Source organism: Silurus aristotelis (genome assembly GCF_946808225.1).
Source record: "Silurus aristotelis genome assembly, chromosome: 13".
In the NCBI taxonomy this organism is placed as follows: Eukaryota; Metazoa; Chordata; class Actinopteri; order Siluriformes; family Siluridae; genus Silurus; species Silurus aristotelis.
This window is the reverse complement of record NC_139586.1, coordinates 23,798,129-23,942,307: the sequence shown is the minus strand read 5'-3', so window position 1 is coordinate 23,942,307 and position 144,179 is coordinate 23,798,129. Positions and strand designations below refer to the sequence as shown.

The window sequence follows — 144,179 nt, the reverse complement described above, 5'->3', positions numbered from 1 at the left end:
ACAGGGTAGATTTTAAAGGACGTGATGGGAAGTTTGAAAAACTCCAATATATAGTGTACAATTTTAATGACAGAAAACAATGGCCTCCAAATAAACGATAAACGGTCTGAAAATATGCCTGGCATTTATTAATTTCTTAAAATATCAGCATTTTAAAGACATGATTCTCCTCCTTTAATGGGACCTATAAGACCACACTTTTTAAAGCACAAAAGCCACTCCTTTTCTGTGATTGTAGAACAGAGACCATGCCCCATTCTGTGTGATTTAAGAAAAAAGGCAATGCCCCCTTTCCACTGTGATTAAAGTTTAGAGACCACTCCTCCTTCTCTGTGATTTAAGAATACAGGTTGTGCCCCCTTCTGTGTGACTGAAGCTTAGAGACAAACCTCCTTCTAAGTAACTTAAAACAGAGGCCACGCCCCTTCTCTGTGATCAAAGAACAAAGGCTATGCCCCTTTTCTTTAATTTAAGAACCAAGCTCATGCCCCTTTTCACTGTAACTGAAGACTTAAGAGACCACATCTCCTCTGGTAGTTAAGAACAGAAGCCACACCCCCTTTACTTTAACTGAAGAACAGAAGCCATGCCCCCTGTATGATTACAAAACAAAGCCCATGCCTCCATTTACTTTGACTGAAGCTTAGAGACCTCGCCTCCTTCTCTTACTTAAAAACAGATGCCATACCCCCTTCTCTGTAACTGAAGAACAATGACCACACCCCATTCTATGTGGGGTGAAGAAGAGAAGCCATGCCCCCTATTTTGGAACTAAAAAACAGAGCCCTCTGACTGAAGCAAAGACCATGCCTCCTTAACCGTGATCGAATAACACAAGCCATGCCCCCTTCACTTTTTTTTAAACCTACTGCCCCCTTTATTGTGACTCTAAATCAGAAATGAATTTTATGTTTAAGTTACAGTGAAGGAGGCGTGGTCTCTGTGCTTTAGCCACAGCAAAAGGGGTATGGTCTAAGTGCTTAAAAAATAGTAAAGGAGGCGTGGCCTGTGCTAGTGTTATTAAAGCACAGAGACCACATCTCCTTTCTGCTTTTAATTTTTTTTTAACAGCATGAAGAGAATAAAACCTGAATGGACTTACTCGATTGAGAGAAATTCATACCAGGTGACATTTTCTTTTCGGTCAGCAATTGAAGTTCTGCGATTGGCCCTATGAACAACACACACATACATATACACCTTTACTGTTTCACACAAGCGAAAGTGCAAACCACAAAGACATCAAGGCCAGGAAGTGATGTCAGATTCACTCAAAGTGCACATGCTGAATTAAAATATATATTTCTGGCTCGAAACCGTGATGAAAAGAAAGAGCGGTGTGATAAAGTGAAGCGTCACGTGTTTATCTTAGAAACGAGGAAAGGAACAATTCATCCAAAACTGAGATGCACAGAATGTTCTGAGGCACGTTTTGGTGAATAACATGCTTTGAGCTTTGTGGAGAGGTTCTTACTGTGCTTTCTGGGTGATATTATCTATAAACATGGACACAGAGATAAAGATATTTGTAGAACAAAACCTTGTGTGCAGCACGCTTTGGTGACCGACTCAGACAGGCGACGGAAACAATACGATTTGATTTGAAATGAGGTGAGGAAGTGATGCACCATGCAAAACTGGAACCTTCTGTTCATTGTTAGCAGTGTTGTAGCTCCAGCCACTATGTCTGTGCTAGTGCACATTTTTACTTTTGGTTGTGAAAGTTTCCTTTAATGCTAACCAGGCTCGTTGGATAGTGGCCACTGGGCTTTGCATGCTGCCTAGTGGCTGTCAGTCACGTGTATGTGTGCGTGTGTGTGTGTGTGTGTGTGTGTGTGTACCAGATATAGCAGCCTCCTGTCACTCTGTTTACTTACCAATGATACAGCTTAAGCTCATGAAGAACTTTTTGTACCATCAGCCTAAGACAAAAAAATACACAGGGACTGAACGTGTGTGTGTTTGTGTGTGCGTGTAGTAAGAGGAGGAGTAGGAGAAGAAACAAGATGGATAACTGCTGTTGTTGTGAAACCAAATATTCAACCTCAGTGTGTTTTGTCTCTTTTTATCTCACTGTGTGTGACTTCCTGTCTGCTGTATCACATTCATAACATGTACATGAAAGGCAATTTATGGTTTGGACATGTGCAGAGGAGGGACATGGGGTATATCGGTAGGAGAATGCTGAGGATGGAGACACCAGGACAGAGGAAAAGAGGAAGACCAAGGAGGAGGTTTATGTGGTGAGGGAAGACATGCAGGTAGTTGATTTGAAAGACGCAGATGTAGAGGAAAGGGGGGGTATGGAGACGGATGATCAGCTGTGGCAACCCCTAATGGGAGAAGCTGAAAGAAGAAGAAGAAGACATGACAGAAAGGCAATTTCTTTTTAAAAAGAATTACTTTTGTGCAACTTGTACAACGAATTAAAATGATCAGAAAGCGAATGCCCCTTTTAGATCGTATAGACACTAGGGATGGTAAGATTAACTCGACTCGCATCAGTGCATCGGCATCAAAGTTAGTGATGTGATGCATCGATTTTAAAAAGTGTGCATTGGATACAAGTTGGCATTTGCATCATGATGCAAAACGTCTTTTAACATATTTGCATTAGTAAAAAAACTATTTATGTTTAATAACATTATTAATAGATGTGCTATACTTTTATTAATTAAAAAATGACCAATATTTGATATGTAGGTTGATTTCTCCTCAATAAACTGTTTCTCGAGTATGTTTTCTCGACGCCATGCTGCTTCGTGAATATGACGTATCACAACACTACCGAGACCGGGGCGTGTCCTATGAGTCACATAGAATACAGATTAACATGGCAGAGGTAGATCTGCATCTGCCTGGAGACAGAACAGGAAAAGAATTCATGGAATTATTTTAATATTTTCCGCCCTTACATTTATATTATTCATCCAACTGAGCAGCTATTGGGTTAAGGGACTTCCCCAGGGGATTTGAACTCACGATCTTCAGATCCAAAGTAAAATGCCTTAACCACTAACCTACCACCTTCCCCAGTTCTCTACCGATGGGCTGTTTGCGAAAAGGCCACGTGTCAGAAGTCAGAAAACACTTAAGTATTGATGATTTGCTGTCTGAAGCAAAGAAATAAAAGTGAACTATCTGTACCTTATTGAAATGCATTGCATCATATTTTTTGAATTGCATCATGTTAAGTCGATTCAAAATCAGGTCGAACGGTGTCGTAATGGGGAGAATCATATCGCATTGCATCAGTAGCTGCTTCATATGTATTTTTAATGTATCGTACCGTTGGCTATGCATCGCATCGGTCTCAGTTAAGGAGATGCACATCGCTAATAAACACATTACATGATGACACATGATTGCTGCACCTGAATCACATTTTCTTCTAATTAACAGACACGTATTCGTCTCACAGTTGTTGTCAGTTCAAATTATTGTACTTCATATTTAGGTTATGTTTATTTTTTTATGTCTCACATTATGCAGTATTTTTTGTCTATGTCTATGCAGCTTTTATAGTAATGAATACACCCTGAAGGTGCGAATGGTGTATGCTTGGTGGTACTACCTCAGCAACAAATGTGCATGGGAGAAAAAACTACACAAGTGGGAGGAAAATTTAAAGTGTGAAAGATGTAAATGAGCAAAAATGACAAAAAAACAAAACAAAGATGAGAATGATTGGAGTATTGATTTGTTGTTCAGGTGTGTGTGTGTTACACGCTGCATGTTGGAGTTCATATAAACTACATACAAAATACCAGAGTTTAATAAAAGATGACCACAATCAGAGATCAGAATCGTGATTATTAAGCAGACGATACACAAGGATCTGATTCAGTAAAAGTAGAAATGTAATAAAGATAAGAGATTAAAACATGAATATGGTTAACACAAAAATCAGTAGACAAGGTTTTATCCTTATGATTGTGCACATGGACATTCATTTGACTTACTGAACTAAATAAAGCTGGATTGTGTAATGGAATTTGAAAGGGTTGAACTTACATGTGAGATTGGCCTTCTGCAGAGCGCAAATTCTCATCCGAGTCATGTTCCTCTGAAACAGACAAAAACAACATTGCTTATGAGGACAAACTAATCTTGAAATAAACATTTCTTCATTTAATAAACCCTTTTATACAAAAGTTTGTGGACACCTGACCAAAAGATTAGAATGTGATTTTTGAGCATCCCATTGCGCAATTGGTCCCCATTTACTGTTATAATAACCTTCACTCTTCTGGGAAGAAGAAAAAAATTTTAACTGCTCTAATACAAGAAACACGTTTGTATGGTCCTGTCAAGCAAAGTATATTTTTTATGCATGTATAACTTGGTATAGCTAACATTTAATACACAGCAAGCTCACATGCCCAGCTGTGACAACTTGATAGTGCTGGGACTTGAACTTATGACCTTTGAATAAGTAGTTCAACCTCTTATTCAATGACTTTCCACTTCCTGAAACAAGATTATTTTTTGTATCCACACATATTACATAATCGCATCTACATGTAGATTTACATTAATGCCATTTGGCAGACACCCTTATCAAGAGTGACTAACAACTGAGCAGGGGAGGGTTAAGGGCCCAGCAGTGGCATCTTTGTGTCGGTTGGATTTGAACTTGTGACTTCCCGATCCAAGAAGTTCAATGCCTTAACCACTGAGCTTCCACCTCCCTGACATCTATACACAGTCATTTCCTCATCTTTTTTCTCACTCATTTTTCTAAGATTGTCATATTGCTGAGTAACTGTAAAGTGTAAACTCCTCTGATCTGAACGTCAAAACCTAGACTCCTTTAATCAGTGTTACATCTATATGTCCCTATAGAAAGCATCACCCCAGCAATGATATCACACCTTTTTAATATATGTTTATGTGTTCCTTTACTTATGCATTGATTTAAATCTGTGATTTGCAGCTACACAAACGTTCAAGCTTTGGGTTGTAGTGTGATTAGAGATCAGGTTGTTGTGTGAGTGTGTGATCGGCTCCTAACCTCCAGAAACTCGGGCTGCCTCTTTAGAAGTTTCCAGAATGCGTGAGACCCTCTCAGCTCGAAACTTCTCATCTGACGACACAATCTCAGATCGAGAATACACCATCCTCCCCGGGGTGGACGGTTGCTTAAGAGTGAAAGTAGATAGTGATTCATAATGTGTGTGTGTGTGTGTGTGTGTGTGTGTGTGTGTGTGTGTGTGTGTGTGTGTGTGTGTGTATGTAACGAGGAGTAAAAATTGTATATTACCAGGGTTTTGGTGTTCTCTGTTTCTCCAGATGTAGTGAAATCCTCCACCGAGCTCTGAGACCGGCTCTGATCATCATGCTCCCCATCACTGTCTATACTTCTGGTGTCCAAACTAAACCTACACACGCATTGTTTATACACACACACATACCAGGCAAAAGGTTAAAGGTGACTCACTAAAAAAAACACCTTGACTTAATTAGTTATTTTCTATATGCAAATTATGCTGTCAGGTTGAAACCACTCCTTTTTGAAACTTGTTCATATAAATATAATTTCTTTTACGAGAAAAGTCATGGCACCCTTGTGCATTTTTCTGAGGCACTGCATTACTGGAAGAGGTAGCACATAGCACACCTTGAGGAAGTGCTCAATCACTGTTTAGTTCAGCTGCTATTTTCAGCTTCCCTGTGGTCTTTTGTGAAGATTTTAAATGTGGATAAATCATCTGTTGTGATGTAACAATTTATTGGATCTTTTTAAGGAACAGCAAGCTTTTAAAGTATATACACAAATCTGCACATAACTTTTTAAACACTGTTAGATTGTGATTGCCATTCAAATCTGGCATGTATCAGGTTAATAAATTTAGCAACACATTTCCTAAACCAAAATACACACATATAGATGTGAAGGTACACTTTACCTTCATATCTAGTCATATGAATACATATCTAGTCATAAAAATACACTACATTGACAAAACTATTAGGAAACCTGACCTTACATATTTTGGAGGCACGTGATTGCATTGTATGTCTTTGGATGTCGTTGATTAAAATATTTTTCCTTCACTTGAACTAAGAGCCCCAAACCTTTTCGAGCATGACAATGCACAAAGCCTGCTCCATGAAGATATGCTTTATTTGATTTGGAGTGAAAGATCTTAAGTAGCCTGCAATAGAGCTCTGACCTCAACCCTATTGGGATGAATGTGAACACTACACCCCAGGCCTCTGCACCTACATCATTACCTGACTTTACTAACACCCTTGGGGCTGAATGAGCAAAAATCTCCACAAGTACACTCCAAAATATGGTGGCACATCTTCCCAGAAAAGAGTTATTATAAGAGCAAACGGGGACTAAATGTAAAATGGGATGCTCAAAAAACACGTTCATTATATGGTCAGGCGCCAAAAATGTTTGTCCATATAGTATTTTAGTATTTTTTGGAGCCATTTATCTCGTGCTTGAAAAATCCTGTTCATGTCAGCCATTGCAGGATATGCAAATTTCTAGAATATTCCACAAACCATAAAAGTTTTTATCATTTACATTTCCTGAAGATCACAAGAAAAAAAAAAAATTTTCTGCAGTCTTGTCTTCTATATCACCTATATTATTTTTATTAACACAAAAAAAAACAACACAATTTGTTTTGAGTTATGTAATAAAGTAGTACTTCGTTTTTACATAATCATTTACCACATTTTATTTTCTTCACCCAAACCCTGTAACTCTACACTGGAGGTATATGATGAGATGGAACTTCAATCATGGGTTGTGTTGGTGCTTATAGTGTGTGCACATGCTTGTCTCGGGTTGTGGTGTACAGAAATCCCCTCCTTTACCATGTTTCGAATCTCGTGCCCCGGTTTATTGCGGAATTGCATTTGCCACATAACTAATTTGTTTGGCTGATTTTCCCGGTCTCTCGCGGATAGCACCATAGACCAAAAAACTTATAGGGAACTGTTTTTATGCAGTTTTATGTTGAAATAATGAAATGTAATAATAAAAATATGTTTATTAATTATAAAATTAATAAAAATGTTTATACAGTACAGTACTGTATCCATAAAATAGCATCTTTCGAGTGTTGTTCGTTTATCTCGGGTGGTTTTGGAACGTAACCACTGTTACAAACAGGGATTACTGTATTTTGTAATTTTGCAGTGGTGTGTGTTGGGTGTGTCATTAAGGCTATTGCTGATTTGCTGGTTCCTCTTTTTTCTCACCAGCAGTGTGGAACTTCACACATACGAGTGAACATGCAAAACTTCTCTTCTTCTATTAACTTAAACGCACCGTTTTATCACGAACTTTCAATTGCTCATGCTCCTGTTATGGACCAAATCGTATTTCTACACAGAATTTGTATAGTGAACAGTATAGAATGACTTATGAATACATTCATAGCATGTTGTAATGCATTAATAAAGAATCATAGACATTGTTTAACTTATTTATTAATATATTTAGAATTTTCAGCCATGAAAATGAGGGAATGTTTATAAGAATCTTTCATCTCCTTCTGGCTGCTAATAAGTGCCATTGGTGATTTTAATAAGATGCACTAGTATACTATTATGTTAACATACTATTATATTCGTTTTTTTTTAAATATGCTTTAAAATGTTTAAGAGGAGCTTGTTTTTTTTTTTTTCTTTTCCCAAACTCCTCTTCTTATTCGAGATAAAGAAGAAGCTTTTGGAAAAAAGTAAATGCTTGATTTAAATGTATTTTATTATTATTTTCGTATTATTTTACAGCTCACGATTAAACCAAATGTCTTGCATCCAAAATCATTACACCACTATGCACTCCTTCCTGTGGGCTCACCACCTGCAGGAGGGACCGTAAGGGACCGGTGCTGAGAGGATTGGGCAGCAGTCAAAGGCGGGGGCCTTGACAGCCCGATCCCTGGACACGGAGAAGTGTCTGGGGAATCTGCTTAGACTGCTGCCCCCGCGACCCGAATTATGGATAGGCGGGAGAAGATGAAATGAACTATGCACTCCATAGTTCACTTAGCACTCAAAGCACTATTTGTTTATGACATTTTCTTTTATCAGTCTCACCTTCTCCCCAGGTCAAGCGGATTCAGTGGGACATCCGAGCTGTGTCTCCGCGAGGTCGACATAGACCTGACCAGGATGGGAAAATTTTCCCTGTCCAAATCATCCACACTCATTTTGTCCAAACCCTCTGTCGAGTCTACCTGATCTTCCGGATCAGAAAGTAGGTTCATCTTCCTGTGGGACACGGAGAGATCTACGTACGATTCGCAGTGCAGTGTGGACGTTGGGCAGAACAGTAGTCCAGGACGGAGCTGTGTTTGGACCTGTGGGTCAGTAAACACACATGGGGTGCTCTCAGAAGGGTTACACTCCCCACCAGGGTTGGCCTGCAGGTCTTTAAAGTACTCTGAGTCTCTCAGAGAAAAACTCAGGTCCAAAAAGTCGTCTGTCTCGCACTCGAAGTCGCTTTCAGCTAAACAGGAATTCTGAGAGAGTGAAGGAAATACAGCACCGTTTTATTTTGGGTTATTCAGATAAAAACATGACTGACATGAAAACCTATTGCATTTATTTCAGCAAAGCTCATACTATTTAAAAGAATGCTTACATTTCATGTTATTAGATTCTGCAAAACTCAAATATAAAAAAAAAAAAAAAAACTGAAGTTGAGTATTTTCCTGAAACATCCTGAAACCTTCTTCTCTGCCTCTCCCTAGGCCTCAGTACCCTACATCAGTACCTGAGTTTACACAAACCTTGTGGCTGAGTGAGCACACATCGCCACAAACCCACTCCAACATCTAGTGGAACATCTTCCCAAAAGAGTGGAGGTTATTAGAACAAAAATTGGGACTAAATGTGGAATAAGTTGTTCAAAAAGCACATGCCAAACTTATGGTCAGGTGTGAACACAAACTGGTGTTAAAATCTCTAAAGAATGATGGAATTTATTTCATTTGGGAAATATATTTTACAAAACAATCAACATAGGTCATTTCTTTGCAAGCCTTTCTTGCAATGAATTCTGCTTCTTTTATTTGCAATTCATCTTTTTCTTTCTGTTTTGCTTCTCGTTTGGGGTTTTAGCTTTGTGATTTTATTTGTTTGTTCATTCTCATTTGTTTTGCTTTCATTTTGACTTGAAATCAATGTGGTTAAGGACCGTGCAGCCTTACTCTAGTTTGGTTTATTAATACTAACACATTTATCCAAAAGGTGTTTTATCTCACCTGATCCTCAGTTGTGCTGCTGAACAAGCTGTCAGGTGAAGGTGAGGAGGTAGATCTCATCCCTGAGACCGGAGCACTTGGTCGTGTACATGGTTTATTCTCTGAAGCTTAAAAAAAGAAGGATCAAAATCTTTTTACTAATATGAAGGTAAATCATCTACTGATTGCACTCTGTATATACACTTGTGTTTATAATAAAGACAAATTATTAATATTATATATATATATATATATATATATATATATATATATATATATATATGATTAATAATTCTATCAATTTAAAATCAAGTAATTAATTGGTAACTGGCCACCAAAAAAAACAATCCATCCATTCACTCATTTCTCTTATATCAATTAGCCTATTAATCTTTCTATCTATCTATCTATCTATCTATCTATCTATCTATCTATCTATCTATCTATCTATCTATCTATCTATCTATCTATCTATCTATCTATCTATCTATCTATCTATCTATCTATCTATCATTTCATCTATAAATCAATCCATCTTTCAGTCTGTCCATCCCCCATCCTTTCATCTATCAAAAGATCCAATCTGTCCATCCTTCTATCTGTAAATCCATCCATCCATCCATCCATCCATCCATCCATCCATCCAACCAACCAATCAATCAATCAATCAATCAATCAATCCACCAAATAAAATTTAGCACATGCGCATTCATCTGTTAATTGACTAATCAGATTAAGAAATTAACAGATAAATAGTACAAATGGCAAATCATCAACTAACTACAGAAATCAGATTTTAATCATTTGAGTACAAAAGGCCATGTGCATTAGCAACAACTGCTTTTATGTTGCCATTTATCAAATATTGATACTATTTTGGTCAAACATGATTTTTGTGTTGTTCAGACTCAATCAACAGTCCTGATTCTTGATATTAGTCCAGAACAGATTTATTAAATGACTGAAAGCCCCAGGCGAGAGAACACACAGAGACGTGGTGAACTCACAAATTTATGTGTTCATTTTAAATAAAAAATACAGAGTCATGACAGGGAAAAAATCAACCGTTAACCAATCAATTGCTGTGTGAACAAATGTGCAGATGAAGTTCAACTTCTTATAAGGATTTCTTACAAACAAACCCTGGATTTATCTTGTTCCTGTCTTTGGAAAGAAATGTTAGGACTGTTAACTATTTGGCTGTTAATGTCTTTGGTGCACCTTCCAGCTGGAGGAGATTAGGAAAGGAAATGGAGAAAGACATTTTTAATCCCCAGAATATATGGCATGTCAAAGGTTTAGAGACACAATCAATTAATCAATTTTTGAGAGACATATGTATGTCCCTTTTGTCAATAACCAATCATTTTCAATCTGACCATGCAAATATACAAATGTGAAGATGTTCCACTTTATTTTCATTGAAAAATCAGCTTTATACACTTTTAGTATCTGAACATCTGAACTACTTTTCCATGCCTCTTGTAAAACTTGTAAAAGGTGATCTTCACTTGTTGAAGATTTCTTTCTGGCCTTGTGATCCATTTCATCCCAGAGCAGTTCAATAGGATTTAGGTGCAGTGACTGAGCAGGCCATTTCATGATAGATAACACTCCAGTCTACTGATGAAGAAAGTTTGAGAAATTGCATGGTGTTGAAGTATAGAATGGTAGCCATGTTGGTCTCCAACTTTTTCCGCTCCAAAACAACCCCAAACCATTAAGCTTCTTGGCTCTAAGGCAGTATGCAAACATCATCTTTCATGTTCTCTGTCCTACAGTTAATAAGTTCTTCTGTTAGAGCCAAAATTTTTAAATTTGAACTAATTTGTACACAGAACTTTCTGTAAGTCATTCAGTTTACAATTCTTGTGTTTTGCCTTTTTCTAGTTTGTTGCATATAAATAAATGGAGCAAGCATTCAGGTCCTTAACATGCATGCATAGGGAACATCTTTGTATGACAAACAGGAGAAAAGAGTATTTCAGAATTTGACCTTGCTGTGACCTTGAAGCTATTCAAATCATCTCCAAAACGTAATCAATTCATTTCATTCATCAATTCGTTTTTGGACAATTCCAGACAAACAATCTAGCACAAATTTTTGTCATGTTGCAGTAGAAAGAAGGTCAGACGAATGAAAAGGTGGAAAGACAACTGGAAAACGTAATGCATCTGCAGTATGAGTGATGGGGTGTGTTTATACGTTTATTTTTATTTTTTTTTACCTACTTAAGTATTCTCTTCTAACACTGATAACCTGATTATCAGCTGGTACTGATAGCTTTTTTTAATTTAGTTTATTATTTTTTTGAAATAAATAATGCACAACTCTTTTACACAGAAATTACATACATTGTTAATATAATTAGAATAATAAAATATCAAATATAATAATTTCAAATACATAATATACAAAAATATTTGTTACAAGACTTCAGATATCCAGATATTTCTTACTGATATCCAGTCATCCATTAGTTGCTGCTGAAGGCCCAGGACTGTTTTTGTCTCTAATTATAAACCCACAGGATTTTTTGGACATGACTGTATATACAGTAACACTGCTATCCTGGTAGGCGATAAACAACAGCAGCCTGCTGTGTAAACTATAAAAGCATGTTTAAACTATCTTTATCCACGACTTATCTCTGCGTATATTCCATATTCAAACAGTCAATTAACGTAACACATTAATTAACAGGAAGTGGAAGTGCAGCTGCAGAATGTAAACATTGCCTCCTCAAGCCATTGTAGCGCAGAAGCTCCTGTTTACTTTGTGTGTTTGTTAGCGGAAATTTTTTTTTTTACAGCTCAGCTGGCCACCCTAACCTTGTGCAACATACAAAAACCACTGATGACTATTTTATAGAAAACAGTACACTCAAATTCTGGATTCTGATTGGTTAGAAGGTTTTAATACTGCATCCACGAATCACAGGTTTATATGAATGCATTGGTTTTAATATGCTAATATGCTAATAAGCTGCTTCTATAAATGTCAAATAAATGTCCCCTACAGATAACTTTACCACATCAACGGTTACGTGGAAATACTCGCACCAGCTGTTTCTCTAGAAATAGAAAATGAATTTGAACTTTTAGCACAGTCAGAATCCTGAATTCAACAGTGCTGTGGAGTACAATATTATATATTATCCCAGGATCCAGGTGAATTAGCCACATAGAGTTAGCACACCTTCCCCAACCTGTGATATGTACACTAGTAAATAGAGTATAGCGCTATTGTTAGCAAGTTCTATGAATGTTAAATATGCGATTTAGCTCAAGAAATGACTAAAAGGTCATTGGTGTCGTTAGGGACCTGACAGGTGTTTTTCTCTACACACTGAGCAATCACAGAGCACATTTTTATACACACCATGTACAGTCAGACTGTATAAATCCTCTTCCTCCATTCGCACCAAATCATAAACACCACTTCGTCTGTTTCAAGACCAGTCACTGGATCAGACTGTACATTCTGTTCATTTGCAATGTACTATTATGAATAGGTAATGGTTTATCCACTCTTAACTATACATATCTTACTAGATCTAAGGCCTTTGATACAATTTTCCATCAGGTTTTTTTAGATAGATTACTGCACCTATAGGTACTCTATAGGTATTACTGGTGTCCCTCTTACCTGGTTCAGATTCTATCTCTCCGGGCACACTCAATTTGTCTAACTTAAAAAGTTCAGATCATACTCCTCATATGTTAACGCTGGTGTTCCTCAAGGCTCTGTTTTGGCCCTCTTTTACTTATCATTTACTTACTACCTCTTGGTAATATTTTTTGAAACTATGGCATTAATTTTCATTGCTACGTGGATGACACCCAGCTCTATTTGTCCTACAAGCCAAATTGTACCCTTCTTTCCTCATCTCTTTTGAATTGTTTAGAAGAGATTAAATCTTGGTTCTCGTGCAATTGTCTCAAAATAAATATTGACAAAACAGAGGTTCTTCTGGTTGGCACCAAGTCCAGTTTGTCAAAATATAATAGTTTTTCACTTTATATTGATAGATATGTAATCTATAATCTAATCTAGTCTAATCTAATCTAATCTAATCTATAATCTCCTCATTGCGTCAGGTTAAGAGTCTGGGTGTTGTCCTTGATAGTACATTGTCTGCGTACTTTCATTTTTGGAACATCAACTGCCTTCGTCCGATCCTCACATCCAATTCCATAGATGTTCTTGTACATGCTCTTGTTACCTCACGCATTGATTATTGTAACTCTTTTCTGTTTAGGTTACCTCACAAACTTCTTTATAAACTTTAATTCGTCCAGAACTCAGCTGCAATTATAATTACCAGAACCTCCTACATCGAATATATCTCCCCTGTTCTTAATCATCTACACTGACTCTCAGATATTCCTCATCCGTTTCCCTCACTGTACCTTCTTTTCGTTGAGCCACTGTGGTGTTTTGGGCATTTAGCTGGGCAGCTCCTCATCTCTGGAATTTTCTTCCACTATCAATAGGAGATTGTAAATGTCTGACCACTTTTAAATCATGCCTCAAAACTCATCTGTTCAGATTAGCCTTTTCTGATTATTTTAACAATTAAATAGCAGTTTGGTGCTGTTCGATTTAATGATTTCACTGCTGCTGTATGGTGTCCTTGAGTGTTTTAAAAGACACCTTTAAATAAAATGTATTATTATTATTATATTATTATGATGACGATGATGATGATGATTATTATTATTTTTGTTATTATTATTATAATTTTCATCCATCACTCATCCATATTATTCATCCGTTCATCTCATCACAAACAGACAGACAGATATATCTGTCCATTCCTGCTAAAAAATCAAATCTGTTTATTTTTACATCCATCCATCCATCCATCCATCCATCCATCCATCCATCCATCCATCCATCCATCCATCCATCCATATATCTCTTTATTCAATCATCATTACATGTATATAGTGATTAATCTATCCATATCACTACAGCTTTAAATCTAACCATCCATCCATCCATCCATCCATCCATCCATCCATCCATCCATCACATCTATATTATCTATCCATCGATCTGTTCATTCATCCATTGTATCTGTATTCACTATAGGGCATATGGATATCTGATCATTATTAAAGCCTTCTGGAAAGTTTTTTGAAGTGTGACTATAGGCAGTGGTGATCATTCAGCAATACAACAATCCCACTGAAAGGTGTTCAGTGGGGTTGAGAGCAGAGATCTGTTCAGGACACCAGAGTCCTTTCAGTATAGTCAATCTAAGTCCATCTTTATACCTGCTTTGTCTTTGTAAAACTGCTTTAAAACAATGTCCAGTGTTAAAAGCACTTTGCAAAAAAAAATGTAATTGAATTGAATTTCTACATAGACAAACCATCTGTTAATAAAGCGTGCTTTGTGCACAGGGTCATCATCATGCTGGAATATTTCAACCCCTAAATTCCAGTGAAGTGAAACTGTAATGCAACAGCATATAACATCATTCTGTACAATTACATGCTTTCAATTTGTAGCAACAGTTTGGGGAAGAACCACATATCATGGTTAAGTGTCCATACAGCAAAACATCAATTTATCTTGATTCTTGTGTAATTTTCTTAACATTTTTATCTTATTTATCTTATTGTTATTGTACATTGTTTTCCCTCCTGTTAACCCGCTATAAATTCTTCCATATTTAGAAAGCTGTATCATGACCTTGATGCCCATCAGTTCGTTCTGAGTGGTGTTTATTAACAGATCAGATATGAATAAGATAAATCTTTGAACAAAGGCACTTCCTTTCTCTCTCTCTCTCTCTTTCTCTCTCTGTATCCCTGTGCTAATGATCATAACATATAAAATGATACAAGCCAGACCCCCCATAACCACCCCCCTCAAAATTCCCTCTGGCTCCTGACACCGGGTTGGTCTACATCTACATCAAACGTGCAGTATGTAAACCTCAACGCTACCATTCATGCACCGCGAGCCTTTTATGGGTCGACTCCTCACACCATATGTTAAAGCCAGAGAGAAAGGAGGGTTGGTGTTTTAGTGGCTCAAATGGAATAGCATGTTTACATGTATACAATTATCATATCGAATTGGGAAGAACTTTGTGGTAGTGGTATGTATGTGTGTGTCTGTCATGGGGAGTCATAGGAAGTCCCTTAATGATCATAATTTACTGCATTAGCGAGCATTAACAAGATTCAGTAAATAATAAAACACTTTTTTACTAATCTTTAAATGAGACATAAATACTAACCTTACACCCTGAGCTTAACCCCTAACTCCAAACCTTATTCCCAAACCCTAACTCTAACCCCTAACTCTACACCCTAACCCCTAACTCCCAACTTTAATGCCTAACCCTAAACCCTAATCCTACCCCCTAAATCCAAAACCTAATCCCTAACCATAACTATAACCCCTAACTCTACACCTTAACCCTGCATCCCAAATTAACTCCCAAACCTAATCCCTAACCCTAGCCCCAACACCACACCCCAACCTAAACCCTATACCTAACTCCAACCCTAGACCCAAATCTAGCCCTAACATTCACTTTAACCCCTAAACCTGGCCCAATGTCCTAACCCTACACCCTAACCCCAAACCCTAGCCCTAACATTAACCTTAACCCCTTACCCTACATCTTAACCCCACACCTAAGACCAACTCTAACCCCAAACCCAACCTAAACCCAACCCCAGCCCTAAACTTAACCCCAAACCTACCCATACCCTTAACCTCTAACACTAACTCTTAGCCTAATTATTCCCTAACCTTAACCCGTAAACCAACCCTAAGATCTAGCCCTAACTTCTAACCCCTAACCTGATTTATAGTCTTGATTATGTCCCATAAATATCTGGGTAAATTGATCAGAAATGACATAGTAAGACCATTATTTTACAAAATAAAAAAACAAACACTGTTGATGTCTAATTAAGTGTCTGATATAAAGTCAGTGATTTCACCTTTAATCTCACAGACTTTTCACTCTAGATAAATGTTTGCTGTTAAAAAATTATTCTCGACTTCCCTAATCTTGCAGTTCTTACATTACTAAGTTTAATATTCTACAATATTAGAATTGTTCTTTGGATTTAACTTGGGTTTTGGATTTAACTCCTGCCATTACTTTAATGTTAATTCCGCACAACCCGGGGGCTTCCAACCGTCAGTCTGCAGACGTGATTCTCAATACAACATGACCAAAGGTGGGATTAAATAAAATGGGGGTGACCACTTCTTCTTTCACTATTTATTACTTGTATCATGAGATGTCTGTAGGCACATGGCTGTCACATCGACCTGCAGCTGTTTTAACACACGCTGTGGCAATGTGTGAGTCATGAGAAGTGTATTGATGGTTAAAACCACATTTGTGCATTAAATGGCCGCTTGGAAGACAAATATAGTACATAAACATCATATAACGTTCCTAGAACCAGACATCTATACACAGCGTGAGATCCTCTGAGCTTTAAAAAGTATTTTAAATACACCACATGTGGGTTGGTTGCAATCTATTTAGATTATTTTAAATGTAAGAATATCTTCTATAATCTTTTGTGAAGCTTCATTAGAAAGCAGCACTCTGAAGATACGAATGAAATGACATTTGCAGAAAAATGTGTACAAATATTATTTTTCTCTAGCACTGGTCAAGATCTGTATTTTATGAATGCTGACAGCTGAGTCAGTATTATTATGTATTATAAATACATTTCTGTTGTATTTTATTATTAATAACTTGTTTTAAACTATTTTATTTTTTTAACATCGTATAAAATAAAAATCCAAATCCTCAGCAAAGTATCAAGAATAAAGAGTTTCTACCTCTTTTGAAAGACCATCGTTTCATCCAGAACTTGGAGAAGGAAGGCCAGGAGTGGTTGAGGAGAGAATCAGCCATCGAGAACACATTCAAGCAGTAGAGTGAGAAAAAAAAGAGAACCCTGATATGCAGCAGAGTTGAGAACCAACTGGAGCTTAGCAAATCATCTGATCCAAAGGGAAGGAGAGAGAGAGAGAGAGAGAGAGAGAGAGAGAGAGAGAGAGAGAGAGAGAGAGAGAGAGAGAGAGAAAGAGAGAGGGAGGGAAGAAGAGACAGAGAAAAAGAAGCAAGAGAGAATGTGATAGAGAGAGAGAATAAATAAAATAATAAATAAAACAGGAAGAGAGAAAGAAAGAAAGAAAGAAAGAAAGAAAGAAAGAAAGAAAGAAAGAAAGAAAGAAAGAAAGAAAGTCAGATAGTCAATACAGTGAGAGAGACAGATAAAGGGGAAAGAAGAGAGATGAACAGACAGACAGACAGACATAGAGAAAAACAGACAGAGATGGGGGTGTAGATGGAGAAGAATGATGCATTTTGGAGGCTGAAGTGCCGAGGAGGACATGGAGCGGAAGAAGAGAGTCTCCTTCTGACAGAATGAGGACAGGATAAATTCAGAGAAAACAGATTTGGACTGAAGTGTGTGACTCGTCACTTGTTTCTTTGAACCCAAAGCCAGCTCATATCTCACAGCCTTGACACCTTCGTACTGGCCAGGACGGAGTCAGGAGAGGAAAACTCCAGCAACACACTACTAATAAACACTAGCAGTCGAGAGGAGAATTCATACTAACCCTAACAGCCGTCAAGGAAACGTAGCAATACTGCATCATTGAGAAAAATGGCTTTAATAGGAGAATTGTGAAACTTTGAATTATACACTAGCTAACTGTTTGTAGCTTGTACTATCTACTATATTAGTAGGTAATAGCTAATAGCTACTAAATATCATAAATCTAGTAACCAGCTAATTCGCCAACTAGCTGTTTTCTCAAGCCAGTTGTTTAGGGGTGAATTAATTACAGACAATCTGTACGATGTAAAAGTTTGGGTAATGTGTCAAAGTCCCATAGCAACATAGAGGCAAAACTTGACTTGAATCATAAGTAAATTAAATGTAAAAGTATTTTTTGTAATTACAACATAATCCTAAGTGCCCAGTCATGGGTAAGTTAATAGTTAACCAATGATAAACCAATTTGCAATGAAGGTCATGTGCACATTGGCAACGAAAACAAAACCCAAATTAACATGCTAATTAAACTAGCTCATTGTGAAGAAGCAGAAGCGAGTGCTTCATTCTGTATGACTCTGTAACTAAGAAAAAAATGCTCCCAAAAAACCCAAACAAAATGAAGTAACATCTCATAGGATTATAGGGTAATGAGCATTATGACGGTCTAAATAAAACTTTGAAGAGTAAGAAGTGTTATTTCCTCTTAATTGACTGAAAGTACAAAGTATTTATTTCAAGAACTTGTACAAGAACAAATTGTTCAAAAAAATGAAATAAAAACTTTTTCACTCCTGCCTACACAACACTGTATTAGAGTAAAACCTTGAGATATGGTGTCTGCAACTAAAACAACATGCAGTGTGTTATGAGTAAATATACACTATGCAACAAAGTATTGGGACACCAGACTTTTTCAGTCACATGTGGATCATCCCCCAACAGTTACCACAAAGTTGGAGGCACACAAATGTGTATGATGCCTTTTACAGCAGCGTTTCCCCAACCTTTTTTGTGCCACGGACCGGTTTAATGTCAGACAATATTTTCACGGACGGTCTTTAAGGAGTGGTGGATACATACAACAAAATAAAATGATACAACCAGCATAAAAACTGATAGTTTCTAAATATAATAATAAACGTGAATCCACTGTGTTATTTTTCGTTAATTTTGATAGCTTGGAGGTTTTAATTTAGCGGTAATGTATTAGGTTTTTCCGACCGGAGCAGCCCCTTTAAGAAGGGAGCGGGATGGAGGTATGACATGTGATCAAGACAAGCATCTTGACATGGATCAAGAGTGAGTCAAAAAAAGATTTGGCAGAGAGAATCCGGTAGCTTTCCAAAATAAAACATAATTTAGAATCAGATAATAAATAAAACAGAAATAATGTAAGTTATGTATTCTCCCTGTGTGGCCCGGTACCAACTGCCCAATTGCCCAGGGTTTGGGGACCACTGTTTTACAGGATAGGATCTTATCTTCACTTGAACTTGGAAACCTAAACCTGTTCCAGCATGATATTGCTCTTGTGCACAAAGCCAGCTTCATGAAGATATGCTTTATATGGGTTAAGGTGGAAGATCTTGAGCGGCTTGCTATGGAGCCCTAACCTCAACCCTATTTAATATGTGTGATGTGTTGGGGTGCTATCTATTCCCCAGGCCCCCTCACCCTTGTGGGTGAATGAGCACAAATATCCACAAGCACCCTCCAAAATCTAGTGGAACATCTTTCCAAAAGAGTGGTGGTTATTATAAGATCAAATGAAGACTAAACATTCAAAGGGATGTTCAGAAAGCACATACTAATCTTATTATCAGGTGTCCACAGATTTCTGTTCATATAATGTATGGATAATTATACAAAGTACCTCTGTGTGATCACCTGGAAATAAAATATTAAAGAAAAAGTACAACCTCAGTGTGTTCTAGCATTAAGTGTCATTATATGTGACTTTTTTACTAACAAACACAGGACTTCTTGCTAATTGTATGTACAAGATAAGGAGGATAAACCATCCCAAGACATGATATTATGTAAACTATAAAATAACAAGTCTTTATCAGTCAATCACGAGTCACACAATAAGGAGACAGACACGATACTGATCGAGAAGAAAAGAAACCGAAAGAGAAATTCAAAATTGAGAACGAGATCTTTTGAAAAAAAAACAAGTAGAAGGAGCTGCGGGCAAACAAACAAACAAAAAAAAAAACAATAACAAAGCTAAAGCTAAATGTGTGTTCATTCACAACACTGTCAATCCCCTAAACTCACTCTGATCACTTTAACTATTTCTGCTTGACAAGAAAAGTGAAGTATTTACAGCTAATCAAAGAACAAAGAACAGAACACTTTAGGAAGTGTTAATCAGTTAACTGTGTGGTAGTACAAAATAATCACTACATTGTTGCCAATAACAGCACGTTATCTTTTATTCCACTTACACCAGCGTATTTAACAGACAATTAAAAAGATTTTCACTCATTGTTTTTTCTCAGTATATACTGTATGTACATTTTATGTTGGTGGAACGTCTAAGAACCAAGGACTGTATAAGTTTAGTGCCTATAAGTTTGTTCCTTATAAGTTTGTCCCTAATGAGCAAGTTAGTGGGAACTGGCAAGAAAAAACTCCCCGAGATGTATAAGGAAGAAACCTTTACTCACAAGGAAACCCATCCTCATCTGGGGGGCACCGAATGTCCATTCATTACAGAAAATGTATTTGTCCAACAAAGTTTGATTTGAATTCATTTATCTGTGTGCATTTACTCTTTCTTGTGGATAAGCAGTTACTATAGAAATGATAAGCTAATAGAAATGGCATGTAACATAATCCCTTTTATTGCATAGTGTACATAAGTCACAAAATATTCAAATCTAATGCTTATATAGACAAAAGTATTGGGACACCTGACTTTTCCACCTATTTGGGATTTTTTCCTAAACTGTCAACCCAAAATTGAAGGTTCAAGCCCTGGTATCACCAAGCTGACACTCTTGGGCCCCTAAACAAGGCCCTTAACCCTCTGTGTTCCAGGCGTAATGTATCATGGCTGACCCTGTACTCTGATACCAGGTTCTGAACCATCTGGTATATGCAAAGAAATTAATTTGACTCTGCTGTAATTTATATGTGACAAATAAAAGCTATTCTATATGAAGTGAAACCTGTTTGGATTTCAGTTGCAATTTCAATCAAACTATAATAATACAGATGTTATGCATGGGTGAGTCCGAGATGCTGCATAGCAATAAATATCTGTATTGGTTAAGTCACTATAAAGGTTCATGAATTTCACGGTAAGATTTAAGTGATTTATGACTTGACAAATTTAACATTTCCCACACAACAGCTTAATAAAGAGCATGCATGGTGTATTTTGTGCATACTGGACATGCAGTTCCTCTCTAAATGTCTATACCAACATCCCATTTTAATTGTGATTGACATGTACAGAGCTCATAATAAAGCAAAAAGTAATACTTACCTCTTTTATGTAAGTTCAAGGGGAAAAAGTTGAAAGATCTGGAAAATAAAGTCTGAAGTAAGAATAAAAAATAGTCCCTCAGCAGGTGCAAAGAAATACGTCTGCCAGTTATGCACACTGAAGAATGAACGATGTATCACTCATTGACTTCCTTCTTTGTATGGGGGAAAAAGCAGAGAAACTCCTCCCTAAATTATTTCAGAATACACACACACACACACACACACACACACACACACACACACACATTTTAAATTCTTCGGAAGTGGCAAAGTGCCAAAAAGTTGCTGACAGGCACGGGTTGTGTTAAAAAGGAGCTTCATTGGAGTGGTTTTTCTTCTCAGCTGTAGATTGTGTGTGTGTGTGTGTGTGTGTGTGTGTGTGTGTGTGTGTGTGTGTGTGTGTGTGTGTATGTGTGTGTGTCAGTGTGTTTTTGTGCTTCCTCAGACAAGTGAGAAGTGAATGCTGAAATGATCTGACATCAACTGTAAGTCTGTACTATACAGTTGCTGCTGGGTAGAAAGGAAGTAAGCGGCTTTGCACAAGCTTTCCATTTCTATCTAGCTGCACAACCACCAGCCTACACTGCATTCTAACTACAATAACACTTTCTTAAAACTGCTTTTATAAAGAGTTACTAAAATTGGTGGTTCATATCTTTTTATACCCGTGTGTCATTATTATGGGCATCAATGTTATCATTAATCTTAAGAAATACCACATGAGGTTATACTCGCTTTATGCATCCAATAAAATGCTCTATTCTCTAAAAAATGCCCCAATGCTCAATAATAATTAATTATAGACCAATAAGGCATAACTTTATGACCACCGATCAGGCATACTTTATGGCCATTGATCAGGCATACAAATGACCACCTGCCTAATATTGTGTCAGTCTTTTGGATCGGACCACATGGGCCAGCCTTTGCTCCCCACATGCATTAATAAGCCATAGCTGGTCATGACCCTGTCACTGATTCACCACTGTTCCTTCCTTGGAGCACTTTTGATAGATACTGACCACTGCAGAACAGGAACATCCCACAAGAACTGCAGTTTTGGTGATGCATCACAATTTGGCCCATGTCAAACTCTCTCAAATCTTTGTGTTTGCCCATTTTTTCTGCTTCTAACATTAACTTTGAGCACAAAATGTTCACTTGCTGCCTAATATATCCCTCCCCCACTAACAGGTGCCACGATAAAGAGATAATCAGTGTTATTCACTTTACTGGCTATAATGTTATGCCTGATTGTTGTAACCAATGTAGACAAATGTGCTGTTACATTCGGACTGGTCTGATCTAAATTCTGATTTTTAATAACAGCTTTTACATCTAGGAGACGCCCATATCCAGAGCAACTTACAATTACATCATTCTTACAACTGAGCAGTTGAGAGTTAAGGACCTTGAACATTTCGAACTACTGAACAATTACAAAGGGAGCCTCTGGTGTCATCACTTTGTTACAGTCGGAAGTAAAGCTAAGTATTTTCTGACAGAGGAGGTCATACTTTGTGGCTTCCTGGTTGAAAGAGGGTTTTTTCAGAAGTGAAAATTAAAACAGAGGTTGGTGACAGAAAGACTGTTTATAGCAGCTATCACGTAAGTGAGAATTGGAACTAACCTGTGGGTGTTCCAGAACCTTAAATATGACCAGTAAGCAAATATACATATGTCTTTATATACACAGTGCATTCAGATCCGCTTTACTTTTTAAAATTTTCAGTAAGTGCATACGTATTCATACCCTTTGCAACGACACTTGAAATAGAGCTCAGGTGCCTCCCATTTCTTTTGATTGTTGCTGAGATGTTTCTACACCTTGATTAGAGTCTACCTGTGAAAAAGTTTATTGATTGGACATGGTTAGGAAAGGCACACACCTCTCTATAGGAGGCCTCAGAGCAGACAATGCATATCCAAGCAAAAACCAAGCTACGAGCTCAAAGGTACTGCCTGTAGAGCCAAGAGACAAGATTGTTGCTAGACACCGATCTGGAGAAGGCAACAAATAAATTCTGCTGCACTTAGACTTCCTAAGAGCACAGTGGCCTCTATAAATCTCAAATGGAAGTGTGCCACAACCAGGACTCTTCCAAGAGCTGTTTGCCCGGGAAAACCGAGCAATCGGTGTGACGAGCCTAAGTAAGAGAAGTGACCGAGAACCCGATGGTCACTCTGACTTAGCTCCTGTGTGGAGATGGGACAAAGTTCCAGAAGCAGCTATATATAGCAGAGCGGCTAGATGGAAGCCTCTCCTCAGGGCAAAACCCATGGATGCCCGCTTGAAGTTTGACAACAGGTTGCTCTCGATTTTGCCGTCTGCCAAATGCCATAAATGTAAATGTAAGCAAATCTGTAGGAAGATTGTTCCACACATCTTGGGAACTAATCACAGATTTTCTGTTGATGTGGGCTGCCTCAAATTCTTCTGTCTCTTCATGTAATACTCAAACAGGGCTCTGTGGGGGCCAAAACTATTACTTCTAAATAGATGCTTTCCTGATAGCACTGCATGATGGATAAGTATTTGCCTGTATTTCGTAGCAGACACCATTATTCCTGACCAAATCTACAAGTACATTTGCAGAATTGTAGCCCCAAATTTGCAGAAAAACCTCCTTGATGCTTCACTGTTGCCTGCAGACACTCATTATTGCACCGCTCTCCAGCACTTCAGCAAACAACTTGACTCCTGCTACTGCCAAATATTTCAAATTTTGACTCATCGGTCCAGAGCACCTGCTACTATTTTTCCTACCTCTTCCTGGAACACTTAAACAAACACTTTCTCAGGTTTTCTTTGTTATTTACAACAACAACAACAAATCTCTTAACATGTCAGGGACATGTCAACATGTCTGGACATTCTTAGTGTTTGTTTTTTTTCTTCAGCATTCAACACGATCATCCCTCAGCACCTGATTGAGAAGCTGAGCCAACTGGGCCTGAACACCTCCCTCTGCAACTGGATCCTGGACTTCCTGACTGCGAGACCTCAGTCAGCCCGGATCGGAAACAACATCTCCAGCAACATAACACTGAGCACTGGGGCCCCTCAGGGCTGTGTGATCAGTCCACTGCTGTTCACTCTGCTGACTTACGACTGTGGAGCAATGCAAAGCTCAAATCACATCATCAAATTCGCAGATGACACGACCATGGTGGGTCTCATCATCACCTTCGCCCTGTGTTTTCGGTTTTCTGTGATTGTTGTTTAATGTAGCACCCGGGTTCAGGAGGAACGTTGTTTCATTTCACTGTGTACTGCATCAGCTATATATGGTTAAAATGGCAATAAAAGCTTCTTGACTTGACTTGTTTTTGCTTTGGCCACCAGATGCCGCAATTGGGCCCTTGTTCCCTACTCCCTTAGCCCCTACTCCCTAGCCCCTAACTGTTTAATGCAGGGGTCACCAACCTTTTTGAAACTGAGATCTACTTCTTGGATACCGATTAATGTGAAGGGCTACCAGTTTGATACACACAGTTTTCAGTTTAATCTGAAATAACAAATTTGCTCAATTTACCTTTTATTATATGTTATTATTAATAATTAATGATATTTATCTATGTGAAGACACTGATCATGTTAATGATTTATTTGTTAACAATGATTTAACAAAGTAGGAAACAGCTATTTTTAGAAAAGGCTCACGGGCTACTCATGTGGTCCCTGTGGGCACCACGTTGGTGACCCCTGGTTTAATGTCTCCCACCTGCTCCTTGTTAGTGTGGTCTATTGGCTATAGGCTTTGGTCTTTGTTAGTGCATTATATTTGCCATTATTTTTGTTGTGGTATAGTTGTCTTGATATTGGTCTTTGTATTTGTCTGTCTTGATATTTGCATTTTAATCTGGATATGTGTTGGTTTGTTTGTTGTTCTGTTAGTGAGTGTCTTTCTATTTTGTTTGCTGCTTTTCTCAAGTTTTCTCTAGTCTCCTGTCTTCCCGAGCCTTCTGGTTTCTCCTGGCTTCCAGAGTCTCCTGGGTTCCTCTGTCTTCCTGAGTCTCCTCGCTTCTTCTGTGTTCCCTATTCTCTTCTCTTCATGGGTCTCCTGGCTTCTTGTCTACCCTAGTCTCCTGGCTTCTGTTTTTCCTATTCTCCTGTCTTCCTGAGTCTCCTGGTACCTCCTGTCTTCCTGAGTTTCTTTGTCCTGGTTTGTTATTACTTATTTGTATAAGTCTTGTTATTTTGTTTTGTTAAACCCACTCTGCCTGTTTTCTATTTTTGGTTCTCTTTTCTCTAGCTTGTTTTTGTACTTATTGTTTTTCATTAAATAACCATGCCATTGCACATCTCGAGTGGTTCCAACACCATGGGGAGTTTCCAACACCTCCCCGTGAGAGACGGCTACACGCTCTAGCAACCCGGGTTCGAGACCCGCTCTTGAACCTGACACAACAGCGTTGTAGGCTGATTCATCTTTCTTTTTTTTTTTATCTAGTGAACCAGTATAGATTTATTCGTTGATAGAGACTAAAAGCAGCTTTTTTTTTTTTTTTACATCGTTCTGGACAAGGGCATCTGCTAAATGCTTTTGGAGCAACAAAAGCGTCCATCCAGAAAACGTCTTTCAGAGGCGGCCTTGCATATTGGAGCAAGACAATGCTAAATGCATACTACATCTATTACAATATCATACCTGCATAGTCCAGGTGCTAAAAAGTCCTACCTGCTGTCTAGACCTTTTGCCATTTGAAAACATTTGGTGCATCAACTCATGACACAAGGTACTAATCACAAACAGGTAACGTAGGCCCATTGGTCATGCCCACCCACACTAACTTTTGGGTAGAGGCATTGGAAACTTGAGGGATATGCATGAGACGGAATGATTGCCACATCTGTGGATCCTTTGACCAGGATTAACTGTTTTGCAATGCTCTATGGTCAGTTCAGGCGCTGGCAAATTTACACCATATCCTGTTCGCCATCATTTGGTAATTACAATGGATTGGCTGGTTAGCAATGCATGTAGTTTGTGTGTGGTATACAACGTGACTGGATGGCCCATGGTGATTACAGATGTTTTTTGGTAGGCGTATGCAGCTGCACCTGTTTGCAGAACTGACCATAGAGCATTGCAACAGTTAATCCTGGTGAAAAAATGGTGACCCTGTTGGATGGAACTCCACGGAATTTTTTCCCGAAGAAACCGAGAAATTGTTAAGAGCACATGCGAATGTGCAAAATCAACCTTTGCCTAAGTAGATCTCATCCTATTTGCAGATGGGTCATGTTTCCGAGACATAGACGAAAATAAAGCGGGTTATGCTATAGTTATAGCTAGCAGAAATTAAAGCATTGCCCGCAGCCTGCAAGTTGGTACGAGGAAAAACATGCACAATATACACAGATTCGGTTTATGCACATGGTGCCTGCCACATGTTCAGCCCAACATGGGCACAGAGAAGTTTTCAGAGAGCAGATGGAACAACAATTAAAAACGTTCCACACATTGCAGAATTACTACATGCAGAATTACATGACATTACCAGCTAAAATAGCTATAGTATAATATCAAGCTCATAATTTGGAGAAAGATTTTGTATTTCAAGAAAACAATGCTGCGGATATAGCAGCTAAGAAGGCAGCAGGAGGTGATCCTCTGAGAAGTGTACTATGGCAATGTTAGGTTCAGATGAGGAACCACCAGACCAAGATCTATCTTGCATAGCAGAATTGCAGGAGACAGCTTACATGCACAAACAAACTGGAAGATGCGTGGGGCAATTAAAGATCAGAGTACTAATATTTGGCGCAATGTGAAAAGCCTATTTGTCGTCCCAGTCTCATATCTTTCACTTTTAATTAAATAAGAACAATGGAACAATGGTTCACATTTTGTAAACAAGGTCATCAAGTGCATTACCAAAACCTTATGTATTGGACATAAGTTGAGATGTGTCTAACATCTCCATTCACAGGGTACGGTAGAAAAAGCAAATGGTGTAATTAAGGCAAAGGTAGGAAAGATCTCTGCAGACACATTTTTTATTTGGGTAGATGCTTTACCCCTAGCATTGATGAAGATGCGGTCACAACTAACCGCATAACACACAACACCCCACGAAATGCTTACAGGGAGATTCATGCCGTATAAAGGACCCTCCCTCGAACGACTTGAAGGTGAATTTTAAAAGTTATGTTAAACACCTAACAAAAATCCATAGGCCTTTGTTTTTTACAGACAGCAGAAGCCACCCCTGGAGAGCAGCCTACAAACGAATGTCCCATTGAACCCCCACAGCAGTAAAAGTAAAAAGGTAAAAAGAAACACTGCCACCATCTCAACCACTGCAGTAGGGCCACATGAATCAAAAGAGACAAAGGGGGAAGCTTAAGAAGAAACACCATAAGCACAGCCACACAATTCGGATAGCGACTCAGACTCAGCAGCCACATTAGTCCCAGCAAGACACACCCGCATTCAGGCACAAAAGCGTCAGGAACGACAGGCAGCTAAAGAGCGTTTAACATCCTCACCTGAGAGCGAGATTGCAGAACCTTCAGGTACTGCTGCAAAACAGACAGTTTTGGATAAATCCAGAGACACTGACTTGCTAGAAACCACATTGGAATCAGTAACTGGAGAGCAAGATTTTGAGACTGATGAACAGGAAGAATCATTGCAGGAAGAATCATTGCTGGACTTGTTGTTGCAAGGTGTAGAAGAGCAAGATCTGCAACCCCACAAAGTTTCCTAATTTTCTAAGGTAAAATAATTGTCTGAGACCGTCCCCATACTCTTAAAAAAAATGTCACTGATCACTTTGTTTGTTTGAATGTATGGGGACGGTCTCAAAAAAATGTCTGTAGACTGCACTGGTCCCTGTCCAGATGCTCTGCATGCATCTACTCGCAGGCCAGGTAGGAATTTTCCTCATATTGGTTGCAAGGTTTTTTCGCTCACCCCTGAGACAGACCTAGCCAAGACATGCACGGTATAGAGTTTCTGCTTACTTCATTGGTTCCCTATTACAGGGTAGTGGTTGGTATTCTCACCATTTATTGTTATTGCTATTGTTATTATTCTTAGTTATTGCCAGCCTCCCAACGGGAGCTCACTTATTTGATTTTTCCATTTTCCATTGCTATGTTAATGATACACAGCTGTATATTTTAGCAAAGCCAGATGAGAGAGATCAGCTTTAAAATGTTGAGGAGTGTGTAAAGGACATTGGACAGTGGATGTTTGATAACTTCCTGCTGCTTAACTCTGATAAGACAGAAGTACTTCTACTAGGACTTCATGCAACTAGAAGTAAACTTTGCGATTACGTAGCATCTCTGGATGGTGTTTCTGTCTGTGTGTACAGCAGTCAAAGACCTTGGTGTGATTATGGACTCTAGTCATTCCTTTGAGGCTCATGTGAATAATATTACCAGAATCGCCTTCTTTTACCTGAGAAATATTGCTAAAATTAGAAATATGATGTTACAGGATGCAGAAAAACTAGTTAATGCTTTTTTTTTTTACATCTAGATTAGACTACTGTAATGTTTTACTGTCTGGGTGTTCAAATAAGTGCATAAATATGCTTTAGTTAGTTCAGAATGGAGCAGAAAGTGTCCTTACTAGATCTAGAAAATATGACCACATCACCCGTTTTACCCCAGTCTACACTGCTCCCAATTAAATCTTGCATTAATTATAAAATACTACTACTGCCGCAGTATCTGAGTGAACTTCTGTACCAATATGATCCCCCATGCCTACTTAGATAAAAAGGTGCAGGCTATTTGTTGGTACCTCAAATAATGAAGACTACAGCAGGGGGCAGATTGTTTTAGTGTTCAAGTCGAGGCTGAAAACATTATTTGGTCAAGTCTTTTCAGTAGATTTCTCTTAGGTTAAGGAGCCGATCTGGAGGGATCATGGATATAGAGTGTTTGGAGAACTGGAATATTTGTATGCTGTCGTCCCCTCACTCTCACATGTTCACTCGGGTTTGTTGACGGTGGTGTGGTGGGTCGTCTCTTATCCCAGAGATCCTTCATGTCTGTGTTACCTTCTGGTTCTCCCTTTTAATTATGCTACTATAGCGAGTCTTGCCGGAGTCCTCAACTGCACAGTGTATTTAACTTTCATACAACAATAAGGACACATAGTAATCCATATCCTTCTCTTCCTGTCACCCCTCTTTTCTATTTTCTCTTTCTCTTTCTTTTTCTCTCTCTCTCTCTCTAAACATGCTCCTGAGGTTCCAGTGACCACTGTTCCTGCCCCTCTTGCCTCCTCGGATCTTCCCACTTTGTCCTGGCCTGCATCTGGATAGTTTTCAATTCTATTAGAGGCCACTCTTTGCAGCTGGGGACGGTTTCCCATCAATACCCTGGAGTTCCATTAAATTACGGAGTAAGAACAGGCGCTTTGAGGATGATTTTGGACTGTAGTTAATGTCAGCAGTCTGCTACACTGACTCAGGAGTACAGTTTTCTTTTCATCACCATCGCTGCACCCCGCAACATAGTTTATCTGTAATTAATGGACATTCGATGCGACCCAGGTTCTATATGGGATACTATACAAATAAAAAATTTATTACATTTTTATTTATCCCGCTTCCAGCCGCGTCGTCCATGACGTCCTACATATATATTCTTCCCTGCCAAGACAATGCGCAGCTGCTGCACCTATTTTAAACAATGAATCCCCATACCCACAGCAGATTTGGTGGGCCCTCTCTGCGCCCCCTCTTAGTAGCCTCAGTCCCCCTTTTTTATTCTGCATAGCCGCCTCAGCCTCAGCCTCTTCCGTGTCCTCTGTCATATTCGTCACATGCTAGAGATGCAGGAGACGGTATGATGGCCACATCCGTGGATCAGGAGCAGGTGTGGATGATACCAAAGTCTCCATAAACAGTGAATAGTCAGCAGCCATATGAGAAAGCAGAAACTGTTTCAGTGTAGATGTGACACTGGAGGATGCTGTGCAGTAAAGCACCTGGCTGACAAAACATAAATAATATGCTTAGAATTAATATAAACTTGAGTGTTTACGTAGAATACTTAAATAACTAACTAATTAAATGAGCTTTAAATCCAGGCAGACCTCTAAATCCCTCAATAAGAAAGAATATTTGCAAGTTAATGGTAATTAGTGAAGGCCAAGATTTGGGGAGTTTCTGAAGTTAATGATGAACAAGGATGCTCAATGTGTATAAAAGAAGGATTGTCATTTGATTTCAGACCATCTCTGACATGGCAAGTTTATTTCTATAGCGCTTTTCACAACAGACATTGTCTCAAAGCAGCTTTACAGAAATTAACAGGTAAGGTGAATGATGTGTGATTATTGTGATTATCCCTGATGAGCAGCCATCTCACACAGGGACCTGTGGCAAGGAAAAACTCCCTTAGATGTTATGAGGAAGAAACCTTAAGAGGAACCAGACTCGAAAGGGGAACCCATCCTCATTTGGCTGATATCAAGACTGTGGTTATAGTCTTTAAACAATACAGAACACTGGAGAGTGAAAAGTAACATGAGCACTCGAGTGTACTACAGTCTTTTACAGTCATTGTGGTTATAATGTCATGTCATAAGTATGCTCTCGGGTTGATTGTGGTTTACTGCAATAAGCTCTACTTTGCTCTCCTCATCCACGTTTCTTTAAGTCTTTGAAAGGATTGCTTTACAGCATTGATTTTGGAAGTTCCAGCTAATGCCGGAAACGTTTGGCCTAAGTGATAATTTCCGACAATCGTTAAGCGAAAAATACAACGAAGGACACCCAGAACTGTGGAGCAGCAAGAATCCTGTTTCAGACACATACGGAACAACATTCCTCTCCCGAAACTTCAATCTCCTTGGTTCCCAGATGTATAAGGACAGAAGACATGATGCTACACAGTGTTAAACATGGCCCTGTACTGACTTTTTTTAAAGCCTGTTGCAGCAATCAAATTCAAACTGACCTTATTTTTTTTCCTTTAAATGGTATATACAGTGGGGAAAATAAGTATTTGAACACCCTGCTATTTTGCAAGTTCTCCCACTTAGAAATCATGGAGGGGTCTGAAATTGTCATCGTAGGTGCATGTCCACTGTGAGAGACATAATCTAAAAAAAAAAGCAGCATGGTGAAAAAAAGATCCACTGTTGGAGCAATCATTAGAAAATGGAAGAAGCTAAACATGACTGTCAATCTCCCTCGGACTGGGGCTCCATGCAAGATCTCACCTCGTGGGGTCTCAATGATCCTAAGGAAGGTAAGAAATCAGCCCAGAACTACACGGGAGGAGCTGGTCAATGACCTGAAAAGAGCTGGGACCACCGTTTCCAAGGTTACTGTTGGTAATACACTAAGACGTCATGGTTTGAAATCATGCATGGCACGGAAGGTTCCCCTGCTTAAACCAGCACATGTCCAGGCACGTCTTAAGTTTGCCAATGACCATTTGGATGATCCAGAGGAGTCATGGGAGAAAGTCATGTGGCCAGATGAGACCAAAATAGAACTTTTGGGTCATAATTCCACTAAACGTGTTTGGAGGAAGAAGAATGATGAGTACCATCCCAAGAACACCATCCCTACTGTGAAGCATGGGGGTGGTAGCATCATGCTTTGGGGGTGTTTTTCTGCACATGGGACAGGGCGACTGCACTGTATTAAGGAGAGGATGACCGGGGCCATGTATTGCGAGATTTTGGGGAACAACCTCTTTCCCTCAGTTAGAGCATGGGTCGAGGCTGGGTCTTCCAACATGACAATGACCCGAAGCACACAGCCAGGATAACCAAGGAGTGGCTCTGTAAGAAGCATATCAAGGTTATGGCATGGCCTAGCCAGTCTCCAGACCTAAACCCAATAGAGAATCTTTGGAGGGAGCTCAAACTCCGTGTTTCTCAGCGACAGGCCAGAAACCTGACTGATCTAGAGAAGATCTGTGTGGAGGAGTGGGCCAAAATCCCTCCTGCAGTGTGTGCAAACCTGGTGAAAAACTACAGGAAACGTTTGACCTCTGTAATTGCAAAGAAAGTCTACTGTAGCAAATATTAACATTGACTTTCTCAGGTGTTCAAAAACTTATTTGCAGCTGTATTATACAAATAAATAGTTTAAAAATCATACATTGTGACCCCTTCATGAAGTGGCAGAACTTGCAAAATAGCAGGGGGTTCAAATACTTATTTTCCTCACTGTATATTCTCAGATAAAACATTTGAGAGGTTTTTCTTCAATTGTGAATATAATATAGATTTATGAGATGGGGTTGGGGGGGGGTGTTTTGTGTGGCTAAAGAGAAAGTAGGCGAGAGGGGAGAAGAGGAGAGAAAAGAGAGGATCAGAGAAAGCAGAAGAAAGAACAGAGAAAAGAGTTCTCTGTAGAGAGGGCCTGTAGCAAAGACAGTTTTTCTCCAATAAGTTTTTTTATTCATAATCTTTTATATAAACAGTTAATCGTTGAATAATTTACACACAGCAAGATTTTTTTTCCATATCATTCAACATATTTTTCTGTACATATCACTGCTTGGCTCTCAGTGAGGAAGAAAAAACAACAGCAACAGAATAAAAGTAATAAAGCGGGACTTTCGGCTAATCATGGCACTTTTTGATCCGATACAGTTGCTTTTCTCTCCACTATGGAGCTTGTGATTGTGGTTTTATATACACACATAGAAACACAGGAGTGTGTAAGCAATGCAAGGTTGATGGCACGACCGAGGATCCGTCTCATGTTTGTGTGTGCGTGTGTGTGTGTGTGTGTGTGTGGGGTGGCCTCACCGAATACCGTTTCACCCAAATCAGTGTGTCTGATGACACACGGCCAGGAAATGACAGGAAAAAAAACAAGAAAGATGAAAGCGAGATGATGAAGAGGTGGAAAAAGGTTTCTCTTACAGAAAAATTAGGTTTGATGATATAAAATTGGGTATTTGTTTGCATCGAAATTAACAAGCGAACAAGTAATGGACGTCTCACCCGAGACACTTTCAATCAATGCAAGTTCAGGAATTAATCTTCATACCTCATTTTTACAAAACAGGAGCAACAGTTAGGTATTTTTATAATTTACATATGGCTGATGCCCTTATCCAGGAGAAACTTGATCTCATTTATAGATCTGAGCAGGTAAGGGTTAAGGGACTTGCTCAGGGGCTCAGCAGATGGTCCTGGGATTTGATCTCCTGGCCTTCGAAGAGAAATCCATCATCTTATTAACCATGAAACAGTTACCGTTTAAATGTACATTTGTCTGTACTTTTTTGCTTATTTATAATTTTTTTCATTCTAGAATCATTTATTGATCCCACATTTCTTTTGCATATCTGAGTGAAGTTTGGAAACTGGGGTCAGAGTACAGGGTCAGCCATGAGGGTTAAGTGTCTTGCTTAAGGGCCCCAAGAGTGGTAGTTTGGCGATATATAGGGATTGAACGACCGACTATCCAATTAGTAACCCAGAGCCTTAGCAACTGAGCTACCAACTCCCTAAAACTCCCTTAACTTCCAAAATGTAGACATTTTGATTCACGTGAAACACCATCTTTCAAATTGATGGCAGGTCCTAATAAGTGAAGTGATACCAAATGACAAAAACAAAACATGGCTGCGACGGTAACGCTCCAGAGTAATTTACTGTTGCTTCACTCCTTAGGCCTTGCCCACAAAATTAAAGATGGAAGTTGCACCAAACTGCTGTAAGTTAACACATCATTCAAGTTCCACATTATAAGTAAATGTTTTCATGGGCAGAGCTTAAGGAATAAAGCGACATTAAATGACACCAAAAACAAAAAAATGGCAGCACCGTTAATGTTCCAGTGTACTGCTACACGAGTTTTAGCTCCTGATTATAGACTACACTTTCACGAGTGAAATGTTTTACTTGTTCGCTTTATCAGCCCTTTAACCTAAAGCAGCTGGGTCTAAATTTTCTCACTGAACCATTGGTTTATTATTTAAGCTTTTTTGGGAGGAAAAAAATTCAAGTCAAATGCGACCTTAAAGAACATCCACTATCCTTGTTCAGTTTTCCCACATCACCACAGAAAGAATTCCAAATCACAAAAACAGACACACAGACATACAAAGGTGATCTGCAATATAAAAAAATGCTCAGAAACGGACAGTGATGATGCCATGGACGGCAAACGAGCGGCTGTACACGAAAAAAAAAAGAAAAACGCCCAAAATGCGGTGACCAAAAAGAACGCCCCGCCTTTTTTTTTTTTTTTTCCCTTTTCTTTCCTCTTGGGAAAAAAAAGACTATATACACTTTTTAATGCAAATTTCATTTTGATAATGTACAAGAATAGCAAAAAAGTTTACAGTCAGAAAAGTAGTTCTTGAAGTTTTGCCCCTCCCTGTTTTTTTTTTTTTTTTTTTTTTTTTGGCTAAAAAAATAGAAATGAACCTCTAATAATGTAATACTTATTTTTCTCTCTCTCTTTTTTTAAAATTTTTTTAAGAACAATAAAATACATACAATGTCTTGTCTTCAGCCTGTCACACTGTCAGCTTCTTTCTCTAATAGGGAAACAAAAAATTATCTGAAATGTGAAATTAAGTGCTGTGTGTTTGCGGGGAAACTGCTGCATCTACAGTATGATATTTTTCCATCATGTTTTTATATATATATATATATATATATTTGGTTTTTTTTTTTTTTTTTTTTTTTAAATAGTTGCAATTGCGACTATTGGTGGGTTCTTCCACACCGGGATCGTATTCTGGAGATGGATCAGGGACTGAGAGACAGTTGATGAGGAAAATTATCACTTTGCTGCGTTTAAAGAAAAAAAAAAAGCCACAGCAACTCCAAGCAGAGACAAGTTCAGCTTTTAAAAATAAAACACAAGGAAAAACAAAAAAGAAAACATGAACATTATTCACATATACCCATAGAGTTATAGTGAGCCAAGCAGACGGGGGAGAGAAAAAAAAATAAAAAAAGGTTTATCCCCTTTAAAAGTTCACCTTTTACTCAGACTATGCATTTAAAAGCCCACTGATGTGAGTCAATACTACAGGAAGTAACCAAAACAAGACTCTTCTCTCCGTCTGGGAGCGACGCTCCAAGCTCCAAATCCAGGGGATTCTGATGGCTGGGTTTGGTTTGAAGTCTGTGCAAGGCACTGTGGGTAAGGGCCTTTAGGCTACACGGTGCGCCATATACGCTTCACTCACGTCTCTAAAATCCGCCGGAGAAAATAAAATAATCGAAAGAGCATGACGAATTTGTAGCACGTTCAAGAGGCTGAGGGAGCGAGCCGAGCCTCCCATGTCCAAGCCTTCCTGAGAATTCATCGATAGCCGAGTTTTGTAAAAAAAAAAAAATAAAAAAAAAAAATAAATAAAAAAAAAAAAAAAAAAAGGAAACATGGAAAAAAAAAAAAATAACTTTTTTTGGCACACAGGATTGTCCTAGAAGAGCTAACCCATGCACAAGGGAAGTCGTGAACAATGCTAGCAATAACTCTCCATTTTCACATTCAGGAAAAATTCATTGACAACAGACAAAAAAATAATAATAAAAAATTTTACAGAAAACACATTCAGTTGATACTAGAAGGAAAACTTTTTCTTTATCAGGACATGAACAGGGGATTTAGATATTTTTGTCCAAAACAAGAGAAATTACTCGACATGAGCAGAACAAACCAAAAGCGTAAAAAAGCTTATGCTGGATTTTTCCGTGTCCTGTGACAGACCTCCACAATCTTTTTTTTTTTTTTTTTTTTGTAAAAAAATATGTCAATAAAACTCCATGTGTGAAGAAACTGACTGGTATTGTTTGAGGTTTCTGTGATACTGAATGTAACGTCTCCTTTTTTTCTCCCATTTAATGAGAGGAAAACCTTTAAACTATTCAACTATCCATCACAGCTATCCATCACATGCGTAGTGTGTGTGTGTGTGTGTGTGTGTGTGTGTGTGTGTGTGTGTGTGTGTGTGTGTGTGTGTGTGTGATTACCACTGACAAGACGTTTCTAAATGTTTCTCTTAACTGTGAAAAGAACAGTTTTATTTCACTCCATATTCACAGATAAGCCAATTTATATACTATATGGACAAAAGTATTGGGACACCCGACTTCCAAAAATTTGTGATTCTTCACCAATCTGCTACCACAAAAGTATGAGGGACACAAATTTATAAGAAATCTTTGGATGCGCTGGTAATTTTCCATTCACTTGAACTAGGAGACCCAAACCAGCATGACAATGGTCCTGTGCACAAAGCAAAGGAGTGAAAGATCTTCTGCTATAGAGCCCTCACCCCAACCCTATTTAACACCTTTTGGGAACTGTAACGCTGACCTCCCTCACCCCAGGCCTCCTCACCACATCTGCCATCAGTACCTGACTTTACTAACACAAATCTCCACAAGCACACTCCAAAATCTAGTGGACCATCTGGAAAGATAAAAGATGTTCCACTCATTTCCATATTCAACCTCTCATTTAACAAATAAAGAGACGTACAAAATATCTTAGAAAAAAATAGCAGAGACTGTTGACGATTGTACACAGCTAGTGCACTCAGTCTTTTTATGCTATTCCAGATTTACGTCCTACACAAGTTTGGAGTAAACCGACTTTTCTGTTCTTTACTCAGTGCAAAAAAGTGATGAAACACTAATTAATGGTAATCACGTACACCCAAAAACACACAAACTAAACTTCAACAGGGGGCGCTCAATCTAAAGTGTACTCTCGTCTAGAGACCCTGTCTTCAGGTCTACAGGTTCATGTAAATACCAAGCGTCAACCATCCCAGGAACTTTGTCGTGTCCTGGTGTGAATATGTGTGTATTTTTTTTTTATATTTCAATTACGTCCCATTTCAGTGGCTTTCTAATGAAACATATTGTGATGTGATCAGTTGAAACAATATTTTTTCCTACAGAAAAAAAACAAAAACAAAAAAAGATAAATTAATGCTAATAAAAAATTAGTAACTCTGGTTACGGACATTAATCGAACTTCAACTTGTTAACTGAATAACAGACATTGTAGAGAGAGAGAGAGAGCGAGAGAGAGAGAGAGCGAGAGAGAGAGAGAGCGAGAGAGAGAGAGAGCGAGAGAGAGAGAGAGAGAGAGAGAGAGAGAGAGAAAAAGAGAGGGACATCCTCCGCCTGACTATATTCTGTAAATGACTGAGGTAGGCTGTGTCCAAAAAATAGAATCAACGTCATTACTAAACCGATTTTGACTGTTGAGCCGTAATACCTGCTTCTCTCTAGTTTTCTGAACTAAGATGTACCTTGGGTTAGTGATAATAAAAATAAATATATGTGAAACATCAGCGATATGTTGTCTTGTTTAAGATTTCCACACACCTTCATGAGCAGAGTTTAAAAAAGCAGTGAGGAGATTTATATGATTCAAAACATTAGCAATAACTATAAATATCTGAACACCTGCATTCAAAACGCCTCGGCTAAGCTTAGCATCTTATTTTTTTGGTAAAAGGTAACGCTAACTCCAGGGTTTTAATGCTTTCATAGCATCCATTTGCCTTATTAGTTCCGGAATTCACCACTTCCTGAACCGAAATGCTAATTCCGACTTTGGGAATGTATACACTCCAGCTATTTTAATCTAGAAAAGTATACATTTCAAACATTAATGCTAACTTCGCTGGTGTCATTGCGCTAACTATTTCTTGACTGTATCGATAGTAAAGTTCGTTCTGATTTCACAGCACAGATTAGCGCTTTGCTAATCGTTCACTGTGGTGCCATTTAATCAAAGTTAAACTCTAGAGTTTAATAATCTAGTTTCTCGTTGCCTATTTTAGTATTTCTGGGTGTCATTTGTCAGCCGTGTTATCATCTGTGGAAGTTAAAGAAAGGCACAGTTTTTTTTCAGCCATGTTAGTATTTATGGAATTGAGAAGAATGAACAGCAATGCTAAATTGTAGTTTTATATCCTGCTAGGTTATATTCATCATCAAAAAGCCGCTCTTTACACGCACCGATCCTGTATCACCTGCTTAACCATGAATAAAGACACGTTCACCGACACAAACTATAGAAATGCAATCCTAAAATCTTCTGAACATGGCCTTACAACATCGGTTACTGAAAACTAATAGCAGTCTCTTCTCATTCATCTAGTCTCGGTCCAAATGTTGGGCTTAATTTCGTGGAACCCGAGGTAATCAGACAACACTTGTTCTAATGTCCACCATTCTTCCTGTTTTTTTTGGCCAATCCAAAACACAATGGAGATTTCCCTTCCCCATTTTCCTTGGTTAAATTGAGAAATCCGAAAAGCTCACTGGAATGTCTTGATGACTGCTGTATGATTTTACCTAATCTCATGCTTCTACATCAAGCCTCGTGACCTTCACACAGTCCTCAAAAACGTCACTGCACAGGCTAGTCATTATTACTAATCGGTACCCATTTGTTTGACACTAAAACAATAATAAAAAAAAAATTGTATCTGAGGTAATAAGTTGGCGTATGGACAAAGTGAAGACAATAAAAACAATGATTTGAGGTGTGATATTATTGTGTAGCCCACAAAAGTGTACTGTTGTTTGTTTGTTTCACAGTGGCTAGTAGCTCATCTGCTAAACCTTTAGCTAGCTAGCAATGTGTTCTGAAGCATTTTGTACCTCGGGTAAAGGACTATTTGGCGATTTTGGGTGTAGTGCTCTTCCGATGCTGCCATCTTGTTGCTGACATTTATAATTTGACAGGAAATGTTTCTTTCAGAGATTTTCTGTAGGTTCGGTTAAAACCCTGAAGTGATTCTCTGCTATCAGCTGAAATATTAAACAAAACCCTAAAATGCAGTGAGTCAAAAACAAACCAATAATAGCAACAGATATTGGCTAAAATACGGGGTTTTACAATCTGTGGTCTCTATCTTGCTGTAATTAGCGCCCCCTAGACGTCATGTTACTAATGACAGGCATTTTCCTGTGTGAGTGTTGAGTAGTGTGATTCTGTGTAAAGGGTAAGAACCTTTTTAAATAAAAAGACACTCATTGAAAAATATGATATCTGTTGAAAACATAAAAAAAACTGAACTATGTACAAAATTCTCAAATGTTGCCTCTATTATATATATAATATTGACATCCCATCAATATTCTATATATCGTATATATTATATATTTCTACCCATTAGATTTCAAAGCAGCAGCTGTTTGGTCAGTCTTGAGGAGACGCCCCTGTCCAATCCTTAACTGTTTTAAATATCCTTCAGTCATAAAAAAAAGGATATGAGCAAAAACTAAGAAAGTGGAGGAGAAAAAACAATAAATTAAAAACGCATTCACCAAACATCAAAGAGGATCGGCGAGAAAAAAAGAGGGGGGGGGAAAGGATCCAAGATCCTCCCCCAAGTAAAATCCTCCTTTGCTCAAAAAGACGATGTTTGTTCTTAGAAGATTTCGTTTCATCCCTCGTCCATATCCTCCGAGTCTTAAAAAGTCATTGTTTGGAGGAATCGGATTCTCTTTGTTTTGTAGGCCACTCGATAAAGGCCACTCATTATTTAAAAAAGAAATCAAAAAGCAAGATGTAATAAAGGTTGAGAGGGAAAAGAGGTTTCGCTGAAGCAGCCTTCTGGTTTCCAGAGGTTCATATTCACAGTTATTTCTCCATCGACCAGGAAACTTGGCAAAATGAAGAGACATTAGCGAACTGCGATTTGGATGAAAAGAAGTTTTTGCAATGTCGCCACAGCAGGAAAGAAGTCCAAAAATAATAAGAAAAAAAAAAGACCTGAGATCTGTTTTTAAGGGCCTCTGAAAAAATATTACCATTAAAAACAAAAAAAAAAGAATCAAGAAAAACAGAGCAGCGTGATGAGGAAATGTTATGAAGGGCTGGAGCGAGGCAGCGAGAGGATTCGGCCATTTTTCTTGCCCCCGTTCATATGTGTGTAGGGCACATGCTCGTCGTAGGGGCCGCTGTCTCGGCTGAAACTCCCTTCCTCCCTCTGGTTGTACGAGGATGGGTCGAGCGGGATGCTTTCCATGTTCTCAAAGTCCATGTCGAACTCCTCGCTTTCAGGAGGTTTGTTTTCCTCACTATAAAAGAACGAGAGCTCCTGGAAGGAAGGGTGAATGTCATCTTTTAGCATCTCAATGATCTCGGTGAAGGTGGGACGCATCTTTGGGTTGTACTGCCAGCACATCTGCATTAGGTTGTGCCTAAGAGAGAGAGAGAGAGAGAGAAAATACACACATTCTCACAAACATCATTCTCTGCGGTTGGTGGAGCTTGAATTAATAATAGGGTTTGATGGGTGAAGCTTGGATCAGTGTTGCTTAGTGTTTAATGGGTAAAGCTTGGATCAGTGTTGTTTATTATTTAATGTGTGGATCTTCGATCAGTGTTGTTCAGTGTTTAATAGGTGGAGCTTGGATCAGTGCTGCTAAGTGTTTAATGGGTGGAGCTTGGATCAGTGCTGCTAAGTGTTTAATGGGTGGAGCTTGGCTCAGTGTTGTTTAGTATTTAATGGGTGGAGCTTCGATCAGTGTTGTTCAGTGTTTAATAGGTGGAGCTTGGATCAGTGTTGTTTAGTGTTTAATAGGTGGAGTTTGGAACAGTGTTGTTTAGTGTTTAATGGGTGGAGCTTGGATCAGTGTTAGTGGTTGATGGGTGGAGCTTGGATCAGTGTTAGTGGTTGATGGGTGGAGCTTGGATCAGTGTTCGTGGTTGATGGGTAGAGCTTGGATCAGTATTAGGGATTAATGGGTGGAGCTTGGATCAGTGTTAGCGTTTGATGGGTGGAGCTTGGATCAGTGTTAGTGGTTGATGGGTGGAGCTTGGATCAGTGTTCGTGGTTGATGGGTGGAGCTTGGATCAGTGTTCGTGGTTGATGGGTAGAGCTTGGATCAGTATTAGGGATTAATGGGTGAAGCTTGGATCAGTGTTAGCGTTTGATGGGTGGAGCTTGGATCAGTGTTAGTGGTTGATGGGTAGAGCTTGGATCAGTATTAGGGATTAATGGGTGAAGCTTGGATTAGTGTTAGCGTTTGATGGGTGGAGCTTGGATCAGTGTGGGTAAAGCCTGGGACACACCAGACAGACAGTTAGCTGTTGGGCAATATCAGGTTGTTTTTGAGCGTCTGTCTTTTTTTAGGTTTTTCAGTGTGTTCCACACTGTTGGCTTTAGTCGGACAGTGTCAGCTGTTTTTCGGACGATTCTACATGTTAAATCGGCAGAAGAGCACAATAGAGCCCCTTGTGCATGTCACTGTAGTATCCAAGATTTCACCCATTTAGAGTGGTTTCTCCTTGTATGTTTCATCCTTTCTTCATCCGCAAGACGCCGAACAAGGGCTAAGCAGACATTATCAAAAAAAGCTGCACGAATACATTAGACATTATAGCGGAAGATGTAAATGCTGATTGCTTTATATATTTACAGTTCTAGCTCTTCCAATTTCCCTGTTTGGATGGCAAATACAAACTACTGCCACCTGCTGGTATGGGAGAGTAATGTTCTCTTATGCAAGAACGGAACATACACGCTAGTTACCCCTGTCGACTGAATTCTGTCCGGTGTTTTCTAGTGCCCGAATGCAGGCGATGCGATTCAACACGAGGCCACAGTCAGCTTTCCTTAGAGCTAGTACGTTGCTGGCGGCTTGGTGGGTGGAGCTTGAATCAGTTTTATGGTTTAATGGGTAAAGATTGAATCAGTGTAATGGTTTGATGGGTGAAGCAAAGGATCCGTATATGGGTTTGATAGGTGGAGCTTGGTTTAGTGTTAGGGTTTGATGGGTGGAGCTAAGATCAGTGTTATGGTTTGATGAGTGAAGCTTAGATCAGTATATAGGTTTGATGGGTGGAGCTGAGATCAGTGTTAGGGTTTGATCGGTGGAGCCTGGATCAGTATTAGTGTTTGCTAGGTGGAGCTTTGCTAGATCTCAGATCAGGGGTATCGTGCATTGCTTTTGAACCTACATCCTCTCAGCACAGTTCTCAGGACGATCCAGATATCCTCCATCCATGACAAATTTGAGCACCTGCTCGTTAGAGAGTCCCTGATATGGTTGCTCGGCTAATGTACTGATTTCCCAAAGGACCACGCCAAATGACCTGAAGAAAAAAAAAAACAATAAAACACGCACACAGAAATGTAAAAATATATCATTTCTCATAAGATTTCTTTTTTATTTGTGTGTTACATCCTTAACAGTGGCACTGCAGGTCGTTAATATATTTTTATAAATTGTTTGTTACTCCTGTAAATAAACACACCAGCAGTCAGAGTGAGCCGTGAACACGCCATCCTTCAGCGATTCAGGAGCCATCCATCTGACTGGCAGCAGGCCTTTTCCTCCTTTACGATAATAATCCGTCTCATAAATGTCCCGGGTCATTCCGAAATCTGCGGAAAATTACCATTTATTAAAATACCTTTGAGTTAACTTCCTCATGCTAATTCTAGCTAGGGTTAGCCTGTCTAATAGAACCCTCGTTTCCGAAGATGTTAACAATGTTCTCTGCTGTACCTCCGATCTTCACAGTGAGGTCCTCTGCCACCATGCAGTTACGAGCTGCGAGGTCTCTGTGCACAAACTTCTTTGCATTCAGGTAGGCCATGCCATCTGCGATCTCTGCAGCCATCTGGATCATGTCGCTGAGCGTCGGAGGAAGACGGCCGGGATTATTCTACACGGGAAAGGAAAAAGAATACACACATACAATCTCAGAAATGCACATGGACATTGGGCATAAATACAGCATCCCAATCACTAGGAAAAGTGTGTGTGTCTGTGGGTATGCCTGTATGTGCATTAGTTTTTGTTCGTGTGTAAGTATGTGTGTTGACTATGAGTGTGTGTGAGAAAGCTATTGTGTGTACAAATTTCCTTTTCTAATACATTTTTATTTGTATAGCGCCTTTAACACACAAATATGTGCATATGTGTGTGTCCATGTGTTGTTCTGTCTGTGTAGGGATATGTGCATGCTCGTGTATAAACATGCTAGTTCCTGTGTGTGTGGATTTGAAAGCAGTGTGTCTGCACCCATTTTTGTGGCCTCTTTTTAAATATTCGAGTGTTTATCTGTGTTTGTGTGCGTTTTTGTTTGTAAATGTGTTTGTGTGTATGTACCTCAGAATCAGGTCTGAGGCAGCGCAAGTAACTCTTCAGATCTCCGTGGGTCATCAGTTCCATCACCACCAAAGTTGGCTGTCCTTTTGACACAACGCCCAGCAGACGCACCTACATGAGCACACACACGCACACACACACACACACGCACACACACACACACACACACACACACACACACACACACACACACACACACACACACACACACACACACACACACACACACAGTGTAAATAATTCCTTATTAAATCGATCATTAAACGTTTCCTGAAAGGAGACACATATATTTTAACAGTCTCTTCTATATAAAAGTATCCTGCTCTCAGGGGGGACCATTTCTTTTGTTTTTTGTTCAGAGAACAGATCCATGTTCCTCTACATGAATCATGACAATGAAGAAAACTTTCATTACATATTGAACGTGCTCAGCCATGTCTCGGTTTTGCTGTCTGGGAAGTAAAAAGGCGAGTCCCACTAGTGGCAGCCCCCTGTAACAACACCTCAGGCTGCAGGTTGGGGCTTCCTGACTCCCTAACATCTCAGTGTGTATCAGCAGGATAAAGCTCTGTATTCGTGTGCTATAGAAAAACAACGATTTAGTGAGCTGAATGTAATTATTTAAATAAAAATAAAATCTCAGATAAAGTTGAGAGAAAAGAGAAAATATCCTGTATGTAGCACCTTAATGTTCTTCGTTTGCACAATTTCTTCTTTATTTTAAAATATTAGTATTTTATTTAAATTTATTTTGCTCTTAATTTTTGTCGTGTTGTTTTTATTTCATTGTAGATTTTATTGTCCTTTATTTTAAATTTTTGCTTTTCATTTTATTTTTAAAATTGTAATTAATTTAGCCTTCAAAATACATTTTATTTTTTTTTCCTAACTGTTTTATTTTCTTATTTCTATCTAAAATTATTTGTTGTTTTGTCTTGTTTTATTTATTTATTTATTTATTTTAGTTAATAATATTATTTTTTATCGATTTTATTTTCTTCTTAATTGGATTTTGTTTTTCCATTACCATTTTATTTTTGTCCTTAATTGTTTTATTTTCTTATTTTCATCTTAAATTATTTGTTATTTTGTTCTTTTTAATTAATTAATTAATTTATTTTAGTTAATAATATTATTTTGTCAATTTTATTTTCTCCTTAATTGGATTTTGTTTTTCCAGTACCATGTATTATTTGCTTTGGCAATAAATTGCCTGGACATTGAAAAACTGAAAACTAAGAGAAAGATTAAGTGAGAAAAAGATCACTTTTGATTCTGTTGGCTCACAAAGTTAAGCTAAAAGGAACAAATCCACCTCTTTTCCCGTAAAATAACATTTTCTGGGGTAAAAAAAAGTGTGTGTGTGTGCAACAGAACTAAAATTCTAAATACAGAGCAAAGTAATATTTAACATTTTCCTTTCCAGGAAATATTAAAATATTATACAATAGCAAAGTAACAATAGCAATATTACTATGCATCAAGGTCTCTGTATTAATATTTTAACACAGTTCAGTTAACAAGTTCAGCATATTATTTTCTTTTTTTTCTTTGTTTTTCCTAGCTGAGCTCCTGCACAGCTCAATATCAGACTTTAAATACACATAATTCATTACACGGCATGAAGGTTTTTAGCACTGTGTTAAATCCTACTCACCACATGGTGGCAGCTGAATGCCTTCATGACAGAGGCTTCGTTGAGGAACTCTATCCTCTCGCGAAGGCTTGCAGACTCGTTGACGGTTTTGACGGCGACTTTTGTCTCCGATTCTCCTTTGACGATGTCTTTGGCGTTGCCCTCGTACACCATGCCGAAGGAGCCCTGGCCAAGCTCGCGCAGCAGTGTGATCTTCTCGCGTGCCACCTCCCAGTCATCGGGAATATACACTGCACATGACACACATAATAGGCATAAAAGAAGCTAGTGATGCTTTCAACAGTTTTTACACCAACACGAACTCAAGATTAGGAACAATATATACAGATAGTCCCAGAGATACGATGGAGATGCGTTCTGATGACATCGTCGTAACTTAGAAATATTGTAAGTCGAAACATGGTCTAGTGTACCCAGGAGTCTGATACTGGTGATCAGTATGGGGGTACAATACGTTAAATTATTAACAAATTACAATACCGGATTTAGCAAAACAGAGCAATATACACTACCATAATGTATAAAATGTACAATATATATGTATGTTTGAGTGTCCAGCAACACGGATAAAAAGATATAAGAGCTAAAATTGGGCTTTGAATTGGGCTTTGCGCTCGAACACCCGAGACAAGGCGGTAGATGTGTACATCCTAGCAGCATCCCAACATATATGAAAATGAAACGTAAAATTTTGTTATATAGTAAAAAATTATAATTATATGGCTGTTGTCATCGCAAGAAAAAAAAAAAAGCTCAAGTCTAACCATATTTACTCGGGGACGACCTGTAAATATGTATATACAGTATATTCACATCTGTATAGAAAGTGGATAAAACATACTTCACAAACCATGTAGTTGAGTTAAAGTAGAGCTACACTCGGTAAAATATGACTCCAGTAAAAGTGCTCCCTTTAAACTTTCACTTAAGTAAAGGTACAAAGGTATTTGCCTTCAAATGTACTATGATTTATTATAGCTATAATGTTCCTATTATTACTGTCATAAAACTTTGGTGAAAAGACTTTGTTACTCTTCACCCCAATCTAGTAATAGAATGATAACAATGAGTCAAACACTAATTGATAACTATTACAATTGTCATGAGCCCAAAACTTTGAAGCTAAAGAATTTCCTTGAAATAACCGGAAATAATTCAATAATGTATAGATGCGCAAAAAAGCTACTTAAGTACAGTAACGAATTACATTTCCTTAGTGTCCACCACTGCACATACACACACACACATTATATATATATATATACACACACACACACGCATGTTGACTCACCATCGTTTGCACTGATATACTCTGGATTCGATGAGGCGATTAAGGGGCCCGTGGGTCCTTCAGTTTGCCTGCAGCATAAGTGTTTAAATAATCAGTAGTCAGTAACTCAACTTCAGAATGTGAAGACATTAGAGTGTGTGTGTGTGTGTGTGTGTGTGTGTGTGTGTGTGTGTGTGTGTGTGTGTGTGTGTGTGTGTGTGTGTGTGTGTATAAGGTACGCACTTCTTCCTGAGTACAAAACAGACAGTGCTTCCAATAATGACTGAAAGAATGAGCAGAATCACTGGGACAATGATGATCTTCAAATTCATGTAGTCTGAAAGAGATTGCAGGCGTTCTGAATTCGCATGACTGATATAAAGATAGTCATAATAACAATAAAATCGAAATAATGACAAATGATTAATTTCTGGCTGGATATGAGTTAAAAATATAAATGAAAGTCTTACTGTCTGGCATGTAGAAGTAAACCGGCTCGGTCCAGGATCCGTTTCCTGCCAGTGAAGTGGCGCGGATTCGGACGCTGTAATTCCCTGCATGTCCAACTCTTAATTTACAACCGCCGATTCTATAATAACTGATCCTCGATACACAGTGATGTAGCTCCTGAAAGAGACAGACGAAGGGACAGAGAACGAGACAGGAAGTGTGTTTAAAGCAGAAAGTGAAGGACAACAAGAGAAAGAAACAGAAGGAAAGACAGAAAAAGACTGTGTAAGATTTCAAGATAAAGTGCCATATGTAAAACAACTAATAATAACGTGTGGTTTGCAAGCTGCTGTTTGTGTGTGTGTGTGTGTGTGTGTGTGTGTGTGTGTGTGTGTGTGTGTGTGTGTGTGTATGGGGGACTGCACCTCATTATCAGACAGACGATGGTAGTTGACCTCGTACAGGATGATCATGCCGTTTGGGGATTTGGGCTCCTGCCATTTAACGTACACAAACTCGGGTTCTTCGGGGAGAATCTCATGAGTCACACGACCCACGATGTTGTCTGCTTTAGCTGCATAAAAACAATCAAAGACACCTTATGATCTAGCCCACATTAAGATTTTGTAAATAAAACGCTTGTATATAAAAAGCTGTTTATTTAGTTAACAAAATTAGATCCTAATGTGTGATGATGCAATTCTTTAATAACATTCTAAACATTTTAGGGATGTGCATCTCCATAACTGAAGCCGATGTGATTCAGATCTTGATGCGTAGCCAATGGCACGATGCATTAAAGATACATATAAAGCAGCTGCCGATGTGATGTTAAACGATTGGCACCTGTTACGATGTAGTGCGATCCGATTTTGAATCGATTCAACACATTGCAATTCAATGCAATACGATGCATTGGAAACAAAATGATGCTATGTAATTCAATATAATACAGATAGTTCACTTTATATATTTGAATCAGACAGACAGCAAATCATCAATCTGTGCCTTTTGACTTCTAACGCAAGCAAGCCTTTGTAGTGAGGAAAAAAAAAGATCAAATAAAGCCAGATGTTCATTTCCTGTTCTGTCTCCAGGAAGATGCAGCTCTACCTCTGCCCTGTTAATCTGTATTTTATGTGACTCTCAAGACACGCCTCTGTCTCTGTAGTGTTGTGATAAGTCATATTCACGTATTAGCAGTGGTGCTGAGAGAAAGCGCTCGAGAAACAGTTTAGCGAGTAGACAATAAATATTGCTCACTTTCTAAATTACAACATTATAGCGCATCTACTAATAACTGTATCTAAATTAATTCATTTTAATTGTTGCAAATATGTTAAAAACTCAATACAAATGGCAAAATGTAGCCGATGCACACTTTTTTTAAACCGATGCATCACACCGTTAACTTTTATGCTGATGCACTAATGTGAATCTTACCATCCCTAAAACATGTGAAGTGCATGTAAACTCAAGTAAAACCACATGCTGTGTAGAATGGACAGATACAGACAGATACGATTGATGCCGGTGGAGGTGACGTTACCCTCAGGCATGGTGCGGGCGTTGACAAAGGTGGCGACGCTGCAGTACTCCAGATCCTCCGGGTGGTTACACGCCTGGATCTCGATCTGGTAGCTGGTGAAGTGGTGCAGATTCGAGATAACGATCGTTTCTTTACCCACAACCTTTAGAACAAACTTCTCTTCTGACTTTGGAGTAGGAGAGACCAGATAATTGGTCGGGGTCACAGTGGGAGACAGAGTGGAGTTTGCCACGCCCACCGAGCGACGACGACGTTGTGATCTAAAAAAAATAAAATAAAATAAAATAATAATAGAAAAATTATAGAAAAAATTGAAAATAGCCATGATGACGTTGTGTGTCAGAACTAGTAAACGATGCACAGGCTTTCGTGTGATGGTTTGTGTGAGCTGGATTCGAGTTGATTAATCTTGACCACACTTATCAGTTAGAAGTTCTTACTTGGGTTCGAAGACTTCGTTATGGATGTAGTTCTCGAAGGTCTTACGGAACTCGCGCTCCTCTGCCTCCTTTTTCAGCTGCGTCTCAGTTTTGGGACAGCTACAACACTTCATGTTCTGATTCTGATCCTCAGTCTGATTCCATTTCAGATTGACGTCCGGGCTCGGGTTTGTGGGAGTGCGAGACGGAAGCTTCATTCCTGCAGGAACATAAAAATCAATCTCTTAGATGTTTCAACGAGAAAAACATAACTGGCAGTACAGTAATGTGCCGGTCTGGTGATATTTTACACCTTCTGAGAAAGACAAAGCTGAGTTCTCACCTTTCTGGCAGTAGTCATACTTGTAGAGTTCATGGTCCTCCCCTTGTTTCTGGTAGGACACGCGGTAGTGCGTGATGTTCCCATTGGGCTCTGTGGGAGGTTTCCACTTCAGTGTGATCTGAGATGAAGAGTTAGAGGAGGAGATGGGGTCCAGAGGCACAGAGGGGCCTGAAACGAACACACATACCACCTTAATTACATCATGTTCAAAAAGTAAAACAAAAACAAACAAACCAAAAGCACTAACATTTAAAAAAACTTTTGTTAAAATACAAATGGCAAGATTTAGGTGTAGTCCTATTCACACTGTAATTGAACTGATTCTAAAAACTTAATGTTTAAAAACTAAATAACAAAATGAAAGATTATGTAATGATTTAAAAAACTGATTTTTACTTTGTCAGACGACTGATTCCAGCCTCACGCTGAATTCACTTAACTTTTTTTTCATTACTTCTCATTCTTGACAAATAAAAAACAAATAGCAATGTAATATTCACTTTTTAATTGCAAAAGATTTGACAGTCTTTCGGCTGCTCGTTAGGGGTCGCATCGTCTCCAAACCCCCCTGTCCTCTACATCTGCGTCTTTCAAACCAACTACCTGCATGTCTTCCCTCACCACATCCATAAACCTCCTTCTTGGCCTTCCTCTTTTCCTCCTTCCTGGTGGCTCCATCCTCAGCATTCTCCTACTGATATACACCATGTCTCTCCTCTGCACATGTCCAAACCATCTCAATCTCTCCTCCCTCACCTTGTCTCCAAAACGTCCTACATGCGCTGCCCCTCTAATAATCTGCTCTGATAAATCCCATGCATCTTCAGCTCTGCTACCTCCAGCTCCACCTCCTGTCTTTTACTCCCAGGTACCTGAACTCCTCCACCTTCTCCACCTCTTCTCCCTGCAACCGCACCACTCCACTGCCCTCCCTCTCATTCACACACATGAACTCTGTCTTACTTCTACTGACTTTCATTCCCCTTCTCTCCAGTGCATACCTTCACCTCTCCAGGCTCTTCTCAACCTGCTCCCTACTCTCAACACAAATCACAATATCATCCGCAAACATCTTAGTCCATGGAGACTCCTGTCTGACCTCGTCTGTCAACCTGTCCATCACCACTGCAAACAGGAAAGGGCTCAGAGCTGATCCTTGATGCAGTTCAACCTTCACCTTGAACCAGTCTGTCGTTTCTACTGTACACTTCACTGCTGTCACACTGTCCTCATACATGTCCTGCACTACCCTCACATACTTCTCTGACACACCCGACTTCCTCATACAATAAAACAAATCAATTACAAATATACATTCTAGATTTATAAACTACTCCCAAAATATTTATTTCTAATGACAGTGGCGAGGAAAAACTCCCAAAGATAGTATGAGGCAGAAATTTCCAAACACCTCAATTTTTTTTTTTTTTTTTTACATAAAATTGACTTGCTTTTGTTTGCTTTAATTTTTTGTTTTACTTTAGTCTCACACATTATATCCTTAAAAATGTCAAAATATTTATAACTTTAAAGGTTTGATACAATTATTTAAATATGTAAAAAAAAAAAATGTAAATAAAAAATTTATATATATATATATATATATATATATATATATATATATATATATATATATATATATATATATATATATACACACACATTTTACATTTATCATTTGACACCAGTTGTAAAGAAAGACAAAGAACTTTTCCATTATCTGAAGTGAGATTCATTTCTGTTAACCACAATATTCTACTCTATTTTTCATGAACATGTTTTTATGTTTGTGAATGAAGAGGAAAGGCCACTGACGGCTGGCGTTGGTGCGGACATAGATGATTTTGCTCTTGGCTCCTTGGACCTGCTGATCGTCAGATACAGACAGCTGCGTTTTCACCATGATGGCGTACTGCGTCCATGGTTTCAGCTGCATCAGGAGACAGCCAGGGTCACGCTTCGCATCTGACATCCTCTCAGGCGGCTCCACGTCCGTAATCACCCAGCTGTTAGAACCGCAAGCATCCTGTCCATCGTACTCGGTCACGTTTTGATACGGACTGGAAAAAGAGAGCGAGAGAGTCACTGTTCAGCTCATATAAACAGTTATACATATGCTGTGTATTGTTAGATATTAACTTCTGTACAACACTCACGCTTCCTTATAAAGCACCATGAAGCCCAGCAGGTCTCTGAAATCACGCGGCCAAAACGGCTCCCATGTGATCAGAATATATTTGGCCATCGTGCGAATGCTGGTAAAATTCAGAAGATGGTTTTCACCTGAGAGACAGAAAATCAGTAATGATAAAGGTGGAGTCACATCACAGTCCTTCCTGTTAAAGTCCACTTTATCTAATTGCTTGTTGGTTTGTTTATGCACAACAGAAATCATTTTAATGGAAAAATATCTGCGGATTTTTTTTTTTTTTTCGTTTTTGTTAATTTTTAGAAACCTGTGACCAAATGTATAATAGCCATAATATTCTAAATTACATAATATATTGTGATACATGTATACAACTAAAAATATTAATACATTTTATATACTGTTGTGCATATCAAATAAGGTACATTTAACATACACTACATGAACAAAAGTTTATGGACACCTAATCATAATATTGGTATGCGCTTTTTTTTTTTCAAACATCTTATTCCAGTCCCCATTTCTCTGGGAAGACGTTTCACTAGATTTTGGAGTGAGCTTTTGGAGTTATATTTACGTACTGACAAAACATAGGTACTAAAACAGGTCAACGGGAATCAGGTACTGATGTAGGTGAGTTGAGGAGGTTTGGTGCACAGTCTGTATTCAAATTAATCCCAAAGGTGTTTAGTAAGGTTGAGGTCAGAGCTCTATAACAGGGGATCTTTCACCCCAAACCGTGTAAAGCATATCTTCATGAAGTTGGCGTTGTGCCCAGGGGGATTGTCATGCTGGAACAGATTTGGATCTCCTAGTCCATGCAAAAAAAATAAAACATTCTATACAATTGTGTGTCTAGAGCTTTGTGGTAACAGGTTGGGAAAAACCCACAGCCGGGTGTCCCAATACTTTTGGACATATTGTATATTAATACATACGTTTTTGTGGAAAATAAAAGAACTTAATTAACTCAAGCAAGCATCTTAATAAAAATAACAATAAAGATTTATGGTCTGCTGGGTAATGAAGAGTAATAACTGGGTATGGGTTGTTTGTTGGATCGACACTGATGTCAGAAAACACCTTTTGTGTAAAGTGATTCTAAACATTACTGCTTTATGATGCTTGGTGTGTCACAACTTATGTTAAACACGATAAACGGGGTAAAGATGCGAGCATACAAGAGGCCTGATCTCCGTTGGTGCGAGGTCCGATTTCATTTTTGACTTGTCGTGCTTTGGTCCCAGTCACTACTTCCATCGTGTGGATCTCGGACAGGCAGAGTTTTGGGTTGTAGTGGAAGAACATGCGGCCCTGCAGGATGGTCAGGTTGTGTTTGGACCAGTCCCAGAGCTGGCGCAGGTTCTGATTATCCAGCGCGTAAAAGGAGTAGTTTCTGTATACAAAATATACAAAAATACTGGTAAATGCTAAAGTATTTAAATATTCAAATATTTAATGTTATAATATTAAATATAAATTAGCATTACAAGCATGGAATAAGAAGTTTTAATCATTCAAAATTATTATTAGAAAAACAACTACAAGATAGTATCAAGTATCATTCAAATGCTAATGTCAGAATTGTACAATTACTATTTTTTATGAAATTTTTATGAAAATTCAAAATATCACAATATTATTTTTTTTTTTTACACTCACCAAACCGATCACAGTCTATATTTCATTATGCTTCCAGCTTTATTAGTTACAAATTAATTGTATATAATAGCAGCAGATTTTTAGTTAAATGCAACAACTAATGGCTTTAAAAATGTGCCTTTAAAAAAATTTACTTTCAACTTTTAAACTAATAAACTTACCACCCTGTCAAAAATGATTCACCTATAACACCACAAACCTGTCTGGATTCTTATTTTTCTTATGAGTGTTCTAGAACAGGGAGCTAGAGTTCTGGTGTCTGAAGAAGCCGTACCCAATATCTGGAGCTTCTCCACGAATGAGCCGGAGTTTTCTTAGGAACGACAGCGAGACAAGAGCGTAAGCCCTCCGGATAGTCAGGTTGCCTGTGATCTCCTCCAGCTGACCCAGGTTAGCCTCCAGCTCTGCTGCAATGTTATCTGAGAAACAGAGGAACCACTTCAGCACTTCATTGCACATTTATTCTTGGCTACTTCTACACAAATGGTAGTTCCTTGCATTGCCAAATGGAAAACACAGCTTTTTAATAATAGTCTGTAAATAGAAATATGCTTATTTCTTGGTTGCAGTAAATACAATAAATTTTGTCTCTGAACAGGTGGCAATGCTGAGCCAAGGCCAGAGAGCAGACAAGCAGGCTAAATCAATCACCTGTGTCAAACTCACACAGGAGGAAGAGTTATTTATAATATTTTAGGTGGCAAGCAAAACCTTGACATGAACTTGGTGAATTTAAAATTATTTATACTAACATAACACACTGATCAGGCATGACATTATTACTACCTGCCTAATATTGTGCTGGTCCCCCATTTGCTGCCAAAACAGTTGTGACCCATCAAGCATTAACTTTTTCAGCAATTTAAGCTACGGTTGCTCGTCTGTTGGATCGGACCACACGGGCCAGCCTTCACGCCCCACATTCATCAATGAAACTTGGCCAACCATGATCCTCTCATTTATACAGTAGTAAAAGGTTAAGGGCCTTGCTCAGAGGCCCAGCAGTGACAGCTCAGTGGTGCTGGGATTTGAACTCACAACTTTCCAAATCACCTACCACTGAGCTACACTTCCTCTTATATAATGACTAACATCTCATCAGAGTTCAGAGATTTTAAGGTTTATAATGTATCTGTCTTTTATCAGAGACAGAGTGATTGTTACATTCTAGTTAATAAGTTGGGGGAGAAAAAAGGTAAATGGTGCTTACTGCCTCCACGGATCTTTATGATGAGGCTTCCGTTGAGGACGGTGCAACCGCGCAGAGCCTGAGCCGCCGTGACAGAGTCGATCGTGTGCACTCCGGTACACAGCTTAGGACAAAGTCCAGCACACAGAGTACAGTTTAACCTGCAAAATAAAAAAATAAATAAAAAATAAAAAAACAGTTAATTAAAGGAGTCTCGAATGTCCAAGGTAAAGCTGAAACTGTGTTTCTGGACATCCCTGTGACAGAGTTTTTCTATTTCTCTCTCTTTAAAAATTCACATTAGGAGTTAATTAATAAGAGCTACTATAATGCGAATGAGAAAAGGAAGAAGAAGAGGAGTTAATATAATAATAATAATAATAATAATATATATATATATATATATATATATATATATATATATATATATATATATATATATATATATATTTTTTTTTTTTTTTTAATGGTTAAAATGATTATTTCAGTTTTGAATAAAACGTTAAAAAACAAAAAATATTAAATTCTGCTAATAAACCAAACCAAAACAAAAGAACAAAAAACAGAACAAAAGAACAAAAAAAAATGTTTATCACATCTACTTGTGGAAAACAACAGGGGGAAAAAAGTGTGTGTGCACGCAAACGTGTGTGTGTACTCAGGGCTTATTAGTGAAAGCCTGCAGGAGAAGGTGGCTGCAGCAGAAAAACAACCAAATTACCAATTTCCGAGTCCTTGTAAAAGAGAAATCCAATCAAGCCTTTAAAACGTACAAACTGCACGAAAGAAACAAAGGAGGAAAAAAAAATAATGATTGAGACAAAGGAAAAAAGGAAAAAAAAAGAACAAAAACAAATGAAGGAAAAAAAAAAAGCAAAAGTGCTAAGGAACGAATGAAACAAGGAAAAAACGAGTGAAAGATTAAGTCAAAAGATGTAAGATGAAAAAGAAAGAAACAGCAAAAAAAAAAAAAGAAAGGCAAAGAAGAACAAATGAGGAAAGGAGAGATTGATAGAATACAAGAGCAAAAGATAAATAATAAATTAAAATTTAAAAAAGACAGGAGGAGGGGAGAAAGAAAGCAAGAAAGCAAGCAAGAAAGAAAGAAAGAAAGAAAGAAAGAAAGAAAGAAAGAAAGAAAGAAAGAAAGAAAGAAAGAAAGAAAGAAAGAAAGAAAGGAAATTCTGTTCTTTTCAGAGACAGCTTGTTGTAAGGTTCAGGAACTCGAGCAGGAACTGTTTGGTTCACCCTGGGAAAGTGTGTTCAGGACTGGTTCACTGTTACATGTAAATGAAAGTGTTACTCACGAGAAGTCCATGTTGGTGTATCCTGAAGGGCAATCTGGGATACAGGCTCCATCATGAATGACGTACTGGTGACAGTCTTTGGTCTTTGTCTGTTTGCAGCGGTTGTGAAGGTCCTGACAGAACTGGAAGGAGACGCAACGCCACCCTTTAAAGGTGTAGTAACCGGAAGGACATCGTTCCACACACGTGTCCCCATGCAGGAAGTGACGACATGCCACACAGGCGCTGGCACTGCCCGCCTCCGAGCAGCCGCCCAGACACTGTTCATGACAGCACTGATTGGACGCGGTGCAAGCGTGGTATTTACATGCAGCAGGACAAACTGAGGACAGAGGAAACACACATCATCAGTATTCATTATTATCATTCATATTGCTATTATTATTATTATTTACTACTTCATGTAATTGCTGCCTTTTGTTCCAAGTGAACTCAATTCAGAGATTTTTATCTTTTATATGTGGTTGCATGTCTTTTCCTGAAATTGATTGCAATACTTTTTTAAATAAATAAATACGTTATATAAGACTAAATAAAGTCCTCTCAATATGAGCAGAACTGGGATTCGGGTGCTTTCTGGGATTTATTACATTATTCAAAACATGAAACATGCAGTTTTGTTGTGCCATAACATTTTTTCATGATGCATAAATAACATTACATAAATATTAACGTTTAAACGTAAAAAAACGAAGAAAGAATAAAATAATGAAATAAAAAAAATAAAATAAACAAACAAACAAGTAAACGAATGAGCAATATTCATTGTTAATTCATTCAAGTTATTACAATATTCAAATACATAAAAAAACAATAAAAAATAAAAAAAACAATAGGAAGCCTAAGTTTCAGATGTGTTTCTTGAAACATTTACAAAAATGATGAAGGCACAGAGAGAGAGAGAGAGAGAGAGAGAGAGAGAGAGAGAGAGAGAGAGAGAGAGAGAGGTGGGGATAGAAAGAGAGAATGTGTGAAAGAGCAAGAGAGAGAGAGAGAGAGAGAGGTGGGGATTGAAAAAAAAGAGTAGGTGTGAAGGAGAGACAAAAAGAGGAAAAAGAGAAAGTGTGAAAGAGTGAGAGAATAAAAGGAAAAAGAAAGTTAGAAGAGACAGAGAAAGAGAGAGAGACAGAGGGACTGAGGGGGAGAGAGAGAGACAGAGAGAGAGACAGAGAGAGAGACACAGAGAGACCACTACACATAACATGCATACTATTTGCTATTTTTCTAGTTTGTGTAACTTTAACTTGTATATATTTTATCTCCAACTTCTAAATTATTTTAAAATCGCACATAACAACTTAACACTTATCGTTTTGTCCTGACAGCAAGCTGCAATTTTGTCACTGTTCCCATTTGATTTGATTTATTTTCACTGTTTATTTCTCTTTATACAGTGAGGAAAATAAGTATTTGAACACCCTGCTATTTTGCAAGTTCTCCCACTTAGAAATCATGGAGGGGTCTGAAATTGTCATCGTAGGTGCATGTCCACTGTGAGAGACATAATCTAAAAAAAACAATCCAGAAATCACAATATATGATTTTTAAACTATTTATTTGTATGATACAGCTGCAAATAAGTATTTGAACACCTGTCTATCAGCTAGAATTCTGACCCTCAAGGACCTGTTAGTCTGCCTTTAAAATGTCCACCTCCACTACATTTATTATCCTAAATTAGATGCACCTGTTTGAGGTCGTTAGCTGCATAAAGACACCTGTCCACCCCATACAATCATTAAGAATCCAACTACTAACATGGCCAAGACCAAAGAGCTGTCCAAAGACACTAGAGACAAAATTGTACACCTCCACAAGGCTGGAAAGGGCTACGGGGAAATTGCCAAGCAGCTTGGTGAAAAAAGGTCCACTGTTGGAGCAATCATTAGAAAATGGAAGAAGCTAAACATGACTGTCAATCTCCCTCGGACTGGGGCTCCATGCAAGATCTCACCTCGTGGGGTCTCAATGATCCTAAGGAGGGTGAGAAATCAGCCCAGAACTACATGGGAGGAGCTGGTCAATGACCTGAAAAGAGCTGGGACCACCGTTTCCAAGGTTACTGTTGGTAATACACTAAGACGTCATGGTTTGAAATCATGCATGGCACGGAATGTTCCCCTGCTTAAACCAGCACATGTCCAGGCACGTCTTAAGTTTGCCAATGACCATTTAGATGATCCAGAAGAGTCATGGGAGAAAGTCATGTGGTCAGATGAGACCAAAATAGAACTTTTGGGTCATAATTCCACTAAACGTGTTTGGAGGAAGAAGAATGATGAGTACCATCCCAAGAACACCATCCCTACTGTAAAGCATGGTGGTGGTAGCATCATGCTTTGGGGGTGTTTTTCTGCACATGGGACAGGGCGACTGCACTGTATTAAGGAGAGGATGACCGGGGCCATGTATTGCGAGATTTTGGGGAACAACCTCCTTCCCTCAGTTAGAGCATTGAAGATGGGTCGAGGCTGGGTCTTCCAACATGACAATGACCCGAAGCACACAGCCAGGATAACCAAGGAGTGGCTCTGTAAGAAGCATATCAAGGTTCTGGCGTGGCCTAGCCAGTCTCCAGACCTAAACCCAATAGAGAATCTTGGAGGGAGCTCAAACTCCGTGTTTCTCAGCGACAGGCCAGAAACCTGACTGATCTAGAGAAGATCTGTGTGGAGGAGTGGGCCAAAATCCCTCCTGCAGTGTGTGCAAACCTGGTGAAAAACTACAGGAAACGTTTGACCTCTGTAATTGCAAACAAAGGCTCCTGTACCAAATATTAACATTGACTTTCTCAGGTGTTCAAATACTTATTTGCAGCTGTATCATACAAATAAATAGTTAAAAAAATCATACATTGTGATTTCTGGATTTTTTTTTTTTTAGATTATGTCTCTCACAGTGGACATGCACCTACGATGACAATTTCAGACCCCTCCATGATTTCTAAGTGGGAGAACTTGCAAAATAGCAGGGTGTTCAAATACTTATTTTCTTCACTGTATATATTTTGCATTTTTATATTACTTTTGTCTTCATTATTTCATTATGCAAATTGTGTATGTAAACAAAAATGCCAATATAGTACGTTAAATTGAATAGATTGAGAGAGAGAGAGAGAGAGAGAGAGAGAGAGAGAGAGAGTTAGAGAGAGAGAGAGAGAGAGAGAGAGAGAGAGAGAGAGAGAGAGAGAGAGAGAGTTATAGAGAGAGTTATAGAGAGAGTTAAAGAGAGAGAGAGATAGAGAGAGTGATCATAGCAGGATTTCAGCCTTTGGACTGCAAGTGTTTTTTTGCCTGCAGTCTGACATCAGCAATAAATCTGCCGAATTGCTGAATGTCCTGTAAGAACCCTGCATTATGTGGCACTAGGGGGCCCCACTGGAACAAACCATCACAAACCCCCTTCGTTTTTTTAGCGCCTGGAGCTCCGCCTGCCTGAAAAGAGGGACAGAGGTGAAGGAGTTCAAGACGATGAAGTTTGTCCTGATTGGATGACTCGACAGAGGAAGACCAGCGGAGAGGAGGGGTCAAAAGAAAAAAAAAAAAGACGAAAAAGACTTAACCCTTCAAAGAACTCGATCATTTATATTCTGTGATTTGTTTTTCTACTGAGCCTTAAATCTAAGTTTTACAAAATCCTGTAGTTAATTCATTCCCTTAGAAGAAGAAAAAAAAATGAAAAAATTAAAAAAATTAAAAAAACACCTGCAGCTTGCGTGTTTGCTGGGATTTATTACAATACAAAACATAACAGATACGTAAAGATCGATCTGTGGGTTTGTCTTTCCTGAAATTTATTATAATACTTTGGAAATCTTTTTAAAAGAATTATTCAGTCATTTCTAAGAACGCATTACGATAAACCACATTAGAAACCACAATATTTTGTGTTTAAGTGGAGCTGCATGAGCTGCTGCTATAGAAACTCTAATGCTTTAGAACACATCTGTGTTTCCCTACTGTCAGAGCTGCTATTATAGAAAACTGTGGATTAGTGTTCTGACCAATCACAATCAACCGTTATGCTTTTTACAGTCTGTACGATTTCAGCAGTTGCTTAAAACTATTACAAAAAATATCACGGATATAATAAATGGCACGCATGTAGACTGTAGAATGATGACACCTATTGAGTCAAGCTCCTTTTTATAATCAATGTATTGTTTCCATGTGTGCTGTAGCAACCGTTCGAAAGTAGGACATAGACTTTGACGTGAGAACGGTCAATGTTTCTGTAGACTTTGGATTTCATTTTGCTGATACAATCACGAGACACTACCTCATCAACAAAGAGTAGTGATCCCACCCCTGAAGCTGCCATGCAAGCCCAAGCCTTCTACGTATTGGATCATGAGCAGATCATTTCTTTTCCCACACTTTGGGCTTTTTATGATTTTGATAGAAATTAATTAAAGTTGGCCTTTCGATGAACTTCAATTTAAAATTCCAAAAGAACATTTTATGGTTTAAACACAGCAGCAGAAAGACAGACTCACACTAGAACACAACGCTCGACCAATCAAATGAATGAACCTGAACTATATAAAATTTGACTAAATTTGAATATCGGCAAATGATTAGCGTTTCGTTGCATGTGACCAGACCTTAAACCTCTTCAGATTTCGTAGGTTATAAAGAAAATATATTACTAACTCTAAGCTTGAATGTTTGTAGGGTTTTTTGTATGATTTTTGTAGGTTTTATGTATGTTGAGCTTTGCCTTTAGCTTTTCTCTTTCTCGATTACAAAAATAAGACCAGTCTCAATTGCAAAAATATATAAAGAAGTCCTTCACATTTTTTTACTTCGATCGTCTAAAACGATCCCGCGAAATGCATCAAGCAAAACATCTTGCTCTCGGTCGCCCCTTTTCACACAGTGGAGCTCATCACACACACACACACAAACACAAACACACACACACACACACACACAATTCTGGAAAAATCCACTCCATGGTTTTGGTGCAGCCCGAGATCCGCCCTCACGCTTAACCAATGTATTTGCTGTCCATGGAAGGCAGCCATTCAATGGCCTCTTCTAGCGTGGAGACAGATCCGCCCCTCATTAACCCTTCACATGCTGACACACACACACACACACACACACACACACCTCTGCATGCAACAGGAGGCAAAGCCAGAACGTACAGTAATAGCAGTATTGATGCACCTTATAAAGCATTACACCCCTATATTTGACACACACACACACACACACACACACACACACACACACACACACACACACACACACACACGCACACGCACACGCACACGCACACGCACACACACACACACAAAAAACACAAAACACACCACCCCCTCCCGAACAGTGTGACATGTACGTGCACTTGAGAATTTATACTTCTGGCTCCTTGTTTGTGTGTTTTCCCTCCCGATTAACACGGCTGTGTTTACATTGTCTCCACCACACGGATGTAGAGCGCAGGGAAACTGCACTTCCTGCTCGGGAACTGAACCCGGCCCTTTAACTGTGTGAACAATAAACACGACTTGATCCCAGAGGCAAGTTACTTTAGCCAGGGTTCACACACACACACACACACACACACACACACACACACACACACACACACACACACACACACACACACACACACACACACACAATTATGCTCAGCTAATTAATGGACAATCACACGAGCAAAACATGAAGCTTTTCATACAAATCTTAAAGCTCATCCACTCAGAAAGTAGTACACTTAAGATATTTGAGTCTGGGATCAAAAGATGAATGAGATGATGGATCGAAATCTCAGCTTCCTGATATTTACATGTAGATCATCTAGGTGTTATCCATGTTATTCTGCTGTTTGGTTTTGTTTTTCATTTCAATCTAGTAAAAAGTATTGGAACATATTATTGAAAGTACTGGAACAGCTGGCTATGTCCACACTAATCCGGATAAATAAAAAAATGGCGTTTTTGTCTTAAAAACCCGCTCTGCGTCCACGCTATCGTTTTTCAACTGCTTCCCAAAAGCCAAGAAGCTTTTACTGTCATTTCAATCATATATAGCTGCCACAGTAGACAGTGAAATGAGACACCATTTCTCCCGAACCCTGGTGCTACATAAAACAACATAGAGCTACATAAAACACCACAGAGCTACATAACACAACATAAAGCTACATAACACAGAGCTGAGGACTAAAGTAAGCTGTCCGAGCCACATACACTGCATCGTGTGCAAACCAACAATATAAGAGAGTGCAGAATAGATACAGAAAAAAGCGTAGACTATTATACCTTTTGTATATTATACAGTACAATGTGCAAAAAAAGAGAACTGTAAACAAGATTGTACTTGTTAAAATATACACAATAAAATGTGCAAAAACAGCATGTCTTCTTCTACTCAGCCTGGCTTCCACTACTCTTTCCCATAACTTCATGGTGTGACTGATCAACTTTATTCCTCTGAAGTTACTGCAGGTCTGCACATCTCCCTTATTCTTAAAGATCGGTACCAGCACACTCCTTCTCCATTCCTCAGGCATCTTCTCACCTTCCAGAATCTTGTTAAACAATCTGGTTTAAAAACTCCACTGCCATCTCTCCTAAACATCTCCATGCTTTTACTGGTATGTCATCTGGTCCAACTGACTTTCCACTCTTCATCCTCTTAATAATCACTTCCTGCTTCACCACCTCCACATTATCCACCCTTCTCTTTCTCTCTTTTTCCTCATTCATCAGCTGTTCAAAATACTCCCTCTATCTTCTCAACACACTCTCCTCACCAGTCAACACATTTCCATCACCATCCTTTATTGCTCTAACTTGCAGCACATCCTTCCCAGCTCGGTCCCTCTGCCTGGCCAATCACTACAAATCCTTTTCACCTTCCTTGCTGTCCAACTTCATATGCCTTTTGCCACATACCTCTTTTACCTGCTGCTGCATCTCCTTGTACTTTTCTAATCTCTCTGCAAATCCCAATTCTGTTTCTCCAACCTCTTTCTCCTTATGCTCTTTTGCAATTCCTTATTCCACCACCACATCTCTGTGTCTTCCTTTCTCTTTCCAGATGTCACACCAAGTAGCTTTATATCAGTCTCCCTTATCACTTCTGCAGTAGTTGCCCATTTATTCAGCACTTCATCACCACCACCGAGCCCGTCTGACCTCTTCCCTGAATCTCACACTACAGTCTTCCTCCTTCAGCTTCTACCATCTTATTCTTTTTTTTCAGTCCTCACTCTCCTCCTCTACTTCAACTCCAAAGCCATTTTTCATACCACCATCTGACGCTGTCTAACCACACTGTCCCCTACCAACACCAGTTTCCATGTCTCCAGGTTGCATCTCCTGCATGGAATATAGTCCACCTGTGCGCATCTTCCTCTTCTCTTATACATCACCCTATGCTCCTCCTTCTTCTTAAAAACGAATTTAATAAAAAGCAGCAGGTAAACAGTTATAATATGGGACATGGATATGGATGTGGATGTTTTTTACACGTATGTGTATGTATTGTATCGAGTACAGAGTAACATCTGAAAACACTTACATCCCTGTATTGGGCATTAGCAAACCGCAGGATGTTTTCAAAAGCCTCGGTTTTCACAGTCCACACCACCACACGAAAACTCTGTTTTCCAATGTATCCATTTCGTAGTGTTTTCAAAAAGCTACGTTTTCTTAGCCTAAAATCTCAACTTAGTGTTGACTGAAGACCAAAACAGAGAGAAAAATTGCGCTTTTAAATGAAAACGTATTAGTGTGGACACGGCCTTAAGGGGACAGTTTTGCCCGATTTCATCCTTCATATCTTTTGAATCTTAATTTTTTCAAATTTGTAAAAGAAAGATAAAGGTTTACACTGAAAACAGCTAAGCTCCTGGAAGCCAGTCGTGGGCGGAGCTAGAGTCATGAGCATGTGTACCTTTCCGTCTGCTGGCTGCTATATTGCTATAAATAATACAGGAACATAAATAAAATTTTATAGTCTTAAATTAACTATGGCTAACAGTCAGATCCAGTCGTACATATTTAATCCAGAATCATTTAATCGGAATGATTTAATCTGGAATTGAACAAAAACAACAGCAGCATCAACGACTCAAGGTCTATATAGTTAATACTGAACAAGGTTCTCCTTCCCTTGCATCCAAAAACACACCTGAAGCACGGTGAAGGACATGTACAAAGCCAACTTAATGAATATTTGTTTTATATGGGCTTGAGTGAAAGATCTTAAATAGCTGCCTATAAAGTTCTGTCCTCAACCATTCTGAAGATATTCCTGGATGAACTGGAACACTGACTGCACCCCAGGCCTCCTCACCTCACCTACATCAGTACCTGACTTTACTACTTGTAGCTGAATGAGCACGAATCTCCACAAGCACACGCCTGAAACATCTTCCTAGAAGAGTGAAAGTTTTTTTTTACAACGGGGACTAAATGTGTAATGTGATGTTCAAAAACGGTCAGATGTCTACAAACCTTTGTCTATATATATTGTATGTGAGAAACATTTATATTTATAGCATTTGGCAGGCATCCATATCAAAAGCAACAAAGACATTATAGGCCTGACAAATTTAATGAAACATTGGAGAACCAGGACAGAAGAGTCATTTGACTGGAGGTAAATGAGCTCAAAAATAGAGGGGAAGTCATCCAACAAGCTTGCTAATGTAATTTGTTCATTCAAAGTAGCTAAAGACGCAGTGTAAAGCACATTTTCAGCTCGTCAACTAGCCAGAATAAAAGGGAAAGAGGAAAACAACTTGAGCTGTTTCGCTGAAACAAGAGACTTCACTATATTCTTATTTTCCTTTATCCAAAAAATGGCATGTAAAATTATAAACTGTCTCCTACAATGTATTTTAAATGCACGTTTAACCTTATGACAAGTTACCTATTATCAAGTTACTATCTTTTTTCAGGATTCTCAGTAACATGATGAGACAGGAAAGAAATAATAGCTGGGGAGAGAACAAGGAAAAGGAATTAACTTGTATCTTGCAATTGTTGCTAAATTGCTGTGTTTCCAGTGACACTAGATGGTTTGCTTCAGAAAGGAATGTTTTCGTCCCCTTCTTACAACCTCCAGGGTAACTTCCTCCTACTTTCACAGCTTCTTTAACAATCTAATTAGACGTGAATACAGGAACCGTAATTCACCGATACCGATAGCTAGGTAGGATAGTACTTGCCGATAACCAATTAATGACCCGATACTTTTTAAAATAGACATAATAGACATTTGACAGATATTTTGTAATATTACCAAAAAAAACAAACAAAAAAAAACAACGCAGTATTAAATCATGAAAATGAAATAAATATGAATATATTAATGTAACTAATAAATGCAATTATTTAATAAATAAATTATACATTTGAACTAACAAATATAATATATCACTCTCCGCGCAGCACACAAGCTCACATGTAAAAACAAACAGCATGTGGCATCAGTGATCCGCCTTTAGAGGCCGCTCTCATAAAGACAGCGGACCTACACAGCCGCTCCAGCAACAGACACAACCCTGAAAAACTATCAGTATGAATTTTCGCAGATAGCTGATAGTCCCAGCAATCAACAATTGGCACGAATAATCAGCTAAACAGATCAACCTTTATTGTGCTGTACTGTGTGATGGTAATGCTGGTAATGGTAATGATGGTAAATCCTCAACGTCATGCCGAATTTACACCGGATGTGTCCCTTGTGCACGAGTCACGCCATTTGATGAGAAACCATTTTGGCATTCAGAGATGATTATTTATATAATAAGTCATTATTATTTAGAAATGAATTAAATAAGCAATGATCCCGAGCTCCCAGAATTTCCTGCTAACAAAACACACCCGTAACAACCCTGTCTTTTGCCAACTCTTCCATTAAAAAATTATAATAAATTTTTTTCCCAAATGTGCAACTACTATACAGAAATATAAGCACCATGCTGCCTGAGATCTTCAAGCACTGCTCGATTGGTCCAGCCTTCTCTCCGGGTAAAAGGTAAGTATACTTCAAGGCTATTTTCTGTTTTGGCAAAGACGTTATGGAATGAACTTCCAGTAGATGTCCGAACAACGGAGTCACTGGCTATCTTCAAGCGACGGGTAAACTCTTCCTGAAACACTTAGCGCTTTTCCTGATTTGCTTAGTCTTTTTTTTTTTTTTTTTTTATAAAAATAAGGAAATCATCTGAGTTGTAGGCTAATGGTATCTTAATTTTGTAATCTAGCAAACCAGTGTTGATTTATTTATTGATAGAGACTCAAAGCACTTTTTTTTTTACGTCTCTCTGGTTAAGGGCGTCTACTAAATGCTGTAAATTCAAATGTAAATATACGACCACAGTGAGAAAATCTAAACAATATTTCAGCACAGCTGGATTAACGCTAGATTGTTTTGACATACTACAGACAGGTAATAGATGCATTTGTGCACAAGTGCAGTACAAATCATGTTTGGATCGAGCATCCACAAGTCTGTGTACTATAATGCTAGTTTTTGGGTTATCCCATGCACAATAATGCTATTTTTTAGTTAACCTGTGCATTATAATGCTAGTTTTTAGGTTAGCCCATGTACAAAAATGCTATTTTTTTGTTAGTTTGTTTACTAGAATGCAGACTTTTGAGATAGACTGTAACTATACTGCTAGTTTGGGAATTTTGTATATTAGCCTGTATTCTCTGGTTTCTGCTATTTAATTATTAGCCATTTTACTTTATTACTACTGCATGTTACTCTACTAATTAGAACGCTAGAATAAATTAATGAAATAAGCTCTGATCCAGAGCTCACAGAATCTCCTGCGGACACACCACACCCTTATGAGCCCTTTCTCCTCAGATTTTTTCATATAAATGGCTCTCAGTGTGTAGCTCTGAAAAATACAGAAAAATACGACAACAGTGAGGAAATCTGTGCAATACTTTAGCACAACTGGAGTAACGCAATGATGACATGTTCTCAACACTCATGGCAAAGCATTAAACACATTGTCACCACCTGAGACACACTTAGTGACAAACATTAACCCTGCAAAACACATACATGCACTGGTGTTCGTACAACCAACACACACACACACACACACACACACACACACACACACACACACACACACACACACACACACACACACACACACACACACACACACACACACACTTTACTGACTCTTGCCACTCACGTGGATTACAATTGTGTTATTACTGGTTAATGATGTATTAAAGTAAGTAAGTAAGTAAGTGTGTCTGTGTGTGTGTGTGTGTAGCTTGAGAAAGTATAACACAGGAATGAAACACAAGCCTGCTTGGGCAGGTTGTGGGAGTGTCTCTGTCTCTCTCTCTCACACACACACACACACACACACACACACACACACACACACACACTTACAGTAACTGTAATTCACCCCTGTTATAAACATTATTAACCCCTCCTTGGGTTTATGCTAGCTGAGACCAAAGGATAATCTATAAAAATTTACCTATGCCCCTGCGGAAAATAATTATTGACACCGAAAATAAAGACACGGTGAAAAAGAAACGTACACATAAACCTCTACAACATCAACATTTTCCTCCGATTTCTGTGAAAAAACAAGATTCAGTAAAGCTAAAAAACAAAATTCTAAAGAAGCTACCCTCAACATCAACTTAATTTCGCATAAAATGCTCAGATTCCCTGTTTAGGAACAAGCCCAAAGGTCAAGGAATCTCGCTAGTTGACGTGTACTATAACGCTAGATTTTAAATGTTAGCTTGTTTACCATAATGCTAGTTTCAAGTTAACCTGTTCACTATAACGCTAGTTGTTGAGGTTGCCTGTGTATTACAATGCTAGTTTTTGGGTTAGCTTGTTTACAATAATGCTAGTTTTTAAGTTAACCTGTTCACTATAAAGCTAGTTGTTGAGTTAGCCTGTGTATTACAATGCTAGTTTTTGGGTTAGCTTGTTTACAATAATGCTAGTTTTCAAGTTAACCTGTTCACTATAACGCTAGTTGTTGAGTTAGCCTGTGTATTACAATGCTAGTTTTTTGGTTAGCTTGTGTACTCTAATGCTAGTTTTAAGTTAAGCTGTTTACTAGAATGGTAGATGTTGAGTTAGCATGTGTATTTTAAGGCTAGTTTTTGGTTTGGTTTGAATTAGTTTGTTTATCTAATGCAGTTTGCAAGTTAACTTGTGTACTAGAACATTCATTTTTAAGTTAGCTTGTTAACTTCAAAGCTAGTTTAGGAATTTTGTATAATGCTACATTTATGTTTAGCCTGTTTTTGGTATTTAGCTGTTTGACTGTATTACTACTGTATTTCACTCTGCTAATCAAAACACTAGATTCAGGATATTTAATACAGTGCTAATTCTGAGTTAGCATGATTATGACCATGCAAATTTGTGTGTTGGTATGTTTACTATAATGCTAGCTTGTGGGTTAGTCTGTTGACTGCAGTGTTAGCACTTTATTCATGCCCTCATTCCTTGCTCATTGTGTTTATAGGAAAAACAATGTGCTTCGAGAGTCTCTTTCATCATCCGCTTCATTTTATTTCACATGCCATCTGGGAGATAAACTCTAGCACTTTGTGAATCTGGCGAAAACTCTATGAGAAAACGTTGAGCAGAAACAAAGCCCTCACGCCGAACTCCACTCTTCCTCTTCCTTTGCTTTGTGTGTGGATAATCACCTACGATTCGTTTGAAGTGGAATTGGTGGTGAGGTGATTCACCGGTACAGCAACAGACTGTTCCTCAACACAACAGGTTTCAACGTCTGCTAATCTGGTAGCACCTCCCCCCGCTCTTTTGCAGCACTTTGTTTGAAGTGGATAATGAAACACTCTCAAACAGTTCCTTTAATCTCCCAACTTCTACAACACATCCATAAACCATCTCCAATCCTCTACAATGCATCTACAAACCATCTCCCATCAGCTAGAATGCATTACTAACCATCTCTAACCCATCAAAAACACATCTCTCATAATCTACAATGCACACATACACCATCTCCCATCTTGTACAACGCATCCATACACCACCTCCCATCATCTACAATGCACCCATAAATCACTTCCCATCATTAACGCCTCATGAACGATCTCGAATCATCTACAACACATCCACATGAACCATCTCCCATATTCTACAGCACATCCATAAACCATCTACAGTCATTTATCACACATCTATACACCACCTGCCATCATCTACAAAGCATCCATAAACCAGCTCCAATCATCTACAAAGCATCCACAAACTATCAATGATCTAGGATTCTCCAAGCAGCTTTGGTAGGACTGACACGTGTGATGTTAAAATTGTTGTGAACAAAACGTCGCTGAACTGTTTCTGTCACGGCTTTCACACATTTCCATCTTGGGGCTGTTTGGGCAGAGAGTATCACTGCTTAGTGCTCTTGTGGTAAACAACTTTTACTCACCAACAAAGTTTAACATGTTAGCAAAAGCCTCTAACGTCATTCAGACAACAATAAACAGGTGTAATGTTAATTACTACACTGCTAGTTCAAGATTGGTTTCCTCCTCATCCGGTTTTATGCTAGCTAAAGATGAAAGCCGGCATGTAAGCATTAAATACACACTTACACTAAAAATAAAGCTAGTTAATAACGCTAGTTTTTGAATTAGCCTATTTAATCGAATGCTAGTTCTTAAGTTCAATTGTTTCCAACATTGCTGGTGATGTAAAATGCCAGCATATTGAGACACAGATCAAAGGAATCATGCTAACTGGTCTTTATTATAATGCTAGTTTTTTTTTTTACTTGTTTCCTAATGCTAGTTTTTGAAATCAGCCTGTTCCTAATGTTAGAGTTTGGCAGTAACTTGTTTCCTATAATGCTGGTTTAAGGCATCTTGCTAATTTATCAGTCAACCTATTTACCCTGATTCAATGGGTATGACACTATTTAGTTAGTCTGCTAAATGTAAAGCATTTTGACTATATCTAACCGTATTTTATTACGAAAGCATGAAAAATGTTTCACACCTCCTTTAAATAAAAAAAAAATGCTGTTGACAAGAAATGAACCTTTTCTGCACTAAAGACAAACACTGCAGCCGGATAAAGAGTAAACTCTGTCCTCCGAAAACTAATAAAGCAAGATGAGCCATTTCTTCCTGCTTATTAACGTATTTGTTAGTGAAATGTGTCATGTTCTAGATGTCGATTTCCTGCACTCCAAGCCTGGGGCAAAGGTCTAACGTCACCGACATCCGCTTTGCTCGGGCAAATGAGGGTCAATCAAACTCGAGCTCGAAAAAAAAAAATAATTGATTAGATATCAGCAAACAGGGAACAAACACGCCATCGCAGCCTATCAGGATGTTTCCGATTAAGCGGGACACAAGCTCCTGTCGAGCCAAGTCTGGTTTATTAATAAAGAGCATTTACAAAAACAACACCCCGGGTCAAATTAATTCGAGGGTAAAGACGAGTTAAAAGCTAATGAAAAAAATAAACAAATAGCTCTGAGGCGAGGTGAGTCACCTGTGTTAGCGCTTAGCCAACTTAACTCACAGCAGCTGCTGAAGGTATGACTCATACCTCAACCTTGCCCTTGGGGACGGCGTATGTGTGTGTTTTATAGGCTTGCTCATCAGGGATAAATACACAATTCACTTTCATTCTTAAGGTCTGTAAAGCTGCTTTGAGACGATGTCCATTGTGAAAAAGCGCTATAGATATAAACCCATAAACAATGTGTAGCTAGCTTAAGACCTTGCAGCATCTAAAAGAACCATCATTAAGAATCTATGACCTTCAGAACTTTAAATAAGGACAATTATCTCACCTGCATCAGTTTTTCTATCACCCTTGTGGCTAAACGAGCACAAAAAATGTGGATATACATACAGTTCAAGTGTCCACAAACTTTTGATCATATAGTGTAGATATTGTGAAGGTAAAGTAGATAATAAAATCTCCTTATATGTAGCCATATAATAGTAATGGGCATTTTTCAAACAAGCTTTTTATAAAAATAAAAAAAAAAGAGGCTGCTTTATAATGAATTAATTGTTATAAAAAAATATCTTTGATATTATGGTATGGATATCATCAAGCCAACTACAAAACCCAGCCACTTTTCTATATTTTGTCAATTACACACAGCTTTTTGTGTTTAAAAATTTTTCTCCACCCTGTAATGACAAAACCCTATGTCCTATATGTCTCAATTTGTACTTTACAATTAATAATAGATAATATACACCTTTAATTCCACTTGGATGCATCCATAAAGCATGTGATATGATCATGTGATCAGCCGCCCAGTTTAGTTGACATATAAGTGTGTAAGTGATGATGGTTTAGACCACGGCACCACACAAATTGATTTTTCTTCTCTTTTATCTCCCGCAGGTCATCAGGAAGACTCCTGCAGGTTCCTGTTCACCTTCATCCGCCATCTCACCCAATAATTACTGCCATCTTATGGCATCAACTGCTCCTGATTCCCTCGTTGTCCCTACCATCTGGATTTCCTAATCCGTTCCGCGTGCTGCTATCGTCTTTTCAGCCCCTGCGTTCTAACCGCTGTATCTTCATTTCAGTTAGGCGGATTCTATACAGACGATCTATTGTCGATGATCCATGTTCGAGACTTCAAACACACTTCCTGCGCTTTGTTTCCTGTCAGTTCTGTTCACGTAGCTAATTCTGCACAGCTGTAAGATTTCAAGATGGGCTTTTTCCGTCTCTGACTAAAAGCTTTATGGGACATATGGAGTGATTTAGACACAATATGGATTTATTCTGGAAAGGGGAAACTCGTTTGTCTTACGTATCCATTGAAAAATGAGTGTAAAAACAACCACACTCGTGCATAAGATAATTTATAAGAATATTAGTTTCAGAAAGGTTTAGATTGTTTATTTTGAAGTCGTCGATTAGCTCACTGAGCAATATTTGAACTTGACCAAAGATGATCCACTATTTATTTCCATACACACTGCCACTGATGCCATTCACTGTTCTTCTGTAACACAGCTCACAATGTCCACTCTGGTAATGCATAGTCACTGTGATTTACCTCACGTCTGCTGGTGTATCAGAAATATGTAGAATATTCACACTAAACTACACTCCCAAATCACAGCCTCACACTGCATCTGATTCTTCTTTACCACTTATTTGCCGTTTTTAAATACTCTATATTATATATATATATATATATATATATATACTCCATTTACTCTATATTTGCTTTAAGTAATACATGAATTTGCCTCTGGGATTAATGAATCAATCTATCCATCCTTTTACCCCTCCATCTATCCATACATCCCTCCATTTTTAGATGGCACACTATTTCAGTGCAATAAAATGATTACGCACAACCTAATACCAAAAAAACCATAATCATACACATTATATAGACAAAAGTATCGGGACACCTGTCTTTTTATGCCATATGTGGATTTTCCCCAAAATGTTACCTCAAAGTTGGAGGCACAAAATTGTATAGAATGCGGTAGCATGAAATTTTCCCTTCACTTGAAATAGGAGATCGAAACCTGTTCCAGCATGGCAAAGATCCTGTGCACAAAGCCAGCACTATGAAAAAAAAGGAGCTTTTACTCATCACAGTGAAATTCTTTCTTTGCATGCCACAGCAATGTTAGGAAGCTGGGGTCATAACGCAAGGTCAGCCATGATACAACTGTCCTAAGGGGTTAAGAGTGGCATCTTGTCGATACTGGGGCTTAAACCCCTGACCTTCTGATCAGTAACCCAGAGCCTTAACCACTAAGCTACCACTTCCAATTAGATATAGTTTACATGGGTTGAAGTGGAAGATCTTGAGTGTCCTGATATAGCACTCTGACCTTAACCCTATTTAACACCTTCGGGATGAATTGGAATGCTGACTGCACCCCAGACCTCCTCACTTTACCTCACCTTCATCAGTACCTGACATTACTAATTACTAAACGGTACTATGTTCGAATCTTCCCAGAAGGGTGGAGGTTATTATAACGGAAAAGGGGGATTGGGATGTCCAATAAACACACAGCAATCTTATGGTCAGGTGTCCACAAACCTTTGTCCATACAGTGGATTATATATATATATATATATATATATATATATATATATATATATATATATATATATATATATATATATATATATATATATATATATATATATATATATATATAAAGCTGCAGAAGCCTAAACATTAGCCACAAGATCTGTAATGGCAACAAAGACCAAGAGATTTCGCAGCTATAAATAGAGACTTAACAGGGTCTTAGGTCTTTCTGATCCTAGTATTTTGAAACTCTGTCGTAATAAAGAGGCCCACCATCATGTTTGTATGAGATTGTTAAAGTGTACATGCTAGTGGAGGGCAGTTAGCACAGCCTTATTTGGATGCATTTCATTCAACTTTAGCAGCGTGTAGGTAAAGTGCTCCTTTGTCAAGAAAAACCAACAATATGACGATTTAAAATGGCTTAACTTCTAAATCCACACTAAAGCCATATATGGACGAGTTTAAAAACAAACACAATCCATGTAATCAATCACTTCGGTATTAAAGAGCTCGTCAGAAGCCAAAAGTGTGCTCTCGGGTCTCATGAGCCTGAATGAGCAATCCTCTCATTATATATACAAACACAGACCGTTTTAAACTGACTTGCATTTTCTGTGTTTTTGGGTTATTTTCAATCACGCTGAACAAAGAACCGACGAAAACCAGACTACAGGGATAAATATGGCAATATCCATTTTCCCTAACAGTCGAAAAAATGAAACCATAAAATACATGTTTAAAGGTCAGTAGAAAGAAAGAAGACGTCGATTCAGCAAACGATTGTGGGTGCTGAATGCAGGGGAAGGATGCAGGCAGTCAGGAACAAAGTGGTGTGTGTGTGTGTGTGTGTGTGTGTGTGTGTGTGTGTGTGTGTGAGTGAGTTTGACCCTGCAGCAGTGTAATGGCTGCACTGCAGATACAGAGCTGTTTCATATTCAACACACAACACTGTGCATGTTGGACTCTTCAGCAACACACCACAAACACAACTCAGAAAAGAAACTAATGCATTCTAACACAAATTTAAGACTGAAAGCTAATTACAAGAATTTACAAGAATTTACCATAGGCTCATGTTAAACAAAAACACAATGGCAGTGATAACCAACAAAAAAAGAAGACTGACATAATTCAGGAACACAGACCAAAGCAATAAACAACACTGACCCAAACTCAACAACACTGACCCAAACTCAGCAACATGGATTCAAAGCCACCAACACTGACCCAAACTCACCAACAACACTGACCCAAACTCACCAACACTATTGCAAACTCAATACTGACCCCAAACCCACCAACACTGTTCCAAACCAATCAACACTGGCCCAAAATCGACATCACTGACACAATCCCACCAACACTAACCAAAACCAACACCACTGACCCAAATACCAATGCTGACTGAAACTCAACAACACTGACCCAAACCAACTAACACTACCCAAACCCATCAACACTGACCCAAACCTACTAACACTACCCAAACCCATCAACATTGACCCAAACCAACTAACAATACCCAAACCCATCAACACTGACCCAAACCAACTAACACTACCCAAACCCATCAACACTGACCCAAACCAACTAACACTACCCAAACCCATCAACACTGACCCAAACCAACTAACACTACCCAAACCCATCAACACTGACCCAAACCAACTAACACTACCCAAACCCATCAACACTGACCCAAACCAACTAACACTACCCAAACCCATCAACACTGACCCAAACCCATCAACATTGACCCAAACCTACTAACACTGACCCAAACCCATCAACATTAAACCCAAACATACTAACACTACCCAAACCCATCAACATTGACCCAAACCTACTAACACTACCCAAACCCATCAACACTGACCCAAACCTACTAACACTACCCAAACCCATCAACATTGACCCAAACCTACTAACACTACCCAAACCCATCAACACTGACCCAAACCTACTAACACTGACCACAACCTACTAACACTGACCCAAACCTACTAACACTACCCAAACCCATCAACATTGACCCAAACCCATCAACATTTTCCCAAACCTACTAACACTGACCCAAACCTACTAACACTGACCCAAACCTACTAACACTGACCCAAACCTACTAACACTGACCCAAACCCACTAACACTGACCCAAACCCACTAACACTGACCCAAAACTACAAACGCTAACCAAACCCACCAACATTGACCAAACCAAAAAACACTTACCCAAAATACCAATGCTGACAAAACCTAAACCAACAATACTGGTCCAAGCCAAAAAAAAAAAAAAAAACCCACTCCAAACCACTATTTAATCTACAAACCTTGACCTACACCACCAGCCTACACCAGTCTGCCATCGGTGAGCCAAACCACAGTGACACAAACCATCAAAACCAAATGCAGCCAAGCCACTGTAAACCCAAAACCATAAAACAAACCAGCACCAACACTGACTAAAATATCATTGCTGACCAATCATAATCACCCACACTGACTAAACAAATGAAAAAAAAAAAAAAAAAAACTAACCAAATTTTCAACATTTCTACCACAGATATTATTAAACCGTCCAGAGATTTAAGGACAAAGGACAAAATATCAGTTATAACAATGACCCCCAATAAACCTTTCCAGCTTGCATGCTGACATGCTACTAATCATTTACTTTTGTGTTAATGATTAACAAACTATAAAAATACCAATAAATCAATTGTAGGTTATCGAGAAGCTACACTCAGGGATGTCTACATATTGGACACATGTCTCACATGCATCTCTTGCTGGCTCAGCAGATGCATCTTTGAGGACACTGGGGATCAGCATACAAACCACCAGTGCAAGCAACTCAAAAAAAGTTAGACAAAAATCGGGTCGAGTGCTAGCCGTGTGTGTGCGTACAGTATGCGTGCGTGTGTGCGTGTGTGAGTGTGTGTGTGCAAGGCCAGTGGAGAGAATGAGTCACGCAAGATAACTAAAGACCAGTAGCTGAAGGGCAAAAAGGTGCCACTTTGACTTCCGTTTCAAACGAGCATGACAAAAAAAGTTGTTGCTAAGAGCTTCTCTTATCCGTGAACACTGCATGCATGAGCGATCACATCTTCATATCACTGCATGGGTTACGATATTCGATAGCGGCATGCTGGATCATTTGTACAGCCCTCAGACACGGGGAAGGCACTTTCGCTGTCCTTTCACTGCACACATCTCGAAAGCAGACACAGTTATAAGAATATAAACTGGATTCAGAGAGATAAGAATCAGCGATCTGATTTTTCCCCGTGTTAAATCCTAAAGCAACTCTATATACAAGAAAGGAAATCTGACAAATTATTGATTTTATTTGCCTTAAACCAGGTGCACACTGCGATTTTGGCCACGTTTTAGTTGCCGGAGACAAATCTTTAAAATCCCAAAAGATTCCTATAATCCTCAAAAAAAAATCTGTAGTTTTTGATCACTGGTTTTTCTTTTCCTTAATGCCATGCCAGCTTCTATGCCTCTGCTCATGGTGAAAGCCAGATATAAAAAAAAAAAATAAAAAAAAATGTAATAATATGTTTGATTAATTTTTCTAAAAACCTTAAGACTACATTTCGATTAACTTGATCAAAAGCCTTTCCAAAGGTATCAAAAGAATAACAAGTTTCTCAAAGGAGTAGACAGTCAGGGCTGTTTCTAGGCAAGATTCCTATTGTAACCCCCTCATGGCTCCGCCCTCCCACAACAATGCTCCACCCCCACAACGTACAAATCATTCGCAACCTTCCAGAAAAATGCTTAAACACACTTAATAATCTTTAAAAATTGCCTGAAATCAAATATGTAAGCATATGCTGTATATGCAGAAAAACGGGTCTATGTATAAATAATATGTATAATAATAATTAATGATAATGAATTCTGACAGGATGAACCTTTTGGGGAATTTCCTCCCTATAATAAAAATGTATGTGTTCGTTTTTAGTGCCAAATCTGGCGTTGTGTGTAAATAACTTAAATCTCAGCCATTATTAAAATGAAAAATATGTTTTTTCCCCAACATCAAGATTTATTTCATGTAATTTGTTGTTTAAGCACTGATCCCATTCCAGGTTTGACATGTTCACTGACAGCTGATTAATAGCCGTTGCGCAAAATTTTTTCTTCCAGTAAAATTCTGACAGTGTCAGAGGATTTCATTCTTTCCTGCAAAGGGACATCTCCTACGAAGACCGTCAAACCAAGAACCAATAGGAGCGCCGAACCTGAGTGATTAGCTCGACAACTTCAAACCACCTCAGAGAAAATGTGGAAACCAGTCAGGTAGACAGTACAGGTTCCCTGGTGGTCTAGTGGTTAGGATGCGGCGCTCTCACCGCTGCGGCCCGGGTTCTCTCAACCCCAGCCATTAGGGTTGCACAAGCCTTTGTGCCGGCCCCGGATAAATGGGGAGGGTTGCGTTAGGAAGGGCATCCAGCGTAAAAACATGTGCCAAATCAAACATGCGGATGATCCGCTGTGGCGACCCCTAACGGTAGAAGCCGAAAGAAAGTTTAGTCAGGTAGACAGTACAAAAAAAGAGAAACTTAGAGTGATGGAGGGAAAAGGAGTGTTTGTATGATGTTTTAATCACAATGAAATGTCGTGAACAGAATTAACGCTACAGATTATATTTGTTTGCTTCAAGCTACCGTTAGTGAAAGAACGCGAGTCAAGGACTAATAACGTAACCCTGCGTATGAATCATTTTCTTGTGCGTGTAAGTTTTTGACTGCTCCAGTCGGACATTATGGCAAGCGAGATCCTACGTGACTTAGGGATCATGTCTGTACAATCGCAAAGGACTATTAAAAATCGCCCGGCATTAGTCATGTGAAATTCAACATTTGGAAACGAAGCCCGTATCAGCCCGAGATTTCTGTTCTGGGATAATCAGAGAGAGTCGGAACATTCTGTGTCAGTTTGTTTTTCCCCTTGCACAGCCAGCTGCATGCATCGTGGCGAAAAAAAAGCCATGTGAGAGCACTGTGAGCTACAAGCTACTGCATTTCGAAGTTTAATGAGTCAATAAATACTCAATGTCCACACACACACACACACACACACACACACACACACACACAGGGCTCATGCATCATTAATCCAAAGTTTACACTGGTGGTCATCATTCTTCTGCAAAAAAACATAAAGAAAATCTATTACACTGGCTAGGGATATACACACACACACACGCATACACACACACACTTCCACACCACTGCTGGTTGCAGCAGCCATTGAACACAAGCTTTTCGAAAACATGCTAATTAACATATTTATTCTAATAAGAGCCGACATGAAGAGGATAATCAGCCGAGAGCTAGGAGGAGCAGGAAAATGTCAGAAGAAGGATCCGGACACTCAGGACACTTTGATCCCATGGCTGAGGGCACATACGGACAAGACAGAGCAGCTCGAGTGTTAAAGATTAACAGAGCAGGAGACCTACAGTGCTGAAGGACGAAGGATCAGCTGACACGCTACAAGACATAAACATGAAGTAGGAGATGTCCAACCGTGCAGAAGATCAGACAAAACCTCTTAACTGCGCCAAACAGTGAACGTGGAGGGACTTGGAGCTACTTCTCACCAATGAACAAGATAACCTGGTCTAGATACACAAGCCGGTTTCATGTGCCAGGTCCATGCTATTGATCGTTTGTACGCACAAGTTAAAAATCTAAGAAAATACTGATTATGAATCATTATGTGAGAGATTTTAAGTGTGTGTGTGTATATATATATATATATATATATATATATATATATATATATATATATATATATATATATAAATAAATGTGTGTGTGTGTGTGTGTGTGTGTGTGTGTGTGTGTGTGTGTGTGTGTGTGTGTGTGTGTGTGTGTGTAAGTAAAATAACAATCCACCAGATTTGGAGATAATGATTGGATTTGAATTGAAATCCCGTTCGGCATCGGTTTCGGCAAATGAAGAAACACTGATTTACTACCAGACAATTAAAAACAAGACCAAATGATCATGAAGCCCATGACTTAGTTGGGAGATGCCTTTCTCAAACAGCCAGCATCCGTTCGGTTCATTCGCAGTCAATCCTACTGAGTAAACGAACATCAGTGTGGTTTATGACTAAAGCGAAGCAGCTTGTGTCGAACAGCTGTTTGGCGTTTGGCGTTGCTGTTTTTGGTATCGGGTGTGACCCTGACCACTATCTCCGTCCACCATCTCAACCCGTCTGGACACAGGGTTCAACCCGGGGCTAAAATCTCCCTGGCGCGATACTAAGACGGCTCTGTTTGTTGCCTTGGCGACCGGGGTTACAAATAAAACAAAAATGCGCTATATATCTTTGGATTTCCTCTTCCTTTCTCAGATCCGTGCCAGATTCCGGGAACTGCAGTGACCAGGGTGCAGGTTCCTCCCGCTGATATATGAAGTGCTGCTCTGGTCATGCATCAGATTTAAGCTAAAGATGGATTAGTGTGTGCGGACACCAAAAAGAGATACCAGGATGCAGTGGCTTGTATAACGTAAGCTTGAACATTACGGCTTGATTAGTCCACGTCATAAAATGAACCAATAAGAAGATAATATGGAGTCTGTAGTGAGCACCTTTTACCAAATGGAGACTTTTAAGAGGTTGCGTTTGTAGCTCCAACATGGTTTAGACGCGAAGCAAAGACGCCTCGCTAGCAGTGTCCACCAAAGTTCAAACAATGGCCTCACGTGAGGGCAGACAGGCATGCTAAACATTAGCGAGGGTGGCGAACACTCGGCGTGTCGCTCAGAGCAAACTATGACCGACAAATACCTCCGCCATGAATCAGCGTCAAGTTTCCATACCACGAGATGTGGAAAAACACACCGGCATACTTTTTTTTCCCCCTTCTACTTCTCCTCCCTCTAAAACCGACAGACACCTGGCAAAGATGCCGTTTCTCAGGCCCACGCTAGCATGCTAGTCAGCGCGGCCGATTCGGTGACCATGATAAATGGGGGTCTCTGGGAAGGAAAGAAAACCAGGGAAGCCATTAAAAAGAACGAAGGCCGACGTGTGTGCACGTGCAGGACGAGGGAGGAATGGAAACAGCAGATGTGGAATGTGAGGAGCCAAGTATAGAGCGGATCTGCGAACCTTGTGTGTGTGTGTGTGTGTGTGTGTGTGTGAGTGAGAACACATTGTGAACTGGCTGCTCTGATAAGTTCATCTGCAGTGCAGTACATAAGCGACACATGGTAAAATGCAGCGAGGTCAAAGAGTCCACACACACACACACACACACACACACACACACACACACACACACACACACACACACACACTATGCATGAGGCCGCCATCTTTTTTTCCTGTAACCCCAGCCAGGGATGACATGTTTGGTCTATCATTTGGAGGCCTAAAAAAAAAAATCCCAGCCCGTCTGCATACCACATCACGGACACGAGCGACAGAACGGAAAGACGGAGCGAAAGACAAAAACAACAAGATTTACCCACAAATCTACTCTTCAGGACCCACTTTCACATCGACAGCTTTCAAACAATACACACATTTATAACGGTAACCAGGGGGGAATACATTCATTGCTCTAATATTTTCGCTTTCCAGAGCAACGCTGCACATATACTCTCTCATCCCAAATAAAAAGTCCTGTATAAATCACTGTTAACTTCCATAAGAAGTCATTTATTATTATTATTTCTGGAAAAAAGTCTCCAGTGTCTAAAACCAAGCTTCTAACTTGGGCTGCATATCGATTACCGTAATTTCCGGACAATAAAGCGCACCCATATATAAGCCGCACCCACTGAATTTGAAGATTTTTATTTTGAACATAAATAAGCCGCACCTGTCTATAAGCCGCTATAATGTCTACACTAATGTACTTTACACAGGCTTTAACAAAAGACACATTACACACGGTGTAACGGGTGAAAAATGTTGCGCTTCGGTGGGAATAGCATGCCGCTGCATTTTACCGCTATTACTGCATGTGTGCAAGACGAGGAATATGTCCTTATTATTTTCTGATGCTCATTTCTAAGTTTCTTTGACTAACCCGTAACGCTGTTGCCAAGAAAAATAAAAAAGCACGAGTTTTGGAAACCTGTCTGTGATTATATGATTTCTGTTGCAACTGGAGTTAGCGAGCTCTCCCTTCACCCAGACTCAACGCGCTACAACGGCTTGTATCTAAACAGTAGCCTACCAAGAAAGCCATTGTTCACTGTGTTCCTCCTTCCTTTCACAACTATTTCTCTCAGGATTTTATATTTTGGCATCATCGTGCGTAAAAAAAAAAAAACGTTTTTTCTCCCGATGCCTTGCAGCTCAGAACACAGGTGAGGTGCGTTTTTTCGTTTCCGTTCGGAAATTTCATTGGTCTAATGTTATGGGGCTCAGAAGTACTTTATCTTTATTAAATACTAAATATACAAAAGAAAAATAAGACTAGTCTCATAAAATAAACAAGTCATTTGTTTCCTTTTTAGAAAAAAATTACATTTTCATTGCAAAAATATCTGAAAACCCATTTAGTGCATTTGATTGCCATATTACATGGAAATGCAAATACAAGTAAATAAATAATAATAAAAAAAAATATTAAAATAAATGTCAAATTAATTCTTAAACAAATGAACGAAAGCGTATGTCGGTTTATAGCTGCTATAACGTAAGTGAGACAACTCCTGCATCCATAAATTACCCTGAAGTGCTATTTTCGGAATCGCTTTCGGAAGCGGAAGATGTCTAATTCGTTTAAATTGAAGATGACAAGCATTTTTTATTACATGGCTTGGAAATAAGAATTTTGAGGATAGATTTGGATTGTAATTAATATCGACAGTCTACTACAATGGCTCACGACCACAGGTTGTATTTAATCGCCCTTTACTGCACACCTTAACCATGATGGAATTGTAATAAATAGACATCCGGTGATGAGGATTGGTTCCCCGTTTTAATCTGGTTCCTCTCAAGGTTTCTTCTTTTTTGCCATTTCAGGGAGTTTTTAGTTCCCACAGTCACCACTGGCTCAAGAAAACGTACAATTATAAGCAACAAACATATACATTATTTTATTATCTTTCTAAGGCTGTTTTAAAACAATGTGCATTGTTGAAATCACAAACAAAGAAACGCTTCCACACACAGAAATGTACAAATTGAAACAAAACAAAAAAATAAGATGAAGTTATGACGATGAGATGAGAAGTCCGTAACTGAAAATAAAATCTGCGGGTCGCATTCCGTGCATAATGAGGCCAAAGCTCGCCGGCATCTCCTTTCCGAAACCGAACGCATCCGTGCCTCGCGTCCTTAAATAGCCCGAGCGGCCGGGACCAAGCAGTACGGCGTGATGCCGATAATCACAGCTGGAGCAGCTATTTTTGCGAGATATGACGACCCTGAAGCACTCCTCACCAAACTCCTTGACACCGAGTGTGAAGAGCTCTAAAAATATTTTCCCTAAAAAGAAAAAAAAATTTTGCTTGTGTTTAGATTGTGACCTGGAGCTCAAGTAGCTGGAATGTGTGTGTGTGTCACAGAGCCAAATAAAAATGCTCACTTTCAGGCTGAGGAGACGGGGAACGGTGTGTGTGTGTGTGTGGGTTAGTTATTCAGTCTGAATCACACGCCGGAGAGAATATGGCAGAGCAGAAGGCTTTCGGTCTTCGCTTCCCCAAACATGGCTCATTTAAGAGGGGAATTCCCAACAGCTCATGCAAGGTGACTCCTTACAGCTGCACACACACACACACACACACACACACACACACACACACGCTTTAGGTTCCTTACACTGCCAAAGATCACAACAGCGACTCAGCTGGATGCAATAAAACCCATGCACAAGGAGATTCGCAGGTGAGATGGGATAACGGCATGTGCCGACATTAATGCAGTGGGCGGCAAAAGGGGCGGGGCAAAGGGGCGGATGGGGGATTGGGGGTACTTATACTATTCTGTTTACCCCACAGGACCATTTAATACTGAATTTAGATTGGTCAGAATGTGTTTCTCTGATGTCAGCGCCCCAAGTTGCGCACCTGCAAATCAAACGCTTTTTATTGAATTCATTCGATCGTTGCTATGGTAACTGCTCATCGGTGTGGACCTGTGCAGTCGTTAAGCTGGCGAATACATTTTTTTTGCGAGAAAAATGTGTTTCCCATTTACAGAGGGAGACTCCAGTGTCGAGAGTTCAAACTGTTAACTTTACATATTCTGACATCCTCAGAACAGAAAGGTTTACACTGTGGGCTTTCTCGAGAACATCACCTGCTCCTTTTGGTCTTTATTACCTTCAAGAGAGAGAAAACTTTAGACGCTGATGTATATATAGAGACAAAAGTATCAGGACACCATTTGTGGTTCTTCCCCAAACTGTTACCACAAAATTATATAAAGATGTCTTTGGATGCGGCAGCATGAAATCTTCCCCTCACACGAACTAGGAGACCCAAACCTGTTTCAGCATGAGAATGCCCCTGTACACAAAGCCAGAGCTTCCAGTAAGTTATGCTTTACATGGACTGGTGTGGACGATCTTGAAGATCTTGAAAAGGAACGATGATGGCACCTCAGGCCTCCTCACCTCAACTACATCAGTACCTGACTTTACTAAATTCCTTGTAGCTGATGAACACAAATCTCCACAAGCACACTTCAAAATCTGGTGGAACACTGGAGGTTATTATAACAGCAAATAAGGACTAAATGTGGAACGGGTCAGGTGATCTTATGGTCAGGTGTCCACAAACTTTCGCCCATACAGTGTATTATAAGGCAGGAGTGAACAGGAACTACTATTTTCCACGATGTGGGTGGGCTAGTATAGGCAAAAAAAAAATCAACCTCAGGGTACTAACTGTAACTCTGCTTCATCACACCATCTTCTGGTTCACATCAATGTTTGATTTCTTGAAGATCAGACTGAGGGGGAAAATAATGAATTCTTTAATGTCTACAAGACCGTTTAATAGAATGGATAGAATATTTGTAAGAAATTAAAAATGAAGCAGAAGTTCTTAGTGGCCTTACTTTATTTTAAACCTTATACAGGTCTATTTCTGACCATTCCTCAGAACGAACTATCACACACTTGTCTAATCTCCCAGAAGGCCGTTTAGAAACGTAAAACAGGAAGCGGCCACACAAATGCAGGAAACAATCGGGAAGGTCAAACTGCTCACGTCAGGAAGGCCATGAACATGGCGCCACTGTTTCCTCCAACACACACATCCATCACACACACATTCCAACTGCCCAACTATGACACACACAAACAGATAAACGCACACACACACACACACAAACTGAAAGACATGCATATACATTATATTGTGTGTGTATTATATTATCTACACACATACATGTACACGAACTAACACACGCGCACACATTAAACGACATGGTTAAAACAATAGATTTAATGCAATTTTAGTTGAATTTCTATGCTGCACTTTTATCAATCACATGCACACAGTACACATATATAATGTATATAATATATACATGTATACACACAATATACATGTACACACATAGATAACCTGATATACATGTATACTTAGACACACACACACACACACACACACACACACACACATATACATACATACATACATACACACAAGCACACACACACACACACACATATACATACATACAAACATACATACACACAAGCACACACACACACACACAAACACACACACACACATATATATATAGTTCTTATTGCCTAGCAGCCAAACTGTGTGTCCTGTGTTATTAATACATGTAATGCTTGGGAAATAAAGCCCAACACCCATCTGGGACTACTCAACTGGCTAAAGACAAATTCCCATCATGCCCTGCAACTCTAATAAATCACTGCTTATGCTGACATAATAACGACATAATGACCCGTCCTGCGAACTATCGCTTATAATACGTTAAGAGCAAAGCAGGATTGGGTAGACTTACTTTATACTACAGCGATTATCCATGAAACCATTAGTCACTTACATTCTAGCAGCTGTAAACTCTCTCCCTTTATCACTAGATAAGAAAGCCACTAAAACATAAGCCTTTCTGGCCTCAACATGTCAGAAAGCACACATTTACTGACACTGGAGACTCCTTCCACACACACACTTGGAAACATCTCTAAGGTATTAGACAATTCTATTATATGGTTATCTCCTGTAAATACAACCGCTTCTGACAATAAGCCTTCATCTGTAACGTCCATGCGATTTCATGGCGATAAAATTGATAAATCGATCTTGATGTCACCGTTTGCGCATGTTGAATTGTAAAAACCTTGATTCGAAATGATCAACGAAGAGCCCAAAACTGTCACCATGGTTACACCATATGAAAACAAGCCTCATTTATTTACTTTATTGGATACAAAAGGATTTAATTTTCCAGGAACATTTAAAGAATACATTGGGAGTGGAGGGATGTGCTCCTGTGTAGGGTTGCAAATTTTGGGAATTTTCAAGACTGGAAACTTTCCATGGGAATAAACTGGGAATTTACAAAATTGCATGTTAACCTGTAACAGGAAACTTAAATTAAGTTAAAAAAAAATCTTGCAGGATCATTTATTGGTTAAATTGAATGCAATTTCAGTTTTAATTTCTACCCTGCACTTTCATCAGTCACATGCACACAGCACACTTACTGCTAATAAAGCCACGCCCCCTACATGCACTGTGCATTTCTCCAAAACATAATTTCTTGACTCCTGCACACAAAATAATGTCAAAAAAATGTAAGTATTCACCGACATTACATAAATAGTTCATAAATGTATGTTTAAAACGTCCTTGTGCTGTGTCGGCTACTGTGCAACAAACTATACTAACAATTAAATCAAAAGTTGCATTTTTTAAATTTGTATTATTTCATGTGCATGTCAGCGTATGACCAAACAAAATGTTTATATTTATGTTTAATATACAGTTCCCTACATTTTTTAAATTACGATAAAAATTCCCATACATTTTCCACCTCTTTGCAACCTCACTCCTGAGTGTGTGTGTGTGTGTGTGTTTTTGATAAAGCATAATATGAAATCTGACTGATCAGCCCTAGAATGCAGAGCTGGTTTTGAGATTGCAAAAGTCTGTTTTTATATCTTAGTGGTTTCATTAAAAAAAAAAAAAAAACAACAAATGGCCCAAGATTTGCCACTCAAGCAGGACAAAAGTAATGGCACCTAATAAAAGGAGGAAGCATTTGTGTACATGTCTAAGCAGACGTTGCGATGGCTGAAGCATTTTGCACGTGGGGTTCGTTCGCATTTTAGTCATTGTTTTGTCGTTTTTCAGCTCTCTTTCTGTAGTTTTATGGGGTTTTGCGAGCACAGCTAAATGCCGACCTGCAGTGCCGTGAGGACTTGTGTACATAAAGAACTGATACAGCAGATCAATGAACTCGTGTAGCCCTTTTAAGTGTACTTTTTCCGGTTACTGCTATTCGAACACGGCTGTATTATTAGTAGTAGTATTATTAGTGGTCATAGGAATAGTAGGAATCCAAAAGCCCCATCTTAAAGCAGCTTCCACAGAAGCCCATTTCAGGCTGTGTCCAGATCCCATCCTGTGCACTACGTCCGCACTCCTGCTCTAAGCTGGATGGTATTATTTTGAGGTCAGCAGTATGAGCTCTGATATATGACTGGGTTTGGCTTCAGCCTGAGCTCTTAATAAGGACAGAGCACTTGCTGTGGCTAAAAGAGGACGAAACGATCCCACATGGTGCGCACCAACGTGTTTAAATCGAATCCATTGCTTTAGTGTAAAAACGGCCACGGGTAGACCGACAGGGGGAAAAAACTCAAATTAATCATCAGTGATGACTATTAAGAGTTAGTAATGCACATGTAAATGCTTGTATGTATATGCTTATATTACTGGATCAACAGTCACATTAAACAAGTTTATTGGGAAAGATTAACAATTGACTGGCTCCAGACAATTAGTAGGCTCAATATTAGGGGCGGGACTGGTGTCTCCAATCCTGCCTTGCACCTTGCAGTAGGGTCCGGTGGTATGAGGGTATATATTGTTACCGCAAAATAAATTGTCAACCGTAACAGATTTTTTTTTATTAAGTGTATTACATGCAAATAAGTGTGCGTTGCTAACTCACTTGAGCCGCAAGAGCTTCAAGAAAGTGATAGGAAAAAGTATGAGAGTTTATTTATTATATAAAGCCGCCTTTTCGATTTATATAAATAATTATATATTCTTTTAACTATCTTCTCTTTTGGCTTCTCCCATTAGGGGTCGCCACAGCGGATCATCCATCTCCATACCCCCTGTCCTCTACATCTGCCTTTTTCACACCAACTACCTGCATGTCTTCCTTCACCACATCCATAAACCTCCTCCTTGGTCTTTCTCTTTTCCTCCTTCCTGGTGGCTCCATCCTCAGCATTCTCCTACTAATATACCCCATGTCTCTCCTCTGCACATGTCCAAACCATCTCACTCTCGCCTTCCTCACCTTGTCTCCAAAATGTCCTACATGCGCTGTCCCTCTAATAAACTAATATCTAATCCTGTCCATCGTCGTCACTCCCAACAAAAACCTCAACATCTTCAGCTCTGCTACCTCCAGCTCCACCTCCTGTCTTTGACTCAATGCTACTGTCTCTAAACCATACAACATCTCAGGTCTCACCATCACAGTCGTAACATGGTGGTCTTTCCATGAGGAAGTGATGAGGTGGCTTTTAAAGTAGGAAGCACCAAACAGGAGGGAGCAGCAATCAGCCTGCAGGAGCCAATCGGATGACGTTTCCTACACACGAAAGACAACTCGAACACACTGTCCACCATGGTGGAGATCGCAAAAGACACTTCGAAAAGAAGTCGCTCACTTCGGTCATCTTTCAACGTCACATGGCTGAGATGTGCAGCGCTTTAAATACAACTTTATGCACGACTGCGTGAGAAGAGAGAATATTGCGAGCCTGTTAAGTGTGTGTGTGTGTGTGTGTGTGTGTGTGTGTGAGAATGAAACGCGTGTTGGTGTTATGTAAATAAGCCTTTTAAATGCACAGTCATTGATAACGAGGCCTCCGGATCCCTCGAGGCTTTCTGTTACGCTAATGAATGGAGTCTGGTGTAGCAAAACACACACACATACGCACACACACGCACGACTAATCCAATGCAATTTACACTGTGATCCAAATACAACTCAGAAGAAGGTTAGCTCTATGATGCACCGTACATGTCTCTCTTTCCCTTTCTCTCTCGTTCACACACACACACACACACACACACACACACACACACACACGCGCACACGCACACACACACGCACACACATGAAACACCACGTCTTGCGGAAATCAGACATCTAACACACCCAAACTTCATCCAGGTGTACACAGACACACACAGAGACACACGCACACCTATAGTGATGGTTTACATATATACAAATGCAAACCCACCATACACACACACACACACACACACACACACACACACACACACACACACACAGAAACAAATCCTCATCAAGTACACAGGGGTAAAGACCCCAGGGGTGTGTTGTCAATTGCACAGTATAATACACAATAAACACACATTATACACATATAACAGTGAACACGCACACACACACAAACAACCACACTCACAGCAAAGCAACAATTCATATTCAACCTACAACCAATAAATTATTTGTGTGTGTGTGTGTGTGTGTGTGTGTGTGTGTATGTGTGTGTGTGTGTGTGTGTGTGTGTGTACGCCGATGTTCCTTCACTTCCCCACTCCTACCTGCAGGTGCTTCCCACAAACAATGGTAGTAAAACTAACCATGCCTTCATCTTATCCTGTTCTATACGTCCACACAGTGTGTGTAGAGACATAACGAAGAGTAATTAAACACGGAACATACACTACATGGACAAAGGTTTGTAGACAACTGACTACAAGATTAGTTTGTGCCTTGTATGTTCCACATGTACTCCTCATTCGTTGGTATAATAACCTCCACTTTTCTGGGAAGATGTTCCACTGGATGTTGAAGTGTGGAGATTTGTGCTCATTCAGCCACAAGGCTGTTAGTAAAGTCAGGTACTGATGTAGGTGAGGTGAGGAATCCTGGGGTGCAGTCAGCATTCCAATTCATCCCAAAGGTGTTTAATAGGGTTGAAGGTCAGGGCTCTATATCAGGAAATCTTCCACTCCAACCCATGTAAAGCATATCTTCATGAAGCTGGCTTTGTGCATAGAAGCAGTGTCATGCTAGAACAGGCTTGGGGGTCTCTTAGTTCAAGTAAAGGGAAACTTTTATTCTACAGCATCCAGAGACGTCCTACACAATTGTGGGCCTCCAGCTTTGTGTCAACATTTTGGGTAAGAATGGTGTCGGGTGTCCCAATACTTTTGTTCATATACCATATACTTCAATAAAAAATTGAGATGTAGAAAAAGGAAAGGTACCGGACACACAGCTCATAAATAAATACAAATTTGACAGTGTATATAATCAATATTATAAAACAAAAACAGACTTATAATATAGAAATACGATATAACTGTTCGTGTTAAATATTACTGTCTATGACCATCAAACTATCCCTGTTCAATTTTTCTTGCTGTTATATGAATACATTTAACAAAAAAGTAACTAACTGACAAATAAATACACAAATTCAGCCAGTATGCATGGAAGCAAGTAAACAAAAAACAAACAAGTAAATAATAAGTGACACATTAAATCAACAACAATGTAACAGTGAGTTGTTTTCCTCAGATGACCATCTCTCGTGTCTCTGTGTTTTATCTCTCAGCAGCTGATTAAAAGACGTCAACACGGAGATGGACTTTCATTTCTCTCCCATTAGGACGAGGGAACAGAACATCACGCTGAGTGTGTGTGTGTGTGTGTGTGTGTGTGTGTGTGTGTGTGTGTGTGTGTGTGTGTACAAGGAACAAGCATCACCGCTCTTCCTCCGAGTGATGAATAAAAAGCTCTTCGTCTCGGCTGGACTCGCAGACGTGGTATATTTGCATAATGGACAAAAGAAACGACACCCCTACTCCAGAGGTGGAAAAGTACTGACAGATTATGCTCATGTGGAAGGTTAGAGAGGGACGTGTCCCAATCCTACAGCAATATTTCAATTATTCAGATAAATTATGCACTTATATATATTATATATAAGCTTAGAAATTCACTATTTCATCTGTAAAAATGCTTTTGTTCACATCATCACACTACAAAACACTGGTCATGTGACAAACACTACACAGGTCATATAAACCAACACTATACTACACTGGTCATGTGACTTGCACTACCTTACACAGGTCATATGTCCAGTAATCAACAAAACACTACACCATACAGGTCATATAACCAACACTACACCGGTCACGTGATCAACAAAACACTACACCATACAGGTCATATAACCAACACTACACCGGTCACGTGTTCAACAAAACACTACACCATACAGGTCATATAACCAACACTACACCGGTCACGTGTTCAACAAAACACTACACCATACAGGTCATATAACCAACACTACACCGGTCACGTGATCAAAACACAACATTAGATTGGCCATATAACCAACAGGTTATGTGGGGTCCAAACTGGTCTCACCTTGGGATTAGCACAAAAAAAATTACATCTGTCTTCTGTGAACACACCGTTGCCGTAGAAACGACAACTTTCTAAATCGGACGCACTCCAGTCAGGGCTGCTGTTATAGGAAATAAATCAACACCTTCTGACCAATCAGAAGCGATGTGATGATGTGCCGAAAACAGGAAGTAGATCTTTAACGTTTAAGCTTTTGCGTACACTGTAATAGACACGACGTAGGAAGTAGGTGGTGTGGAGCAAAAAAAATGAAAGAGTGCTGGGAGACAGAAGAGGGCTCCCTCTGGAGGAAGTGTAGATCAAGTGCCCTAGCTCAAGGACAGCGTGGCATTACAACAGCTGGTATTACACTCATGACGTCTTGAGTTGTAGCCAAGTTCCCTGAACACTGAGCTAACGGCATTTAGAACAGCCGAGGCAATAACATGCCATACATGACATAACATGTCATGCCTGAGAGATTAACATTTCACACACACACACACGCAGTGGCCTTGATTAACTTACACTGCCCTAAAATAATTGGAAAAACACACACCCACAGAGTTGAACGTAGCAAAAGATGCTAACACGCATAGCAAGTGCGATCGAGGTTCTTATCTGCCCTCGTCAGGGCACTTTCCCTGGAAGTGGGGAGTGGAGGAGAAAACCCCCCACCCTGACGAGTAAGTGAGTACGAGTGTGATGTGTGTGTGTGTGTGTGTGTGTGTGGTGTGTGTGATGTGTGTGTGTGTGTGTGTGATGTGTGTGTGTGTTAGAGTTACTGGGAACTGGGTTAGGAATGCTTTCAGTTTTTTCCCCTCCCACTTCACCTCTTCAGCTAACGGCCGCTACAAAGTAAAAACTAGAGCTCGAACAAAACAACAAACGAACAAAGAAAAAAACAGAAAGAAAGAAAAAAGATGCCGAAATAAGCAAAAAAAAAAAGAGAGAAAAAAGAGTAAGTGATGGACAATTAAAAAAGTAATAGGAGGAAAAAAACGCAGAAAGGAAGAAAAGTTTCTGGAGAAGACGCACATGAAGAGAAACGAAAAACGTTTAAACCTAAATAAATGACCCAAATGTCTTTTCCATGACACTCGCAATTAAACTCAGGTGCATCCTGTTTCCACTGATCATCCTTGAGATGTTTCTGCAGCTTGACTGGAGTCCACCTGTGGTATATTCAGCTGATTGGACATGGTTTGGGAAGACACACACCGGTCTATAGAAGTTCCCACAGTTAACATGTCAGAGCACAAACCAAGCCGTGAAGTCCAAAGAATTGTCTGTAGACCTCCGACACTGGACTGTATTGAGGCACAGATCTGGGGAAGTGGACAGAACCAGGACTCTTCCTAGAGAGGAGCCACCCGGCCAAACTGCACGATCAGGGGAGAAGGGATTTAGTCAGGGAGGTGACCAAGAACCCGATGGTCACTCTGAAAAAGCTCCAGCGTTTCTCTGTAGAGAGAGGAGAACCTTCCAGAAGAACAACCATCTCTGCAGCACTACGCATTGAGCAAGGGTTGTGAATGTGATTCATGTGATTTTCTTTTTTCGTTTTATTTTTACTACATTTGCAAAGACTTCAAACAAACTTCTTTTATGTTGTCAAAGAAAGAAAGAGATAAGGATGAGAGTGAAGGAGGAGGAGAGGAGAGCATAATGGAGAAGAAGAAGAGAGTGAGGGATGAAGAGAAGAAGAGAAAGTAAAGGAGGAAGGGGCAGACGAGAGCAGGAGGGGGAAAAGAGGAGAGTAAGTGAGTGCGTGGAAAACAGGAGAGAAAATGAGGAAGAGGATGAGAAGAAGAAGCTAGAGGGAGGGGCAGGAGGAAGAGAAGGACCGAAAGAGAAAGTGAGGAAGAAGAGGAGGAGAAGCATGAGAAGGAAAGAATGTAAGAGAGTGAAAGAGGAGAGAGAGAGAAAGAGAGAGAGAGAGAGAGAGAGAGAGATAGAGGGAGGGAGAGAGGGAGGGAGGGAGGGAGGGAGGGAGGGGGGTGAGGGAGGGGGAAGAGGAGGAGAAACAGGAGAAGAGAAGAGCAGGATGGTCGCTGTAGGAGGCCGTTTAGAGCGGAGAGGTGAAAAAGAAAGTGAGGGAGGATAAGAAGAAGAAAGATAGAGAGAGAGTGAGAGAGGAAGAGGAAGAGAAGGAGAAGAGAAAAGAAGAGCAGGTTGTATGAGGCTGTTGAGACCCCGGGGCAGAGCAGAGCGGTTTATGGTTTATTCTCTGATGTGACACGTTCCACTTCAACTCAACAAACCCAATCATCTGCTCACTTACACTTTACAGCTGTGAGATTACATCAGACAGAGTTCTGTGCACGCGCACGCACGCACGCACGCACGCACACACACACACACACACACACACACACACACACACACAGAGAAAACTGGTTTAAATAAACTATTTTACTGTTAATCGGAGCTGAAGTGCAGTTTGAGGAATGAGCCGCCGTTACGAGGGCAGAGGGAGAAGCGGTTACAACTACAGAAGCGCAACTGTGAACTTTGACCCTGAAAAGCAGTGGTTGCATAACACGGAGTGCCAGAACATGCTGTGCCCGAGGAGAAATATCACTTATTTAACCACAAGAGCAACGCTGTGTGTGTGTGTGTGTGTGTGTGTGTATGTATGTGCCTGCTCTTGTTTTCTCACTTTTAACGTAACCATCTTTTGATACGCCCCTTCCAACCCAGTAAAAACCCAAAGAACACTATACGAAATCGTTTTAAATGAGTAAATAACACTATTTCACTCCATAACTCTTAATTATTAGACAATTTTGATGAGATAAACCTTGATTAGAAATGTTAAAACTAGCGTTTTGAGCAGCTCGCGGTTGCTCACGAGCCGATCTGAATAAAAGTCGCCGGTCGGAATGAAAGTCGCGAGCGCTGAGGCCGCAAGCTCCGAGGTTCCACTGTATTATTTTTGTACTTATGTAATTACAACATTTATGTTGTATTTAACATTAACATCATATATTGGACATTATTAATGTCAATTTAATATCATTAAATTATATATTTTATGTCACCCTTATTAATATATTATACAGATGGTCCCCGAGATACGATGGTTCGATTTACGATTTTTCTTTTTTGATCTTACAATGACAAAATTGTAAAAATATTTTACCATTTAAGAGACAGGCATTCATAGCAGCATATGCTCCACCCGCTGCCACACACACACACGTGTATATATAAAATATATATAATATTATATATATATATATATATATATATATATATATATATATATATATATAAGCAATCCTTTTTACGTGAGGAACATAGTTTAAATCTGAGTTCCTTCAGGACCGTAATAAGTGACGGACCACAAGTTAGTTTAGTTTCCGCCTCGCACTTTCAGCACATTATTTTTATTATTAAACTTGAAAACATGCACAACAATGGCAAATATATATATATATATATATATATATACAAATATAAAAACTATTTAAGTTAGCGCAGTGTCACTGTGGCTATTCACTCCGTACCGGAAATTAAATTTGTTTGATTCATCTATGAAACGTAAAAGAATCCATAGCGCTAGCATTGGATGGAAAGAATGAGGCATTTATTAAAGGATGCTAAAATAAGTAGAACAGTTAAGTTGATCATATCACACACACACACACACACACACACCCCTGTATTACCCACATGGGGTCTAACAAATGTAAACTAATTACATTTTTGAATGTATTAAATTTTATTTAACTAATTTAATTTGTGTCAATTTAAACATTATAATTAAAGGTGCATTGCATTAATTTGATTTATTCTACTCAATTTTTATATTATAATATATTATTTTATATATAATTAAAAAAAAAAATTGTTATAAAAATGTAAAATGTAGATGCTCACAAATATTAACAATAAATAAACTGCGTTAATAAGCAATTTATGTTTTGCATTTCTTTCCCCCTAACTGTACCGGAATTGTACCAAACTTAAAGACCGAGGTACGTACCGAATCGTGAATTTTGTGTACCGTTACACCCCTAATATATACTGTATAGTTTATACATTAGGGAACTCTAACAGCTCCGTTTTGCTTAATTATGAACTGTAATTATTAAAATAACAAATAACGATAATATAGCCCATACTGATCAACAAATAACGATATTATAGCCCATATAACCAGTCTTTAAGACTCCTGGGTAGACTAGACCATGTCTCGACTTACCATATATTTAAGTGACAATGGGGTCATCAGAACTCCATCGTAAATCATGGACTACTTGTTCATGGTTTAGTATTATTTATTATTAATTTATAAATGTATTTTAGTGGGTATTAATTTATATGTAAGGTTATAAATGCCAGCTATGGTTTTTGAGATACATGCATGTTTCCCTGTGTTTCTATGCTAGATCAAAAGAATTGGACAGTGAATAAGCAGAAAAATTCTCTGGACAGATTTTTTTTTATTTTTGTCTTTTAAAGATGATCTTATATAAGGCTGAGAACAGGAGAGAAAACGCCATCAGACTGTCTCATACCCACAATCAAACATGGAGGTGGAAGCTTAATGGCTTGGGGACTTATTCTAGAAAATGAAAGGAATCCTGAACCAGCATTTCTACCATTCAATAATTCAACACTGTGGAATGGCCTGCCCAGTGACCGCACCTAAAACCTACTGAACTTCTCTTGGATAAACTGGAGCACAAGTTCAGAAAGAAACCTCTACTACAACTAGTGAAGAACAGCTTTGGCCATTTTTACCAGAGGCATGGCAAAGTATTTCAGCCGAAAGTCCGCATGTCGAGTGAGTGCAAAGCTGTTATTCATGCTGAGGGAGGATTTTGCAATGAAGATAAAGTGCAACATCTGGACATTAATATATTTGTTTGGTCAAAGAAAATCTTCATAACATTAACAGACCTAGTTTGTTGCATAGAAACAAAAGGAACACGCATGTGTCTCTCAAAATCCATAGAAGACTAGGTGTTTACAAACTTTCGTTCATTTCTGCTGGTCTGAGCCGAGTGTATTAGAGTTCAACTGCCTGCAGGCTTCATCATCATCATCATCATCATCATCATCATCACTGAACTATTAACACACACTCGGGTCATTTCATCGCAGAAAAGCAATCAAATATTTCAGTGCGAGTGTAACCAAAGTCGTCCTGAAGAGGAATCTCTCAGCACTTACTCACTCTCTCAGCTTCTGTAACAGGAGTGTGTGTGTGTGTGTGTGTGTGTGTGTGTGTGTGTGTGTGTGTGTGTGTGTGTGTGTGTGTGTGTTTAAAGCCATCCCCCCTAAATCCACTCCACTCCTGCCATTGCATCATCCTCCAGAAATGGTGCTTGGCTTTTGTCAACACTTGTACAAACCCCTACACCTGATCACATGATGCAGTGTGAAGGACGAACGCGAGAGAATCGGATCTCCTCACTCTTAAACGAGCAGCCTGGCACCTGAACACCTCTCCCATGAGGTCACAATCTTTTTTCCACCTTCGTCTTGCTCGGGTAGGGTGGGGATTCTTTTCCCTAATTTAGCCTCATTTACTTGTAGCCAATTCCCGGCCTCTGGTTTGATTTCCTCGATCACACCCCAGTTAGCAGGTGGCGAGGGTGAAGGTGTGAGGTGTGAGGTCCGGTGACTGCATCTCCAGAACGCTACATGCAACTACGATCAGATATGAAGTAGTAGCAGTAGCCTTTGTTGATTAAAAAAAATTGGATCGTTGGCAAAAGTGCTGCGTTTCATCATTAAAGCCCCCTATACGCGCACGCACACACACACACACACACACACACACACACACACTCTCTCTCTCACTCCTGTTACAGCGCAACTTTGCATTGCAAATGTGTGTTTACTACCAGGGGAGTGTGTTATTCCATCAGCAAGGAAGAACACATGCTAAGGAAATGTCACACTACACCACCATCAAGACACACACACACACACACACACACACACACACAGACAACTCACAGGTGACACTTTACATGTTTAAGTGTTTTTGCTATTTAAAAAAAGCAGCATTTCTTTAAGAAGCTGAGGCTTTCCAGTTGCCTTAGAAAACACATCAACTTCAATTTGTTTACCTCAGTGAAGACGTACACGTGGGTTATTAGAGGAAACATAAGAAGAGGTCAATTTCCCTCAAACGTAACCACCTCGGTTTCAAGTCGGATATAGAATTAATTTACCTTTTGGTTTTTAAACAAACCGGCAACTACTTCCACATCGGACCTTCTGTGAGATGCCTTCAGATCAGAGAACAATAACAGCTCTGAGGGCTAAACTTGAGGGCCAAACGTAATCACCTGTACTGTGATTCGTCTGTATGTTGAACGCTGCTATATTCATTAGTGGATAAAGTACACAAACCATGTACTCGGTAAAATATATGTAAAAGTGCTTCTTTCAATTTTCACTTGGGTAAAAGTACAAAAGTATTTGCATTCAAATGTTACTAAGTATCTAAATGACTGTTTTATTATGGCTGTAATTTTCCTATTATCATTTTTGTTACAAGACTCTTTACTTAATCAACTCAGTTTATGTGGAAAAGACTCTGTTACTCTTAACACATCGATCTATTAATAGAATAATATTAATGAGTCAAACACTGATATCTATTCAAATTATTATGAGCCCAAAAAAATCTTTTTTAACTACCGTATTTTTCGGACTATAAGCCGCTACTTTTTTCCCCATGTTTTGAACCCCGCGGCTTAAAAAAACAAAGTGGCTTATTTATGGATTTTTCCCGGTTTCACAAACTTCAAGCCAAAAAACTGAGCACCAAAACATTAGAACAATGAAATTGCGGAATGGGTTCAGGTAAACCAATAAAACGCTACTGTTTAGATACAAGCCGTTGTAACGCGTTGAGTCTGGGTGAAGGGAGAGCTCACTAACTCCAGTTGCAACAGAAATCATATAATCACAGACAGGTTTCCAAAACTCGTGCTTTTTTATTTTTCTTGGCAACAGCGTTACGGGTTAGTCAAAGAAACTTAGAAATGAGCATCAGAAAATAATAAGGACATATTCCTCAGTCTTGCACACATCCAGTAGGCTATTCCCAAAATACCACTCGGCTCTTAAAGGAGCCACAACATATTTCACCTGTTGCACCGTGTAACAGACACTGTCTTTCATTAAAGCCTGTGTAAAGTTCATTAGTTTCAGTGCGGCTTATTTATGTTCAAAATAAAAATCTTTAAAATTCAGTGGGTGCGGCTTATATTTGGGTGTGCTTAATAGTCTGGAAATTACGGTACTTCAAAAGAATCACCCAAAAAAAAGCCCATGGATGTTGTAGCAAGTTAAGAGTCAGCAGTTTCTTCTATTATTTATTCCTCTCGAAATGTTGTGCTTGCTGTGGAACTGATGCTGAACTGTATGTTTGTGCTGAATAGATACCACTTAGAGGCATTTAAAACAATCATCCACGTGATTGGTGGATTGCAGCATGTTTGACAGGTTAAGTTTTTATCCACTCATAAACAAAAAAGAAACAACTGATTTAGCAAAATGTGGTTGAGTAAAAAGTCAAATATTTGACTTTAAAATGTAGTGATGTTAAAGTAAAAGTCCCACCAAATGGCAATACTTCAGAAGCTTGTTTCACGTATCTGTACATTAATGAAGTACGTTAACGAATTATCTTTACTCCATTACTGTTCACCACTGCTTTTATTACAGTTCAGCCCTTTGATCAACTTGCAGGAGTTTTACAAATAAATATGAAATCTAGTTTTTTGCTTATTTTTAAGGCTAAAACACTGGCGAGTAACTTTTTTTTGTGTCTATATTGCACGATATTGCAAAACGTGAAATACATCTTTTTTTTCCATGAGTTTTTTTTTTTTCTTTTTACACAGAATTGATGTAACGCAAAGTGTAAAACGGCAGCCTGCCAGACAGCATACATTTAATTTCTAAAAATAATGGTTTCCTAATACAGTGACACGATGGGGACAACTTGTACGAGCTGACAAAAACACGACAGGGTGATAATGTGACCAAAAAGTCACGTCGTATGATGATTTTGTTGGCCAGCCTTTTGCTGGGGAAAAGGCTACAATCAATAGAATCGCATGGTATCAAACTGAGCCTTCGATCCCTGGAGAGAACTCAGTCTAACATGTATCTCTGGAGGAGACGGAACAAGACACATGAAGCAGAGGAACCTTGTTCATACACCAACAACTTCAAACTTTAACAACACGGTTACCAGTGGATGCACTAGAAATGTTGGCTGTTTACGGGAAAAAAAAGTAAATTCGTGAGAAGAAAAAAAAAACTTGAAATTGCGAGAAAAGTCAGAATTAGGCAAACTTTTTTTTTTTTTTGGCCGAAACGGGCTTCCATAGATTCAGGCCAAAAAAAAAAAACAGAACTTTCCAAAGTTTGGAATCATTTCAAACTAAATTAATTTTTATTTTTTATAGTCATCTGAAATGTATTTTTATATTTGTATTTGTATGTAATATGGTAATTAAATGCATTAAATAGGTTTAGTTTTCACAGATATTCTCGTCTGAAATTTCAGCAATAAAAATGTTTTCTTAAAAGGAAACAAATTACTTGTTCATTTTAAAAGACCCGTCTTATTTTCTCTTGTATGTTTCGTATTGCTCTTTAATAAAGATAAAGTACTTCTTATCCAATTACAGCCCTAGAGCATTCATACCTAAAATACACATGAAAAGGAAACACTCACTTCTCTGGCAATGTACGTGGTTCCAGCAACGTTCTCCAAAATTGCCATTGATGGTGGTCTGGACGCAAGTGATCTTTCCGGCGATGGTTCCAGGACAGATGTCGCCGCACTCGCGCTCGTTTTTGTTCAACACAATGTAGTTGTCCTCCACTGAGTCAATGATTTTGGACCAGTCGAGGGTGGAGAGGTAGCAGAGGTCAGGGTTCTTCTCCATGCGCACAGCACCGCGAGTTATGTTCATCAGGCCATGCAGCCCCACCTCTTTCAGCTGCAGCATCTCGAAGATCACCAAGGCATAGTTGAAGAACAGGTTGTTGCCGCGGATGACCGTGAGGTTGGGGAACAGATCCCCCAGGCTCTCTAGACCATAGACGCGGAACAGCAGCAGGTAGTCAGTGATCATCACCAGCTTGGGGAAAGTCAGGCCGCGGAAATCCTCAGCTCGAGTCTTGAACATGAGCAGGATCTTGAGGTGGCCCTCGATCACAGTGCAGTTTTCAAGAGAGCGCAGGTTGGCCACGTCGTTCCGGATGTCTTTGCTGGAGCAGACTGAAGGAGGGGAGAAGAAGAGAAAGGTCAGGTCCTGACTTCAAAATTTATTGGGGTTTGGGACGGAGCCAAAGAACACTGTGTATTTAAGCTATGAGTGTGAGTGAGTGTGTGAATGAGAGTGCGAGTGAGTATGTAAGAGTGTGTGAGTGAGTGTGTGAGAGTGTGTGAGTGCGAGAATGAGAGTGAGAGTGAGTGTGTAAGAGTGAATAAGAGTGTTAGTGAGTGAATGAGAGTGCGAGTAAGTGTGTGAATGAGAGTGCGAGTGAGTGTGTGAATGAGAGTGCGAGTGAGTGTGTGAATGAGAGTGCGAGTGAGTGTGTGAATGAGAGTGCGAGTGAGTGTGTGTGTGTGTGTGTGTGTGTGTGTGTGTGTGTGTGTGTGTGTGTGTGTGTGTGTGTGAGTGTGTGAATGAGAGTGCGAGTGAGTGTGTGAGTGTGTGAATGAGAGTGCGAGTGAGTGTGTAAGAGTGTGAGTGAGTGAATGAGAGTGCGAGTGAGTATGTAAGAGTGTGTGAGTGAGTGAAAGAGTGCGAGTGAGTGTGTGAGAGTGTGTGAGTGCGAGAATGAGAGTGCGAGTGAGTGTGTGAATGAGTGAAAGAGTGCGAGTGAGTGTGTGAGAGTGTGTGAGTGCGAGAATGAGAGTGCGAGTGAGTGTGTAAGAGTGAATAAGAGTGCAAATGAGTGTGTGAGAGTGTGTTAGTGAGTGAATGAGAGTGCGAGTGAGTGTGTGAGTGTGTGAATGAGAGTGCGAGTGAGTGTGTGAATGAGAGTGCGAGTGAGTGTGTGAGTGTGTGAATAAGAGTGCGAGTGAGTGTGTGTGTGAGTGTGTGAGTGAGTGAATGAGAGTGCGAGTGAGTGTGTAAGAGTGTGTGAGTGAGTGAAAGAGTGCGAGTGAGTGTGTGTGTGAGTGTGTGAATGAGAGTGCGAGTGAGTGTGTGTGTGAGTGTGTGAATGAGAGTGCGAGTGAGTGTGTGAGTGTGTGAATGAGAGTGCGAGTGAGTGTGTGAGTGAGTGAATGAGAGTGCGAGTGAGTGTGTGTGTGAATGAGAGTGCGAGTGAGTGTGTGTGTAAGTGTGTGAGTGAGTGAATGAGAGTGCGAGTGAGTGTGTAAGAGTGTGTGAGTGAGTGAAAGAGTGCGAGTGAGTGTGTGTGTGTGTGTGTGTGTGTGTGAGTGTGTGAATGAGAGTGCGAGTGAGTGTGTGTGTGTGTGTGTGTGTGTGTGAGTGTGTCAATGAGAGTGCGAGTGAGTGTGTAAGTGAGTGAATGAGAGTGCGAGTGAGTATGTAAGAGTGTGTGAGTGAGTGAATTAGAGTGCGAGTGAGTGTGTGAGAGTGTGTGAGTGCGAGAATGAGAGTACGAGTGAGTGTGTGAGAGCGAATGAGAGTGCGAGTGAGTGTGTGAGAGTGTGTGAGTGAGTGCGAGTGAGTGTGTGAGTGTGTGAATGAGAGTGCGAGTGAGTGTGTGAGAGTGCAAGTGAGTGTGTGAGTGTGTGAGAGTGCAAGTGAGTGTGTGAGAGTGAATGAGAGTTCAAGTGAGTGTGTGAGTGAATGAGAGTGCGAGTGAGTGTGTGAGTGAATGAGAGTGCGAGTGAGTGTGTGAGTGTGTGAATGAGAGTGCAAGTGAGTGTGTGAGAGTGAATGAGAGTTCAAGTGAGTGTGTGAGTGTGTGAATGAGAGTGCGAGTAAGTGTGTGAGTGTGTGAATGAGAGTGCGAGTGAGTGTGTAAGAGTCTGTGAGTCAGAGAAAGAGTACGAGTGAGTGAAGGAGTGTGTGAGTACAGAGTGTTTAAACATTTCACCTTCAAACCGTCTGTCAGAGGTCACAAACAAATACACAAAGGAATTTAAGGTAGGTGTGTGTGTGTGTGTGTGTGTGTGTGTGTGTGTGTGTGTGTGTGTGTGTGTGTGTGTGTGATGCAATGAAACACGAGTGTTTAATCCCGTACTTGTATCTTCATTAGTTTTGTGACTTTAACGAAGAAAGAAGTTCAAACAGCCTGGCTCATCTCCTATATTTTGGGGAGGATGTTTTGCATATTTTATTGGACTGTTTCAATGTTCAACATGTGTGTGTGTGTGTGTGTGTGTGTGTGTGTGTGTGTGTGTGTGTGTGTGTGTGTCTACAAATTACACAGTCTAACACCTTTCCTTCTCTAAAACAAAATACACGTTTTCAGCCTTGGACCTGTGTGAGAGCTGCTTTGAATATCGGTGCGTTTGACTCGCTGCCAAGAGCCGCAGTATACAACAACAACAGCAGCAGCAACAGCCCAAAAACACCAGGCTGCGGGACCTCATGCTTATTTACACTTTACACAAACAAATCACACAAATAAACCACAAAATAATAATAAAGACAGCAAACAAAAAACAAATGAGCACAAAGAAAATATGGATCAGCAGATGATGTGAGAGTGCGAGTGAGTGTGTAAGAGTGAATAAGAGTGCAAATGAGTGTGTGAGAGTGTGTTAGTGAGTGTGTGAATGAGAGTGCGAGTGAGTGTGTGAGTGTGTAAATAAGAGTGCGAGTGAGTGTGTGTGTGAATGTGTGAGTGAGTGAATGAGAGTGCGAGTGAGTGTGTAAGAGTGTGTGAGTGAGTGAAAGAGTGCGAGTGAGTGTGTGTGTGTGTGTGTGTGTGTGTGTGTGAGTGTGTGAATGAGAGTGCGAGTAAGTGTGTGAGTGTGTGAATGAGAGTGCGAGTGAGTGTGTGAGTGTGTGAATGAGAGTGCGAGTGAGTGTGTGTGTGAGTGTGTGAGTGAGTGAATGAGAGTGCGAGTGAGTGTGTAAGAGTGTGTGAGTGAGTGAAAGAGTGCGAGTGAGTGTGTGTGAGTGTGTGAATGAGAGTGTGAGTGAGTGTGTGTGTGTGTGTGTGTGTGTGTGTGTGTGTGTGTGTGTGTGTGTGAATGAGAGTGCGAGTGAGTGTGTAAGTGAGTGAATGAGAGTGCGAGTGAGTATGTAAGAGTGTGTGAGTGAGTGAATTAGAGTGCGAGTGAGTGTGTGAGAGTGTGTGAGTGCGAGAATGAGAGTACGAGTGAGTGTGTGAGAGCGAATGAGAGTGCGAGTGAGTGTGTGAGAGTGTGTGAGTGAGTGCGAATGAGTGTGTGAGTGTGTGAATGAGAGTGCGAGTGAGTGTGTGAGAGTGTGTGAGAGTGCGAGTGAGTGTGTGAGAGTGTGTGAGAGTGCAAGTGAGTGTGTGAGAGTGTGTGAGTGAATGAGAGTGCGAGTGAGTGTGTGAGTGAATGAGAGTGCGAGTGAGTGTGTGAGTGAATGAGAGTGCGAGTGAGTGTGTGAGTGAATGAGAGTGCGAGTGAGTGTGTGAGTGAATGAGAGTGCGAGTGAGTGTGTGAGTGAATGAGAGTGCGAGTGAGTGTGTGAGAGTGAATGAGAGTTCAAGTGAGTGTGTGAGTGTGTGAATGAGAGTGCGAGTAAGTGTGTGAGTGTGTGAATGAGAGTGCGAGTGAGTGTGTAAGAGTCTGTGAGTCAGAGAAAGAGTACGAGTGAGTGAAGGAGTGTGTGAGTACAGAGTGTTTAAACATTTCACCTTCAAACCGTCTGTCAGAGGTCACAAACAAATACACAAAGGAATTTAAGGTAGGTGTGTGTGTGTGTGTGTGTGTGTGTGTGTGTGTGTGTGTGTGTGTGTGTGTGTGTGTGTGTGATGCAATGAAACACGAGTGTTTAATCCCGTACTTGTATCTTCATTAGTTTTGTGACTTTAACGAAGAAAGAAGTTCAAACAGCCTGGCTCATCTCCTATATTTTGGGGAGGATGTTTTGCATATTTTATTGGACTGTTTCAATGTTCAACATGTGTGTGTGTGTGTGTGTGTGTGTGTGTGTGTCTACAAATTACACAGTCTAACACCTTTCCTTCTCTACACGTTTTCAGCCTTGGACCTGTGTGAGAGCTGCTTTGAATATCGGTGCGTTTGACTCGCTGCCAAGAGCCGCAGTATACAACAACAACAGCAGCAGCAACAGCCCAAAAACACCAGGCTGCGGGACCTCATGCTTATTTACACTTTACACAAACAAATCACACAAATAAACCACAAAATAATAATAAAGACAGCAAACAAAAAACAAATGAGCACAAAGAAAATATGGATCAGCAGATGATGTCAAATAGACAAGGAGACAAACAGACAGACAGACACACAGAAAAAAATAGAGAGACAGAAAAAACACTCGATAGACAGACAAATAAAAAATAAAAAAAACAGAGAAATAGAAAGACAAACACACAGACCTGAACAGACAAACAGACACAGCAATACAAAAAGACAGACAGCCAGGTAGATGGCAATATGGAAAGAAAGACAGACAGACCAACAGAAAGATGTTTTCTGATGATCCACATGAACACAAAGCAAACATATCTGAGTGAAAAGCAAATCAGCAGGCAGTGATGCATTCTGGGATAGAAATTTTCTCTAATGTTCTTAATCAATCTGAAGCTCCTTCCCCAGACTCCAGAACGCACATGGAAATGCTGCGCTTCTCTAATCTGCATGTGTACACCACTCCCTCCTTACACTCCGCATCCTGATGGGTCTGATGGCTTTCTGAAACAAAGGCTCTGACAGTAGAGCAGGATGGAGTAGGTTACATTTCTATAGTAACAGCTCCTACACAGGAAGCTGGAGGCAGACACTTCACCCTAACACCTGGGACTCAAATACTTATCACACCCATACATCAGCCGAGTCGCAATTCCTCATGCACGTGTGGTGTGTGTGTGTGTGTGTGTGTGTGTGTGTGTGTGTGTGTGTGTGTGTGTGTGTGTGTGTCGCGCCACCCACACACACACACACACACACACACACACAAACACACACACACACACACACACACTCAATACCAACATTACTGATGGAAAGCATCTATTTATATTTTTCACTCCTAGTTATTTTTATTACTACAAATGATCACAATAATACTACTACTACTAATAATAATAATAATAATAAAAAGAAGAAGAGGAAGAAGAAGAAATGATAATAAAAATAAAAAATAAGTAACGTAATTTCCGGACTATAAAGCGCACCCATATATAAGCCGCACCCACTGAATTTTACAAATATTTTTATTTTTAACATAAATAAGCCGCACCTGTCTATAAGCCGCAGGTGTCTACACTAATGTACTTTACACAGGCTTTAACGACAGACACGTTACACATGGTGTAATGGGTGAAATATGTTGCGCTTCCTTTAGGAGCCTAGCAGTATTTTGGGAATAGCATGCCGCTGCCTTTTCCCGGTATTACTGCATGTGTGCAAGACCGAGGAATATGTCCTTATTATTTTCTGATGCTCATTTCTAAGTTTCTTTGACTAACCCGTAACGCTGTTGCAAAGAAAAATAAAAAAGCACGAGTTTTGGAAACCTGTCTGTGCTTATATGATTTCTGTTGTAACTGGAGTTAGCGAGCTCTCCCTTCACCCAGACTCAACGCGTTACAACGGCTTGTATCTAAACAGTAGCCGACCAAGAAAGTCATTGTTCACTGTCTTCCTTCTTCCTTTCACAACTATTTCTCTCGGGAGTTTATCTTTTGGCATCGTCGTGCGTTTAAAAAAAACTTTTTTCTCCCGATGCCGTGCAGTTTAGAACACAGGTGAGGGGAGTTTTTCCATTCGGAAATTTCATTGGTCTAATGTTATGGGGTTCAGTTCTTTGGCTTGAAGTTTGTGAAACCGGGAAAACCCCAGGAAAAATTCACAAATTACCCGCTTCATTGTTTAAGCCGCGGGGTTTAAAACATGGGAAAAAAAGTAGCGGCTTATAGTCCGAAAAATACAGTAGTAGTTTAATGTTCATACTTTCAATTACATTTAAACTTATTTTACTCTTTTTTAATGATCATATCATTATATTACAGAGGAAGATCCCAGAATATAGATAATTGACTTTTTTATTTTTTTGTAATAGTACAATTCCTTACATTTCCTGTAAAAAAAAAAAATGCAAACGTGTGCAAATTGAATTCTCCTCATCTGACAGACAAACAGACATACACATGGACACAGACACATAAAAAGTCAGACAGACCCAGACATGGACAGACACACACACACACACACACACGAAGACAGATGGAGAGCTATGCAGACAGACAGGTGAATGGATATATGAAAAGATGGAAAGACAGACCGACAAATATAAGAATGGACAGACAGACAGGAAATTTCTGCATTCTGCAATTTCTTCTAATTACAATTCTTTAAATTTCCTGTAAAAGTTGCAAATTGAATTTGCCTCCTGGCAGACAAACATATACACATGAAAAGTACATATAGTTGGAGACTATTTATGGTTTATGTTCGCTTGTAGTTGTCTAATATCTTTGTGATTCAACACACACACACACACACACACACCGTGCATGTTTCTCCCGTAATAAAAGACTACTGCGACTTTGTCATCCATGCTGAAATCTGCCAGTCAGCCATCAGTGCTGATTTATTGACAGAGCGTAGAACACGTCACTATACACACACTCCTCAGGGGGAAAAAAAACAGGAAACATTATTGCCTCAGCATAGAGAGAGAGAGAGAGAGAGAGAGAGAGAGAGAGAGAGAGAGAGAGAGAGAGAGAGAGAGTCAGATTAACCTCTGACTCTCACACGCTGCTTTCTCCACGTACACAAGCTGCTGCTAAACAAACACACAGAGAACTCGGTGTTATCACTCTACACAACATAAAGCGGCTCATTATTTATTGTGTTCGTTCAGCAGACGCTGTTTATTTCCTTTCCTGCGTCACTTAACGCACTCTGGATAAAGCTGATGTGATTAACGTCATCTGCCGCATGTCCCATGTCCATGATTGTGGCTGTATGTCAGAATACTTTATACAGAAAAATGACTGGGACACCTGCCTGCACCTCCTCTGACTGTCTCCTCGCCTCTACTACATCAGTACCCAAAAAAATGGAGATTATGAAAACAGCAAACAGGTACTAAATGTGGAATACGATGTCCAAAAACCACATACCAATCTTATGGTCATGTGTCCACAAACTTTTGTCCATACAGTGTATTATCATTCAAAAAACATACTGGATTAATATGTAAATATATTACGTTAAATTCTGTTGGATGATCACAATATAATTAAGCCATTGCTTTGATTTAACCCTTGCAATCGGCAATATATAATGACATTAGTAGGGTAAATACCTAAAACAATTGAATGAAAAAACAATAAAGTTTCAGCTGCTATAACTATATTAGGAATAATAATAATTATTATTTTGTTTATAGGTACCTTCCAGGACCTACAATAAAAAATACAGTAAAAAAACTTTTAAAGAAAAAAACAGTTTCAGAGAAAACACTAAACAAAAAGACGTACATATACAACGTCAATGATATTCCTGCCTGAAAATATGCGTTTTCAAACATGAGAAAGGAGTTGCTGTTGCGGATATCAAAAGGGAAGTAAATTCCACGTGAATTGGGCCGGCATAGCTAAAAGCTCGAGATGTCAAACGCATACGAGGAAGAACTCTGTTGGATGGTTAGTATGGTAATTAGTAGTAACTGTAGTGGATATAGCATTAGTAGCAGTAGTAGCAGTAGTTATAGTAGTAGCAGTAGTAATAGTAGTGGTATTAGTTGTAATAATAGTAGTAGCATTAGTAGTTATAGTAATATTAGTTATATTACTATAACTAATATTCTCTACTATACTCTATATAACTACTCTATAGTTATATAGAGTAGCAGTAGTATGAGTTATAATAGTAGTAATAGTAGCATTAAAGTAGTTAAAGTAGTAGCATTAATAATAGTAATAGTAAAAATAGAAATATTAGTAGTAGTAACAGTAGTAGTATTAGTAGCTATAGTAGTAGCATTAATTATTGTAAATACAGTAGTAGTATTAGTAGCTATAGTAGTAGTAGCATTAATTATTGTAAATACAGTAGTAGTATTAGTAGAATAAAAGTAGTAGTAGTAGTTATAGTAGTAGTAGCATTAATTATGGTACTTATAAAAGTAGTATTAGTAGCGACAGTAGTAGTATTAATAGCTATAGTAGTAAGTAGCATTGAGTAGTAGTAGTAGCATTAACTAAAGTAATTATAGAAGTAGTATTAGTAGTAGTACAGTAATGCCCCGCTTTACCGCGAATCTCTCGCCCCAGGTTTATCGCGGAAATTGCATTTGCCACATAACTAATTAGTTTGGCTGATTTTCCAGGCCTCTCACGGATAGCACGATAGCAAAAAAAACTTATAGGGAACTGTTTTTATGGGTTTTATGTTAAAATAATGAAATTTATGAATAAAAATATCATTAAATTATAAAATGAAGTAAAACAATAATACAGTAAATTAAAATAAAATTAAATAAAAGCATTTTTTGTTTATCGCGGTTTTTCGTTGATCGTGGGCGGTTTTGGAACGTAACCATTACTGTATTAGTAGTTTAGTAGAAGCTGTTAAAAAAGTAGCATTAATTATAGTAAATATGGAAGGAGTATTAGTATTGACGGTAGTAGTTATAGTAATAGTAGTAGTATAATAGTAGAATTAATTATAATTTAGTAGCAATAGTATTAATCTTAGTATGTGATACTATTGGCTGTTTTAAATATTAATCCTTTTGACCAAACTTTTATTTCATTTTGAAATTCATCAGCAGTTTAACCTTAATTGGTGTGTAAGCGATCTCATAAATGGATGTTCATGTTTTCTCAGCGTTCCAATTTGGTGATTTTATCCGAAATGCAGACTTTACAACAAGCACCAACACATTCAGAGAGCTGATAATTAAACTCTCATCTGCTTGATGGTCACCGTTCTATCGTCCTTTATCTACCTTTTCTGCAGACAACAACAGAGAAACTATCACTCCAGCGTTTACACAATCGACAGTGTCACATTTCTAAACTGGTCACATGGGAACACTTCACTGAGTATGTGCAGAGAGGAAACTGATGTAATGCTGAAAGAGACCCAGCTGTATGCGCATGTTAAAAACCCTGTGCGACATTTCTATTCTTCCCAAACTTTGAAGTGCACAGCCGCATGATGCATCGGCTGTGACTCACAGCTCGGTTGAAAGAGTGAACTATGAAACCGATTACGAGTCAAAGTTAAATAAAGTTGAGTAAACATCAGCACCAGCGTTTCTTTTTTTTTTTTGCTGAAATCTATTTTATAGGCAGAAAATCACTGGAACGTTACACTACAACCATCTCTGCACTTTCAACTAACGGCTCGACGTAAATCACCAGCACCTGGTCATAAAGTTAGATGGCATGTGATCCCTGTCGTAGAACATCCACAGCCTGAAGCAAGCCACAAGCATGCAGAGGGTCAGGTGTGAAAATACACTACTCAAACAATCACAGATTTAAAAAATCTATCATGTCACCGTGTTAATGTGATCTGCTGATAAATCACTTGCACTACAAAAAGTAAACAACTGGAAATAAGTGCATCACCAAAAGCAATTGGACGATGACACCAGCTCCAGTCACAAATCTATTGCCAGTACAAATGCGACAAATTTCAAAAAAACAACTTGAGAGCGTATCTTTCAGAAATGCACATTTGTGGAACGCCATGCAACATTCGTTGTATTAATTTGTTCATTTACATGCAGCACAGATTTCATTTTTTAGTTATTTAATTTCATCAATATGTGTCGTTTCCATTACAAATCCGTTGAACAAATTGGACAACTCAAAGAAGTTGTGTGTCATGTGACAAAACACCCCATTACAATGAACGGGCAGCTTAGAATTTTAGAATCTTAAAAAAAAAAAAAAAAAAAAAAAAAAAAAAAAAGTGACAAATGTCCCCAATGAAGAACCTGTTGTTGGTTTGTCAAGAGTCTCATGCACCTCATTCTCTTGTCCTTCGAGTTATCGCCTGTCCTCTCCGAAAGGAAGATACAGCCAGAAGCATTTTGTTTGAAAAAAAAAATTAGGAACATGCAAAATAAACTAGTGTAAATATGCTTTGACTTTAAAAGATACAGCACTCATTATTATGTTTTTATTTTCTGAGATGTCGAAAGATATAAATTAATTATTAAAAGAGTTAAACTACTAAAGATTCAGCGCTGCTTTAACATTGTGCCTATGGCCACAGTAAACATTTACTACCGATTTATTCTAAATGTAGAATAGTTATCGCCTTTAAACGTGTATACTGAAAAATCTTTGTTAAATAAATATTGAAACGGAAAAAAACACACAAACACTTTCACAAAATAGAAAATGCTTAGAAAAATAGAACACCCCCCCCCTGAAAGCAGCTGCTGAAGCCCCGGGGCTCTGCGTCACTACGATACCTGCAGCACGCCTCTGCAAAACCAGATGGAAAATGGCATCCTGACTATTTGGTGAATTTTTATTATTTTACTTTTTTTTTATAGTTCACACCCAAGCCAGGTTGAGAAAACGACAACCGTAAATCAATCATTGGGTGTAAAGAAAGTGAAACATAAAAAAGTGCTCGGCGTTTGCAAGACCGCTTGTTTTTAAAGTAATGTTATATGAATGCTGTGACGACGACCAACTGAGAACCTTCAAGGAGAACGTAAAAGAGACCTAAAGAACAAACCACTTCACAATTCATGCGATTCAAGAAAATCTTACTGATGTACTGATGTGTTAAACTCCGACAATGGCGTTATTATATTCTAATTAGCCAACAGAAATATGACATACTATATTTGAATATTAATTCAGTATGTTTTGTGTACACTATATATACACAAATGTTTGTGGACACCTGACCATAAGATTCGTATGCGTTTTTAAACATCTCATTTCACGGTTAGTTCCTGTTTGCAATCATCATTACTTCCACTCTTCTGGGAAGATGCTCCACTACATTTTGGAGTGTGTCCAAATTTAATGCTGCGGCATCCATAGGCATCCTATACAACTATGTTTGCTGTATTTTTCAAGCTATAAGCCGCTACTTTTTTCCCACGTTTTAAACCCCACGGCTTAAACAACGAAGCGGCTAATTTATGAATTTTTCCTGGGGTTTTCCCGGTTTCACAAACTTCAAGCCAAAAAACTGAACCCCATAACATTAGACCAATGAAATTTCCGAACGGAAACGAAAAAACGCACCTCACCTGTGTTCTGAGCTGCAAGGCTTCGGGAACAAAAAAGGTTTATTTAAACGCACGACGATGCCAAAAGATAAACTCCAGAGAGAAATAGTTGTGAAAGGAAGAAGGAAGACAGTGAACAATGACTTACTTGGTAGGCTACTGTTTAGATACAAGCCGTTGTAGCACGTTCAGTCATGGTTAAGGGAGAGCTCGCTAACTCACTAACAGTTACAACAGAAATCATATAAATCACAGACAGGTTTCCAAAACTCATGCTTTTTTATTTTTCTTGGCAACAGCGTTACGGGTTAGTCAAAGAAACTTAGAAATGAGCATCAGAAAATAATGACATAAACCTCATCTTGCACACATGCAGTAATAGCGGTAAAATGCAGCGGCATGCTATTCCCAAAATACTGCTATGCTGCTAAAGGAAGCGCAACATATTTCACCCATTACACCATGTGTAACGTGTCTTTCGTTAAAGCCTGTATAAAGTACCTTAGTGTAGACACTAATGTAGACGGCTTATAGACAGGTGCGACTTATTTATGTTAAAAATAATAATATTTGTCAAATTCAGTGGGTGCGGCTTATATATGGGTGCGCTTTATAGTCCGGAAATTACGGTACTTTGTGATGACAGTTTGAGACTTTTGTATACAATTTTTTATTTTTTTTTTATTTTTCCATTTTCATGAATACAAAAACTATAATTTAGTTAAAATAGGGGGAAAAAAATATTATTGCACAAGATACTGGTTTTGGTGTGTTTAAAGTGATACTTCCTGGTGCTGACTTTTAATTCACTTTTACAAAGTAAATTTAGGAAATTTAGGAAATTTTGGAAATTGGACAAAAAAAAAAAAAAAAAAAAAAAAACTTACTGCTTTGTTACCTTCCAAACACTGTACACACTTTAACTCTTATTTCTTGCATGTTTAAATGTCAAGGTCAATTATTATTTCTGAAGAATTCTAAAAGACGTCACTGTGTTCTGTATGTAGTGCTATGATACAGTGGCACAGAGAGGGATTTGGAGTTTGGGCCAAATCAGGAAGTCTGCATAACTGCTTTCAAAATCATGCAAAGCATTTCCTCCAAAATTGCAAATGATCATATAATACATGATAACAAGGCATGTAATCCAACCACAATATAGACGTTCAAAAAAACACAAATCAAATAACATGATATATAATCTGTAAAAATACTTTTTTACAGATATTTTTTTTTACTTTCAATAACATGCCCTAATCCCTTTTAATTCAATAAATACTTCTAATCTTAATAATTATTAGGGCTGAAATGATTCCTTGATAAATTTGAATAAAAAATTGTCAATTTGTTTCCATGTCCATTTAACTACACAGAGAGCACAGTTTCCCCCAGGGACCATCATTACTGCCGCACCAACTCCGGACCGCTCTGGGGTCTCATTTATAAACGTGTCGTACGTACGTAAATGTGTGTACGCCACTTTCCACACAAAGGTTGTGAGCGCATGTGTCCCCATCTCGCCTTTTGTGTTTCCACATTGTGCATACGCAACCTTTGCGTGGAAAGTGGTGTACACACGTTTTCAGTCCCATTTTTGTATGTATGCCACGTTTACAAATGAGACCCCTGGACAGGTAACACGGAAGACTGCAGATAAAAAAAAAAATGGAGGAATGGAGAGAAAACAGTGAGGGGCGAAGAGAAAATTCAGGTAAAAGAACACAAGGTTTTCAAAGCTCGGGGTCATTAAAACAAAGAAAACACCATATAGTGCGGTGACCTTTTAAAAAGTAATTTAAAATAGATTTCTATATTTTTTTATAAATATAAATAGGTTTTAAAGACTGCAATTTTAGCAATATAATGTACAGTTTTATTATCAGAATTTGAAAGAATGCCGAACAGCCTGTTGGTTTCACAGTGTTTATATGCTTTGGGTTAGTAAAGTGTGGTTTAAACTCCGAATCCTCACTGTTCATTTTTCATGCGAGACCCGTGTGGGACAGGAGCTGTACAAGCACTGGGTAAACAGAGAAAATAAGAGGTAAAGCACTGAGGAAAAATCCATAAACAGCATTAAATTCTTTTTAAATCCTTTGTGGTGGTGATCAGAGGCAAAAATCATGCAAACGGCTGGTCAAATACTTATGGACCCGAGTGTAGGACACTGGAAATGGTGTGTACTTGTAGGCCAACTTCATTCCTGTGTAGTAAAGCATTGTTATATTCAGTGCATATTAATCTCTGTTATGTTTCCCCCTGGCACGTGTCCCAGACTGGCGCGAGCTGTGGCTTCAGCAGCTGGCATACTGTGGTATTTTGACTCGTTTCGGAAAATTGCTTCTGAATGAAAGCCATGCAGCTAGAGCAACGTCCACAAGGCAGGAAAACATGCACACACTTAGACACTAACCACTTTACTTCATTTTCCCCAAAGGTGCTCTGTTGCACCATATATATATATATATATATATATATATATATATATATATATATATAGAGAGAGAGAGAGAGAGAGAGAGAGAGAGAGAGAGAGAGAGATAGAGAGAGAGAGAGAGAGAGATAGAGAGAGAGAATTCTATATTAGTGCTTATATCAATAAATCAATTGTGAGTTGTGCAATCAATGTCTCAGCGTCTAATTACTTAATTAATTAAAAATAATCCAATTATACTAGGGATGTGCATCTCCATAATTGAGGCTGATCAGTTCGCTGTAAAGATACAGATTCACTAAACAGGTCACAAATAATTAAATAGAAACATATTGCACATGTTTGAGTGGAACTTTTCTATAAAGCCAGAATTATTCTATAAGGTTTCAGTTTTACAACATATCAATTAACCCAGAATGGTTTTGTTCCTAAACAGTTGCGAGTTTCCTTTATAAGACACTCTGGATCCCTGAACATGCACCAGAATCAGTGTAAGTATAAGTGTAAGTGTAAGTGTGTGTGTGTGTGTGTGTGTGAGAGAGAGAGAGAGAGAGAGAGAGAGAGAGAGAGACTTGTAGATCAGCTCTCATTTAGAAACAGGTGAGTGAGTTCACTTGCATTCCCCAAGCTGTTTTTTTCCTTCCTCAAGCCTGATTTCGTTGCACACATGCGCACACATGAAGATGGGAAGGTGGCAGTGCAGCCTGTAGCCTGTATTTCAAGTCCACATTACAAACCTTAAATGTAGAAATATCAAACATTTCCATCCTACACGAGTCTTTGTACAGGTTTCCAGGTGTACAGAAAGGTTTATGGCCTACTTTGTGTTATACATTTTATGAAAGAATCCTGAATGCCACTGAAAACATTTAAACAAGACTTGTTTGTATAGCTCTGTTCTTAGTGGCTGTGAGCTGTATTATACGTAATCAGATCCGTATTCAACAGTCAGTTTCATCAAGGAGAAATGACGCAGGTTTACAAAACTGATAACGTAGCAGAATGTATAGTAATGACAAAACCCTATAAATGGCATTAGCATTTCCTTTAATTTCAAGATCATTGCAGAATAAAATATTTTAATAACCTTTTCCTAAACGCTCATTTTTGACCAAAAGAACATCTTATGTATGTTTTTTTCATAAAGGTAACAATTAAACGGAAAAGAATTTGTCCATAACGAAAAAATAAAATAAAATAGGCCCTTGCTATTGGTTAAATGAATAGCTGTTAGCAAGTACTAATTACTCCCTGTGGGCTTTCTATTTTCGTTGCTTATATTAAAATCCTTTTAGTTTAGCGTACCGTAAAGCATTTTTCTTTTCCACATAACTGTTCAATTCTGCTTTGTCAGAAACTATTCTATAACAGTAGCTGACATGACGGCAACCTTTCATCGCAAATTCATAACAACGTACTCATGTAGCTATTTAACTATGAGAAAGAGATGTGCCTTGGCTGATGTACTACGTTTTAAATAAAAAGTACACGGTGTTAATGCGATTTTTCAGCAAACTCCATTAACGCAATCCAACAATAACAGGAGTGCTTTCATATTGCCTAGTTAAAGTACCATATCCTGTACCTGAGGGGGAAAAACCTTGTTTCTTTTCCTCACAAAAGTCAAGGTGATTATTGACATAGCGTTAGTGGTGCTGAAAGGTTTACAGCCAGATTAAAGCGATATCAAAAACGTTTACGATCCTGCGCTTCAGTCGAGAAGAGTTTGTATTCAATGAACCCTTTTTCTCTCCTTTCATACAATGAAGACATTCTTGTGTGACTCATAAAATAATATATATATTAAAAAAAAACTTTCACCTCAGCACCTGGGGTAAACTCCTACTGCAGATCTGAAGCTTTTACCCCAATTATATACAGAGTCTAAATAAACGTGGCATATTACAGCATCAAATTTAAACATGTTTACCAAACAAGTATTAGATTAATCATTCAGCCATATTTATATCTAAAACATAGCCGTGAGATGATTTCATAGCAATAAAAGTTCATGATATTCTCAGCGAATTAGAGCAAACAATTCCTAAATGCTCGAAAATATAAAAAACAAAGTAAAAGGTGAAATGATCATTACTTTCACTGGCAAGTCTTCCGAGACTTTTTCATAATACCATATAATACCAATGCCATATTCAGGCTTATAATCACCCACGCTAATTCAAGCTAGTTATCGGAGAGGTTTTCTGAGAGGATTTTTACATGAGTCATGATAAATGATCAGAATCCTCTACAAGCTAACATAAGCTAACCTGACTAGATTTTGTGTCATATTCATGATCCTCACAGGGAACTAACTGGCTAACAAACTAACCTGAAGGGATTTCTGACAGGATTTTTAAGTCATAAAATCTTATATTGATCACAATGAATGCTAACTGACTAGCTAATAATCCCCTTAATCTTAATGCAAGCAAGCAGGCTAATGTCAGATTATTTTACAGTTGTTCTAAAACTTACTTTTAGAAGTTGTGCTTATAACAGTTATGAGCTAACTTTATTGGATATTTATATCCTATACATGCCATTACAATCGTTCATAATTTTGCTAACATACGCTAATCAAACAGAATTTGTGGCAGCATTTTTTTTTTTATACTCAAATACTCAGTCATCTCTGCTAATGCTTGCAGTCTAGCTAATAATCTTCTACTAATGTAAGATAGAGGCCTACCATTAGCTAACTACACAGGATTAATCGCATTTTTTATCATTTATATTAAAAATGCTTATAGCCCTCACTGCTCATGCTAGTCATCGATCTAATATGAGCTAATCTTAGAGGAAATCCGTCACATTTATAAACGATTATAACCCACATTATTACTGCTATTTCATTGAAAAAATTTAATTATTAACTACACACAGACTAAATTGCTTGAACTAGTTGAATGTTATGTCAGAGCTACAGGCACTGAGTGAACTAGCTTAGCTAATGTTGTTAACTGACTTATTTTTATGATTTTTGAATTTATGATTTTCACAATGTATTTTTTTTAACAACGGCATATTTTTTTATAATTATATTCGTTTAGCAGTAATTTTGGCATAAATAACTATGACAATTGAGACATTTTTAAAATGGAAAAAGCTGTCTGCCGTGTTTTTAAGACTCGAACAGACACATGCGATGCTAGCTTTAAATCTGCCCAGAATGAAGTCACAATTATAATGCCGATCCTCTTACTCATTCCAGATCAAACCAAGAACTCATGTTAGGAACCGAAATGTTGCCTGAACATGCTATTAAGGCAGAGACATTATTTTGAAGTGTCCATGATAACAATATCATGTTGAGTATTGCCGAGTATTAAATAACAAACCACTCATATTTACGAGTTGTGAGGGGAAAGTCAACAAGGGCGTGTTAAAACAGTATTGGAGCGCAACACAAGTAGTCATGCCTCCTTCATATTCCAGTGATGTGGCAGTTTCCTAAAATACCTTTAACCCATCAGATCCCGTAACCAAGCCACCCGAAACACAAGCGTGGCCCAACAGGGTTGCTTGAGCATGAGATCATCGACACCTACAGCTACAAACAGCAACAAGCTCATCGGATCAAATTGTTATGGCACGATTTCAATACTTGCGCAGAGCAGCTACACTTACACCAACATCGGATCTCCGATCAAGCAGCGCTATAATAAGAGGGCTGACAGATAAGTGTTTAAAAAGCAAATGCTGCAATGAAAGTCAAAGAAATTCATTTCTGAAAGCTGAATTCATGGTACATGTTTTTAAAAATCTATGTGCCATTTGCTGGCTAATGTGATTGACATTACATCATAACACTCCTGAAATTCTACACTGATTGGTAAATAGATGTTATTAAGTAAAGAAGAAAACATTTTGGAACTTGTTATAGAAAAATATTTTGCACTTTGATGGGGCAATTCTGCTTCATCACGCTGACAATAATTGGTTCCTCTCTTTTTTTTTTTTTTTTTATTGTTTTTACAAATTGCATACATTTACAAATTTAAGCTTTAAACAAAAATACATTTATTTTAAAATAAAAAAATAAATAAATCGACTGCTACAGATTCAAGAATTCAAGAGTAGTATCCTTTTTCTAACAGTAGTTCTGACAAGGTAAAAATCAGAGGTGTGCAAATTCTCTTAGTGAAAATGCTGTGGTGATGTTTGAGCCTATTGAGCTGAAGTCTATTGTGACTAAAGTAAGCACTCTTTACAACCATGGTGAGCAGAAAAGCATTTCAAAACACAACACATAAAACTGGATGGATAGATGAGCTACAAAAGCAGAAGACTACATCAGGTTCTACTGCTCGCAGCCAAGAACAAGAATCTGAGAAATTAAAGTGCAAAAATGCACTTATAACTATTTATAAATGTATAACTATGCAATTTCTAAACATATAATGCAATGTGCTTGTGAAACCCTTTTAATAAAAAGCGAAAGGTCCACTTTTCAAATCACATACACACTGATGTAATGTACACAAACTAATATATAGTACACATAGTATTTCTGAGAGTCACCAACAGCTGGAACCAAATTCCTTCTCTGTGTCAACACATTTGGCCAATAAACCTGATTCTGATATAATAGAACAAAAATACTCCATATGCATCCGTTCAAGTGAATTAAAAGTGAATTGAATTGAAAGTGGTTGAATGACATGCAGTTCTCATTTAAGGGTTCAAAAGCCACCTTCATTTGTTCGGCGAGAGAGAGAGAGAGAGAGAGAGAGAGAGAGAGAGAGAGAGAGAGAGAGAGAGAGAGAGAGAGAGAGAGAGAAAGAAAAACAGAACGAGTGTACTTTGGAGTGCACTTTAAACGAGCACAGGCCGACAAACAAGATCGTAAAACGAATGAATGGTAGAAAGAAAGAGCAAAATAAACAGAAGCGCTTTAAGACTACAAAATAAAGCTCAGAGGTTTAGTCATGCATGTTGTAACAGTCATATGACACGTTTTGAAGATTCGGCTACGTGATGGCTTATTTAAGCATCTTAGGAGACAGAAAGTTATGCTTTTCCTGAGCGCATACTGGCTTTTATTTCAGATGATGTCATACGAGTCTTGCCCTAACTGGATATACATGTCATTTTTTTAATAGGAACTTTTTTTTTTTTACTATACAGATATACCCTTACTTACGTCAATTCAACTTCCATCATTTACGACAGTCTTTGTTAATAATAACAATAATGGGGATAAATAAAATTTGACTAACTTCAGGTTATGCAACTTTGTCAGTCAGCAAAAAATATTAAAAACCCATTAAAAACGTGCAAAAAAAAAAAATTCAAACCGACATTAAACTTAATATTAAATTTAGTTTTACATTGCAGTTAGTAAATTGTAATGTATAAAATCATGAAACTCACAGTTCCAGCATTCTGGTTCATGAAGTTTTATTCACACTGGTGTTTGTGTAATTCACGGTGTCTCATTGGGTTGAATTTGTGACTTTAATATTTGTCCCCATGTCTACAAACAAACAAAGTTCCTACTACTAATGCTACTAAGCATCATCCTGTATAATTGGATGAAAAGGTGGCTATGATAAAATGATTTGCGACATAGCTCATGCTTTCGGCTTGAATCAGACGACGGTATTAGTATCAGTATCTTTCGTTTCCTGGCAATGCAGCATATCAGCATCCTCCTTCCGATGTCAATTTTCTTTATTTTATTTTTTTACATGAATCAATTGTAATGTATACATTTATTTAAAAATACAATACAAATGTTGAACTATTGAAAGACATTTATTAAGATGGTTATAGGGTTGCTTGTGAAGGTTTATGGGGTCATTTTTAAAAGGGGTGATTCAACTTGTGAGTCTTGGAACGAATTCAGGATGTGATGCGTGTTTCTGTATTCTGTTTCTGCATTTTGACATACAAGAAATAAATAAAGCAAACTCTGTGTCTACAGTATACCTTAATAATAAACTGAATAAAGCCAACATGAGAATTTCTTTTTTTTTTTTTTTATGTTAGTTTTTTTTCATCTTTTTTTTAGATGCATGTTAATTATTTTTAACAAAATGTTTTATACATATACTATTTGGAAGCCCACTTCCACCAGATACAAAAACTGAAAAGAAAACTTAACCCTATTTTTTATCATCATATATAATATCAAACGTCAGAAAAAGTCAGCGGATAAGAAAAAATAAATTTATGATGAATCCATGTTTGAAATAAATTTATATGGATTTCAGGATTCTGAAGCAGAACTTTGAAAGAAATGAAATGACTACCTGAAGAAAATGGGCTTCCGTAGAATTTCCTGTACAGTAGATTGGACATTAGGGCTGTTGCTATTAATTATTTTAGTAACCGAGTATTCTACCGATTATTCCAATAATTAATCGAGTAATCGGATAAGTACTTTTTCATAATTAAGAACAAAACTAAATATACAAGAGAAAATAAGATGGGCCTCTAAAAATGAACAAGTATTTTGTTTCTTTTTTGGAATAATTAACATTATATTGCTTAAAATGCATACGAGAATATCTGTGAAAACTAAACCCATTGAATTGACATTACATCAAAATGCAAATACAAATATATAAATAAAGAAGAATAAATAAATAATTTTTTAATACATCTTAGATTACTCTTTTAAATAAATAATTAATAATAAAAAAGGTTTTTATTTATTTTTTTATTTGAAATGACCCCAAACTTTGGGAACTTTCTATCATTTTCTTTGGCCTGAATCCTTTGGAAGTCCGTTTCTGCCACAAAAAAGTTCACCTAATTCCGATTTTTTTTCTCGCAATTCGAATTTTTTTCTGCCAATTCTAAAAAAATACAAATAAAAAAAAGAGCTGATTTGCCCAGAAAAAAAAATTTTTTTGTGAGAAGAACAAAAAAACGGATTTGCAGGAATAAACTTGAAATAAAGTTCAAAATTGCAAAAAAAAAAAGTTGGAATTGCGAGGAAAAAAAAGTCGGAATTAGGCAAAAATAAAAATTTATGTGGCAGAAAATGGTTTCATATAAATCTTCTCCTTTTTCATTCTGCAGTCTCTTCTTTGCTTACATGTCCAGAGCGCTCCAGAGTTTAGCGGGTGGTGCGTCATTAATAATGGTCCGCCGGGGAAATGCAAGTGTGTAGTTAACACATGATGAACAAAACGAAGCAGCGCCCAAATAATTTGCCTCGATGATTTTTTGTATTCGAATTTTTCGAGTTACTTGAGGAATCGTTTCAGCCCTAGTTGACATTATTCCTAAATGCTATTGATCAGGCTGTCTTGTTGTTTAATTTAACATACTGTTTTTCCTGAGCAGTACTAGCACAACGCAACCTTCATATCTGCAAACAGTTTTGCAAGCCAGTTTATGACAATGCATCTAAAACAGACTTCTGCTGTTTTTTATTACTTGGATTTTAGCTGAAAAAAAATAAGTGCCTGCATTTTACAACCTAGAAAAATGTACATGCAGCGTTTACACACTCTAAACAGCACATGTTCAGCCCTGCAACCTGGAATAAGGGGGAGAAAAAAAAAGGTCAGGAGAAGAAGCCAGACAGAAACTCGACTTCCACCCCCCCCCCCCCCCTTCAGCAGTGAGGGAACCTACAGGGTGGGCCACTTCTAAGACATTCCATACGCACTGCATTATGGGAGAAATACCTTCCCAAAGAGCACAGAGCACCAGAGGAGCATGAACGTGAGAATGCAACGGCAAGAGTAGACGGAGATAAAGGACCCGTCTCGAATGCCTCGCTATATATTTATACACAAACCGCTACAAATGTCGATTCCAATCTGATTGATGACATTATAAAGCTTATAAAAGAGGAAAAATCTCACAATATCAGGAAATGATATCTGATTTTGTTCTCATTTATTTTATTAACTCAAAAAAACAAATGTGTAAAGCAAAAACAAAAGAATATGCCTTTCAAAAGGAGACTGTACGCACCGCCAGGTAAAAGTTTTACTGCAGTTCTATTACTACCATAGAGCAAACTAAAGAACACATCATTTACTGCTTGCTCTCGGATCAGTTTAAGACTAAAGAAGTTCTTTAATAAAGGCAGGCGTACTTGCAGGGTAAAGCCTTTAAGCCCAGATATAAAGCCTCCCAAGTTTTGTTTGTTCCTTCAACTGCTCCCGTTAGGAGTCGCCACAGCGGATCGCTGGACGCATATTTGATTTGGCACATTTTGTTGTCAAATGCCTTCCCTAATGCTACCCTTTCAATCTGTAAAAGAAAGTTGCACGGTGTACCATTTTAAGGGGTGCTTCAGATATACACACACACACACACACAAAGTATCTCACAAAAGTGAGTACACCCCTCACATTTCAACATTTTGTTTGCCAGACCGTGAAAAAATTAGCCAGCCATATAAATTAATAACGTAATAAGTAATAATTCTATAGTAATAATAACTGCCAGCAGGAAATTTATAAACAAACTATGGGTTTAACTACTGTCTTGATAACCCATGTTTGGTGGCTGCTTCAATCAAACAATAGCAAGCTCAAAATAACTGCCTCTATTCTTGTCTTTATGTATTGCTTTATTGATTTAAATCCAAAAAAACTTCAGAAGTGAGAACATTTCAGTGGGAATCACGGATCTGGAGCCTGTCCTGGAAACACTGAGCATGAAATGGGAAAACACCCCAAACGAAACTGCAGTCCATTGCTCCATTTCTGAGCACCACATACACACTCATTCAGGGGGGGGCAACTCATCTTATGCAATCCGCCCACGGCATGTTTTTTGGGCGGTGGAAAGAAACCAGAGAACACAGAAGAAGCCCACATGAACACAAGAAAAGTATGGAAAACTCTGAAGTAACCTGAGCTCAAAATCAAACCTGGGACCCTGGAGCTGTAAGATGCTTTAAGTAGACATAATTACACAATCTTGCAGATCAAAAGTCAAAACTATGCAATATTTTAAATAAGAATCAAGATCTACACTGACTTGAAAATGTGTGACATTTCATAAATGTACCTCCTTATTATTTGGATGATGAAAAAAACTACCAAGCATTCCAGTATTCCATAATTTAATCTGGTGGTGCGGGACATGTATGAGGACAGTGTGACAGCAGTGAAGTGTGCAGTAGGAACGACAGACTGGTTCAAGGTGGAGGTTCAACTGCATCAAGGATTGGTTTTAAGCCCTTTCCTGTTTGCAGTGGTGATAGACAGGTTGACAGATGAGATCAGACAGGGGTCTCCCTGGACTATGATGTTTGTGGATGATAAAGTCAGTATAAGTAAGACAGAGTACATGTGTGTGAATGAGAGGGAGGGCAGTGGAGTGGTGCAGTTGCAGGGAGAAGAGGTGGAGAAGGTGGAGGAGTTCAGTGGAAGGTAATGAAGAGTGAGTTGTGGGAAGAAAAGAAAAGAGTGCAGGCAGGGTGAAGTGGGTGGAGAGAGTGATAGCATGAGTGATTTGTGATAGAAGGGTATCTGCTGTAGTGAAAGGGAAAGTTTATAGGACTGTGGTGAGACCTGCGATGTTGTATGGATTAGAGACAGTGGCATTGAGTAAAAGACAGGAGGTGGAGCTGGAGGTAGCAGAGCTAAAGATGTTGAGGTTTTTGTTGGGAGTGACGACGATGGACAGGATTAGAAATGAGTTTATTAGAGGGACAGCGCATGTAGGACATTTTGGGGACAAAGTGAGAGAAGCCCAATTAAGATGGTTTGGACATGTGCTGAGGAGGGACATGGAGTACATCGGTAGGAGAATACTAAGGATGGATTATGGATATGGTGAGGGAAGACATGCAGGTAGTTGTTTTGAAAGAGGACAGTAGTATGAAGACGGATGATTCGCTGTGGCGACTCCTAATAAGAGAAGCCGAAAGAAGAAAACAAATCAAACAACTATTACATTAGACATTTATTTCTTGTTGTGGTAATTCTAGTGGGATGAAAAGTGACGTCAAGTCACGTAACACCATGCGCTCATTAATAGCCAAAATATGCAAAACAATAAAGACGCTCAAGCATTGGCGTGTGACGTCGTAACACTCTGAACAGTGGGTGTGGGGGGATTGAAAAAGCCACGTGAATTAATAGTCACATGACATCATTGGCCCCATTGTGCCAACCAATTATCTTACAGGATCACTAAACTCACACCGACATGGCCATGCAACACCAAAAATCTCAGCAGGGTAGAGGGATTTGCCATCACCATGTGGCCTTTAGCTGACAAAATACGCAAAATCACAAAACTCCAGCACCGCAGACATGTAACATGTCAAAACGCTCCACACATCGAGGAGAACTGTTTGCTGGGTAAAGTCGTGACATCACAATGTTATTGGCCCAGACTCCTCAGAAAACCACAGCGAATCTGGGCATGTGATGTATCGAAACGCTCGTCTCACCGAAGAGAATCACGTCTCAAGCCTCGTACAGGAGACAGAGCACACCGGGCGATTTCAGTTTTGAATGAAACAATTATTATAATGATCATTTAGTTTTTGGTGTAGTATTTCTAGCAGGTTGAAAAGGTTTTGATAATTTAACTTGGTGGGTAAATTAATTGATTTAAATTGGAATCGATGAATGAAATTTGAAAACTGTGTGTCTGGAAAAAAAAGTATATAAAATATATATGTATATATTAATATGTGAAAATAAAATTCCTCATTAAACAGGCCACTAAATAGTACATCAAAAAAATAGCGCGGTAACTATGGAAACGTGTAGTAAGCCATGCAGTATGTTGCGGTTTGGGACGGAACTGCGGGTTTGTTTTCCTCCTCCTTCTCTTATTATTAATAATCGTGTGGCTTATGATTGATTTCTAGCAAAAACGCATTGTTTATAAAAATAAATACTCCTCGCCAGCAGAGATGTGCGGCATTGTTGTATGGTTTGGAATCCTTAACGGAAACGGCCCGTCACTACTTCCGGTTCCGAGTCCAGTAAGGAGCGGAGTTAATCCGTCCTTCAGCCTACAGGGACACGTTACAGGAGAGGGAAGGAACCAATGTCGAGTCAGATGAAGTAAAAGCTTTTGTATAGAAAAGTGAGAAGAGAGCCCCGCGCTGTAAACCCGAAGCTCCGGGAAACAAACGTACACAAGGCAGCGACGAGCACCGGTCAATCCTCCCCCCCCCCCCCCCCGCCTTGTGCTGTAAACACACCGAGGTGTGTGTGTGTGCGTTCCACCACACCATAAATGTGTTGTGTAGGATTACAAGTTATACTCACTTTCTGCATCCAAACATCCGGAATACCACAAAAGGCTGAGCAAAGTCAGTAAAACTGCGGGGTTCGGGCGCATTGTGCTTCTTCTGGAGGGTCCAAAAAATATCCTTAAAATCCGGTGTATTGTTTTCAAAGCTTTTATAAAGAAAAAAGTAAACAAGGAATAATATAGTCCAATAAGACAATTAGAAGTCCAGTGTAACGTTAGGGGGGGGGGGAGTTGCAGCGAAACGGCCCGAACACGCACCACAAGCCCAACGTGGTGCTGCTCCGGTCCCCGGGTTACTCCGCCTGGTGCTCCCGGGTTTGACCGCAAACTGCACTGGAACACGGCGATCTCTCACGGTGACCAACAGGCAACGCGATGCGATTATTCATTTTTAAAGGTTTACACTGGCATCCTTTAAAAAAAACGGATAGAAATAATCCAGATCCGACAGAAATCTGACATGTGTTTATCAGGCCTGCAGGTTCCACAATCACATTCCAGTTTCTCTACACCACTGGTCCAAAACACGCCGATCTTCTTCACTGGTCTTCCAGAAGTTACTGTTTATTAGTGAAGATCATTTGTTTTCTCTGTATTTATAAATATATAAAATATCCCTATTAAATACTGACCCAGTGGATTGTTTTGTTTTTGTTTCCAGGACAAATTAATCCACAACTCGTTCCCTTATTGCAAACAGCGCTCAGGGTTTATTCTCCTCTTCAACCACCCGAGGTTCGTCTCCAATTCTCCAGGTAAGACGTGAAACGCTGACCCGTTTCCGGCCCGGAAAAACACGCTCGCTCGTGCGCTCACACGCGTGCACTTCTCCGCCTTCACGCGCAAGTCACGTTCACACACACACACAAACACACGCGCTGGGAATTATCCGTGTATTTAGTGTTTTCTCTCTGTTTCTCCCTCTTTCTCCTCCGAGCCAAAATGGTCGTACAGTGCGGTTTGTTGGACGTGTGAAGCTCCTCGCCGTCCTTATCGACCGTCTTACAGCCTCCTGAATCCCCCAAACCGGACCGACTCTTATCCGCTATACACACGTGAAATGGACGCGTCAATCAACTTGAACGTGGACAAAAAGAAACGTGTGTAAAATTGGTCAGCGTGTCTCATATGGACTCCCGTGTCTCTGTGTCTCTCTCGCTCTCTCTCTCCCCGTGTGTCCCTCCAGCAGTAAACAAGTCAGCTCGGGTCGATCCGTGGCGCTCCACAAAACACGGATCCTGAATCAGACACACACACGGATCGGGATTTTAACCTGCTGCTAATTATTCTTATTTTCTATCTATCTGTCTGTCTGTCTATCTGTCTGTCTGTCTGTCTGTCTCAAATGAGATAGATCTATCTATTCTAAATGATAGATAGATAGATAGATAGATAGATAGATAGATAGATAGATAGATAGATAGATAGATAGATAGATAGATAGATAGATAGATAGATAGATAGATAGATAGATAGATAGATAGATAGATAGATAGATAGATAGATAGACAGACAGACAGACAGACAGACAGGCATGTATTTGCAGAGAAAGAGAGAGAGATATAGATAGATAGAGATATAGATAGATAGATAGATAGATAGATAGATAGATAGATAGATAGATAGATAGATAGATAGATAGATAGATAGATAGATAGATAGATAGATAGATAGATACCTTTGCCAAAGTATTGCAAAAGTATTTTTTTTGTATTTTGGAAATACTAAAAAATACTTTTGCAAAGGAGCATAAAATGTCTTTGCAAACCCTCCATCAACTGGCCTATTTGATCTGTTTCTTCACCATCAGACTGACTGAGTTGATTAAGTAAACAATGTTCTCTCTATCTCTAGATTGCAAATATTATTGGCAATCTCGCTGATTCCTATGTTACAAATTATATATAATTTGTTGATTTTTTTTTTAATACTATATATTTCTTGCATAATATTTATTTGTACCTTAGTTGTAGCACCATTAATAGGCTGTTGACTCTGTACTCACTCTTTCCTTTTGCACAAGACAACGGATGGTCTAAAACACATCAAGAAAGCAAGAAATGTCACAAGTGAGCTCTTGACAAGGCACATGTGTGAACTGGAAACTATGTAAGGGTGACTACCTCGTGATTCTGATGAGAGAATGCACTGAGTTTAAAGGCTGTCATCAACGCTGAATGTAGACACTGAACAATCTAAAACCTAAAATATATTATGGGTTGTGTAATGCGTTTTTGTTTATGACATAATTCCATACTTGTTCTTTTATAGGTTGGATGCCTTCATTATTAATGTACAGTGTTGATAATAATAAAAAATTAATAAACAAAAAACAAGGAGAAGATATATCATTTGACTTGCACTGTGTGTGTGTGTGTGTGTGTGTGTGTGTGTGTGTGTGTGTGTGTGTGTGTGTGTGTATTATTAGGGATGTTGCATTTCTGTTTGACCATTTTGATCAAATATATATATATATATATATATATATATATATATATATATATATATATATATATATATATATATATACATATATATATATATATATATATATATATATATATATATATATATATATATATATATATATAAATATACTTATATTATAAGTTTTGAGACGATATATATATATATAATTTCCCTCTACCGGAAAATAATCTGAAAACCCTAAACATTGCTTTGCCAGACAATTTCAACATTGAGCTCCTTTTACCGCGAACTGAGGGAAAGTTACCAGAACCGGAACAGAATTCTTAAAGGAGCCACGTACCATTTTTAACAATTAAAACAACCACAGAACATTTTCTACTAAATTAACATATAACTATAGAAACATGACACCTCAAAAGAAATGTATATTAAAATAATAATTTCCAGAGTGTGAAATAATCAAATAAATATTACAGTTAATTAATTAATTACAAAGAGGTTTTGAGTGAAATTAATAAAGTTATAACATCTGTAACAATTAGTGTATTAAATACTTGAAAAGTTAATTCAAGGTACATTTAGAACAGATAAAAGTGTGCGATCACGTTGCAAAAATCCTATTTAACATCATGACAATCATGTGCGATTAAATCGCGATTCAATATTTAAATCGATTTACAGCCCTAATATATACAGTGGTCCACCGGAACTCGCGGGGGTTACGTTCTAAGAGTTCCAAAAACCGCAAATTTTTTCTCTTCATTCCGTAGTGTTTCTTTTAGATGCACTGCTTCCAGCACGTGTATGTGGATGTTAGATTTTTCTGTCCAATCAGAAAATGTGATGTGATGGAGTGGAGTTACTGCTGCGACACCAACACAGATTATTTTTCTCGAACAGCACAAACCCCACTAGTTTTATTTCTTTTATAACACAGCAGTTCTTTCACTGTTATAATTCTTTTTTTTTTTTAATGCATGTATTTTGAATGTGTGACTTCTCCTATCTATTATTAGTCAAATTTATTCATGTGCAACATCTATGAAACTAGTTTCTGTTCCTATAGCAGCTATAAATGAGAAGTAGTAGCTCAGTGGTTGAAATAGTGGATTTTGGACTGGAAGGTTGGAAGTCCAAATTTCAGTATCACCAAGCTGCTACTGCTGGGCCCTTGAGCAAGGCCCTTAACATTCAACTGATTAGTGTATAACAAAAAAAAAGAATAATTGGGCATCTGCCAAATGGCGTTAATGTAGTTAGAAAAGTTTTCTTCTACACCCGGCTCTCTCGCTCTCTCACAAACAAGTTTGGATATGTAAGAAACCAATAAGCAGGTTACAGATTTCACTCTGACTAATGGAGATTCATTCCATCAATGTTAAATAATTTCTCCTTACAGAAAACGTCATATCAGTTCACACACGTTTACGATCTGTTTGTGTGCATATTTATTACCTGTGAATGAGCTGTTCCTATAGAAACAAGAATGTATTAAGAGTAAGTTCATTGATATAATTCAGATTTGAAGCTGCATGTTTGTCACGAGAATGACTTCAACACCAGGCTTTTCTCTTATGTAATGGACCACATTTTCTAACAAATTAGTCAAATCTAGGCAAACAATTTTAATGTGTAATCTACAAGTTAACAAGTACTCAGGTTTCATTGTCCTGAAGTCAGTAAAGATGCTACTGCTTTGTGTTGAACCACTAAAGATGAACTGCACATTTGAATAATCGGCGGAAAGCCATAACCGTGCGAAATCTCTCGTTTTGTGCTTGTGGCTAATGTTGTAAACGTGGAAGGAAAGCTCATAGATGCAATAATTCTTGTTTTTTCTGAATCTGTATTACATGTGGTTAGCTAAAACCATGCACTAATAGATTTCACAAGGACAAAAGTTAGATTTTGATAGATTTTAGTTTTAAAAGTGATTCAGATAAGAATGTAGATCTAATCAAATGTGCATATTTCATTTTTAACTTCGACTTTCTACTTTTACTCAAAAGTGCAAAACTATTACTTTGTGTATGTAGGAGTTTGGTAAGCCGGTGTAATGTAGTAAAAATGTTCCAGCATGAACTAGATTCTCAGTATGTATTTATTTTGTCTTGGCAATGTTTCACAGATGAAAAGTCCGCCAATTGATTGTCAGTGACTAATGACCACACCTTATAACTTCTGATACTTTGCTCAGTGCATTGACACACACAGTGAGTGAGTAAAAGAAAACAAGCAGATGAAAGGTCAGCCGAACCAAAGAGCTGTTAAAGCACACACTTACTCTTTCTCCCTCTTTTTACCACACTAAGTTGAATACACCGAGGTGTGGGGAAAACACATTTACTTATAGCATGCATGTGGAAACTGATCATTGATCGGTCATTGGGAAAAATGGCGATCAGTGATCGCCGTTGGAAACATGGGCGACTACTGATTGGTCATCAGGAAAAAAAACAGGGGTCAGTAAAATTGCTTATTGGTAACAAAAAAGATCAGTCGACTGTTTATTGCGAACAACAGTGATCAATGATCATTAGGTCATTAGGAATGATTTAAAATCAGTGCTTAGTCATCAGGAACACTGCTGAAAGACCAGACTTCTATTTAAATGCACAGATTACTTTTTTCCTAATTTCTGACACAAAACCCATATTATCTATCTATCTATCTATCTATCTATCTATCTATCTATCTATCTATCTATCTATCTATCTATCTATCTATCTAGCTATCTAGCTAGCTAGCTAGCTAGCTAGCTAGTAGCTAGCTATCTAGCTATCTATGTATGTATCCATCCATCCATCCATCCATCCATCCGTAAATGTAGATTTGACATCAGAGATGAGTATCAGCAGATATCTGACACCAAGCTGCTCAACAGCTTGCGTATTAGACTGGTTTTTAGAGAAGACTTTAAACCTTGTCTATGTGAAAATCTGGAAGACTTGAAGGTTCCCAAGAGTTCCTGTGTTACTAAACATGATACCTATCATTCATACATAGCTAGTTATAGATAGATAGATAGATAGATAGATAGATAGATAGATAGATAGATAGATAGATAGATAGATAGATAGATAGATAGATAGATAGATAGATAGATAGATAGATAGATAGATAGATAGATAGATAGATAGATAGATAGATAGATTGGTTGTTTGAAAAATAGAACTTTATTGTCAGTGCATAGTACAGGTACAACACAGCAACGCAATGCGGTTTAGTGTGTACCAAAAGTGCAAATAGTAGCATTATGCAAATTAACAGTGCAGTTATATATGTAAATATATGTACAACAAATAAATGAATAGGCTGTGGGCAGTGAAATTGTGCCGACGCCATTGAGCAAATAGCACTTAGAATATATATCAATATAAAGATCTATATATGAACACAAAGGGAATATACAGATAGTATACAGATATTTAATCAGAAAGCCTAGGATATACTATGTATTTACAATTCTATATAAATATATTTATATAGAAAGATGATACAGGCTATACAGTGTGGAGCAGAACTGCAGGATGATTACCGGCAGTATAAGCAGTACAGCATTAGTGAGACATCAGAGTTCAGTAGGGTGATGATTTTGAAAAGAATACATCATACAACACCCACTACGTGGGAAAGTTGAGGCTAATTTGTGCTAAATCATAGCACTGTTTTTTTTTTCTGCTCTTCTACATACATAAGCTCACGGACACTCACAATTAGCTAATGTTGCTGTGATTGGAAGGGAAGAGAGATTCTGATCCTCCTACCCAAAGGGTACAGGCAAGTTCACATTTGAAGCTCCTTCCTACAGATGGTAGTGTTCAAACTTTCAAGCTCCCAATGACAGGGCAAAAGCTCTTCAATTCATGAACCAGGAGTCAATTTTCTAATAGTAAAATTGAAAAAGTTATTTAAGCGTAATTCATGTATGGCTTTAGCACAGTATATTAACTCATAATAAATAATGAGTTGTGCAGTAACCTTATGGAGTTACAGATTGGGAAAGAAATGAGATGCATGGGCTGATACCCGAGACATTTTTCAAATTATTTTAAATGATCATCACTAGTTAAGTCACAGGCTGTGTGCTGATTTTTTTTTTGTCATCTTTTTTGTTTAGTAAACCTGTCAGATTCCTTGGTAAGGTGGATTTTTTTTCCACTTTTGTTTTTGTTATCACTGTCATCTAGTGAAATGTGAGATTTCCAAAGAAGAACATGCTTTTGCTTTCGGCATGGATTCTAAAACAGTTGTGATTTGTTGTGATGGCAGCCTGCATGTATGTGCAGGTTCAGCGTTGTGTCGCATTACGTCATCACATCAATGTAGCTAAAAGCCATACTGAAAATGCTGTGAGTGAAAAGAAAAATCCGTCTTCATTTGTACGAGGTGAAATCAAAAAGTTTTGAGACAAGCTCTGTTTACAAGAAAGTACTTTATCTATCTACGTTTACACACAATCACCTTCAAAATCCCCCTTTCACAGCAATACAGCGCTCCCAGCGTTTCCTGTCACTTCTGGAATGTGCCTTGGAAGTCTTCGAGCACCTTCTGCGAATCATGCTGGACCTCTGCGATGGTGTGAAAACTGAAAATCTTCGGGAAGAGGGCAAAGTCCACAGGAGTCCAATCTGGCGATTAGGGTGGGTGCGATCATGTGGAATGTTCTCCGACGATCAATGGTTTCAATGGACTCTTTAAAGGTCTTCCTGCTCTCTTTGTCGTCTTCAAGTGATGTTCTTCCGCTCTTAAAACACCTCGAAAGACTCGTCGCAGCATTTGACCAGTTTCAAGCACAATTTCACGTTTGCTTTTTGTTCTAATTTGATGTTCCTGGGCAATATGTCACGTTTTCCAGATCACAGTACTATTCAGTACACTGCCAGTATAAAAAATCACCATAGACATCACACCCGGCTCACCACATTTTAAACAGCTGTTCTTTGGCATCAAGCACCTGAGCTACAACACACGAGAACAGTTATTGCCCAAAGCCATCTACCTTATAAACACTTTAACCCACACCAGTAATCAAACTCGTGTGCAATAAACGTATGAGAACAATTCAGATGCAATATGTATACATGTGCAATATACAGCATTTTTGTGGTGAGAGTAGGGAGCAGGTTGAGAAGAGCCTGGAGAGCTGGAGGTACACGCTGGAGAAATAAGGGGAATGAAAGTCAGTAGGAGTAAGACAGAGTACATGTGTGTGAATGAGAAGGAGGACATTGGAGTGGTGCAGTTGCAGGCAGAAAAGGTGGAGAAGGTGGAGGAGTTCAGGTATCTGGGGTCAACAGTGCAAAGTAATGGAGAGTGTGTTAGAGAAGTGAAGAAAAGAGTGCAGGCAGGGTGGAGTGGGTGGAGAAAAGTGACGAGTGATTTGTGATAGAAGAGTATCTGTGAGAGTGAAAGGGAAAGTTTATAGGACTGTGGTGAGACCTGCGATGTTGTATGGTTTAGAGACAGTGGCATTGAGTAAAAGACAGGAGGTGGAGCTGGAGGTAGCAGAGCTGAAGATGTTGAGGTTTTCATTGGGAGTGTCGATGATGGACAGTATTAGAAATGTGTTTATTAGAGGGACAGCGCATGTAGGACGTTTTGGAGACAAGGTGAGGGAGGTGAGATTGAGATGGTTTGGACATGTGCAGAGGAGGGACATGGGGTATATCAGTAGGAGAATGCTGAGGATGGAGCCACCAGGAAGGAGGAAAAGAGGAAGACCAAGAAGGAGGTTTATGGATGTGGTGAAGGAAGACATGCAGGTAGTTGGGTTGAAAGAGGCAGATGTAGAGGACAGGGGGGTATGGAGACAAATGATCCGCTGTGGCGACCCCTAATGGGAGAAGCCGAGAGAAGACGTGTAATATACAGCATTTTCTTTTCTGTTTATTATTTATTACCTTGCATGTACTTCCACCACTGGCAGAACGTCAGGACCACCAGGCTTCTCTGCTGGCCTAAACTCAGAATCAATTATTTACATTTCATGTTTTTTTTGCTCGTGAATATTTATAAAATTATTCTCAAAAGCCTATTCTCTTTATTTCTCTCTGGTTTAGTTTGGATTCTATCCAATCAGATTTCAGTCATCACATCAGTTGCCAGAGATTTGGCCACTCCAAGGCACCCTAGAAGGCATCTAGTAACAGTTGCATTGTATTTGGTGTAAAAATCTGCACAGAAAACCCCCCCACACAATTTGCCTTTATTTCAAATCCCATTGAAAACCATAATGCACACAAAAATGGAAAGAAAAAAGGGTTATTTTATTAGTTTAATATCAATGTTTCTGCTAGAATTAGAGGCATGTGAGTAGTGCAGCTGCGGCTCCAGTGAAAGGAGACTTTCTGAACTGTGTTAATTGGGTTTCTCGCTTTAGTAATGGCACTCATTGTTGCTGTATGAGATACATGTCTGTGATGCAGCGTTCTGTTTAAATGCGTTTCGGTTTAATATCGATTGTTTCTATAGCCGGGCCATGATTATATTAAGATTGATTGGATTGATTCCGGTAGGACATCACTGAAGACCTAGGTGTGTAATGCACTAACTTACACAATTTTACTGGAACATATCTGTATATAATCAGGATCGGAATTCACTGGCCAAGTGTGTTGACACACACACACACACACACACACACACACACACACACACACACACACACACACACACACACACACACACAAGGAATTTTGTTCCAGTTGTTGGTGACTTTCAAAAGTACAGACATAAAGAACACTATACATTTAGCTAAGACTATACAAGACAATACATACTAATGCAAATTAAGTAAGAAGACAACATACAGAGTATATGACAGATCATTAATGTACATAAAGTATAAGAGTTCATGGTAGTGCAAATAGCATTATTGTGCATCACATAAGATAAAGAGGTTACATTAGGACCTTTGAACAATATACAGCAGTAATAGTGTGTAACATATGGTGATGAAGTGATGAGTGACTGTTCTGATAATGCAGTACTTCTAGATATGAAGCAGGGCATATCATTAAGGTTAATGAAGGTGAGTGCCTGAGGAAAGAAACTGTTCCTGTGCCTGGAAGTTATGGTGAACAGACTTCTGTAGTGCCTGCTAGAAGGGAGGAGTTGAAAGAGGTTGTGTCCAGGGTGCGAAGGGTCAGTGGTGATTTTTCCTGCCCTTTCCTGGTTCTTGTATATTATGAGTCGTGGAGAGTGGGCAGAGGAGCACCAATGATTTTTCTGTTGTTTTAACCGTTTGCTGCAGTCTGTTCCTTGTGTTTTGTTGCTGCTCCAAACCAGATGGTGATGGATGTGCACAGGACCGATTCAATGACTGCAGTGTAGAATTGTATCAACAACTCCTGTGGCAGACCAGACTTCCATAATTGGCGTAGAAACTACATCCACTGCTGGGCCTTTTTGAGAATGGAGTTTATGTTGGACTCCCATTTCAGGCCTTGGGAAATGGTAGTTCCCAGAAACCTTTACAAATAAATACAATTTTGTAAGATTTGTAACTGACTGTACCTTGTGTATAAATCTTATTGTTTTATTTTCTCCTCTCTTTTATTTATATACTGCACCTAGAAGCTTCTGTCACCTAGACACATTTGTGTGAACATGGCAATAAAACCCATTCCGAAGAAGATACAGCGTCAGTTTGAAGGGATAAATGGTCAATGTATCAGCTGATGTTCATCTCTGATGTTAAACCTGCATTTGCAGATGAGTTAATAAACATTTACATTTTCAGTCTGGACACAAGGAACAAGAAACCAGCACGTTCTTAACTTTCTCACGTACGCAAGTTTTGTCCCATAGATAGTGAACAGGAAATAAAACACAGGTGTCACAGCTCAGCCGGCGTTAATCCGACGTGTTCGTATGACATATCCTCTGGAAAGCAGACATACGACCTCGCGCTTCGGAACTTTCACCAAGAACTGTCAGGAAAATGTCAATATTACAGCTTCATAGACAGTAATTGGGAATTCCCTCTATACACTGTCAACCAGAGAAATTAGTACCAAGGCGTAGATGGAAAATCACATGGCGTCACGTTAAGAATAACCAAACTCACACAATTTACCACAACACAGACGAGTGACATCAAAAAACTCAACCTGAGAACAATTGCTTGATGGATGTTACACTGACGTCAGTTTGCCTTCACCCCTAAAATACGTGAACTCGACATAGACATGTGACGTGTCAAAACACTCCTCTGGCTGAGGAGAATTGCATTATGCACATTTCAGTGAGACTAATGAATGTTAGTGTCGAATGCTGCACATGTAAACACCACTCTCATTTTTTTTATTGTAAAAAGTGATTTAAAATAATTTTTCTAATCATCCTCTCATTTTTCTCTTTCTTATGGTTAATAAGATATGAGAATTAAAAACTCCAGTTTGCCACATTACAAATACAATACGAAGTCTAAAGTTTGTCCAGAACACTTTTCCTTGGTTATTGACTAAACTTTCTTTCGGGTTCTCCCACTAGGGGTCGCCACAGCGGATCATCCGCATGTTTGATTTGGCACGTTTTTACGCTGGATGCCCTTCCTAACGCAACCCTCCCCATTTATCCGGGCTTGGGACCGGCACTAAGGCTTGTGCAACCCTAATGGCTGGGGTTGGTTCCATGTCCGGGGATCGAACCCGGGCCGCATCCTAACCACTAGACCACCAGGGAACCCTATTACATGGTTAGTGACTGCTACGAAAAAAAAAAAAGGCGACACCGAGGACTTCAACACTTACTTCACAAAAACTCTCTGCCATTCTGTAATAATCAGATCATTCCTGTTGAACCATTAACGTATCATAGAGAACCTTGCTCGTTCTTGTCGATTTCTTCTCTATAACATCCGAAGGATTCAACCATTTCTGTCCACACCGGCTGCCCAGGTGCTTGTTCAGTCTCTTGTCATTTCGAAACTCGACTACTGCAACTCTCTGCTGGCAGGTCTTCCCCTGAACGCTATTCGTCCACTGCAAATGATCCAAAACGCAGCTGCACGACTTGTGTTCAATCAGCCCAAGTTTTCCCACACCACCCCACTGCTGCGCTCCCTTCACTGGCTTCCAGTAGCTGCACGTATCAGATTCAAAACACTGATGCTTGCCTACAAGGCCAAAAATGGACCAGCACCATCTTACCTCAGTAAAATCTCTTACTAGAGATTTGAAGCACTTTTGTACGTCGCTCTGGATAAGGGCGTCTGATAAATGCCGCAAATGTAAATGTAAATGTTAAATCGTTATCTAGTTCAACAGCGCTTAATAGTGAAGTATTAATAAACAACAAACTTATTCAAAGTAAAGGTGCATTCACTTTTGTGCATAAATGATTGTCCTTATTTCAAAAGACATTTCCACTCGCCTTGGACTGATACAATTTGTAATTGGAACTGAAAGCACAGTCCATTATGTCGGTCTGTGGGGTCAACATGGCTGGTGATTTAATCACGGGGGGGTTAGTATGGATCTCCAGTCATGTGGAAATCATCCGAAACTGGCCTGCTCACTGTAGTCATGCATTGAGACCTATGCAGATTTATGTTCGTACTCAAACGCAAGGCTCACATCACATGCGTACATAGTGATCATAGAGTCTCGGAGGTTGGGGGTCAGGGTCCTTATATGCTCTGTACCTTTCATGTGACCTCTCATGCCACTCTGCCTTAATGAGAGGACCTACAGTAACTTATTTAGGGAACGTGACTGCATTTTAACGAGCCGTCCCATAGCTTTAATTAGACATTCAATTTGTTGACATTTGAATCTGTGATGTGGATAAAATCCTCATCTCCGCTCGCTGAGCAGCACATGGCCATGTTTAAAAAGCAGTAATTATGCAGCTGATTAATGTTATAACTCTGGTGTAGAAGGTTGTTCATGGCCAAAAATGTACCAATTAAATTCAGTTTTATTTATAAAATGATTTTTCGAAGGACATTCTCCCAAAGCAGCTTTATAGACATCAACCGGTTATAAATTTTTTTTTTATATGTTAGTGCTTATAAGTTTATTCCTAATGTTAATCCTTAATTTCATTGAGAAGAGTGAATTTTTCTTATTTTTTGCTTGAATTATACAAAATTTTATTATATATTCTATAGATGCTTATATCTTCACAAATGAACAAAAATGTATTTTTTTTTTCAACAAAAATTGTCAAAACAATGTTATTTTATATTATTATTTTAAGCATGATTGTTAACTTGCCAGCTGCAATTATCATTAAAAAAAACAAACAATACAAGTGTTGATTTACACAAACTGCTTCACCATTGATACTCAAATGCTGGTTTTCTTTTTACAGAAAGAAACCCAGCATGAGTGAATTTGTCAAAAAGAGAAATCCCCGTATACACACTCCTCGACAAGCAGCCGCTCTAAGCTTTAAAATGTCTAAATTAAAGATAGTTAATCTCAAAGTGTGGCTTTTGCATTTTTAAGTACACTTTGATAGATAAATAACAGCTCATTAAAAAAATTTTTTTTTTATCAGATTAATCGATTATCAAAATAATTGTTAATTGCAGCCCTAATCTGCATAACCTATGAAGAAGTGTGTTTATTTAAGTCTCTGTGTTGTGTAACAGTCACAGATTTATATATTTATATATATATTTTTTCTGGATATTAACAGTAGTACACCTCCCAGTATTTTCTTTTGCTACGTTTCTTTATTTGTGGACACCTGACCATTAGAATCATATTCGTTTTTTTAACATCCCTTTGCATATTTAGTTCTCATTTGCTGGTATAATATCCTCCACTCTCCTGATGTTCCACTAGATTTTGGAGTGATCTTATGAAGATTTGTGCTCATTCAGCCCTACAGACATTGGTACTGATGTACCAACGTGAGGAGGTCTGGGGTGCAGTCAGCGGTCCAATTCATCCCTAAGGTGTTCAATAGGGTTGTGGTCAGAGCTTCATACCATGAGATCCTCCACGTAAAGCATATCTTCACAGAGCTGGCTTTGTTCACAGGGATACAGTCGTGCTGGAACTGGTTTGGGTCTCCAGTGAAGTGAAAATGAATACTGCATCCAAAGACCTGCTATACAACAGTGTTCCTCCAACAGTTTGGGGAAGAGCCATATATGGGTGGGAAAGTTAATTGTCCTTATACTTTTGTCCATATAGTGAATTATACACAACGCTGTGATACAAAGTGTGGGTGGGTGGGTGGGGTGTTGGAGCAAAAGCAGAATGAATGGTTTGTAGCTATTTTTCGACCTTCATCATTCCATTCGCAGGAATCTCAAGGATACGGATGTGAGGATAAAACTGACCTTGGAGGCGTGTAAGCTACGTTCAGCTTCAGACAGCATTATCACTTTCTATCAGGTTCAGACTCAAAACTGCAAACTGTCACCGATAACAAATAACATCATCCAATCCTCCCGAACAAAAAGGTTAAAAACAGTTACTGTGCGAAAGCGTTATCTGCTCCGTCTGACGCAAAAGAACGCGAGAAGTGTGGCGGCCCTGACGTGTCCCGCCGTGTTCGGCGCCTAGTTTATATATTTTTTGCCCTCTGCGTATCTTAATCAGTTGTGTTCCAGAGTCGTTTCCTGGAACAGAGCTGCACCTGCTGGTGTTTTCAGCATCCGACGTCCTGCTGAGAGCTTTCAGAGGCGAGAGAGTCAGTGTGGGAGAAATTAAAACCCTGACCTGCCCTGAACCGATCAGGCTGCACAACAATACAGAGCCACAGGGGGTCAAGAAACTCTCGTGGCAGCGCATTGATTAATGACCAGCAGTTCTGCGTATGAACCCGACCTCACAAAGACAGAAGAGGCACACCGGTCCTTCGGGCTTGTTTTATTCATTCATTCATACAATTAAAATAAAACTTTTTTCATTTTACACACAGGCACTGAGGACGGCAGCATTTTCCCAACTAAGACTCTGCTATAAAGCTCATTATCCAAAATATACATTTGCAGCTGGAATTCTTTTATGCACAATTTGCTCCGTCATTCAAATTCAAAAGATTTGCTTGTACATTTTTATTGCTAACATCTTCTCAGGTGCAACACTGAAAAACCTGATTGCAATCATTCCTTTGAATATTGCACACTCGTCTTTACACAATTTGATTTGCGTTTCCTGTCAACAAGTTAGTGCTGTCAATCAAATACTGTGGCCGGAACTTTTTATTCAACTAAATGCATGAGTGAAATTAATGTTTGAATTTTTTTTCATTTGCACTTCAATTCCTGGAGTTTGGAACGGAAAAAAGCGACAGATTGATCTAAATGTGAACAAATGGTGCTGCTGACCTCGATGTGTTTATCTCAAGATGGAGTGTGGATTTTTTTCTTTATGAACAGAATGCACAGATCAGACACGTTTCTCAGAGTGCAGAAAGTGTGCTGAGCTTCAGCAAGTCAAGTGTATGGAAAAGGATCAGAGGAGCTTCCTGCTGCGTCTCAGAATGCGGCTCAGGCGAGTCAAAACAAGCCCCGCTGGACCACAAAACCCAGAGTGGACCTTAAAATTGGGGCACGATGTGTTCAAGCACAATGGCAGACGTTTTAAACAAAATGAAAAAACATCTTTAAATGGAAGTCAAATAAGCAGATGTAATAGAGGTTTTTCGTCACATCTCAGTGGATTGAATATAATCAGATTTGGGACACTGCACTAGAGGTGTGTATGAGGACATAAAAAACACCGCACAATGGCAGTAGTTACACACGTTCTAATTCTAACACTTTCAACACAAACTAAATAACACTAATTAATCGCTGTTTGATTTACAGTACGTTTTTAACCTTTGGCCCATCTGAACTCTACCTACATACATTGCGATACACCTCCTTCCAGGCTTTATTTTTCTTTGTAACGTCCAATCGCATTTAATGGCAGATCGTATAAGACAGGATTCGATTACAACTCAAGTCATGTGCAGGGAACTGAAGATACAGTGGACCACATGTGTAGTGAGACTTGTTTGAAGATTCCTGCACCATAATTAATCGCCTTTTATAACAATGGTGATCGTGCGAGTGCTGCACAAAGAGAATTTCAGCATCATTACCAGTTAGGATGTCATTCGTGTACCGTCTGCTCATGTGATTATAACATGGGTTTGTAATTGTGATGCGTGCTGTGGAATGAAGCAGACGAGGGGCAGCTCAAACAGCCTCGATATTCTCTGGTGTGTGGCCTGGGACCTTTTTTTTCTTTTTTTTAAATAAAGACTGAACTCATTTCTTTTTGCAATGGAACAAACTCATTCTGTTAGAAATTGTGAAGAGTAAATGCAAACAAACAAAAGACTGGAATGGGATTGGGGGGAGAGAGAGAGAGAGAGAGAGAGAGAGAGAGAGAGAGAGAGAGAGAGAGCTGCATATACCTTCATCACCGCAGGCTGAGTGTAAAAGTGAACTCCTTTGCTTGTGGAGCGAAGGGCTAAGAGGATGTTATTTATTTGGAGTCGGTCAGGTCTGCTGATTTCTCAAAAACATGTCCATGTGTCCCATCAAAGACACGCCTGGCCAGCTACAAGCTACAAAAAGCTAAAAGCTTTCTCCCAGAGAACATCAGGGTTCATGTGGAACACTCAGTGGGCCATAGACTGCAGATAAAGTGTAATGCCTGTAAAGAGCAGGATGATGGTGGATATTATTTGGGAATTAATGGAGCAGGTAGATATGGAGATCTGGGATTAGTGTTAACATGGCAGCAGTGTCCATGTTCACCATTACACACAGAACAGGTTCGTTTTTGAGTCACTTTCAGGCCTTCAGTGGGGTTTGCATAATCAAAACTCAAGTCCGTACACGTGTGTGTGTTTGGGTCACGCTGCATCACCGGAGTCTGGGAAAAAGGCGGATGAACAGGATCATACTAATGAAGGAGAACGAGACTAATATGAGCATCAGCCAGAGGAGCCAGTTGACGGATTTCTTGGCGTGCTGCTCCAGTCGCTCCGATTCGGTCTTCAGCTTCTCGAAATTCATATCCGCTTGCCGCATGGACTGACTCAGAGTCTGAAACAAATGCAAGAACAACGCGACTGAAACCTGTTTAACACCACAACATGTTTTTCATAGTCATGAAGCTCTATCATAGCAGACACAGAAAGGTGAAGGCTACAGAACATGTTCAGGAGAGCGCCAAGGTTTAAAACCAAGGTTTGAAGACTGGACTCTATGCACCTGATCCAGATGTTGACAAGAGTTCTCACTGGATTTTAGTTATATTTTTATTTACAGCTACAACATGCTGCTTCTGGGTCATTTCATAGCCAATCTTAACAGGATACTATCAATTATATATAATCAGAATGCATACGTGATAGAGAACACACAGCCTGAAGCACGATCACCCCCTGGTGGTCAAAATCAAACATTGCACACGCCAAATCACTTTACATTAGGGATGGTAAGATTCATAGATTTGAATTGGTGCATCGCCATAAAAGTTAACACTGTAATCCATCGATTTAAAAAAAAGTGTGCATCAGATACGTTTGCATCAGTAAAAAAAAAATATATATATATAATTATTAGATTTGCTATACTTTTTTCTTTACCATGTGACCAAACATTTGTGACCAATATTTTTTTAAGTAAATCGATTTCTTCTCACTAAACTGTTTCTCAATCTCGTTCTCACCACTGCTGCGATGTAAATATAGCGTATCAACACTACGAAGACCAAGGCGTGTCCCGAGAGTCACATAGAATATATATTAACATGGCAGAGGTAGAGCCGCATCTTCCTGGAGACGGAACAGGAGAACGGCTGGTTTTCTTTTTTTCTTTTCTATATCTGCACTACAAAAGTCCGGTTTGTAAAAGGGCCATGCTTTAAAAGTCAGAAGGCACTTAAGTAAATTTATGATTTGCTGTCTGTCTGAAGCATTAAAAATATAAGCGACAATCTGTACCATATTGAATTGCAGAGCATCATATTTTATCCATTGCATGGTATTTAAATGAACCGCATTGTGTTGAATCAAACTGAAATCAGATCACGCTGGATCGTATCGTATCGCTTACGTAGCTGCTGAGATGGAAGTCTCATAAAATCGTATACAATGATTATTCTTGATTGGCTGGTAGTTTCAATGTACGAAGTAGGTATTAAAAAGTTTCGAGACGAGCTCTGTTTACAAGTAAGTACATTATTTAGCTACATTTACACACCATCAGCTTCAAAAGTCTTTCGAAGCATGTCAAGCACCTTCTGCGATTCGTGCCGGATCTCCACAATGGAGTCAGAACTCCGATCTTTGAGCTGCATCTCCGTGTTCTGGAAGTTGGGTGAGCCAATTCTGGCGAGTAGGGTGGGTGTGAAAGTGAGATCATGTCTTCATATGGACGATGTCTTTAATGGCCGGTGCTCCCTGTGGCTGTGCGTGCAGCCGTGTGCTGCCATCTGTTGGTGTCTTAATAAACTAGTCTCGAAACTTTCTGATCACTTCGTATATTCAAACTCACTGTGCACTGGAGGGTTTAAGTAGTAAATAAATAAATGAATAAATCAATAACACTCCTAATCGTGTCGGTTTGTGAGACCTGGTTGTCCTGCTTGATGATGTTCTGTGCAGCGAGCGTGTTGTTCTTCAGGTTGCGTGCGAGGTGCAGCATGTCCTCTGCTAATTTCTCCTGCATACTGTGGTGGTGCTGCAGTACGGCGTCCAGCTCGCCGGCACTCTCGCCCGCCTCCCCCACAACACTGCGGCTGCGAGACGACAACACAAGACAGGTGCAGGGTTTTCTAATCTGGATGGATTTAATGTTCACAGAATCAGAATTAACGCTTGTAAACATTTAAAATATATCTCTCCTTTGCACACTGGGAAAAGATGCTCACAAGTCATGCTTTTCTTTTCTGTTACACCAAACCAGAGCTCAAGTTGCACAAACCTGTCAGACAGGGTGCATTCATCTGACAGGAAGTGGCTTTCAGGACCACAAAATGCCAAATATAATAGAGAGGAGTGAGGGAAAGAGAAGGAGACGGTATGATGGATAAAAATGATACGAGTGCCTCACCTTCTATGTCTCAGCTCTGTCTCAGCACCTGATTAAAGGAAAAAAAATATATATTTTTTTTTTTACGGAAATTTCAAGCACTGATACAGTATCTCTCTTTTATGTCGAACCAAAATGACAGAATGAAACATACCTGCATTTGAGACAGCCTGTAAAAGAAACAAACAGAAGCCTATAAGCAGCTTTTCACCACTGATTTACGAGACAGTAATGAGACTTCCTATATTACAGCCCTGTGCTCAATAGTTCACCCTTCATCGTTTTTTTTTTTTTTTTTTTTACATATTGTAGTGATACACTCTGGATTCTATCTGGGATTCTGAATTTTAAAAGTGTGGGGAGGAAAAACAGCAACTGTGTCTGTCAAATTGATTAAAAATAAGAAAAGAAAAGCCACAAAACATTTGTTTTGGCATAAATATTAACTACAGGTTTCTGTGAAAAATCCCTCAATCAGCTGAATGCAAATGTAAAGCAATGAGTGGAATTGAATTGACATTAGAGATCGACTGATAGTGGAATTTACTAATACCGAAAGCTTGGATGGTTTGTACTCGCTGCTAACCGATTATTCAACCGATGGTTTTTACATGAGATTAATAGAATAGAGTACACACTAGTAATTAAATAGTACTGAATTTTTTTACCACCACTAGATTCGCCACTAGAGGCCGCTGTTTTAACAAGAGAAAACTGGAAGCCGGAAAAACTGTTTTTTTTGCAGATAATAGTTCCAGCAATTAACTATCGGCGCCATCTATTGTGCAAAACCAATTAAAAACACCTGCTCCTTGACAAACCTAGAGTGCATATGAGAAAGCGAACAGCTTCATGATGACGAAGAGCTCAAAACGTGTTCTGCAAAAGTGCCAGATAAGGTTTTCAAATATTTAAAAACGTTGAACGCTCTTAAATCCCTTAAAAATGAATATAGCACAACAACATAGTGATTATGCCTTGAGAAGACCTCCACTGAAAATCAAATCAGGTAAACAGGTGATTAGTCACAGACGAACATAAGTCAGGGTTATGCTACTATCACCATGCTTCACCTGAGTAGCTTAGAACATTAAATCTATCAGTTCCCGGTTTGAACACTTAAATATGTCTGAAAGGAAGAGGCGGGGAATCACGTAAGACACTGTAGATTAGAAGAACAAGCTTACAGTGCTGAAGAGCTCGGAGCGCATCTCCCCCATGCACCGTGCTTTACTCTGCATGTGCACCGTCTTGGTGGCAGACATCCTCTCACTCGAGATGGTGGGCGTGCGACCTGGTGCCAAGAGCTGATTGGCTAAAGCTTTCTCTGAAGGAGACGGCTGCACAAAGACAGGAGGAGTGAAATTCAGTGTAATCTGTTCTTTCCATGAAGCGAGTGAAATGAGATAAGAACAATCACACTGACCAGCTTCTCAGCCTCTATAAGACCTTTGAGGAAGTCTACTTTACGTGTGTAGTCCGTCAGGATCTCAGCTGTAGGTTTGCTGTAAGGAGAAGGAAATGATAGAAAGAAAAAGTGTGTGCTGATTTGATTTACACTCTCTCTCTCTCTCTCTCTCTCTCTCTCTCTCTCTCTCTCTCTCTCTCTCTCTCTCTCTCACACACACACACACACAGCCTGTCAGATACAAAATTCTAGGTAATTTAACAGTATGAAGGTTTACTTTGTCTAAAACTAATGTATAATGTACAGATGCTTGTACAATAAAAATCAT

At 38.9% G+C, this 144,179-nt stretch overlaps 3 protein-coding genes across 7 annotated transcripts in view; all 3 read right to left on the bottom strand.

Moving 5' to 3' along the window:
• The window catches only part of arhgef18b (rho/rac guanine nucleotide exchange factor (GEF) 18b), a 73,012-nt gene extending 51,360 nt beyond the window's left edge, over positions 1 to 21,652 (bottom strand). The window contains exons 1-8 of one of the 5 annotated variants that reach the window (XM_083558998.1): positions 21,280 to 21,522; positions 9,237 to 9,343; positions 8,068 to 8,492; positions 5,264 to 5,381; positions 5,015 to 5,141; positions 4,015 to 4,066; positions 1,878 to 1,922; positions 1,103 to 1,171 (exon numbers count right to left, since the gene is read on the bottom strand). In XM_083558998.1, the coding sequence (XP_083415124.1) occupies positions 1,103 to 1,171; positions 1,878 to 1,922; positions 4,015 to 4,066; positions 5,015 to 5,141; positions 5,264 to 5,381; positions 8,068 to 8,492; positions 9,237 to 9,296 (896 nt within the window). In that variant the 5' untranslated portion in view covers positions 9,297 to 9,343; positions 21,280 to 21,522. Of the gene's footprint in view, positions 1 to 1,098; positions 1,172 to 1,877; positions 1,923 to 4,014; positions 4,067 to 5,014; positions 5,142 to 5,263; positions 5,382 to 8,067; positions 8,493 to 9,236; positions 9,344 to 17,052; positions 17,214 to 21,279 lie in introns of those variants that run through there. The other 4 variants (XM_083558996.1, XM_083558999.1, XM_083558997.1 and 1 more) reach the window with 4 other exon arrangements.
• A 10,996-nt stretch (positions 21,653 to 32,648) lies between these two features.
• insrb (insulin receptor b) lies at positions 32,649 to 125,236 on the bottom strand. The gene is made up of 21 exons (XM_083559013.1): positions 124,025 to 125,236; positions 98,740 to 99,288; positions 55,335 to 55,656; positions 54,049 to 54,188; positions 53,113 to 53,257; positions 52,358 to 52,572; positions 51,184 to 51,310; positions 50,843 to 51,087; positions 49,028 to 49,195; positions 48,706 to 48,904; positions 48,266 to 48,525; positions 47,142 to 47,290; positions 46,737 to 46,893; positions 46,510 to 46,603; positions 46,288 to 46,355; positions 44,997 to 45,226; positions 43,340 to 43,450; positions 42,734 to 42,893; positions 42,480 to 42,609; positions 42,183 to 42,317; positions 32,649 to 40,420 (listed from the first exon to the last, which is right to left on the bottom strand). Exons 1-21 carry the CDS (start codon positions 124,095 to 124,097, stop codon positions 40,084 to 40,086), a joined length of 4,014 nt encoding a protein of 1,337 aa, XP_083415139.1. The 5' UTR covers positions 124,098 to 125,236; the 3' UTR covers positions 32,649 to 40,083.
• A 13,022-nt stretch (positions 125,237 to 138,258) lies between these two features.
• Positions 138,259 to 144,179, bottom strand: part of use1 (unconventional SNARE in the ER 1 homolog) — a 7,868-nt gene continuing 1,947 nt past the window's right edge. Inside the window, exons 3-8 of the mRNA XM_083557969.1 lie at positions 143,870 to 143,948; positions 143,631 to 143,783; positions 142,598 to 142,613; positions 142,465 to 142,492; positions 141,985 to 142,150; positions 138,259 to 140,451 (exon numbers count right to left, since the gene is read on the bottom strand). Of these exons, the coding sequence (XP_083414095.1) occupies positions 140,269 to 140,451; positions 141,985 to 142,150; positions 142,465 to 142,492; positions 142,598 to 142,613; positions 143,631 to 143,783; positions 143,870 to 143,948 (625 nt within the window). The 3' untranslated portion in view covers positions 138,259 to 140,268. The remainder of the gene's footprint in view (positions 140,452 to 141,984; positions 142,151 to 142,464; positions 142,493 to 142,597; positions 142,614 to 143,630; positions 143,784 to 143,869; positions 143,949 to 144,179) is intronic.

Excerpts from the sequence above, each read along its gene's own strand:
- insrb (XM_083559013.1), bottom strand. The coding sequence starts at position 124,097 with ATGCGCCCGAACCCCGCAGTTTTACTGACTTTGCTCAGCCTTTTGTGG. Across the intron at positions 52,573-53,112 it reads GGAGAAGCTCCAGATATTGG|AAACTACTCCTTTTACGCGC; the intron begins GTACGGCTTCTT and ends TTTTGTATACAG. Across the intron at positions 42,610-42,733 it reads CCTCACTGTGAAGATCGGAG|ATTTCGGAATGACCCGGGAC; the intron begins GTACAGCAGAGA and ends AATTTTCCGCAG.